This window comes from Mesoplodon densirostris, chromosome 8 (assembly GCF_025265405.1).
Source record: "Mesoplodon densirostris isolate mMesDen1 chromosome 8, mMesDen1 primary haplotype, whole genome shotgun sequence".
Lineage (NCBI taxonomy): Eukaryota > Metazoa > Chordata > Mammalia > Artiodactyla > Ziphiidae > Mesoplodon > Mesoplodon densirostris.
Window position 1 is genome coordinate 21,723,628 of NC_082668.1, and position 128,154 is coordinate 21,851,781.

At 45.6% G+C, this 128,154-nt stretch overlaps 3 protein-coding genes and 1 pseudogene across 5 annotated transcripts; 1 reads left to right on the top strand and 3 right to left on the bottom strand.

Moving 5' to 3' along the window:
* Positions 1 to 21,900: 21,900 nt before the first annotated feature.
* Positions 21,901 to 24,380, bottom strand: RPL37A (ribosomal protein L37a). The gene is made up of 4 exons (XM_060106561.1): positions 24,295 to 24,380; positions 23,757 to 23,885; positions 23,098 to 23,180; positions 21,901 to 22,024 (listed from the first exon to the last, which is right to left on the bottom strand). Exons 1-4 carry the CDS (start codon positions 24,295 to 24,297, stop codon positions 21,961 to 21,963), a joined length of 279 nt encoding a protein of 92 aa, XP_059962544.1. The 5' UTR covers positions 24,298 to 24,380; the 3' UTR covers positions 21,901 to 21,960.
* Positions 24,381 to 49,194: 24,814 nt separating this feature from the next.
* On the bottom strand, positions 49,195 to 101,508 carry SMARCAL1 (SWI/SNF related, matrix associated, actin dependent regulator of chromatin, subfamily a like 1). 3 transcript variants are annotated; one of them, XR_009533196.1, is made up of 19 exons: positions 101,316 to 101,508; positions 100,187 to 100,223; positions 98,926 to 99,794; positions 98,119 to 98,169; positions 94,565 to 94,807; positions 92,157 to 92,207; positions 86,989 to 87,175; positions 83,344 to 83,494; positions 81,347 to 81,505; positions 79,552 to 79,617; positions 72,809 to 72,949; positions 66,667 to 66,885; positions 60,592 to 60,662; positions 58,642 to 58,744; positions 55,725 to 55,907; positions 54,512 to 54,612; positions 53,452 to 53,548; positions 52,883 to 53,021; positions 49,976 to 50,057 (listed from the first exon to the last, which is right to left on the bottom strand). XR_009533196.1 is itself a non-coding variant. In XM_060106616.1 (18 exons), the coding sequence occupies exons 3-18, from the start codon at positions 99,734 to 99,736 to the stop codon at positions 49,839 to 49,841; spliced, it is 2,853 nt and encodes a 950-aa protein (XP_059962599.1). In that variant the 5' UTR covers positions 99,737 to 99,794; positions 100,187 to 100,223; positions 101,316 to 101,508; the 3' UTR covers positions 49,195 to 49,838. The 3 variants fall into 3 exon arrangements, 2 of the variants coding, with proteins under 2 accessions (XP_059962599.1, XP_059962600.1); XM_060106616.1 differs by lacking the exon at positions 52,883 to 53,021 and having other exon boundaries at positions 49,195 to 50,057; XM_060106617.1 differs by lacking the exons at positions 52,883 to 53,021; positions 53,452 to 53,548 and having other exon boundaries at positions 49,195 to 50,057.
* On the top strand, positions 67,569 to 70,881 carry LOC132495382 (tetratricopeptide repeat protein 23-like; annotated as a pseudogene).
* Positions 101,509 to 111,283: 9,775 nt separating the features above from the next.
* LOC132494706 (heat shock factor-binding protein 1-like) lies at positions 111,284 to 111,514 on the bottom strand. Its single transcript, XM_060105930.1, has one exon. The coding sequence runs from the start codon at positions 111,512 to 111,514 to the stop codon at positions 111,284 to 111,286; it is 231 nt and encodes a 76-aa protein (XP_059961913.1).
* Between the last annotated feature and the right edge of the window lie 16,640 nt (positions 111,515 to 128,154).

The following is a 128,154-nucleotide window of genomic DNA, read 5'->3' on the forward strand; positions in this document are numbered from 1 at the left end:
GGCAGGACTAAGACCTCCCTAAGCCCTGGGCCCTTGTTCTTTTGGAGGCTGTATCTCCCAGCAAGCATGTCTAAATGCACCCGCATTGAATAAATGTTGTTCGTATAATCTCTAAAGCATAATTCTAATTTTGCTTTTGAAGTGGTTTGACTCTTTTATTTTTTTTTATTCTTTTTTAAAATTTTTATTATTTATTTTTGGCTGCATTGGATCTTCGTTGCTGCACGCGGGCTTTCTCTAGTTGCAGCAAGCGGGGGTTACTTTTCGTTGCAGTGCATGGGCTTCTCATTGAGGTGGCTTCTCTTGTTGCAGAGCACGGGCTCTAGGTGCACGGGCTTCAGTAGTTGTGGCACGCGGGCTCAGTAGCTGTGGCTCGCGGGCTTCGTTGCTCCGCGGCATGTGGGATCTTCCAGGACCAGGGCTCAAAGCTGTGTCCCCCGCATTGGCAGGCGGATTCTTAACCACTGCACCACCAGGGAAGCCATGGTTTGACTCTTAGTTATGTAAAATTTATGGTTGCTTATGATTCCTGAGTATTTGAAAAATTGTGTTCCCTGGGATTCCAGCAAAAAACGAAAACCTCAATAAAAGTTGTTTTCCTAGGAAAATTCTAAATGCTAAATTTTATAGTTAATGAAGGTGACATAAGGAGAAGTTTTAGTTAAACGTATATTAACTTTGATCTTGCAATTTCCTTTGGTATCATCTTTGTTCATGACTTAAAAGTTTCCTAATGCCTGCAAAGCTCCTAAGTAACAGGGACTGTAAGCTGGTGGCAGCAGAGGTAGGAACCCACTCCCACTACCTCCCAAACCACTGCACCCTCTGAGAACACCAGCCTTTCAAAGGAAGGAGAGAGCTCCCACAACTGGCACTGACAAACAGAGCCCGTCTCCTGCCCACTCCCACCTACACGGATGCTGCTGATAGTGGAGGTGATGGGAGCCCAGAGGGTCTATCCCCCCCTCATTCCTGAAATAACCTGCTGTGGAAGGGGCTGTCCCTCCCTCTTTCAGCACCTCCCTCCCATCAGCCCTTCTGGCAACTCCATAAATCATCAAGGCTCTGCACAAAATTCTCTTACAAGGTTTCCCAGAAAGAATCACTATTAAGTAAAAAAAAAAAAAGGGGGGGGGGGAAGGGTGGTGCTTCTTAGAGGTTGACCCAGGCATGAGGAGAAAGAAACCAAGAATGTAAGCTGGGGACTGCAATATGATGCCTACCAGGTTTTGTTTTCAATAACAGAGATCTCAGGCTGCCTCTTTTTCATTTCCATTTGAAGTTGGGGGGTGGGGAAGGGGGAGAGCTTTGGAGTGGGGTTTGGTGCTGAGGATATACATACAAATGAAGATGAGTCAAGGCTGGAAGCATCCAGATGACCAGGATGAAAAGCTTCCCCGGCATAGAGTCACAACTTCTATTCTCTTTAGGGACCCAAGAGATGACTGCAGGGCAAGACAAAGAGTCTGAATCTGTCTGTTTTTTTGTTTTTTTGTTTTTTTTTTTTTGCGGTACGCGGGCCTCTCACTGTTGTGGCCTCTCCTGTTGCAGAGCACAGGCTCTGGACGCGCAGGCTCAGCGGCCATGGCTCACGGGCCCATTCACTCCGCAGCATGTGGGATCTTCCTGGACCGGGGCACGAACCCGTGTCCCCTGCATCGGCAGGCGGACTCTCAACCACTGCGTTACCAGGGAAGCCCTGAATCTGTCTGTTTTAACAGGATGTGGCAGCCCAGGGACTGCTATGTAACTGCCCCTACTCCTATACCTCAAAGAGCACACAGGAGACAGAGGCACCCAATTAGATAGGCATTTATTGTCCTTGGTATGTACAAGTGTCAATGCATTATTCATCACCTGCATCTTTTATCCACTTAATTAAATCCTGTACTTGCTCAGTGTTTAGCCTGCGTCCCTCCAACACAGGCCCCGTGAGGTCCCAGAAAGCACTGGTCTTAGCTTAGTCCATGCAAATACAATAATAATAACATTAACGCTAAAACTCATGGGCTTTTTTCTTGTGCCAGGTATTTTGCTAAGCGCTCCATTCATATCTCATTTAAATCTCAGAGTATCACACTGAGATAGGGATCGTCATTATCTCTATTTTACAGGTGGGGAAACTGAGGTTTGGAGAAATTAAATATCTTCCAAGAGTCAATTAGCTAGGGTCAGAAAAACCCAGGTAGTCTGGCTGAAGCCACTCTTTTTTTTGGGGGGCCTCTCACTGCTGTGGCCTCTCCCGTTGCGGAGCACAGGCTCCGGACACACAGGCTCCGCGGCCATGGCTCGCGGGCCCAGCCGCTCCGCGGCATGTGGGATCTTCCGGGATCGGGGCACGAACCCGTGTCCCCTGCATCGGCAGGCGGACTCTCAACCACTGTGCCACCAGGGAAGCCCTGAAGCCACTCTTTGAACCAGTCCCCTTCACGGCCTTATTAACTAACTTCTGTTATTTCAGGTTTGCTGGTGACCTGTGCTCATGCTCACTACGGGCTAAGATTAAAAACCCTCTACTGGGGCTTCCCTGGTGGTGCAGTGGTTAAGAATCCGCCTGCCAATGCAGGAGACACGGGTTCGAGCCCTGGTCTGGGAAGATCCCACATGCCACGGAGCAACTAAGCCCGTGCGCCGTGACTACTGAGCCTGTGCCCTAGAGCCTTCGAGCCACAGCTACTGAAGCCCGTGTGCCTAGAGCCCGTGCTCCGCAACAACAGAAGCAACCACAATAAGAACCCGTGCACAGCAACGAAGACCCAACACAGCCATAAATAAATAAATAAATAAATAATACCAAAAAAACAAAAAACAAAAAAACCCTCTACTGGACTCAGAGTGGTCACTCCTGAAGCACCTGTTCTCAGGGGCTCCATGTCTCCATTCTAACTCCACCTCACTCCCCCATGGCACTTTCGTACCATGCAGCTGGCACTAGCTTAGCTTTGCATACCCTCTCTCCTTTGAGTCTCACAGCCTCCCTCTGAGGCGGGCAGGGCAGGCCTTTTATCCCCACTCAACACAGGGAACTGGGCATAACAGGGATGGAGAGACTTGTCAAAGGTCACTGCAAGCATTTGGTACCGTTGGAATTCCAGCCCAGTTTTCTAGAGCCAAAGCCACCTCCTATTGCTGGTATTACATCTCAAGGTCATGATGAGGAAGGGAAGGAGACTCTCTAGGGTCCTTGGTTCTATGGCTTGTCCTCCTCTCATCAGAGGTCAGAAAATAGCTCTCTGGGATTCTCCAGAATGACTGACAACGGTGATTCCTTCCCAGTCAAGACTCTCCCCTTAATTATCTGTTCCTTCGGGTTATGCAGTTTCCCAAATTGGTCTTATGCTCAAAGCACAAATGTGCCCCAGGGGAGAGTAACACAGTAGCTTCCTAATTCTTTCATGTTGAGAGAGTTCACAATCCCTCTGCGACAGAAAGGAGCCCACCCAGCTAAAAGTGAGGCAAGGCGACGGGTAACGGAGACAGCAGAAGGGAGGTGGGGACTGTAAGTCGTAGAAAACTCCTTTAGAGGTTTGCCAAAGTTGGTCCAGCACACTGCAGACAGACTGCTGAGCTCAGGGACTGGGAGAAGGAGGCCTCCGTCTTCTCTTGGATCTTCTCTTCTGCTCTCTCTCCCTCACACTCATTCTTGTTGATCTGGTGGTGTTAAAGCATGCCAGGATTCAAGAGGGGGTTCAGGTGATCAGGGTGGGCTTCATGGGGCTTTCTTGAAGGGAAGTCAGAGGCAGTCTGGCTGTTAATGAGGCAAACTATTCACCAGGGTCTTTAGAGTCAAAGGAATAATCCCAAAGACTAAATTCTCAAAGAAGTTCATCATTTTTCAGCACAGCTAGCTTACCAGTTGCCTTATGTGACCTTGGACAGATGGCCTATCCTCTCCAAACTCAGTTTCCTCAACTGCAAAATGAGGCTAGAAGAGACCTGCCTCCTCAGGATTGGGTGAAGATCAAATGAGATAATCTAAGTTCTTTGTCAACTCTAAGCCAACAGAGAGATGTCATTATTCCTCATTCACTAATCACCTTTACCCCTAATTGGCTGTTGTACACAAAGTGAGTACCAGAATCTGCCATTAAATTGTTTTATTGGAAGAGATAAAAAGGCAACACAAACTGAAAAAAGGTTAGCATAGAGAGCAGATAGTCCTGGACTGAAGTCAACAGCAGCCTTGACAAGGAAATGCCAAGTTCTCTAACCTTTGCACCACACCTCAAAGGGCATTGGCCCCTGACTCACAGGTAACACAAATATTTTTTACTCCAATGTATTTCTTCGTTCAATACACTCATCCCGCTTTCTCTGGGTCCTCTCCACATTTATCAATATTATGACTGCCTTTTAAATAGTAACCTGAGTGTGATAAAAATATCACAGTCACTTATTTAAAATGCCAGCTTCTGGGTTCCATACCTAGAGACTCTGGGGTGAGCCTCACAATGGGTGACCCCAGACCCATTCTTTCAGACCCTCTGCATCGGTTTAGTTAAGTCCCAAAGGGCACAGACTGTGTCATTTAACTACCCAGAATATCGTTCAGTGCCCAACACTCAGAAATGATGCTTGCTAATAAACAAGAAACACCAGGAAGTCTGAACACTTGCTTCTTAAAAGACGTAACACTTTGTCCCCAGTATCATTTCACAACTTCAACCAGTTGCATAATTCCCACCCCTCCTTAAGAATGAAATTCCAGCCACGTCAGTTTTCCTGTAGTGAACTTTTCTGACACCCCCAGGCTGGATTAAGTGGCCCTCCGTTGTGGTTCCACAGCTCCCAGACCAGACCAGCACTTACCTTACATTCTATTTGTCAACTTAACTGTTAATCTTCCCCCCACTAGCAAAAAGTTTGCCCCCTTCCCTGAGGACAAGTGCTGTGTCCCCTTCTCTTTTGTGTTTCCACAATCTAGACTGGTGACCGGCACTAAATCAGCAGTCGTTAATGAAATAAACCACAAAGGGTATGGAATGGGATGGGACAGGTGATAAACACTTTGGGATGGAAGAGGGATGAGACCCCTCTGTGATGTTCTATCTAGTACAAGGACCCTCTCCTCCTAGGATGAGCCACATGACTCTGTGTCGTTGTTTTCAAGGACTGGAGATTTTTTATCTTGTCTGTGGTTTGGGGGTTTTGAGAAATTATTTCAAGGAGTGGACATCAAGAGATGCTCCTTTTAATGCTGTGGAAATGTCTCAGTTTTTCACACTAATTTTGACATCTTGAAGCAGCTGTTTCAATTAGCTCATATCAGAGGATCACTCACACTAAGGTTATATTTGTTTATGTAGCAAATTGTCATAAATTGTATTACTTTTCACCCATGTCTGGTTACCTCCTGTAAGGGGATCATGCTTACCCACATTGCTGAACTCCATATGGCCATGTGACTGACTTTGGCCAAGTACTGTGGGCAGAGGTGAACAGAAGCACCTCCAGATGAGGCTGTAAGAGTAATTTTAGGCTTCAGATGCCCGGGTCCCAGAACAAAGATAATGACAGGAGCAGAGCCCCAGCTGACCCACAATGGACATAGACTGTGGGCAAGAAGTGACCATTCTTTTGCTGTAAGCCCTGGCATGTAGGATTTGTTACTGCCACATAACCTGGCGTTTCTTGGCTCGTGTCCAGATACCCACACGTCCCCTTTTTTTAATCAATGAAAATGTTCACACACAACTAGCTCGTTTTGTAATTTTAAGAAATATATTTCTTTTTTTTTGGCCACACCGCGTGGCATGTGGGATCTTAGTTCCCCAACCAGGGATCGAACCTGGACCCCCGGCAGTGAGAGTGCCGAGTCCTAACCACTGAACCGCCAGGGAATTCCCAGAAAATATATTTCTTAATATATACCTCTGTGGGTCTCAGTTTCCATGTCTGTAAAGGGGAAGAATAGTAACATAATAATAATAATATCAAATGTTAATTAAATGCTTATCATGTGTCAGGCTGAGCACTTTATTTATTTATTTATTATTATTTTTTGGCTGTGCAGCATGCCAGATCTTAGTTCCCTAACCAGGGATTGAACCCACGCCCCCTGCCATGGAAGCGTGGGGTCTTAACCACTGGACTGCCAGAGAAGTCCCAGGCTGAGTACTTTAGAAAAGGTATCACATTTTATCCTTACAACAACCCAATGAGGTAGGCATTATTATCATTATACAGACAAGGGAACAGAGGCCTGGAGAGGTTAGGAAACTTGTCCAAGGAAATAAAGATACTAAGAATAATTAGTGATGGAATGAAATGATCTGGCACCAGAGCATATTCTCCTGCCTTCTGTGCTGTACCTGTGGGGTCATCCCTAAGATCCTGTCCATCTGGGACCCACTAAGACTCTGTGACGTTGCCATATGCTAACAACTGCCCTGGGTCTTCAATTTTGAAACCAAGACCCGTTTCCACCACTGCCCTTCTCTTGCAGGTTTAAGATCATTTGTGCTGTGCTTTGAACATCTTGGAGGAAGCCACCAGAGAAATGGAGGGGATGCCCCAGGCCACAGAGGAGGATGTGCCTCCCCTGGGTGCAGGGTCTGCTCCAGTTACTTTCCTCTCCAAAGTTGCTGTCTTGCTGTGTGAGAAATGTGCCACCAAAGCAGAAAGCCTTCCTGCTCTTGCCGGCAGATTTTTACATAGAGATGGAGATCACTTACAGGAGAAGTGGTAGCCAGGGAGGGGGCTTCCTCTGGGGGAGGCCAGGATGAGGAGGTGTGGCCTCATTGTGTGGCTCTGGACTCAGGTTTGCAGCCCCCAGTCACAGGGAATTTTGTTCATTTTATCCTACTAATCCTCACAACAGGCACACCTCAGCCCCCTAAGAAAGGAGCAAGGCGTAAGAATTTTCCCTAGTGGAAGCCCAACTCCTTTCATAGAATGACACTGGAGGAACACACACAGACTTCCCATATCTTGAGCCCAGTGAGACCCTGCAAGGAACCTGCATCCATCTCCCTTCTTCTGTTAGGCAGAAAGGCTGTTTTGAGAAGACACTTTCATTCTCTCTTGATGACCTGTCTCTAGCGATTGAAAAAAGCTTAAGAGTCCAACTGACCTGAAAAGAACCTGGTTCCTTCAGAACAGAAATGCCAAACTAAGGGCCTCCAGTGTCTCTCAGCCAGAGGGCAGTAATGAAGCTCTCACCCATAAACCTGTCCCCAGAAGAATCCTGAACTCCTTCCAAGGCTCTTGCAGGTTCAATCCTGGGGTCTTGTCATGGAAAGAGCCCAGAAGTGGACTCTTGGCTCTGTCATTATCTAGCTGTATGACGGTGGGCAAGCCACTTCACTTCTCTGGGTCCGCACCTCCTTCTCTGTGGACGACGGAGTTGGGCGAGACAACCTCTAAGTATGCTCCCAGCAGTAGGATTCCAGGGTGCCATGGGGTCTGTGGTTCTGGGACCATATTGGCCTAACTGTCTCGCCTGACCCTTAGCAAGAATGGCATCATTGGTTTCCTCCTCCCATCCACTCCATCCTCCCTAAGTGTTACTGGAAGACTGGTGTCTCTTAACTTGTCCCTCTACCTACCTTCCAGCCACATCTAACTCTCCTCCTGTCCCCACTACCAGTGTGTACAACCTGTGGACGGGAAGTACAGATGGATGCCACCAAAGGTCATCAGCCACTTTGTTCTGACCCTCAGCAGCTCTGGCAAAGGACAGGGCAGAATTGCTGTTGGGGTGTAAATGAGGATTTCACTCACCTGCCTTCTCCTCATCTTCCATTAGCTGACTGAGTTCACAGAGATTTGGTTCCATTTTGGCACCCCTAAGAGTAGAGTTGAAGCAGGAGAGGGACAAGATGGATTTTTTTAGGGCCCTAAGCAATATGATGTGAGTAACCCCTCATGTTTTTCTACGAGAAAGAGTTGTACCAACGGCTGACGGTCAATCAGCCCCCTGCTCAGGCTCCTCTGATCACAACTCCAGTGCCCCCCATTCAGGTGCTCTTCACCATGCCTTCCTTTGGGCAACTAAATTCTAACTCCCTCCCCTGTAGGGGAGTGTCCTGCAGTACCCCCACCCCCACCCCCAGCTGATCTGGGCCCTAACTCATTGGTGCTGACTCAAAGAAAAGCAGACCCCTCAGGCAGCCGGAGGGTGGACCTGGGCCAGAGCCTGCAGGAGTGGGCAGGAGGGCAAGCAGAGGCGGGAAACCCATCAATCAGCCTGTCACCAAGTCTTTGCCGATCCCCTCCCCCACTCCCTACCGGGACTTGGTCCCATGCCGAGCTGCACAGTGGGGTCCCAGAGAAGGAAGGGGAGAAGACAGGAGTCTTTATTTTGTAGCAGCTAAAGATGTAAAGATGGAGCTCATTCTTTTTGGGGGTCCATCCCCAAGTGTGCTACCCCACCGTGACTCACAGGAGGAAGGTCTGAGTACTGCGGGTAAAGGCTGCCACAGTGCAGTTTAGGGAAAGGGGCAGCCAGGGTAGAGTTTTGAATCTGTATTTGCCAAGTTTTAGACGTAAGAATGAGATAATGTCAGCTGTTTATAAGAAAGAGAGGAGGCAAGTGGAAATTATGAGGAGAGTTTAATGCCCTCAAATCGACACCCTTGGTGGTACCATTGCCACTGGCCCCCCCTTTTCTCTCCTACAGGCTTGCTGGGTATGGGGTAACTCCTCTGAGTTAAAGCACTGTGTTTTTAAAATGTCCCTGCTAAAATGAAACAACTATGCTACTCTGAGAGTGTCTTTTTAACCCTGTTAGTACCCAGGATTGCATTTGCAGAGAGGGAATACAGGCCTATAAAAGATTCAGGGGCACAGAAAAGTGACTTTGGGATGAGGAGGATAAACTTTAGAACCCCAGAGCCCTAAGCAGTGAAATCGTGACTCAGTGACTTAACCTTGTGTAACTGAACTAGGGGCAGTTAGGCAACTCCTTTGAGGCTGTTTCCCCATCTAGTGAAGAGGAGTAAAGCAGCAACCTCCACGGGGCCTCGGTAGGAGAGGCACAGTCCTAGCACTGCATAGGCACTCTGTTTGGGAAATGATACACAGGCACTGAGTAAAGACAAGAATGGGGAGAAATGAACTCGTGGGCAGGGAGCGCCAGAGAAAACGGCACTTTCTCGTCCTTCAGAGGCCAGGCTTGACGAGCAAAACGTATCCAGGGCTCCCTCTGCTGTCCATTCTTTACACCCATCTTCCTGTATCAAATACAATGTGCCCAGGGTCCTGAGTCTGGGGCGCAGAATGGGCACATGCCCTAATTTAATCAGTGGAGTCCTGTTCGCACTTTAACGTTATTTCTTGAAAACCTTCTTTCCTTTCCATTCTACTGTTCCTTCCCTAATTTTATGCCTTTGTCTCATGCCTAGGTTGGCCCTCCCATCACCAAAATCCTTCACAATATATCACTCTCAAAAAACTTCAGTCTCTTTATCTGTAAAAAGAAAATGTTCTCTGAAGTTGAAGCCAGTAAAATAACAGCGTTAAAGTTCGATAACGGAACTTCTAGGTTCAAATTTCATCCTTTTTCCACATTATCACCTCTCTCTGAAGTGTGTGACCTTAAACATAACATTTAACCTCTCTAAGCTTTGTCCTCATCTGTAAAATGGAGGAAACAATTGTATTCATCCCATGAGCTTGGTGTGAGGAGAAAGGGAGACAATGAAGGAGCAAAGGAGAATCGACAACAGAAAGAGCACAGTCAGTACCTGCTATGATCTTAAAGCACAGTGCGTTCACGTAACTGGAGCACGTTAGGTGCTTAGAGTGGAAACAGAACATGAAAACAGATAAGACTGGAAAGGTAAACAGGAGTCAAGTCATGAAGAGCATTGGAAAATATGGTCCCACAGTCACCCAGTGCAGGCTGCCCTGAGGATTACATGAGTTTATACGGGTCAAGCCCTTAGAACAGTCAGGCTCCCCACAAGGCGCATGTGTTAGGTATTCCTGATAAAAACCTCCCGCTGGGCTTCCCTGGTGGCGCAGTGGTTGAGAGTCCGCCTGCCAATGCAGGGGACACGGGTTCGTGCCCCGGTCCGGGAGGATCCTACATGCCACGGAGTGGCTGGGCCTGTGAGCCATGGCCACTGAACCTACGCGTCCGGAGCCTGTGCTCCGCAACGGGAGAGGCTGCAACAGTGAGAGGCCCGCGTACCGCAAAAAAAAACAAAAACAAAAACCCTCCCGCTGCTAATCACGACTTAAAACGAAAGCAGGGAAATTTGTGAGCAGAACAGCCTTGAGTCGATGAGTTAAGGAATAGGTGCTTGAAGGAGAAAAGACTTAGAAAAAAGAACATCAGGAAAGAGAAGTGAAGACCCACGTCAACCCTGTAATACTGGCCTTTGAATTTTAACAAATTACACCATTTCATGTGCATGTGCGCACACGCACACACACACAGCTCCCTCTCAACAGAGAGAAGCCCCTCTCCTACTGGCTCCCTTTCAAGCCATACCTCCACTCAACAACCTGTTGGCTCTACCCAGTGGTAGCGCCATTTAGGGCATCTCCCCGCGTCAGTGTAATATTTTGACCTACATTTGGGGGGCCATGCTCTCACTTAGGTTCACCCACTGGTTTGTGTCTTCATTGCTCTAGTTACTCAACTGGAAAGCCCAGTGTTTTTGACAGTGTATTTATTTAATACTCTCCTCCTGTACTGACCTTCTGAAAGGGAAAAAAAAATTCTTGAAGACTCTGAAAATGTGGTTAGAGACCTGAACACCCTAAGTTTGACAAATGCTTAATAAATAAAATCTTATTCATTTAAATGCATTATTACCACAGAAGAGTTTTGTTTTTACAACTGGTAAAAATAGTTCTTAGTATTATTAACAAAATGAAAATACTAAATTAAAATGTTCTCTTCAAACTTGCAAACCCTAGAAAATACACCCAAGTTCATCTTAATTATATATTAGTGGGTTGTTTGTCCCAAAAGACCTGTAATTATTAAATCCTTTGGTCTCTTTCTTTACTTAGTCTGCTTGGTCACATGATGACATTATGGAAATTTAAAAATAACTTAATATTTACTAAACTGTAATTTCACACAAGCGCTTAACCATTTTATATACGCCCTCAAGATGAATCGTCCAAACCTTACACTTCATTGCCAGGCTATGTTCCTTTCTTGTGGTTATACTGTATCACCCCCTAGCGTTATATATGATGCTTGCAGCCAATACATGATGTCAAATCTCTGCTTTACTGAAGGAATGAATAATATCTGTAGATAAGCACTTTCTTGATTTATAGATTAGGTTCCCAAAGAATATATGTAAATCCATTGGGTTCCAAGGCCAAAGTGCACTATATAAATCTTCAAAAACATCTAGAGAACTAGTGACCATACCATGATACCTTATGAAAGTTGTTTTCCAAAGTCACTGCACAAAACATAGTAAATATAGTGTTATAAAATCAACAATGATTATTGTTTTCCCCTGCTGACATTTCTAGAGATACATCAATGTTTAATGTCAATCCGGGAAAATGGAGCAGGCTTCAGTAACAGAGAACAAACCCATAGACAAAGAGATGGCTGTAGTTCCACTTAAAAGGTTAGTTTCTGGGCTTCCCTGGTGGTGCAGTGGTTGAGAGTCTGCCTGCTGATGCAGGGGACACGGGTTCGTACCCCGGTCCGGGAAGATCCCACATGCTGCGGAGCGGCTAGGCCCGTGAATCATGGCCACTGAGCCTGCGTGTCCGGAGCCTGTGCTCTGCAACGAGAGAGGCCACAACAGTGAGAGACCCGCGTACCGCAAAAAAAAAAAAAAGTTAATTTCTTTTAATGATTAGCATCTATTACTATTATATCTTGAGCTGCTGAAATAGTTCTTGATATTTTTTAGTTTTTTTTGCTTCATAGAATTTAACATGTTTTCTAGCTTATAATGACTCCAGCTTGCTGGGTCTTCTTGTTCATTGGCATTGACTTTGTAGAATTTATCAGTTCTCCTTATTTCCTCTAAATTCTTCTATTAATTCTTCAGTTTGCTCCTCAAGAACATCTTCAGAGCCATCCCCACCTACTTATCTAGTGTTTCCTATCTTCATCAATGGCCCAGAAATGCTAAAAAATCATGCACACATTTTTTCTGTTTAACAATATAAATGTCCCTATTTGTTTCTAGCAATGCTTTTCTGCCTTGAAGTCCACTTTGTTAAATATTAATACTGCTTGTTTCATGGATTAGTGTTTTCAGGTTATATCTTTTTTTATCCCTTTACTTTAAACCTTTCTGTATCTTTGTTTTTAGTGTGTCTGTATCTGATTCTTTAGGTCTTTCTTTAATCTTTATATTTTGTGTATGTAATCCAATTTGACGATCTTTATCTTTTTACTGAAGCCTTTAGTCTGTTTATATGTAATGTTATTACTGATACATAAATACATACACATGTGTATTCATGTATATGCTTAAATCTACCATCTTACTACGTACTGTCCTACTATTCTTTTCCTATCCCTTCTGATTGTTTTTTTAATTCTATTTCCACTGTCTTAATTTGTTATACATTATTTTCTATCTTTTAATGATTACCAGAGATTACAACATACACTTGATTTGTAGTTTGACCTCTTTCAGAACAATCCAAGAACCTTAGAATATTTTAGCACTATTTACCCTTTCTCAACCTGTACGCTGTTGCTATAATACATTTTAGTATTACCCCCAAATTTATTATTGCTACTATTTATACAGTCTATGTTCACTTGTACTTACCTATTTCTCCTTTTTTGTTGACTTTCATTACTTTCTGCGTTTTCAAGTCTTAGTTACTTTCTGTCCAATAGGTGGATCTGCGATAATAAATTCTGTTTTGTTTGAAATTGTCTTTATTTCACCTTCATGTTTTTTTTTGTTTTGTTTTGTTTTTTTGCAGTACGTGGGCCTCTCACTGCTGTGGCCTCTCCCGTTGCGGAGCACAGGCTCCGGACGCACAGGCTCAGCAGCCATGGCCCACGAGCCCAGCTGCTCTTTGGCATGTGGGATCTTCCCGGACCGGGGCATGAACCCGTGTCCCCTGCATCGGCAGGCGGACTCTCAACCACTGCGCCATCAGGGAAGCCCCATCTTCATGTTTTAAGAATATGGTCACTGAGTATAGAATGTGAAGAACTTTGAAGATATAAATCTATTGTCTTACAGAGTCTATTGTTAAGAAGTTGACTGCCTTAGTGCTGCTCCTTTTTTTCTACTAGCTGCTTTTAAGATATTCCTTTTGTCTCTGGTAATCATAATACTATGATATTCTTAGGTGTGATTTTCTTTGTACTTATTTTGCCTAAGGCTTACAGGGAGATTCTTGAATATGTGGCTTGATATTTTTTTATTGATTTGGGAAAATTCTTACCCATTATCATCCCTCCTCTTTCTCCTTCTACAACTCGTTACACACTTGTTATTAGAACTCTTCATTTTATTTCCTATGTTTCTTACACTTGTTCATACCTTTCCATTGTTTTTTGTGCTTCTGGATATTTTCTTTTGACTTCCCCTTTCTAGCCACAGATTCTCTTAATCTGCATCTAATTTGCTGTTAAATTCATCCATGGAATTCTAATTTTAGCTACTAAATTTTTTACTGCAAGAATTGTTTTGTGGTTTTTTTGGTAATAAAATTCTTAGTCTTGTCTTTTATTACCTTGTTCATATTTTTGTTGTTGTTGTTCTTATGTAGTTATTTTAAAGTCAATGTCTGATAACTATTATTTGGATATTCTCTGGATCTGTTTCCATTGTTTATTGTTTCTCTTGGTTTTTAAAACCAAACTATCTTGTCTCCTTGTACACTTGGTTATTTTTACTTGGGTGCCAGATATCATATATTAAAAAGTATAGAGATAATTGAAGTTTAGAATATCTTTTCTTTTTCCAGAGAGTATTTACATTTGCTTCTTGTAGGCAGCTAGGGCACGAGGAATTCTAAATTAACTACATCCAATCATGGGTTAAGATGATTCAGAACTCATCTTCAGTTCCAGTGAGGACTTATTTCTTGCTCACTTCTACTCCCAGTGTGTAGACTGCTGGAGGAGTTTTACTCCATACTGGGATCTCACCAAATCAAAGGAAGAGCTAATATCCAGGCAAGAACCTGGGCAACTTCAGGCAATCTTAGAGGCAAAAATTCATGATCTGTCTCTTAGGGTATTTCCACTAAAAGACTCAATTCCAGCTAACCACCTCTCTCTGTGTGTGACTCTGCCCAATTTATAAATTCACAGAAGAATAATCTGTTTGATCAATTATATCAGTTTGTATTATGTGACCAAGGGAAAGGATCCTGCTATTGGTAGCCCCACCATAACCAAATGGAATGAAAAAAGTAAGTTGCTCAAAGGAAGAGATTTGGGGAGACAAAAATGTCTTATTATGGAACATAAGAAAGAGTAAGGAATCAGAGATCACAAAAGATGGGGAACAAATTTGGAGGAGAGTATGATTTAGGCTCTAGAAATGTCAAAACAGGTTTCTGTGAAACATCTGATTTGGTCAGGGTGCCAGCAGAAAACAGACGGGACACTAAAATGGGGTGATTGAGGAGAGCTGAATAAAGGGACTAAGGTCAACAATGGGGCAGGGTTAAGGGAAACCAACAATGGATGAAGCCTTCAAGGACTAGTAACAATGGGGAGTCATTACCACCCTAGGCCTTCAGGAATAAGGGGAGAGAGTGGTTACTAAATCTCAGAAAGAGCAGCTGTAAATACAGGAAAGAGCCACCTAAGAGAGCTGAAGCCTTCAGTAGAAGGTCTACCTGAAGCAACTCTGCAAGGAGGAACAGAGGAAATAAATATCATGATTCTGCTTTCTTCTCATCTGCCAAGTCTTCTGCTGGTGCCTCCCATTCACTGAACCTAACCAGAAGCCAGAGAACAAGAAAACACATGGCTACAGCCCATACAAGGCACAGAATCTCCCAGAGCAGAGCTGGGTGGTAAAGATAATGTATCTGGAGAGACCCCCTTTTCTGCGTGTTGCTTCGGTGGCATAAAGAACCCAAAATGATCACAGAATTGCCTCAAGATTTCAATTTAAACAGAACCAAGATCGTGTTCCCTGGAAGAAGCATTTCTTCCTTAGGCACTGAGACCTCTAAACTCATCAAATTCAAGGTCACAAAGCAAGGGAAACAAAAAATGCCTTCAGTGCGTCAACTGGCATCATTCTCAGTGGTGTAAGTCCCACTTCGATCCCTTGATTTCTTGACCTGTGCATCCTATGGGGGAGAAAGCACCATATACCGTTAGGTTTAAGGCACATACTGTATCTCCTAAAACGGTACCTAACCTCACAGAAAGTTACCACCCAGCTGATCCTATAACCAAGCCTTTGGCAAACCATTAAGTCTATCAAGCAAACTGTCTCTGGATAATGGGGCACATGGTAAAACAACTGATTTCCATGAGTGTGAGCCAACTGCTGCAATTCCTTTACTTCCTTCACTGTCAGAGACAACATATATCACTGTACAGGATATCACAGTGATGAATTAGGCGTTCTGCAAGTCCATGAACATGGATGCTGGCAGACACGTGGTAGGCAAGAAAGACAAATCCACACCTGTAATACACATCTATCCCTAAGAAGACAAACTGTTGTCCTTCGCATGATGGAAGGCATCTAATATAATCACTTGGCCAAGTGGCACCCCTAGGGAATGGTGTCATTTTAGCTCAGCACTGGCCTCTTGAAGTTCACCACTCAGCAGAGGCAACAGCGTCATCCTTGCTAAGGGGAGATCCATCTTTCTGAGCTCACACACAGGCTCAATCGCCACTATCATGATTGTTTTGTTCATGGGCCTATTGAGCAAGCACCGAGGTAGTGACTGGGGAAAATTGCTGACTGACATCCACAGAATGGGTTATCTTATTTATCTGCTTGTGAAAACAATATCCATAATGGATGCTTTCTTGTAGGCATTTACATGGGATATATATATATATATCATCAACTCTGTACTCATTTTAATTGTCTACAAATCTGTCCTTGCAACATTCTTGTCACCAATCTTTGATTCTTATTCTTTCCAACTCCAGCTGGTTAAGTCTAAGACTCTGGAGCAGGTTTAAGTTGTAGTCCAAGTCACTCTGCCACTCAGTCTCTACAATCTAGCAAAGGGAACATTCCACTTTAGAAGGTTGCTGTACATTTATAATTTTACATTTATACAATTTATAATTTTATGGGCCACGTAACAGATGGGCAGTTTCACATGCATAGAAACTCTATGTTCTATGTTCAGGCATTCTACCAGTAGCAAACAAGAGCTACTTTTCAAATGGATAAGAGATGTTAGAAGCCTCTAACTCCAAACCCTTAGTGCATGTGACTCTTCTTTTGGAGCATCACAGAGCACCTCTACCACTAACACTTCCAATCTATTGGGATTTGCTAGGTCATAGATGAAATGGCAGTAACTTGGATTATGACTTGGACCTGCTCCAAAGTCCTTTCTCCAGTCTCCACTCAAAACTCATTGCCTTACAGGTTTACTCAGTAAATGGGACAGAGAAGCACACCCAAATGTGATGTTTTGTCCCCCAAATCCAAACAGATCCAATAAATATCATGCCTCCTTCTTAATTAGGGGTAGTCTAAAGTGAAGAAACTTGTCTGTCACTTTAGAGAGGCAGGGTGACCTAAATCACCGTATGCATGTCGAAGGCATGTAAGGTTCACAATACTTCCTGATCTCACTTGGTCCAGTTATTTCATCAGTGTAATGGATCACTCTGATCCTCTGTGAGACATGAACATGATCAAGATCCATCAGAATTATGATAGAGAATACGTGAGTTGATAGCCCTGAAGTAAAACAATGAAAGTATACTGCTGTCCCTGTAACGTGAAGGCAAACTAATTTTGATTACTTTGCATATAGGGATGAGGGAAAACATTTGTTAACAGCATGCCAGGGCCAGGTGTTGCTTTCCTCCAATATAGAACTACATTTGGAATCACACTGAGATTGGTTATGACCAAGACCATTGCTCATGACAATTTCAGTTGTTCAGTCATACCATTAATCTGATTCCCCAGGGATTCCTTTTGGTTTACTATCTTGGTATATGTTTTAGGTGCAGGGGGAGGGGAGGAGGCAGATGAGTACAATTCTAGGTTTGTGCTTGACTTTTCCAAAACTAAGAGCCGTCCCTCCATTGGCCAAGGGATGAATGAAAGTTAATTCACCAGCTACTAAGTATTATCTAGTCCCATTCTACATTCTGGGAGTGGGATAAAAACCCAAGGATGGGAGCCAGCATTCCACACTACCCACTGATGACTCAATCCAAGATAGCATCTGACTTCCATAAGCTCCTGTTTTGATCATAGTCAATGGCCTCAGGTTTCCACGCGGTCAAGAACTGAGGCACAATTTACAGTGTATACTTGTAGCCTAGTTGTAATATTCTTCAGTGAGTTGCAATTTGCAAGGTGGTTTGAAGGACAAAATGCAATAAGTGTTACTTTTAAACTAAATGGTTTGTAAGAGTTTAGAATACAATTCCAGTAATAAGTTTGTTATGGATACTTACCCTTCTAAAATTAGAGCCAATCTGATTTCCTCTTGGAGATTTTTCTTGTCATGTGCAGTTTTGATGAGACGGTTGACTAAGGTGCCAAGGGACAGAAATGTAACATCAACTAGGCCAACTGGACCCTCTCTTCAGGTTTCTGACTCCAGAATAATGCCCGAAAGAAATAAAGGGGGCTTCCCTGGTGGTGCAGTGGTTAAGAATCCGCCTGCCAATGCAGAGGACACGGGTTCCAGCCCTGGTCTGGGAAGATCCCACATGCCGCAGAGCAACAAAGCCCGTGCGCCACAACTACTGAGCCTGTGCTCTGGAGCCCACGAGCCACAACCACTGAAGCCTGTGCGCCTAGAGCCCGTGCTCTGCAACGAGAAGCCACCGCAATGAGAAGCCCGCGCACAGCAATGGAGAGTAGCCACCGCTCAATGCAACTAAAGAAAGCCAGCGCAACAAAGACCCAATGCAGCCAAAAATAAATAAATTTATTTAAAAAAGAAATAATGGGGACTGTCTCTCAGCTCTTCCATTGATAACTGTGAAGATGCCCTGGTTTCTTCATCTTACAAACCTAGTCTTTTTCTTCTAGCCTGTGAAGCACTCAATTATGCTCCAATAAATATCTTCTGCTTTAGTTAGCTTGAGTCAGTCTCCTACATGCAACCAAAAAACTAACTGAAAACAGGTAGGAATTGGGGCAGCTCTGTGACCTTGGCGCCGACTCCATGAACGTTTTCCAAAGCTTAGTGCTTTACCTTAGTGTATCTCTGTGTCATTTGATTCAAGTTCTCTAAAAAGAAATGACTGGAGGAATTCCCTGGCAGCCCAGTGGTTAGGACGCTTTGCTCTCACTGCCAAGGGCCCAGGTTCCATCCCTGGTTGGGGAGCTAAGATCCTGCATGCCACAAGGCACGGCCAAAAATATATATATATGATTGGTTCCATTTACTCTATCATTTGTCCATCCCTTTTCAATAGTGCTTGGGGAAATTCTTTTATGATTCATGTGCAAAAGCAGCCAAACCATAACTTACTTTCTCCACAGCCTGGAGTAAGCTAAAGAAAGACTAATCTACAATTAGAATAAAATACTAGGTGAAACACCTGGAAAAGTTATTATTTCTTGATCCTTAGCAAAAATATCCTAGAATGTAACCCTTGACAGATCCACATGACAACTTTACAGATAACAAAACCACAAGCAGATGGGATGCAGCAGAGTAAAACAAACCTTCTCCTTACAAGTAACAGCACAAAAGTCCGAAGAATTTTAGCTGTAGAGTACTCCGGATTATGGGTATGTCATATGGTCGTACACGTACACACACACACACACACACACACACACACACCCCTACCTTCCTGTATCAAAAAATCTTGCTTTAGCTCTTCTTTTCCCTGGGATCAAAAATGTGCTTTATAGAAGCTTCTCAGCCCAAACCTCACATCTCCTCCTCCTTCCCCAACATCGGAACTCATCCTCTTGTCACAGGCAGTTTCCCTCCTGATTCCACCTTTCTACTGAAATACAGCACCACTATCTCCAAACTTAGCACTCTTTCCCTCTCCAAGATCCAGTCAGTGAGTGTTCTGAAGCCAATTTTACCTAATTTATTGTTTGAGGGGGAAACTATTATATCCTTTCTACAAATGAGGAAATTGAAGAAACAGAGTAAACTTGTCCAAGGTCACTAGCTAGTAAGAAATTTAAACTCCTACTTCCGACTCTAGAATCCATGTTTTTAACCACTATTCTACATTTTCTTGTTCTTGTCCTAATTTTGTTTCCAAATTAAATTTTGGGAGTATTTTGCAGATTTCAGGTAAAGAAAAATTAGCATTTTGATTGAAACTGCCTTATATAATTACTTTACAACACTTTTATCACATAAACCAGGAGTGTGAACATGTTTAATGAGCCAAGCTGTTTCACCCCTGCTTGCAAACTTAAAGAGTAGTGATCGTATCTTGCCCTTATTTCAGGGAGTGGTCAGTGCATACCGGTTTAATGTACGGTCTCTATCTTCAATTAACCCCCTTCTTCACTGGCTGAACCCACAAATATACCTGAAGTTCTCTGGTCTCAGCCATACCTCCCACACTCCTTGATACTCCTTCTCAAGGGTCCTGGCTTACAGAGCTGACTGTGGCATGGCATTAACTTGACCCCTGACTCATTTTGACTCACGTATCCCAAAACACATACTCAGTTTCCCTTCCCTGTTGCTGAATTCCGGCCCAAAGTGCTATCAACAACAAAATAGCTTTTGGTTTTTCCAGAGGAAGACCGTTAACAGTGAAAATTTTAAAACTCTGTACAGATTGTTTGGTTCTGGTTCTACTCCCAAACTGCTGATGTTATTTCCAATCTTAACTGAGTCCTCCCACAATTCCTTCTCAGCCCATTTTTGGTCCCACATTTCAGTCTCTAGTCCTCATCTCTCACTAATAATCCTTTGAAACAAAGCTCAAGTACCCCAGCTCAAGTACCCCCAGCCCTCACCTACACACCCAAAACAAAACTTGCAATTAGATGTGTTCCTGTTTGGGCCTTCTGGTGACCTGTATACACACAAATAGCATTGGGTTGGCCCAAAAGTTCATTCGGGTTTTTCCCTAACACCCTTAGGAAATATTTAGAATACAACGAGATGGCCTGTAAGCTTAGAGTCTAGTGAGGAACACAGGCATTACTCTTTATACCCTGATGCAAAGTCAATTAAACAGCTTAGGAAAACAAAGGCTCAGAAAACCACCGTAAAACCAAGCCAGAGGGTGGGGAAGCAAATTACGAAGGGACACGCTCTTGAGCCCATAAAACAGAAGGCGGCCTAGTACAGTGAGAAAGCATGGATTAGGGGTCAGAAACCTAATTTCCAGCCCTACCCCTACCAGTTGCCTCCTGTAGTCTTGGAAAAGTCACTATTTTTTTCCTTATGAATTTATTTATTTTTGGCTGTATTGAGTCCTCGCTGCTGTGTGTGGGCTTTCTCTAGTTGCGACGAGCAGGGCCTACTCCTCATTGCGGTGCACGGGCTTCTCATTGCAGTGGATTCTCTTGTTGCAGAGCATGGGCTCTAGGCACACGGGCTTACTTGCTCCATGGCATGTAGGATCTTCCCGGACCAGGGCACGAACCCGTGTCCCCTGCGTTGGCAGGCAGATTCTTGACCACCATGCCACCAGGGAAGACTGAAAAGTCACTATTTTTTGAGCCACAAAAATATTTACTGGGCTTCCCTGGTGGCGCAGTGGTTGGGAGTCCGCCTGCCGATACAGGGGACACGGGTTCATGCCCTGGTCCGGGAAGATCCCACATGCCACGGAGCGGCTGGGCCCGTGAGCCATGGCCGCTGAGCCTGCGCGTCTGGAACCTGTGCTCCACAACGGGAGAGGCCACAACAGTGAGAGGCCCGCGTATCACAAAACAAACAAACAAACAAACAAAAATTTACTATTTCAACAGCCTTCTAATTGGTCTCTATGTCCCCCACCCACTCCTCTTAAACTACCATTAAAAAAACAACTAAGTCTAGGCATATCAGCTCTGGAGCCAAGAATGCATGGGTTGAAATCCCAGCTTCATCATCTACAAGTTCTATAACTTTGTCATGTGTAAATGAGAGTATTATCTACACTTCATTAAGTTGTTGTGGTATTAAATGATACTCCATGCTTAGAATACTCGGGGCTCAACAAATGTTAAACGTCACCTTACCACTTTTAAAATTCTAGTAATTCTCCATTGCCTACAGAATCACACCCAAATTCCCAAAGTTACACAAAAGCCTTCAAATAAGACTCCAAATTAGTAATCCCAGCTCCCATCATATACTCCATTCTACTACCACGCATTACGCGGGAAACTAAGCAGAGAAGTTAAGAAACTTAACATACACCATACAACTACCTAGGCAGTTTGGCTGAGTTGGTGCTTCTTAACCGCAGGCACCCAATGCTTATTCAACTCCCTATGTGGATCCAAAATCCCATTCCTGCAGGCCTGTGTCAAGCATTTCTACAAGGTCAATGCGTGGTCAGACAAAACACCAAAAGTTAATAGGCAGTGTATGTCATCCTACCTTCAAAATATTAAAATACATATATTAACTGTGATTTTAAAACAGTTTGCATTTCTTGAACCAATGTATCTCAAAGAAATCTAACTGGCAAGAACAGACTTAGGCTCATATTTTTATGTCATGTATCATGTGACTATTGAAAAAAACTGAATTATGATAACCCATCTCAGCATAAAATTAAAACAAAAATTAAAAGAATTTTAGTATCCAAGTCCTTTTTTAGAAAGCAAGTTAATGCAATTCAAATAAGAACGTCTAACTAATAGAATTAACAACAAACCAAAGTAATTTTGTTACATAAATTAACCCATTTATTATAGGCTAGCAACGTATCAAATGGTGGCGCTTCTACTGGTCCTTCAATTCCTTCAGTCTTCTGATGGCAGACTTTACTGTGACGGCAGAAGTGGTGCTGGAAAGAAAAACAAATTTGGTTCCAAAACTAGTTAACATGTAGAATGGCAAATGAGAAATGTGCCTCATTTTTACATTACAATCTTAATGATGATGATGGCATCTATTAACAGCCACGTCTTCAGAACCTGAAGAATTAGGCAATCTCATGCATCCGATTTCTCAGACAGTAGAGCATGAAATTAACATGAAGGAATGACTACAAGAGGCTGATGAAACTCATTAAAAGAGAACGAACAGAATGTCAGAAGAAACTAATAAATTATAAGATGGTATGGTGAGTATCAAGAAAACAATGACTAAGGCAGTAAAGCAGACTACAGCACATTGTGGAAAAGACAGAAGAATGTTTTGCCACAACACTCAGGAACTGCACCCGAAAAACATACACCCACCCACCCCCACCACGTGGTAGATGAAGGCTAATTTAACCATCACAGCCAAGAGAGCAACCAACTCCCCACTTCCCCTTTCTTTCTCACAGACACTCCCACAGGTGCTTATATGTATATCCACATTATCATTTCAACGTTCTCCAATGTTTTACGTTGCTTCCATTTTAAATTTAACAAAAATTAACAACTTCAACTACATTAGCCAACTCACTTAACTATATGTAAGTGACTAGTGTATTGGACAGCACAAGTCCACACACTAGCTAGAGGAAAAACATGTCAACCTTCAGGGTCAGCAATGAATTCCAAGGTTAGCGGCCTTCAAGAGTGTCCTGAGTTTCCAGAAACGGATAAACTCAAGAGTCCACACAATCAATAACCAGCACAGAGGTTTATCACAGCAATAAATATCACCTGGCCCTTGTCAGTCACAAAGCTGAAGAAGTCCAACCAATACTGTTTAGAGTGGCAAAGGCGTGGTGGCCCAGATGGCCTCAATACACATACAGTAATAAGCCAACTGACCTCTTAATTTTTATAAAAACAGCCTGCCACACAAGTGTTCAGCAGTCAGCCCAACTAACAGACCTGTTAAACAAACTAGCCCATCCAGCAACAAACCTGGAATTTCGACATGCTCCAAACACTTCCAAATACCATAAAAAAATGGACTCACTTGTAGGTCCACGCACCACCAGCTACCGTTTTCATGCAGGAACCACAGTGCCAAATGCCCACAGCTCGTCTCTTCATTTTGGTCTGTAAAAGACAATCAATTTTTCCTATGACCAAAGAAAAGCCTTTTATATAATAAACATCCAGGAGTCTAAATTACAGAAAACTAAAGCTGGTGTATTTTATGTGGCTATTCATGTTTTTTTCTAATTTCAAGTTCGCTGGTGCGAAATTTGCATTCACCATGGTGACACTGCCAGGGATGTGAAAGACCCTTCCCTCCCCCCAAAACAAGCATTGCCATAACAGTACTTTTGCACACAATAAACATACAAATATTTAACAGAAATCTCTAGCAACATCAGTAGACAAAACTTACAGAACATGTCCCACAAAGCAGGTTTGGTTTCGGCTGGGGCTGCCAAATAATTTTTCCCCCTTTAGCTTTCAAATAGTTTTCTTTAAATGAAAAGCGTTTGACAAAACCTGAAATTATAAACAATACTCTTATCTCATAACTGGTCACCGATGGTATGTGCAACTCTAACCGCTCAACAACTTAGAACCAGCAAACCATTTATAAACTTCCTTCAAGAGAGGGCTCACTTCAGAAGGAAACCTTCCCTCCCTCTCCCCCCGCCGCCCCAGAGCCCATCTTACCTTGCCACAGAAGGAGCAAGTGTACTTGGCGTGCTGGCTGATTTCAATTTTCTTCACCATTTTCCTCAGGGAGGCACCATAACGGGTCCCGTATTTGCCCACGATTCCGACCTTCTTGGTGCGTTTCGCCTGTTAAGAATGAGATAAGAGAGAAACCAGCGATATTAGGACCCAGAAACGGGGACTTCGCCCCTCCACCAAGTCCCGGGGCCTCCATACGCCATTCTTCCACCCACCCAGCCCCCGCCTGTCACGTAGCTCCCCCCATTCCACCCCATCCCGGTAAAACCAGGACCGACGGTGGGCCCGGTGCTCCGAGGGCACCCAGTTAACCCGGCCGGACGCGCCAGCGCCCCCGCCAAGCTCCCCCGCCCGTCCGCTCCAGGCTGCGTCCGAAAGGAGCGGCGAGGGCACGGAGGCCGGGGACACGGCACAGAGCGGGCGAGCAAGTGAGGTAGGTTAGGGCGAAGAAACAAAGAAAAAAAAGGGCAGATGCAAGCGGATACACACCTAGGCCTCACCCGGGACCAACACTCACCATGACGCCGCAGCCTAGGTCCAAGCCGAGAGAGGAAGTGCTCAATTGCGCAGGCGCGGTTTTAGGCGGCCAAGCGGAAGTGGAGGGCTGGGAGGCCCAGCTAGGAACTGAACTCTATGGTGCGGAGGTTTTTTTCGCTCCCGGTGCCTCCCGGAGGGTGTGGCTGGACGCTTCTGAGACAGGTTTACTCTTTCACAAGTTGTAGCAACAAACTGTGTAGCAGAAGCACTTTCACACATCGACATTATCTGACACATATCTCACGAAATCCTGCAAAGCAGGTACGATTTCCGTCATTTTTATGGACAAGATTCAGAATTTAAGTGACTTGCTCACTGGCGCTTGGCTTAGAGAAGGGCTTAGATCTTACGATTCCAAATCTCATTGCTTTCTACAGGATGCCTTCTAAAAGCGGCAGGCCCTGTGCAGGGGGCCGGCACAGAGATGACTAAAGACCAAGGCTCCACTCATAAGTTACAGTCCAGCCAGAGGAAGCCATATGACCACATTAACAAGTTATAAAACCGATCAGAGCTCTGAAGGAAGGAAGATGGTTCCACCGGATCCTAAAACGGAAGAGCCTTGGGTTCCCTGAGGAAAGTCAGATCCGAAGGCTGGGGAGGAGTGAACAGTCACCACATAAGTCTTTCAGCTTCTTCCTCCATCTCAGTCCTGAGGGCTTACCTCCTGCTTCATTTCAGAATCCACTCCCACGGCCTCATCCTCAGCTGTCAGGTCCCTGCCTGAAACCTTAGGCCCCAGCATCTCACTCTTGAACCACATCTATTATCTTTCCTTCCAGCTCCTTCATAAGGGTCAGCAGAGAAGAGCTAGGTTTCTGATTAAGGCCAGGAAGTGAAGGGTATGTTCAAATAAAGAGGCTGGGAACATGCAGAACACGCTCTTGAAAGTTTTGCTGCCTTTTCTCAGAAGATGGTTACGCCCGAGGAGAGGAAGCTCTGAGAATTTTGAAATAAAAGTGTAAGGGAGGACCCATGATTTAGGAGCTAAGAAAGACCGTGAGGGCCGAAAGGCATTGTGGGATTACTTGACCTTGTTTCCAGTCAGAATTCAGGTTAAAAAATGGCTTCAGTTCACAAATGATTGTGCATGTGTTCATGGCTCCTCACAAGTATATTAAAATTCTACAAGCCACCCGGCTGCAGCAGACAATTAACCACCAATCCTCACTATTCAATATGGGCAGGGAAATTAAAAACTGGTTCTCTAGTTTGTTCTCTTGGATCCCACAAGGTATAAAAAACTTTCTGGCAGGAGGTTTTCATTTTCTTATAACCCTTTTCTTTTCAGCCATACTGATTTATGCTATATTTCGTCTAGTACTCTTTTGTTTTCCCTACTGTTGTAAACCTGTGACTAAGACTTTTTGGTCCAAGGAGACCTGGGACCAACAGGTCCGACCTTCCACTCTAATAATAGAGAAACATTTTAAACTTTAATCCTGAGATTAACAAAAATATACACCCAAAAAGAATGGCTTCTTGGTAGGGGTGACATCGCCTCCCCGTCTGGTCAACAGGTAAAGAAGCCCTCCCAGAGTTAACCTGGTTCCTTCCCTTTCTAGGCCCTTTAAGGCTGTTGTTGTTCTTCTCTTTTTGGCCCGTGTTTGTTTAACCTTCTGGTTAAGTTTGTGTCTTCTGGGCTCCAACAGTTTGAAGTAAGGCTCATGATGGCTCAAGGAATTCAACCCATTCCAGCAGAGAGTGGCCCAGGTCCCTACAGGTCCTTGGAACAGTCAGCGAGGGACTTCTACACCTCTAGGGTAGGCTAGGGTTTGTGGCCCCTGTCCAGCAGGAAGAAGTTTCAGAAGAAGAGACCTTCGGCCCCTTACCCCTTAAGAATAAGGGTGCAGGGCTTCCCTGTTGGCGCAGTGGTTGAGAGTACGCCTGCTGATGCAGGGGACACGGGTTTGCGCCCCGGTCCGGGAAGATCCCACATGCCGCAGGGTGGCTGGGCCCATGAGCCATGGCCACTGAGCCTGCACATCCGGAGCCTGTGCTCCGCAACGGGAGAGGCCACAACAGTGAGAGGCCCGCGTACCGCAAAAAAGAAAAGAAAAAAAAAGAATAAGGGTGTAGAATCTCTCCGGGGGAATGAGACAGGCTGCGACCTGGGACCCTTTGCTGCTGCGCTTGCACCTGGACACACCTCTCCTCCAGCAACAAAATACAAAGAAACTGTATGGGACTAAAAACAACTGCGTGCATGACCAGGTGGGGCAAATTCTGGACAAAAGATACAAAAGACCAGTAAAGCACAACTGCCATTTTTGAAGAGCCAGGAGCAAAAACTGGGTGAAGGGAGAAAAGGCAGGGTACTGAGCATGCCCCCTGCACTCAACACCACCAGAGGAGTGGGCAAAACATCTAAGCCGCCCCTCCGGCCGGACCCCTGGACACACCCCCACCCTCGCCCCATATAAGGAACCTGCTCTCCCCACCCCTGCAGTTCCAGAGCAAGCAAGGAAACCTGTTGTTAGTTCTCACTCCTTGCTGCAGCAGGGGCCACAGTAAAACCTTACCTGACAAACACACACACACACACACACACACACACACACACACACACACACACACACCTTGCAGACAGTTACATACTTCGAATTTCATACGGTTACGATCTTTCAACCCTTCAAGATTTGAGTACAGGATGGGTAGAGTTGTTACCGACCAGGGTTCTTGGCCTCCTTAATCAATAGAAATTGATCAGAGGCCAGACAAGAAATTCAGGCAAGGCTTTATTGGGGCCCCTGCTGCAGCAGGGGGGAGCGAGAACAAACAACAGGTTCCCTTGCTTGCTTGCTCCCTGAGGGGGAGCCAGCTGGTTCCTCTTATGGGGTGCGGGTAGGGGTGTGTCCAGGGGCCGGGAGGAGGGGTGGCTTAGAAGGTGTTGTGTGCAGGCGCATGTGCAGTACCCTGCTTTTGCTCCTGGCTCTTCAAAAGTAGCAGTTGGGTTTTTTGGTCTCTTTGTATCTTTTGTGCAGAATTTGCCCCAGCTGCGCATGCACGCAGTTATTTTTAGTTCCATATAGTTTCTCTGTATTTTGTTTTCCAGATGCAAGCACTGCAGCAAAGGGCCCCAGGTCCTAGCCTGTCTCACTGGGGCTCAAAGCAGCAGAAGTGATAACAATAATGCCAGCTGGCATGTTCTGGAAGGTACCATATGGTGGGCACTGTTCTGAGTATTTTACATGGATGTTCACATTTACTTTTCACTATGATCCTTTGAGATAGGAAGAATCATTATCTTCATCATTAGGATAAAGAGAGGAGGTCTCATGTAACGGTTAGGAACATAGGTCTGGTTTCAAAGCAGGGCTCTGCTATTTACCCCTGTGAGACCTCTGATAAGTTATTTTACTTTTCTCTGTGTCGGTTTCCTCAACTGTAAAATCTGAATAATTATAATACCTACCTCATGATGTTTTTGTAAGGAGCCAATGAGTTAAACACATGACAAGCGTTTGCCACAGTGCATGGAACATAGTAAACACTATACAGTTGTAACTATTACGGTTATTATTTCAGATGGAGAGACTACCACTCAGAGAAGTTAAGTACTTTGTCCAAGGACACACAGCAGTGTGGTGGAACTAGAACTGAAATCCACATCTATCTGACCCCAAAGTAAGTTCTGTTAATTGTTGGCTTGTACCACTCCAAGTCATAATATTTAGTGCACTGAACAAAATCATAGCAGAAGACGTTCTTAACTTGAAATCGGGTCTCTGGCACTTGGTCCAGGGCAGGCTCTCTGACTACCTTGTGGTATGACTTTGGGTTAGCCACGGTCCCTGCATGGCCTGGAGAACCACCTCCTGCCTCCCAGCACTGACCATCTTTACAATGAGGGGCTGGACAAGATGACCTCTAGGGCCCCATCCAGTTCTTGTGTTCTGGGATTCCAGGAAGAGTTTCCAGACTTTGAGTGCTGTTGGGGCAGAGGGCTGACCGGGCAATTTGTGTTCTCACCATCCTGTAGACTTTTTGTGTGGAACAAAAGCAGTTCTCTCTTTACCCTCCCTGTTCTGTTATGCCAGCTCTGGCTATGTAATTCCAGAGAAAAAGCAAAACGTCTACTTTTCTGTGGTTGTGGGGAGTGGGAATATTGAAATGGAGTTTTGTTTTTATACATTTCTGCATTTTCTAATTATCTTTTATAATGAGTATGTATTTATAATTGGAAACAAAATTTTTTTTAAGTCCATTAGCGATGAGTACACCTAGTTCACATCATGGTTTCTAATGTCATTCTGTTACATGATGAAAGGAACCAGGGCTCCTTGGAGAAATGACTGATTCTAGGACTGGGGCAGAACATGTCCAAGATGAGCCTGGAGCATCTTGTAGTGCCAGAAAGTAAAGGAGTGCTCAAAAACCAAAAAGCAGAAAAACCCTACTGTGATGGCGCTATGTCAAAGAGCCATGGGAACCAATTGAAAGAACTCCCAATGGATAAGTCTGGAAAATTTTTGAGCAAAAAATAAAGTTTTATTGATTTTTAACCCAAAGTAGAAAATAAATGTCCATGAGTTCATGTTGATATAAAGAAATGGTTGAATAAATAAATAAATAAATGGGGGAGAAGAGGCAAATCTCTCTTGCAGAAGAATTCTAGATAATGTTTGTGGATTCTGTGCCCTCTAGGAAGGGGAATATAACTCCTCACTCCTTAAGTGTGGGCTGTGCAGAGTGACTTCTTCCAAAGAGCACAAAAAAAGGGGAAAAAAGAGTAACCTTAGAGTGGAGAAACCTGCCAAACAGGTCAAGGTCAATAACAAACAGTCGTAAATCATGGAGAGAGTATGTCCCTCTGATAGATGTGGTGACAAAGGCACTTTATTTTTGTGACCCTCCTCCCCCAAACCCATAACCCCAGTCTAGTCTTGAAAAAAAAAATCAGACAAATTCCAATAGTGGGGTGTCCTACAAAATACTTGACCAGCACTCCCCCAAACTGTTAAGATCATAAAAAGCAAGAGAGTCTGAGAAACTGTCACAGCCAAGGGGAGCTTAAGGCGAGATGATGACTAAATGTAAAAATGAGATCCTGGAACAGAAGAAGACGTTAGGTAAAAACTAAGGCGCTCTGAATAAACTATAGATTTAAGTTAATAATAATGTATCAATATTGGTTCATTGATTATAATGAATGTACCATACTAATGTAAGATGTTAATAACAGGGGGAACTGGGTGAGAAAGTATATGGGAACTGTCTTTACTATCTCTTCAATTTCTTTATAAATCTAAAACTTTTCTAAAAATAAAGTCTATTTGAAAAACAACAAGCCAAGGTCACCACAAGTCAACTCCATGAAGACAGGGCCTCAGTTGTCCACCTCTGCATCCCAGGACTGAGCACAGAGCCGGGCACATCAGTGGTAATGGATATGTATTGAGTGGGGAAGTGTTACCTTGGATGGTATAATGGTGATGATGGGTTTTAAGGGTTTTATTAATCTGGGCTTCTCTGCCTTACAAGGTCAATCCACTATGTTAGAACTAAAGAAAGGCTTTAGAAATAACATAGCTCCAACTGGAAACTGAAGCCCAGTGAGGTCAAATGACTTGCCCAAGGTCAAACAGCCAATAACTGACTTCCAGACTAGTACTCTTTCTACTATATCACAAGATTCAAGCTGTTTCCTCAGCTTCAAAATGAGTATACCATAACTTCCAAGGTTCTTGGGAAGATTAAATAATTTCTATGAGGTACCTAGTGGGCATTTCTAAATGATGGCTATTATTGTTGAGATGGTGATGTTGATACATGATTTCAATGTCTCTTGATGCCTTTTCAATCCTATTTTCTGTTCTGCCACACTCAGGGAACTACAACATATCTACTTTCTACTTCTTAAAAATGTGCGCATCTCTTGTCTCCTTAATTTCTTTAGCTTGAGCACAATGAGACTATTATAGTCATGGCTACTGCCATCGACTACATGACTACTGCCGATGGAGTAGGGTGTGCTCAGTGTCCCTCAGTTTCACCAGAGGCTCCACCCACACATTCTCTGTCCCTTTAGGGTGGAGGATGGCAGGGGGCCAAGGGAGCAAGTCTACTCCAGAAGAGAAACACACTGCCTTTGGGGGACGATTTCTGGAAACCTTTCCACCCAAACTATGCCCTGTCTCCAGAAAACTGTAAATTAAAACGTATTAGTGCAAACAAACAGGACTGGTGAAGGAGTGTTGAGAAACAAGCACTTGGAAGTTCCCTGGTTGTCCAGTGGTTAGGACTCAGCACTTTCACTGTGGTGGCCTGGGTTCAATCCCTGGTCAGGGAACTAAGATCCTGCAAGCCATGTGGCTCAGCCAAAAAACAAAACAAAATAAAACCCCAAGCACTCTCATGGCCCTCCTGTTCTAGTCTGTGCCTCTAGGCCAGGCAGAAGTGGTGCTCACTCATCCAGGGTGGGTGGGTAAGCACGGCCAGCCTTGCACTGGGGCAGCCAGAGCTGAGGTGAGCTCTCCTGGGCTGGCTCTAGAGTCTAGTTCAGATCATCTTTTAGCACATTTACCATCACCCACCCCATCTCCTGTATAGCCTCCTATGTCTCTGGCCTTCAAAGGGACACAGAGAGAGCAAGAGAAGAGAGGATGCATGAGTAGAAATGCAGTAGGGTGCCTGAAAATGAGACACTCCATTATAAGAGGAAGTCATTGGGACTCCCCTGGTGGCACAGTGGTTAAGAATCCGCCTGCCGGGCTTCCCTGGTGGCGCAGTGGATGAGAGTCCGCCTGCCGATGCAGGGGACACGGGTTCGTGCCCCAGTCCGGGAAGATCCCACATGCTGCGGAGTGGCTGGGCCCGTGAGCCATGGCCACTGGGCCTGCGCATCCGGAGCCTGTGCTCCACAACGGGAGAGGCCACAAGAGTGAGAGGCCCGCGTACCGCAAAAAAAATAAATAAATAAATAAATAAATGATAAGAATGTATCAAAAAAAAAAAAAAAAAAGAATCCGCCTGCCAATGCAGGGGACACAGGTTCGATTCCTGGTCTGGGAAGATCCCACACGCCGTGGAGCAACTAAACTGTGCACCACAACTACTGAGCCTGAGCTCTAGAGCACGTGTGCCACAACTACGGAAGCCCGCATGCCTAGAGCCCGTGCTCTACAACAAGAGAAGCCACTGCAATGAGAAGCCCACGCACCACAACGAATGAAGAGTAGCCCCCGCTCGCCAAAACTGGAGAAAGCCCACACGCAGCAACGAAGACCCAAGGCAGCCAAAAATAAATAAATAAAAGAGGAAATTGTTCATGTTCAGAGCAGTTTTTTCAAAACTCAACACTTCTCTTTAAATAGCAAGCTTGAGGATGTACAAATAGCACTCTCATGAAATCAGCCCTAAGTGACTTCAGAGAATTGTGCGTGGAATCTCAATTTGTCTTATCTGTGGGCTAATAAATCTCCACCCCCATTAGACGATCATCAGGTGTAGAAGTTGTTAACTGTGATGTGTGCCCATAAAAGTCTCAGTCAAAAGCTCTGCTGAGTCACCCCTCCTCCACAGGAGCCCTCAAAATTCACTTTTTGCCTTTAGAAAAATAAATAAGTTAAAAGTTGCCTCCAGAGAAGACTTCTTGTAGCTGCTGCATTGACCAGTTCTCTTGGGGGCATATGGAACATTTTATTCTTGAAAGAAATCTGAGGTGCAAGCATCATCCTACATTCATCTCATGCTGGAGACAGAAAGGGCTTATCCCGGGGTCCCGGGGCCCATGTTGTTTCTTCACTTTGTGCCTGAAGAGCTCTTGCTCGCCCTTCTCTGATGGCCATAGACAAGAGCAAAGTTTGCATAGAACTGTCAAAGAGTACTGTAAGCCAGGCTCCCCTGGGAAGAGCTGACTCAGCAAGAGGAGGGAGAGGCTGCCAAGGCCAAGGCCTGGACACCTGGAAAGAATCAGCTGTCTGAATTGGATTCAGTGCATGGATTCGTTCCTCCCTCTCTCTTTTTTTTACATCTTTATTGGAGTATAATTGCTTAACAATGGTGTGTTAGTCTCTGCTCCACAACAAAACGAATCAGCTATACATATACATATGTTCCCACATCCCCTCCCTCTTGCGTCACCCTCCCTACCACACTCCCTATCCCACCCCTCCAGGCGGTCACAAAGCACGGATCTGATCTCCCTGTGCTGTGTGGCTGCTTCCCACTAGCTATCTACCTTACGTTTGGTAGTGTATATATGTCCATGCCTCTCTTTCGCTTTGTCACAGCTTACCCTTCCCCCTCCCCATATCCTCAAGTCCATTCTCTAGTAGGTCTGTGTCTTTATTCCTGTCTTACCCCTAGGTTCTTCATGACATTTTGTTTTCTTCTTAAATTCCATATATATATGTGATAGCATACGGTATTTGTCTTTCTCTTTCTCACTTACTTCACTCTGTATGACAGACTCTAGGTCCATCCACCTCATTACAAATAGTTCAATTTCATTTCTTTTTATGGCTGAGTAATATTCCATTGTATATATGTGCCACATCTTCTTTACCCATTCATCCGATGATGGACACTTAGGTTGTTTCCATCTCCGGACTATTGTAAATAGGGCTGCTATGAACATTGTGGTACATGTCTCTTTTTGAATTATGGTTTTCTCAGGGTATATGCCCAGTAGTGGGATTGCTGGGTCATATGGTAGTTCTATTTGTAGTTTTTTAAGGAACCTCCATACCGTTCTCCATAGTGGCTGTACCAATTCACATTCCCACAAGCAGTGCAAGAGTGTTCCTTTTTTTCCACACCCTCTCCAGCATTTATTGTTTCTAGATTTTTTGATGATGGCCATTCTGACTGGTGTGAGATGATATCTCATTGCAGTTTTGACTTGCATTTCTCGAATGATTAAAGATGTTGAGCATTCTTTCATGTGTTTGTTGGCAGTCTGTATATCTTCTGTGGAGAAATGTCTGTTTAGGTCTTCTGCCCATTTTTGGATTGGGTTGTTTGTTTTTTTGTTATTGAGCTGCTTATAAATTTTGGAGATTAATCCTTTGTCAGTTGCTTCATTTGCAAATATTTTCTCCCATTCTGAGGGTTGTCTTTTGGTCTTGTTTATGGTATCCTTTGCTGTGCAAAAGCTTTTAAGTCTCATTAGGTCCCATGTGTTTATTTTTGTCTTTATTTCCATTTCTCTAGGAGGTGGGTCAAAAAGGATCTTGCTGTGATTTATGGCATAGAGTGTTCTGCCTATGTTTTCCTCTAAGAGTTTGATAGTTTCTGGCCTTACATTTAGGTCTTTAATCCATTTTGAGCTTATTTTTGTGTATGGTGTTAGGGAGTGATCTAATCTCATACTTTTACATGTCCCTGTCCAGTTTTCCCAGCACCACTTATTGAAGAGGCTGTCCTTTCTCCACTGTACATTCCTGCCTCCTTTATCAAGATAAGGTGACCATATGTGCATGGGTTTATCTCTGGGCTTTCTATCCTGTTCCATTGATCTATCTTTCTGTTTTTGTGCCAGTACCATACTGTCTTGATTACTGTAGATTTGTAGTAGAGTCTGAAGTCAGGGAGCCTGATTCCTCCAGCTCCATTTTTCGTTCTCAAGATTGCTTTGGTAGGCTTCCCTGGTGGCGCAGTGGTTGACAGTCTGCCTGCCGAGGCAGGGAACACAGGTTCATGCCCCGGTCCAGGAGATCTCACATACTGTGGAGCGGCTGGGCCCGTGAGCCATGGCCGCTGAGCCTGCGCGTCCGGAGCCTGTGCTCCGCAATGGGAGAGGCCACAACAGTGAGAGGCCCGCGTACCGAAAAAAAAAAAAAAAGATTGCTTTGGCTATTCAGGGTCTTTTGTGTTTCCATACAAATTGTGAAATTTTTTGTTCTAGTTCTGTGAAAAATGCCATTGGTAGTTTGATAGGGATTGCATTGAATCTGTAGATTGCTTTGGGTAGTAGAGTCATTTTCACAATGTTGATTCTTCCAATCCAAGAACATGGTATATCTCTCCATCTATTTGTATCATCTTTAATTTCTTTCATCAGTGTCTTATAATTTTCTGCATACAGGTCTTTTGTCTCCTTAGGTAGCTTTATTCCTAGATAATTTATTATTTTTGTTGCAATGGTAAATGGGAGTGTTTTCTTGATTTCACTTTCAGATTTTTCATCATTAGTATATAGGAATGCCAGAGATTTCTGTGCATTAATTTTGTATCCTGCTACTTTACCAAATTCATTGATTAGCTCTAGTAGTTTTCTGATAGCATCTTTAGGATTCTCTATGTATAGTATCATGTCATCTGCAAACAGTGACAGCTTTACTTCTTCTTTTCTGATTTGGATTCCTTTTATTTCCTTTTCTTCTCTGATTGCTGTGGCTAAAACTTCCAAAACTATGTTGAATAAGAGTGGTGAGAGTGGGCAACGTTGTCTTGTTCCTGATCTTAGTGGAAATGCTTTCAGTTTTTCACCATTGAGGACGATGTTGGCTGTGGGTTTGTCATATATGGTCTTTATTATGTTGAGGAAAGTTCCCTCTATGCCTACTTTCTGCAGGGTTTTTATCATAAATGGGTGTTGAATTTTGTCAAAAGCTTTCTCTGCATCTATTGAGATGATCATATGGGTTTTCTCCTTCAATTTGTTAATATGGTGTATCACGTTGACTGATTTGCGTATACTGAAGAATCCTTGCATTCCTGGAATAAACCCCACTTGATCATGGTGTATGATCCTTTTAATGTGCTGTTGGATTCTGTTTGCTAGTATTTTGTTGAGGATTTTTGCATCTATGTTCATCAGTGATATTGGCCTGTAGTTTTCTTTCTTTGTGACATCCTTGTCTGGTTTTGGTATCAAGGTGATGGTGGCCTCGTAGAATGAGTTAGGGAGTGTTCCTCCCTCTGCTATATTTTGGAAGAGTTTGAGAAGGATAGGTGTTAACTCTTCTCTAAATGTTTGATAGAATTCACCTGTGAAGCCATCTGGTCCTGGGCTTTTGTTTGTTGGAAGATTTTTTATCACAGTTTCAATTTCAGTGCTTGTGATTGGTCTGTTCATATTATGTATTTCTTCCTGATTCAGTCTTGGCAGGTTGTGCATTTCTAAGAATTTGTCCATTTCTTCCAGGTTGTCCATTTTATTGGCATAGAGTTGCTTGTAGTAATCTCTCATGATCTTTTGTATTTCTGCAGTGTCAGTTGTTACTTCTCCTTTTTCATTTCCAATTCTATTGATTTGCGTCTTCTCCCTTTTTTTCTTGATGAGCCTGGCTAATGGTTTATCAATTTTGTTTATCTTCTCAAAGAACCAGCTTTTAGTTTTATTGATCTTTGCTATCATTTCCTTCATCTCTTCTTCATTTATTTCTGATCTGATTTTTATGATTTCTTTCCTTCTGCTAACTTTGGGGTGTTTTTGTTCTTCTTTCTCTAATTGCTTTAGGTGCAAGGTTAGGTTGTTTATTTGAGATGTTTCCTGTTTCTTTTTTTTTTTTTTTTTTTTTTTTTTGCGGTACGTGGGCTTCTCACTGTTGTGGCCTCTCCCGTTGCAGAGCACAGGCTCTGGACGCACAGGCTCAGCAGCCATGGCTCACGGGCCCAGCCGCTCCGCGGCATGTGGGATCTTCCCGGACTGGGGCACGAACCCATGTCCCCTGCATTGGCAGGCGGACTCTCAACCACTGCGCCACCAGGGAAGCCCTCCTGTTTCTTAAGGTGGGATTGTATTGCTATAAACTTCCCTCTTAGAACTGCTTTTGCTGCATCCCATAGGTTTTGGGTCGTTGTGTCTCCATTGTCATTTGTTTCTAGGTATTTTTTAATTTCCTCTTTGATTTATTCAGTGATCACTTCGTTATTAAGTAGTGTATTGTTTAGCCTCCATGTGTTTGTATTTTTTACAGACCTTTTCCTGTAATTGATATCTAGTCTCATAGCATTGTGGTCAGAAAAGATACTTGATACAATTTCAATTTTCTTAAATTTACCAAGGCTTGATTTGTGACCCAACATATGATCTATCCTGGAGAATGTTCCATGAGCACTTGAGAAAAATGTGTGTTCTGTTGTTTTTGGATGGAATGTCCTATAAATATCAATTAAGTACATCTTGTTTAATGTATCATTTAAAGCTTGTGTTTCCTTATTTATTTTCATTTTGGATGATCTGTCCATTGGTGAAAGTGGGGTGTTAAAGTCCCCTACTATGAATGTGTTACTGTCGATTTCTTCTTTTATGGCTGTTAGTATTTGCCTATGTATTGAGGTGTTCCTATGTTGGGTGCATAAATATTTAAAATTGTTATATCTTCTTCTTGGATCAATCCCTTGATCATTATGTAGTGTCCTTCTTTGTCTCTTCTAGTAGTCTTTATTTTAAAGTCTATTTTGTCTGATATGAGAATTGCTACTCCAGATTTCTTCTGGTTTCCATTTACATGGAATATCTTTTTCCAACCCCTTACTTTCATTCTGTATGTGTCTCTAGGTCTGAAGTGGGTCTCTTGTAGACAGCACATATATGGGTCTTGTTTTTGTTTCCATTCAGCCAATCTGTGTCTTTTGGTGGGAGCATTTAGTCCATTTACATTTAAGGTAATTATCGATATGTATGTTCCTATTCCCATTTTCTTAATTGTTTTGGGTTTGTTATTGTAGGTATATTCCTTCTATTGTGTTTCTTGCCTAGAGAAGTTCCTTTAGCATTTGTTGTAAAGCTGGTTTGGTGGTGCTGAACTCTCTCAGCTTTGCTTGTCTGTAAAGGTTTTAATTTCTCCATCAAATCTGAATGAGATCCTTGCTGGGTAATCTTGGTTGCAGGTTTTTCTCCTTCATCACTTTAATTATGTCCTGCCACTCCCTTCTGGTTTGCAGAGTTTCTGCTGAAAGATCAGTTGTTAACCTAATGGGGATTCCCTTGTGTGTTATTTGTTGTTTTTGCCTTGCTGCTTTTAATATGTTTTCTTTGTATTTAATTTTTGAGTTTGATTAATATGTGTCTTGGCGTATTTCTCCTTGGATTTATTCTGTATGGGACTCTCTGTGCCTCCTGGACTTGATTAACTATTTCCTTTCCCATATTAGGGAAGTTTTCAACTATAATCTCTTCAAATATTTTCTCAGTCCCTTTCTTTTTCTCTTCTTCTTCTGGAACCCCTAGAATTCGAATGTTGGTGCGTTTAATGTTGTCACAGAGGTCTCCGAGACTGTCCTCAGTTCTTTTCATTCTTTTTCCTTTCTTCTGCTCTGCAGTAGTTATTTCCACTGTTTTATCTTCCATGTCACTTATCCGTTCTTCTGCCTCAGTTATTCTGCTATTGATCCCATCTAGAGTATTTTTAATTTCATTTATTGTGTTTCTAATCGTTGCTTGATTCATCTTTAGTTCTTCTAGGTCCTTGTTAACTGTTTCTTGCATTTTGTCTATTCTATTTCCAAGATTTTAGATCATCTTTACTATCATTATTCTGAATTCTTTTTTCAGGTAGACTGCCTATTTCCTCTTCATTTGTTAGGTCTGGTGGGTTTTTATCTTGTTCATTCTCCTGCTGTGTGTTTTTCTGTCTTCTCATTTTACCTATCTTACTATGTTTGTGGTCTCCTTTTTGCAGGCTGCAGGTTCGTAGTTCCCGTTGTTTTTGGTGTCTGTCCCCAGTGGCTAAGGTTGTTTCAGTGGGTTGTGTAGGCTTCCTGGTGGAGGGGACTAGTGCCTGTGTTCTGGTGGATGAGGCTAGAGCTTGTCTTTCTGGTGGGCAGGTCCACGTCTGGTGGTGTGTTTTGGGGTGTCTGCGGACTTTTTATGATTTTAGGCAGCCTCTCTGCTAATGGGTGGCGTTATGTTCCTGTCTTACTAGTTGTTTGGCATAGGGTGTCCAGCACTGTAGCTTGCTGGTCGTTGAGTGAAGCTGGGTTCTGGTGTTGAGATGGAGATCTCTGGAAGATTTTCGTCATTTGATATTATGTGGAGCTGGGAGGTGTCTTGTGGACCAGTGTCCTGAAGTTGGCTCTCCCACCTCAGAGGCACAGCACTGACTCCTGGCTCCTCAATTTGGGATGATTCGTTGTCTATTCATGTATTCTACAGATGCAGGGTACATCAAGTTGATTGTGAAGGTTTAATCTGCTGCTTCTGAGACTGCTGGGAGAGATTTCCCTTTCTCTTCTTTATTCTCACAGCTCCTGGGTCTCAGCTTTGGATTTGGCCCCGCCTCTGCATGTAGGTTGCCTGAGGGCGTCTGTTCTTCGCTCAGACAGGACAGGGTTAAAGGAGCAGCCGCTTCGGGGACTCTGGCTCACTCAGGCCGCGGGGGAGGGAGGGGCACGGAGTGCGGGGCGAGCCTGCAGCGGCAGAGGCCTGCGTGACGTTGCACCAGCCCGAGGCGTGCCGTGCGCTCTCCCTGGGAAGCCATCCCTGGATCCCGGGACCCCGGCAGTGACGGGCTGCACAGGCTCCCCGGAAAGGGGGTGTGGACAGTGACCTGCGCTCACACACAGGCCTGTTGGCTGCGGCAGCAGCAGCCCCAGCATCCCACGCCCATCCCTGGGGTCCGCGCTTTCAGCCACGGCTGCACCCGTCTCTGGAGCTCCTTTAAGCAGCGCTCTTAATCCCCTCTCCTCGCGCACCAGGAAACGAAAAGGGAAGAAAAAGTCTCTTGCCTCTTCGGCAGGTCCAGACTTTTTCCTGGACTCCCTCCTGGCCAGCTGTGGCACATTAGCCCCTTCAGGCTGTGTTCACGCTGCCAGCCCCAGTCCTCTCCCTGCGCTCTGACCGAAGCCCGAGCCTCAGCTCCCAGCCCCACCTGCCCCGGCGGGCGAGCAGACAAGCCTCTTGGGCTGGTGAGCGCCGGTCGGCACCGATCCTCTGTGCGGGAATCTCTCTGCTTTGCCCTACCCAGGTACGTGGGGAGTTTCTTGCCTTTTGGGAGGTCTGAGGTCTTCTGCCAGTGTTCAGTAGGTGTTCTGTAGGAGTTGTTCCACATGTAGCTGTATTTCTGGTGTATCTGTGGAGAGGAAGGTGATCTCCGCGTCTTACTCTTCCGCCATCTTCCCCGGAAGTTCCCTCCCTCTCTTCTCTCTACAAATTTACTTTAAATTCATTCTAATGGTTGGTTGTTTTTTGAATGGACATTTCATAGAGTATTGACACAGGGAGTTAAATCCATCAGGATGGGAGTTACTTGGCAACTCTTAAAAACAGTGGCCAAATGTATTATGTAAAATGAGCCATTGTCATTATGGAGCATTTGATACAATTTTTATAAAAGCAAATTCTATGTATATTTACACAGATTTGTATACATAGGGAATAAGTTACCAATGGCTTCATCCCAAATTGTTTATATTAGTTATTACCTCTAGGAAATAGGGCTAGAGGTAGGAGGGATGAGGATGTAGGACTTTAATTTTTTTATTTAGGCATTTCTAGATTAGTTCATTTTTCTATAAAATTTATAGTAGTGAAAAGAGCAGTGGCTGAAGGGACAGACTTTTCAATAAATGGTGCTGAGATAACTGCATATTCATATGGAAAAATATTAACCTTGACCTTATCTCACTCCATGTGCAAAAATAAACTCCAGTTGGATTGTACATCTAAACATTAAAAGCAAAACAATAAAGCTTCTAGAAGATATTATATTCATAACATTGGGGTCATGGTTATACAGGTTTTTATTTTATAAATATTTTAAATAATATTTTAATAATATTTAATAATATTATAATTATTTTATAATATTTTGTTAAGCTGTAAATTTGTTTCATGAACTCTTTTGTATGTTCTGTTTCATCCCCCAAAAGAGGGGTTAAAAGGAAGAGGAAGAGTGCTTGGTATTCAATGTATCTGTTGAATGGGTTGGGGTGGGGGATGTGGGCAGAGGGTGTTACAAAATCAGATAACTGTTAGCTGTCATAATACCCCAAAGACCATGACTCACCGGCTTCTGAATGCTTTCTGCTATGATGAGGAATCCATTTCTTTCGCTGAGACACGACCCCCGGAAGACGCAGCACCAAAATAAAACATAGGTATGAGAGACTGAGCCAGTGAATCCTCTTTAAGCTTCTAAGCCTTTTTTTACATTGTAATCCTGAACTTGGTAAGAAGTCAGAGGATAGAGTAAAAAAATAAGTATAGACTTCTTTTCATCCCCTTTGCAGTTTAAATTTCACTTAAAAAGAGCTTCAGAAAACATCGTTTCCCATAGACAAGAATGCACAGATAAGGCAAAACCCAAGAGCTGGGAGGGAGGGGAGGTCACCTCCAGGTCTGTTTCTCAGCTCTCCCTCTGACCTAGAAAAAGGCTCGTGGGAAGCCAAGACGGAAAAGACATGATTAATTCAAGCACAAGCGGATCAAGGCTAACAGGCTGTCTTTTGGAGTCTTCCTGACGCCAGCCCTAGAGGCAGAAATTAACCAGGGTCATTCAGGGAGCAAGACTTCACTTGCTGACCTGGTGAGCAGAGGCAGAGCAGCTGCAGTGGGCCTTTAAGGGGAACATTGATGGCGGGGAGAGGAGTGGTATGAGATGCCCCCAGATTTTCTTCAATCCAACTGACGTTTCCAGAAAACATGGGAGGCCACTCTGTGTGGCAGGCCTGGGGTGAATGCAGCAGGTTATCTGTTAATTTAACTTAGAAGTGATTCTTCTAAGTGGCACTGTATGTCTCAAAATCACCTACACATTCATTTTTCCTTTGAAGTGTACCCCTTGTATCCTAGCCATATCCCTGGAGTAAGGAGGGACTATTAATAGAAGTAGGAAATGAGATCCTAAGCAATTAAAGAACTTGACCAAACGCCGCCAGTGGAGCCCATGGAGAAGCTGTACCCACACTCCCCAGAGACTCTGATGAGGGTGGAGGGAGCAGCAGGCAGGAGGCAGCATCTCTGCAGATGTCCACAGACTCACAGGAGAGGGCTTTTTTTTTTTTTGCGGTACGCGGGCCTCTCACTGTTGTGGCCTCTCCCATCGCGGAGCACAGGCTCTGGACGCGCAGGCTCAGCGGCCATGGCTCATGGGCCCAGCTGCTCTGCAGCATGTGGGATCTTCCTGGACCGGGGCACGAACCCGCGTCCCCTGCATTGGCAGGCGGACTCTCAACCACTGTGCCACCAGGGAAGCCCCTCATTGTAGTTTTGATTTGCATTTCTCTAATAATTAGTGATGTTGAGCAGCTTTTCATGTGCTTCTTGGCTATCTGTATGTCTTCTTTGGAGAAATGTCTGTTTAGGTCTTCTGCCCATTTTTGGATTGGGTTGTTTTTTTAATATTGAGCTGCATGAGCTGTTTATATATCTTGGAGATTAGTCCTTTGTCTGTTGATTTATTTGCAAATATTTCCTCCCATTCTGAGGGTTGTTTTTTCATCTTGTTTGTAGTTTCCTTTGCTTTGCAAAAGCTTCTAAGTTTCATTAGGTCCCATTTGTTTATTTTTGTTTTTATTTCCATTACTCTAGGAGGTGGATCAAAAAAGATATCGCTGTGATTTATGTCAAAGAGTGTTCTTCCTATGTTTTGCTCTAAGAGTTTTATAGTGTCTGGTCTTACATTTAGGTCTCTAATCCATTTTGAGTTTATTTTTGTGTATGGTGTTAGGGAGTGTTCTAATTTCATACTTTTACATGTAGCTGTCCAGTTTTCCCAGCACCACTTGTTGAAGAGACTGTCTTTTCTCCATTGTATATCCTTGACTCCTTTGTCATAGATTAGTTGACCATAGGTGTGTGGGTTTATCTCTGGCCTTTCTATCCTGTTCCATTGATCTATATTTCTGTTTTTGTGCCAGTACCATATTGTCTTGATTACTGTAACTTTGTAGTATAGTCTGAAGTCAGGGAGTCTGATTCCTCCAGCTCCATTTTTTTCCCCTCAAGACTTCTTTGGCTATTCAGGGTCTTTTGTGTTTCCATACAAATTTTAAGATTTTTTTTTTTTTTTTTTTGCAGTACGCGGGCCTCTCACCGTTGTGGCCTCTCCCGTTGCGGAGCACAGGCTCCGGATGCGCAGGCTCAGTGGCCATGGCTCACGGGCCCAGCCGCTCCGTGGCATGTGGGATCTTCCCGGACTGGGGCACAAACCCGTGTCCCCTGCATCGGCAGGCGGACTCTCAACCACTGCGACACCAGGGAAGCCCAGATTTTTTGTTCTAGTTCTGTAAAAAATGCCACTGGTAATTTGATAGGGATTGCATTGAATGTGTAGATTGCTTTGGGTAGTATAGTCATTTTCACAATGTTGATTATTCCAATCCAAGAACATGGTATATCTCTCCATCTGTTTGTGTCATCTTTGATTTCTTTCATCGCTGTCTTATAGTTTTCTGAGTACAGGTCTTTTGTCTCCTTAGGTAGGTTTATTCCTAGGTATTTTATTCCTTTTGTTGCAATGGTGAATGGGATTGTTTCCTTAATTTCTCTTTCTGGTCTTTTGTTGTTAGTGTATAGGAATGCAAGAGATTTCTGTGCATTAAAAATTTTGTATCCTGCAACTTTACCAAATTCATTGATTAGCTCTAGTAGTTTTCTGGTGACATCTTTAGGATTCTCTATGTGTAGCATCATGTCATCTGCAGACAGTGACAGTTTTATCCCTTCTTTTCCAATTTGAATTCATTTCTTTTTCTTCTCTGATTGCCACGGCTAGGACTTCCAAAACTATGTTGAATAATAGTGGCAAGGGTACTTCCCTGGTGGCACAGTGGTTAAGAATCCACCTGCCAATGCAGGGACATGGGTTCGAGCCCTGGTCCGGGAACATCCCACATGCCATGTAGCAACTAAGCCCGTGTGCCACAACTACTGAGCCTGCGCTCTAGGGCCTGTGAGTCACAACTGCTGAGCCCATGTGCCACAGCTACTGAAGCCTGCATGCCTAGAGCCCATGCTCCACAACAAGAGAAGCCACCACAATGAGAAGCCTGCGCACTGCAACGAAGACACAACACAGCCAAAAAAAAAAAAAAAAAATAGTGGCAAGAGTGGTCATCCTTGTCTTGTTCCTCATCTTAGAGGAAATGCTTTCAGTTTTTCACCATTGAGAATGATGTTTGCTGTGGGTTTGTCCTATATGGCCTTTATTATATTGAGGTAGGTTCCCTCTATGCCCACTTTCTGGAGAGTTTTTATCATAAATGGGTGTTGAATTTTGTCAAAAGCTTTTTCTTCATCTATTGAGATGATCATATGGTTTGTATTCTTCAATTTGTTAATATGGTGTATCACATTGATTGATTTGCGTATATTGAAGAATCCTTGCATCCCTGAGATAAATCCCACTTGATCATGGTGTATGATCTTTTTAATGTGTTGTTGGATTCTGTTTGTTAGTATTTTGTTGAGGATTTTTTGCATCTATATTTATCAGTAATATTGGTCTGTAATTTTCTTTTTTTGTAGTATCTTTGTCTGGTTTTGGTATCAGGGTGATGGTGGCCTCATAGAATGAGCTTGGGAGTGTTCCTTCCTCTGCAGTTTTTTGGAACAGTTTGAGAGGGATGGGTGTTAGCCCTTCACTAAATGTTTGATAGAATTCACCTGTGAAGCCATCTGATCCTGGACTTTTGTTTGTTGGAAGATTTTTAATCACAGTTTCAATTTCAGTACTCGTGACTGGTCTGTTTATATTTTCTGTTTCTTCTTGGTTCAGTCTTGGAAGGTTATACCTTTCTAAGAACTTGTCCATTTCTTCCAGGTTGTCCATTTTACTGGCATAGAGTTGCTTGTAGTAGTCTCTTAGGATGCTTTGTATTTCTGCAGTGTCTGTTGTAACTTCTCCTTTTTCATTTCTAATTTTATTGAGTCCTCTCCCTCTTTTGCTTATGAGTCTGGCTAATGGTTTATCAATTTTGTTTATCTTCTCAAAGAACCAGCTTTTAGTTTTATTGATCTTTGCTATTGTTTTCTTTGTTTCTATTTCATTTATTTCTGCTCTGACCTTTATAATTTCTTTTCTTCTACTAACTTTGGGTTTTGTTTGTTCTTCTTTCTCTAGTTCCTTTAGGTGTAAGGTTAGATTATTTGAGATTTTTCTTGTTTCTTGAGGTAGGCTTGTATTGCTATAAACTTCCCTCTTAGAACTGCCTTTGCTGCATCCCATAGGTTTTGGATCAGTGTGTTTTCATTGTATCTTGTCTCTAAGTATTTTTTTATTTCCTCTTTGATTTCTTCAGTGATGTCTTGGTTATTTAGTAACGTATTGTTTAGCCTCCATGTGTTTGTGTTTTTTATGTTTTTTTCCCTATAATTGATTGCTAGTCTCATAGCATTGTGGTCAGAAAAGATGCTTGAAATGATTTCAGTTTTCTTAAATTTACCAAGACTTGATTTGTGACCCACTATGTGATCTATCCTGGAGAATGTTCCATGTGCATTTGAGAAGAAAGTGTAATCTGCTGTTTTTGGATGGAATGTCCTATAAATATCAATTAAATCTATCTGGCCTATTGTGTCATTTAAAGCTTGTGTTTTATTAATTTTCTGTCTGGATGATCTGTCCATTGGTGTAAGTGAGGTGTTAAAAGTCCCCCACTATTATTGTGTTACTGTCGATTTCCTCTTTCATAGCTGTTAGCAGTTGCCTTATGTATTGAGGTGCTCCTATGTTGAGTGCATATATATTTATAATTGATATATCTTCTTCTTGGATTGATCCCTTGATCATTATGTAGTGTCCTTCCCTGTCTCTTGTAACATTCTGTATTTTAAAGTCTATTTTATTTGATATGAGTGTTGCTACTCCAGCTTTCTTTTGATTTCCATTTACATGGAATATCTTTTTCCATCCCCTCACTTTCAGTCTGTATGTGTCCCTAGTTCTGAAGTGGGTCTCCTGTAGACAGAGTATATATGGGTCTTGTTTTTGTATCCATTCAGCGAGCCTGTGTCTTTTAGTTGGAGCATTTAATCCATTCACATTTAAGGTAATTATCAATATGTATCTTCCTATTACCATTTATTAATTGTTATGGGTTTGTTTTTGTAAGTCATTTTCTTCTCTTGTGTTTCCCACTTAGAGAAGTTCCTTTAGCATTTGTTGTAGAGCTGGTTTGGTGGTGCTGAATTCTCTTAGCTTTTGCTTGTCTATAAAGCTTTTGATTTCTCTGTCAAATCTGAATGAGATCCTTGCTGGGCAGAGTAATCTTGTTTGTAGATTCTTCCCTTTCATCACTTTACATATATCATGCCACTCCCTTCTGGCTTGTAGAGCTTCTGCTGAGAAATCAGCTGTTAACCTTATGGGAGCTCCCTTGTATTTTATTTGTCGTCTTTCCCTTCTTGCTTTCAATAATGTTTCTTTGTCTTTAATTTTTGTCAGTTTGATTACTATATGTCTTGGCATGCTTCTCCTTGGGTTTATCCTGCCTGGGACTGTCTGCGCTTCCTGGACTTGGGTGGCTATTTCCTTTCCCATGTTTGGGAAGTTTTCGACTATAATCTCTTCAAATATTTTCTCGGGTCCTTTCTCTCTCTCTCTTCTCCTTCTGGGACCCCTATAATGCAAATGTTGTTGCGTTTAATGTTGTCCCAGAGGTCTCTTAGGCTGTCTTCATTTCTTTTCATCCTTTTTTCTTTATTTTGTTCCATGGCAGTGAATTCCACCATTCTGTCTTCCAGGTAACTTATCTGTTCTTCTGCCTCAGTTATTCTGCTATTGATTCCTTCTAGTGTATTTTTCATTTCAGTTATTGTATTGTTCATCTCTGTTTGTTTGTTTTTTAATTCTTCTAGGTCTTTGTTAAACATTTCTTGCATCTTCTTGATCTTTGCCTCCACTCTTTTTCCAAGGTCCTGGATCATCTTCACTATCATTATTCTGAATTTCTGGAAGTTTGCCTATCTCCACTTCATTTAGTTGTTTTTCTGGGGTTTTATTTTGTTCCTTCATCTGGTACAAAGTCCTCTGCCTTTTCATTTTGTCTATCTTTCTGTGAATGTGGTTTTCCTTCCACAGGCTGCAGAACTGTAGTTCTTCTTGCTTCTGTTGTCTTTCCTCTCTATAGTAAAATTTAGATAGACGATCATTTGTCCTCTGGAAACTTCCAGCAAGACTGGTTGTGTTATAGGCAAACATGTTGACAGCTCACAAAATTAAAAAATAAATACAGAGTTGGGAGTGAGACAACTTCAGGTGGCCCAAAGGAGAGTCCAGACAAGAGTTCTCTCCCAAGCCTTTGGCCCTGAATTTTCTCCAGACAACCGTGGGTAGTTCTCATGTCAGCCTGTGATGAGGATACCAAAGTCCCGATCATTTATGGAGATCTGGGGCCCCAGCAGGGCTTCTCATGGCAGGAAAAGCTGGCAGATGTAGGCTCAGCTGCTAATCTCCACAATCCTTCTCGGAAAGACAGAAGAAGCAACTCACGCTCTTTAGACTTAGGTGTTCAGGCTGAACTTTCCAAAGAGCTCTGACCCTGCAGGGAAGCCAGGAGCAGCGGATCAACACTGTGATTAATAGGAAGCACAATCACCAAAAACCAAGGTTGACAGAGGAAAGCAGAAAGATCAGCATCTTCCTAGTTATTTCCTGAGGCTGGAGTTTACATAGGACATGACCCTCAGTCCAGACTGTGCTGAGAGGTCAGTAAGCCTGAACAGCAGTGAGGGGGGTTGGGTGGCTCCCAAAGATCCCCTCTCTCAACTGGAGCTGTCTGGGAGCCCAGGAAATGGCACTCAAAGGGATGAGAAAGGGGTGCATGCCAGGGTCTTGTTCTGGTTTGTTGATCAGAGTGGCAAGGCGGCCAGGGGCCTGCAGGGGAGCCAGCACAGGTTCACAGCCAGGGCCGAGTCCCTCGGGAGAGGGCCATGTAACAAACTGCTCACAGTGCCCCCCAAAGCACTGTGGGCCTCTGGCCCTGGTAGAACAGCACACTGACGCCTAGAGTGGGCTCTCGGGGGACAGCCAGGCTGCAGAGGCTACTCTGCTTCTTCCCAGCTGAGATGCCCTCAGCTCAGTTTCTGCATCTGCACAATGAAAATTTAACTACCTTCCTCCGAGGTGGGGTTCATTATGTCAGTATGCAAAAAGTGCTCATCCTGGTCAGTGCCCCGCATCTACTACATAGTGCAAAACCATTCAGGCTTAACAAACAATCCACACACCATCACACCAGCACAACTAGGCAGCTTTCACTGCCGCCAAGAACACAGGTCTCACTTCAAGCCCCCACTTACATCTGGCCCCCGGCTTCCTATAACACCAGTTAGAGCAGCAACTTCTTTGTTTTTGAAACACTTAAATAAAAAATCCCCATCCTGGACACCCATTTGGATCTCCTTCTCCTCTTTCCAACCCTAAAAGTTGAGTGCTTGGCTTTCGGTCAGATCTGCTTTTCTCCTGAAGCCACCGGACCCCTAGATGATCTCATTGGGCCGCATGATTATAAATACCATGTACATCCGGTGGATGCAGAATCAGAAGACAGATATCCTACTGCCTACAGAACATCTCCACTTGGACCTTGCTACAGGCTGGGTTTTCCAGAAACAAACTGAGACGGAGTTTGGGGTCCAAGATGTTTATTAGGGATCACCTGTGAAAGGAAAGTGGAGGAAGCAGGGTGGTGCAGAGGGAGGTGAGCTGTGAGGCAGGCCTGGAAGAGCCGCTGACTGCCCAGCAAGGAGTGGGAGCCATGCAGTGAAGACTGCCCATCAGCGGTGTCCCGCATCAGACCCACCTTGCTCAGTCACCGATGCAGGCTGCCCTGGGAAGGGTGTAACCTCAGACAAAGTGGCTTTCTGTGGCCTGAGACTCACCAGAAGTTGTGGCCAAGTGGAGGCTATTTGCTGATTGCACTTCTGCAGCTGGGCAGCAAGTCCCTCCTCCAAGGGGGAGCTGGGTGGGCATCTCCAGGGCTGCCACACATTGTCCAGTGGCTATCTCAAACTCAGGAAGTCTACAACCAACCCTTGATTTCGCCCCCCCAACTTCTTCTCCCCTGTTTTTTTTTTTTTTTTTAATCTCAAAGTGGCCAAGAGCACTATCAATTTGCTGAGGCAAAACCCCATGTCTCAGTATTGACTCTTCCTCAAATGCCCATGGGCAATCCATCTGCAAATTCTTTCAGCTTCACATCCAAGATATATCCAGATTCCAACCACTTCCCACCTCCTTCACACTGCTCCCTGGCCCAGCCCACCCCAGCATCGCCCCTGTGGTCAGCTGCAAGAGCTCAGTAGCCCCTCCTACCCAACCAGTCCCTCTGCTCATCCTTCCTGATCTCTTTCCTATACACAAACTGGGTGATCTTTTAAAAACATAATCAGATTGCCTCATACCCCTGCTCGAAACCAGTCAATGGCTTCCATTCGTGTTCAGAATGAAATCCGAATCCTTACCATGACCCAGGAGCGCTACATCATCTGGCCCATCTCTCTCTTCAGTGTCATCACCTTACTCTTCCCACATGATACACCACCCCCCTCACCCCTCTCCAAACCTGCGCTGCCAACATAGGGGCCCCCGGGCACTTGACACATGGCTAGTTCAGACTGAGATGTGCGGTTAGTGTCAAATACACACTGGATTTTTAAGACTTGGGATGAAAAAGAGAATTAAAAGTTTCTCAAGAATTTTTTAAATAGTGATTATGTTGAAATGACAGTACTTTGAATATATTGGGTTAAAAAAGTATTACTAATTTGATCCTTCATTTTTAAAAATACTCTTTGGAAATAAAGAAGGATCAAATTAGTAATACTAATACAACACACATGTGCCCTGTGTTATATTTCTATTGGACGGTGCTGCTCTAAGCCAGGGGTTAGCAAACTATGATCTGTGGGCCAAATCCTGCTCACCGCCTGTTTTTGTATGGCCTGTGAGCCAAGTACAGTTTTTATGTTTTTAAATGGTTGAAAATAAAAGAATAGTCATTTGTGACACGTGAAAATTATGAGAAGCTCAAAATTCAGTGTCCATAACAGAATTTTATTGGAAAAGAGCCACAGTCACTTGTTCCAGATTATCTAATGGTTGATTTTGCACCACAGAAGCAGAGCTGAGTAGTTCCAACACAGACATCCTGGCTCATAAAGCCAAAAGTAATTACTATCTGGCTATTTACAGAAAAAGCTTGTCAACCCCTGCTCTAAACCCTTAGCTTACTGTATTTTTTTTCATAGAACATATAACTATTGCCTCTCCTGTTACATGATAACTTCGGCAAAGGCGTGTACTTTCTTCTTTTCTTTAGTGAATTGCTGCCAGCACCTAGAACAGTTCCTGGCACATATTAGGTGCTCTATAAATATTTGTTGAATCAATAAATTTTACAAATCTAGATTTCGGGTCCTGTGCAGGAAGCACCTCATTAATTAAAGAACATGAATCACCACTACTATAGCCTACTGTCTGTTTCTCAGTAGGTTAAGCTAAGGTTAATTAAGACCCAAGCAAACCCACACATAATGAAAGGAAATGCTGACACATACCTGGTAACCTGCTGGGCCTGGAGACAGAGACCAACACTGTGGTAATGACCAGAGGAGCATAGGCTTTCAAAAAAAAATGCCTTATTTTATTTTAATAAATTCCATGAATTTTAATGAATTTTTAGCCCCTCTTACAGAGGAGAGGTGAAGCTGTCCCAGTTATCAAAAAATTCAAATCTGCTCTTCTTCAGCGGACTGCCTGTCAGTGTGCTTTCATCCAGTGTGTCTCCCATGTCCTGGGAACCACTTCCTGGGTCAAATGACTCCGCTGCCTCCAGGAGCTCCATATCGCTTCCGTCTTCCTCAAAGGACTTCTGGAAAAGGTCATAGATCTTCCGCTGCTTTGGGTCCTTCACCAGAGGAAGAAAAGACAAAGACATCAGCACCCAGGCACCAACACTGACCCTCTCTCCACGACTGTGGGACCAGCTCAGTAAACTAGTTATCACTCAAGCAGCCTCACTGCCTTTGTGTCTGGCTTCTTAGCTTCTCTGCTGCTTGCTGGGTAAAGAAGGAAAAACAAAAAACGAACGGTTGTGAAAGCAACACAGGACCTGCTCTCACACTAATTTATGTTGGGAATGTTTTCTCCCTTCTAACTTTACAAATCAGTATTTCAATAATGAAACAGCTCCCAAGCCTTTCTCCACTAAGAGGTTAGTTAGGCTGTAATTCAACTCCCGAATTGGTGTGTTCAGCCACGGTTTATACCTCATTTTCAGAGTGGTTATAAAACACACACTTAACATATTGATAAGTAGATACATGTACCTGTTTCTGACTACCCTAAAGTTACAAATGATCAAAATGCCCTCCAACTGCATCTATGCATTGACAACGATGGTGTAGTGCTAAAATCATGCCCAGCTGTTATGACCACAGCAGAGGACGGGCTTGCTCTCACCCCTTTGCTGATCTCTCCTCTGTCTAAATTCCTAACCCTGGCCATCATTCAACCCAGAGGCACGTATTCAGTATCTCCACTGACCTCCCACAGGTCCATAAAACTAAACCTGTCTAAAAACCACAACCATCTGTCATCTCACTCCTACATCCCCAAAGCAGGTCCTGTTCCCTAGTTTTGATGGTCTCGCACTGTTCTCACAGTCCGCCTTACTTGCAATCACCAGGGCATCCTGACTCCGTATCTCACACATCAAATTGCATCAGGTTAGTTTCTCTGTCTGTTCCCTCCCAGATACTTCATAGGCAGGCTCTTTACTTGGGCCACATCGCTTTGTACCAGCCTGGATCTGCAATGGATTCACTGCACTTCCCACCTCAGGCCTCTTCCCACGTCAACTGCTCACCGGTCTTTTCCAGGCTAATTTTTCCCTACAGACTATCCTCTAACAAGATTTTCCTATCACATCATTGGGCACCCCTGTGCCTACCTCATCAAGTCTAATGCTGCTTCCCTGGCTTTCCAGGCCCTTTGTAGTCAGGTCTCAACCTAACTGGCCACTATTTCTTTGCTTTCACAGAAGCCCTCCACACTGGTGAAGTGAAGTTCTTGAAAACTGATCCTGCAAGGACTCTAGATTATTCAATAATTTATACCCTACATTCTCTCGCCTTTCAGGATCCTAGCTATTCAGATGGGAAGTGACATTAAAGGTCATTAAGGTCAGCCGCATGTCCTCCTCTGTGATATCAGCTTTTGTCTGAGCAACTGCAAGGTCGAGGAAATGCCGCCCACAAGGCAGCCTACTCCAGGTAGAAATAGCTGTCCACGTGCATTTGAGGACGTGATGGCAATGCTATGTGCTAACTTGGAGCACGCATAACTAAAGGGAAGCAAGTTCCAAGATCAGACAACATTTCACTTCCCTTCCCAGCACGCGGGCAGACATGACCTCTTCTGCTTTTGGCTCCTATACAGGAGGCAACACTTTCTTTTCCTAATAGTGGATAGTTTTCAGCCCTATTTTCATTTTTTTTAAGTGATATAATTATTAATCAAAATAAATATTGATAAACTCCGTTTGTACTTTAGGCAGAAATTCTTTTTTTTTTAAAGTAATTTATTTTTGGCTGCATCGGGTCTTTGTTGCTGTGCGCGGGCTTTCTCTAGTCGCGGAGAGCGGGGACCACTCTTTGTTGTGGTGCGTGGGCTTCTTGTCGCGGTGGCTTCCCTTGTGGTGGAGCACGGGCTCTAGGCGCACAGGCTTCAGGAGTTGTGGCTCGCGGGCTCTAGAGCACAGGCTCAGTTAGTTGTGGCGCACGGGCTCAGTAGTTGGGGCTCGCGGGCTGTAGAGCACAGGGTCCGTAGTTGTGGCGCACAGGCTTAGTTGCTCCGCGGCATGTGGGATCCTCCCGGACCAGGGCTCGAACCCGTGTCCCCTGCACTGGCAGGCAGATTCTGCGCCACCAGGGAAGTCCCTAGGCAGAAATTCTTAACTAATTCAAAGCAACTGAGGGTCAGGCCAGTATAAATAAATGAGTTATAAATAAACCTATTCTCATTAGTTGAGAATCCTTTAAAAATAAGGCTCTTTCTTTTCAAAGGGCGCATAACAACCAAGGCTCTGTCAAAACAGTCACCATTCAACTGAATTAGACAGTTCTTCAAAAAGTTTAAAAGGAAGGTTGTTTTAAAATTGGCTTATTAATTATAGGGATAACTTATACCCTGTGTTTAAAAATACGATCTCCCGAGTCTTATTTATCCCAATAATTACATTACGAAGAAAGAATTTAGTTGCAAGCAAATGTAAATTCAAGATTATATCCTCAGACAAGTCTTAGCATCACCTACAAGATCGTGTCGACCTGACTCAGCTTCTGATGCCAGGCAATTCCACGGGAAGGAGGTGGCAGTCAGCTTCCTGAAGCGCACGGCCGCCTTTCTACACGAGGCTCAGACCTCTGTCCATGCTCTCATTAGAAATAACCCCCCAGGGGTCGCCCTCCATCAGGCAGGACCTCCCGAGTTCTCACCTTCCTTGTCAACCACCCGAGCAGGTGAAAGAAGACCAGCCTTTGGGAGTCTTTGCACCTCTGGCTCCTCTACCTTGTTTCACTGAAATGGAGGGGGAAGGGCTGTGGCAGCCATGGGGCTGGAGAGCTAAGCCAGGGCAGGCCTGCTGGGCCCGGGGCTGCCCTCTCCAGAGGCAAACAGGCCTCCTCTTAGCACCTCTGACAAGGCCCCACCTGGTCATGGAAGGATGCTCACCAGTCTCTTACTCTCCTTGACAGTGAGAGGGGCTGTCACACGGAATGCTGGCTGAGTCTGGAGGCTTTCCGCCTGGGCTGGCTTCAAGGGACCCATGACTGTGGGAGAGGCTTGCTGCTCTGCAGGTCTCTGTTCACCCCTTTATAAAATGGGGAGACACTGAGGATAAGCTGCAGCAATAGAGGGGAAAATATGCTACATAGAAGCAGCACCCTATGTGAAACACTCCCCATTCTGCGCTGGGGACGTGTTTGCGTGGTGTTGCTATGTACTTTTTGCAACAATTCAGCTGTTGCCATGGGGCGTTTTCTGTCAGTTTCTTATGGCCTGATGGAAGAGGCAGCATTTGGAGACCCTGGTTTTCGAGGATCTAGGACGGCATGTCAGAAGCAGCAGGAGTTAATGCCAGCACTTCTCCATAAACGGATGCACACACACAGATTGACCGGAGAACGAATGCGGCCATCATTTTAGCTCCCCAGCTCGGGGAGGTCCCCAGGAGTGATTCACACCTTCCCGCTCAGGACCTCTGGACACCCCGGTGGCAGGGAGCCACATGCTGGCGTTACCTTGTAGAAACAATCTGCGGCTTCTGTCATTTCTGAAAAATTGGTCTCAGAAAGCCCGGCTTCACCCAGAACTTTAATCTTCTCTTGAATCAGGGGCCTGTTGGGGAGAAATGAGCTGCAGTGGAAACAACCTGCACAGAACCAGCAGACTGATTACAGCGAGACCAGCCCCTGTTCTTGTGAGACACGCTCACTGTTTCACATCTCTCCATCTCTTCAGGCACAAACGCCCATCCTGAAATACTGACCTCCTCTCTATTGTAAACGGACCACGTCAGGGCTCACATCGTCAGGCTCAAAATTCTTTCTACTGGAAGATGTGTAGGAAATAAATGCTACTGCAACAAAAATTTGAACCTGGTGCTGTTATGAGCTGCCCAATTAACAAATGCATTAACAGAGAGGGAAGTAGGGGCAACCCACACGCAAAATAAAGGTAAGATGCCTTAGTCATAATGCTGGAAACAGAGACAGGTAGTGGAAACTAATGAGATAATCAAGAAACAATATGAGGAAGGGGGAAATGGAACTGGGGAGGGAGCATTTGGGGAGTTTTTGCCTAAGTAATGGACATGAAACCCCAGAGTTAAAAATCTGACCCCATCTCTGCTAAGGAAGCACGACATGGCCCAGGGTGAGCCACCTTCCCCCGATGGCCCAGCAGCAGCACTGTAAGATGTGGCCTTACGGTACCAGCACACCTCACAAGGGGGTCACGGGGGCAGTCTCCCTGCCTCAGCAAATGCCTTCACGTCTGGGAACAGAGTGTTTTACCAACAAAATTCCACCTACATTTCATCCCAATAAGTTCTCCTCCCTTGTCTCAGGTCAGTGGGAGGAGCCACATCCCCTTATTCCTACAGGGTTTCCTCATGGCCCCTGCACCCACCAGTTAACGCTGTGCAGGAGGTCAAACAGGGTCATGAGGACAGGGGGAGCGCACCACTAGAAGGTCTTCTGTGTGGATCCCTGGAGACCTGCCCCAAAGCAGAGGCTATTAGGGAGCAAAGGAATATATCATCGGTGTCAACCCAACTGCCTGGCCAGCCAGGGGCCTCACCAAAGGTAGTCATCAGCCGTGCCTCTCGCCACCAGGTAGTGGATGCCCACGGAGCTCGACTGTCCGATGCGGTGCACCCGGTCCTCAGCCTGCATCAGCACCTGCGGGGCGGGGATCGGGATGCATGTCGGTCAAGGCTGGAAGCTGCTCAGCCCACCACAGCAGGTGGCCTCTTGCCCAGAGCCTCACCACACCCCTTCCTCCTCACTGCGTGTCACGTGGCAGGGGGCCTGCAAGCCCCTGTCCACAAACGGTCTGTCATCTGACAAAAGGGAGAAGCAAACACAATACTGGTCAGCAGGGGGGACCTCGATCTGCAGCTGGGTAGCTGTGGATGACCCTTCAGGGCCGGGCCAGGTGCTGGGCGCTGCAGAGGGAGAGCCAGCTTCAGCTCTGCCACCAGCTGTGACAAAGGAGACCCGGCACACTGCCACTCTTCCTCCACGGAATGAAAAGTTATCTTCTAAACAGATAGAGATACCGCGCCCAGGGAGAGGCCATAGATGATCAGGGGTAGGGTGGCTTTTTTATACGGTGGTAAACCCTACGACGAATAATGAAAACCAAGAACATGGTTTCCAGTATAAAATGCCTTCAGGCTCTAAGCCCACCCATCGTTATAGCCATTGCCGACATGTGGTCGATGAGAACCACACTGGTCAGAACAACAGAAGGGAAAGAACTTCTCTCTGGAGTTGAGGAGAAAACTTCGAGTAGAAACAAATGTCTTCCATCTGCTGCCACGGCTAATCAGATAAGGCCAGTGGGCGCCCTGGGCATGTTCAGGGAATACCCACCGCGGTCGCCCTGTCGTGGCCCCACTGGTAAAGTGGCTCCCGGGGGCGGTTGATAAAAAGGGGCTCAGGCTGGGAAGCCAGAGGCCTGGGGCCAGGGCTGCCACGTGCTCCCCTTAAGTGACAGCTATGCTCTTGAGCTCTCTGTGCTCCAATTTCTTCATGGAGACATGGATCCTGAGACTCCTTCTAAAACTTCAATCTGCCCATTGGTGATAAGATGGTCGATAAGCCTACTACTTAGCAGGTTGTTGTGAAGACCTAATACCTGACCAATGGATGTGCAAAGTAGAAGCGTGTTTACCAGGCCTAACAGAAACAGAGGGAAGATGACGCAGGCGCCAGGGACAGTGCACAGAAGCCCCACATCGCTCCCGCCACTGGCTCTCTCTGCCAGCAGCCAGGAGCATGCCCCTCACCCCTGGGTTCCAAAACAGCTCCGCGAACACCACCAGGTCAGCCGAGGAGAAGGTGAGGCCCATGTTGGCGGCGGTGATGGACAGCACGGCCACGGCGGGCCCCTCCGACAGCTGGAACTGCTGGCACAGGCCCTCGCGGTCGGCCGAGGAGGTGGAGCCATCGATGCGGATGTGCTTCACTCGCTGCGGGAACAGCAGAGGGAAGCAAGGTGGGCGCAGGTGCGGGGCCTCGGCGGCACGGCTCCAGGGATAGAGCCCCGCGCTGCTCTGGCTCCAAGCCGGGTGGAGCATCAAGCTCGCCACTCTGTACTGCTTTCCGAGCTGCTTTCCTGGTCTTTCCTTTCAAATTGAAACTTGTGTTGAGATAACTGTAGGCTCGCATGTAGTTTAAGCAATAATACAGAGAAGGATTCCTTGTATGACTTGCCCAGTTTCCTCCACTGGTAATACTGGTAAAACTATAGCATAATATCACACCCAGGATACTGACTTTGATACAATCCACTGACCTTATCCAGATTTCCCCAGTTTTACTTAAACTCCTGTGTGTGTGTGTGTGTGTGTGTGTGTGTTCTATACAACTTTATCTCGAATGTGGGTTTTCACGTATCTGCCTTCACAGTCGAGACAGTGAACAGTTCTAACCGCACAGGGATGCTCTGTAGCCCTTTTATAGCCCTGCCCGCCTCCCTCCTGCTTCCCCCTCACCCACCCAGTCCCTACTAATCTGTCCTGCATTTCTAAAATGTTCCATTTCAGGAACATTTATAAATGGGAGTCAAACACTGTGCAACCTTTGGGGCTGGGCTCTCTTCACTCAGCATCATTGCCCGGAGAGTCATCCCTGTCGTTGCACGTACAGTCGGTTCACACACACCCGTAGCTCATTCCTTCTCATTGCTGAGCTGTGTTCTATGGCAGGGATGTACCATGGTTACCTGTTCACCTTTGGTAGGACATCTGGGTTGGTTCCAGCTTTGCACTACTACAAATAAAGCTGCCGTGAACATTGGTGTATAAGTTTCTATGTGAATGTAATTTTTCACTCCTCTGGGATAACTGCCCAGGAATCAACTGCTGAGTTGTATCTGATAGTTGCATGTTTAGTTCAGCTTATTTTCTTTAAAAAAAAATTTTTTTTATTTGCAATTAAAAATTTAATTTTAATATATATATTAAATGCCTTATAACCTTATGTAGTTATTTCTTGTTATTCACAGTAGTTATGTTCTATATAGTCATTATTATAAAATCTGAATTAGCAAATACTGAATAATTTCCCCTAGGGGAAACACAGGATTAGGTTCCTGAGATCAGCTTATTTTAAGTGGCATTTATTGTTTTCTAATGATAAAGACAGACATTATGAGGAAAATAAATTGCCAATCTATTTTTTCCCATCACTCTTTTCTCAATGTGTATGCTACATCTTTTAAATACAAAGTTCTATATCTTGCTTTTCTCTGATAAACATTGTATTGTAAATAAGCCAAATTATTAAAATGTTTTCTAAAACATGATTTTTAATGGCTGTGTAATAGTTCATTATGCAACAATAGTATACTTTAACCATTTATCTATTTCCTCACATTTGGGCGGGTTTCTACTTGTCACTAAAAAAGGATGGGCTGTCTGCATGTCTCAACTAAGAAGTCCTCATGCTACAACTAAAAGATCCCGCATGCTCCTACTAAAGATCTCACATGCCGCAACAAAGATCTCGCGTGCTGCAACTAAGACCCAATGCAGCCAAAATAAGTAAATTAATTTTAAAAAAAAGGATGGGTTGGCAAATGTCCACCAACAGGTGAGTGGATAAAGGGTGGTACATACATACAATGGAATATCACTCAGCAATAGAAAGGAATGAACTTTTGACACATGCAGTAACATGTATGAATCTCAAAATATGTTGAGTAAGAGAAATCAGATTAAAAAAAAAAGGAGTACACACTGTATGATCCTGTATGATTCCACATTTATATAAGGCTCCAAAAATGCAAACTAATCTACAGTGACAGAGAGCAGACCAGTGGTGGCCTGGAGATGGGAGGATGGGGAGAAACGGGGATTACAAAGGACAGGAGGAAACTTCTGGGGCTGACGGATATATTCACTACTGTATGGCTGTTAGCAAAACTGGCACCATCTTGGGCCCGTGCAGTTCCTCCTGTCCTTCCACTGACCTTACCTAGGGCTGTACTGTAGAACACTGTACTGTCCTGTAGTGAATCTCTTCTTTGTCATCTAGGGCTTCGTAGTTAATAGATACTGTTTAATGATCATTAGGTCCGGGTGGCCTGTATGCTCGGTTAGTCTCCAACGACGACAACCTTCACTGACGCATTCCTGATGCTCAGGAGACTAGTAACCCATCATAAATCCTGACCTAGGGATGTAGTTGCTGTCTCCAAGCACACACCCCTATACTCTAGGTTAACTATAAAATTGTTCCAGGGGCTCCTCAGCATTGCAGAGTGCAGCTGCAAATGCTCTGGATCACCATCTACACAGTCCTACCCTCCATGTAAGTTACCCTTTAATAAATGGATCCACTGATTGTATGGAGCTGCCTGCCTTGTTTTTAGGTCTCAAGATACCTTCTCAGTTCAGTGGGCACTTTTTGTTCTTTCTGTGCAACAACCTCCACTCTTGCTCAACTGTATACTTCAAATATGTGCAGTTCACTGAATGGTAATTATACCTCAATGAAGCTATTAAAATAAAACATTTTAAAAGATGGGTTAAAACAAACCTGTTCATGGTTCTACAAGCAGGGAAGATTATTCGGAAAGTCGTCAGAAATGTTTCTGGAAACCTTCACCTCATTTCTTTGCTCAGATCTGACCTTGGCCTGCTTAGCAGTTGACACACAAACAAGAAAAGCACCCTGTGCTGAATTTCAAAGGGAGCTTACCTTCCTCTCAAGCTCATTAGTAACTGCATCCAAAACCACCTTATGGTGTGCGAACACTAGAAACTTCTCTCTTCCACTTTCCAGTAGGTCCAGGATATATTCACTGCATTTGACAATGACAACACAATAAACTAAACACATACGCAATCCAGCTGAGGTTACTTACTGAAAAGTGACTGCATCTGTAGCAGATACCTTCTGGGTATCTGCCTCCCCAGCTCATTCTCTCCCTCCTCTGAGAGCTGACCTCTCCCCCTTGCCCTCGGGAACTGTGGGGAAGTCATCTTCCGCCACATGCAGAAAGAGTTCTTCCATACTTTTTTAGTCATCTCGCAAACACAAATAAATCAAAGTATCCTTATGTTTTACGTGTCTCTGATGGGTTACTGAAACATTCTTATTATTACCTGGGATCATACAAGATAATGAACAGTTTGCACTTTGGCTGCTACTATCATTATAATGTGTTTTCAGTAAAAATTGAAGTGTTGTTTACAGATCTGAAAATGCCTGGGCAGGGACTGAGGGATTCTTGACAGTAATAAATATCTGGCAATGTAGTGTTGAGACGTAAGTAATAATACTGAAGAGACGTCAGGGATAGCCCTCCAGCTCCCTCCCACATCAGACTGCAAACCACAGGGCCAGCAGTTAAGGCAGTGGTATAAGTGAATTCTTTTTTCCAAGGCCAAAGAATATGGGGTGAAAAGGTCTTGTTTACATGGTCTCCATTCTGCTTTTAATTTACTTCTCTCCTCCATCCACTGTGTTTTTTCTTGACTTTCTGCTCCTTATCTTTAGCTGTGGCCTTAAAGGAAGGCAGCGACCCCTAGGAGCTGTAGGGAGGAGAGTCACCCAGTTGGCAGATCCCAAGCTTGCCCTGGCACTCGCGCCCTGCAGAGGGTTCCCAGTCCCAGTACATGTCACCGGTGGCTCCTGCACGGGCGGCGGGAAGGTCAGCTTCCTCAGACAGGACACAAGGAGCCCTCGCTCTGCCTGAGGCCATCCCCACACGTGGGTGTGTGTCTGGGCAAAGAGCAGACATTGCTCTCCTTGGAGAAGGACAAATCTCCAAGGTTTCCTATTACAGTGCAGGCAGGTGGGGAAAAGGTAAGCAGACTCTCTTCTAAACCGTCTAAGAATTTTTTCAAACCACACTATGACCAACTACAGTATGGATTTGAGTTCAATTTGTGAACTGTTGGTACTAATAGAATCTACTTTAATTAGTTTGAGAGACATAAAATTTGCCATGATATAAGCAAAAAAGTTAACTGCTACAGCATCAGAAAGTCACAAGGCCATAAAATCAACTTGGCCAGCCCATAAACACCACGGCCCCCAGTTTTCCTGATGCCTCTCAGCCCTGTACATCTCAGACGTGGCACTGCTGCTCGGCCCTTCCTCACGTCCCTGAGCTCCCGAGCTGGAAATATCTGCCGACCACAATAACCTTGGCTTTATATTGAAAGACGTCCATTAAAATGAAAACGAACAACAGCAAAAAGGGGAAGAAAAGCAACAATCAGAGGAAACTGGGGTTTTAAGATTTATAATCTAATTTCCACTTACTAGCTGTATGATTCTGAAGTTTAGAGATTTACGTTAGATTTACTCAGTTTCTGCGTTTTAACTTATTCTACTGATCTCACGAGGAGTCTATAAATGTGACATGAGTTAACAGATGTCCAAACTGTTGGAAACTATACATCACTATATAATTTATCTTGGAATTTTGAAAAAGTATGTATAAGGTATGCTATGATTTGAATGTTTGTGTCCCTGCCCCCCAGTTCATATGCTGAAATCCGAACCCCCAATGTGTGGGGCCTATGGGAGGAGATGGAGTTAGTGTTCTTATAAAAGAGACCCCAGAAAGCACCCTTCCCCTTCCAGCACCCTTCTCTTTTTTAAAAAAGAGAGAAAAGTCAACACTTAGTGTCCACTTACATGACAGATGGGATTTTAGCTTCAGCTGTTCTGTTGAAGAAGAGAATGAGGGCTTCTTTCTGCTGCTGTTTCTGTGGAAGGAGAAATCGAGGGTTTAAAGCCTCCCACTGTGAGGGCTCCATGACCCGTTGACATAATCATCACCACCAAGAGCTTCACAAATCCCAACATCAATCGCCACAGTCAAGAGGCCCCGACTTATCCACTCGCTTTAGCCACGCCACAGGAACTGTCTGGACTCTGGTTTTGTACTGGGAGACAAAGTAGCATTACAGCTATTCTGTCACCCTTCGAGAACTGTTGTGAGAATCCAATGAGGCAAGGAACATGCAAGCTCTTTGCAAGGGCATCGCAGGTAGCACTTCATCATCCATACCAAGCTCACGTGCTCAGCGGGAAGGCAGCCCTACTAAGCACACCTATTTACTATAGGTATTACAGCCTGGTGACAACTTACACGTGACAGTGGCCCATGATGTTCCCCCACCCCTTTCCTTCTGCCAACTTGTGTCCATACCCAACTGACTAAGCTCACCTCTAAGACTTACCGAATCATTTCCAACTGACCCCAACTAGTCTATTCTAGTATCATCTCAAGATGTTATTCACATGTTTCTGGCCTGTGTCCACAGAAGGTAACTGACTTCCCTCAAGAGGAAACAGTATGTTCTTTATAGTTTACATCTAAATAAATCCCAATAAAGAATGCTAACCCAGGAGGTGCTTAACCAGTTTCGTAACAATATGAGATAACATTTACCATTACTCTTGGGTTCCCAGAGAGGACAGATACTCTTACCATCCTTGGCAGGGCAGCCATCCCCTTCCACTAGCCAGCATGGGTTTATAGATGCCCCTACATTTTGGGCCTGGGCCCTGTGAGGCCAGTGATTGACATGGCGGCTTCCTCATGGAACAAAGAGGTGACCCAACAGTAATACACCTATGGCCCTGAACTCATTAATAACTCAGGAAAGCAGCCACAGCTGGACTGTACCTTAAATTACAGACACCATAGATGGTGAGAAAAGCTACCTGGTCAAAACCGTTTTTTTGGCTTTAAACAGCATCTCTCCTCTAGGCCTTGACAAGAAAGAAGAAAGAGACCCAGGAACCATAGGAATCTGTAGGGGCACTGATGGGGTAGTGGATCCATTTCATTTTCTACATGAGTCGTGGCAGTGGTGGGCACCGTCCCTCCTATTTTGTGGCAGTTCAATTAAACAACTCTAACCTCCCGGGAACTCACATTGAAGGTGTGATTCTGTGTGTGTGTCTTAACTTGTTTCTCAGCCCCAGGCCCAGTCAGGATTCTGATGAGGCTCTGGACACACACACTTTTCGCGTGTGGCCCATGAACTCACATGGAGTCCATTTGTGTCTCTCAAAGGGTCCCCTGCAGCAGGTTAGGCCCTCCAACCGAACGTGTCCCTAGTAGGATACGCTGAAGGGACAGTGTCAGGCTCCCATCTGACGACCTCACCTGCAGTGTGTATGCCTCAAGCAGACTGTACCCCACCCATTCTCAATCCACAATTAAACCCTTGTTCCTTCAGAGACTCTTGTCAGGTCCTTCCCTCCCACCCACACTCACTCCACACTCGCTCTTAGAAAGGGAGAGGGCAAAACAGATGGAGAGATGGTAAAAAGCACTTTCAGAAACCCTGCCCCAAGATTTAACACGCAGAGCCAATGTGGGTGTGAGAAAACAAACATCATTATTACACACAGCTTGGGGGATGGTACCCTGGGCTAATAACCCTTTGGGGGCTGATTTATCAATAGGTACCAAAAGTCTTCAAAATATGCCCATGCCCTGTGATGCAGCAACTCACTCCTAAAATTTATCCTCTGGATAGAACTGGAGGTACACAAATTCAGATGTAAACTGCTTTTTCAGTGTAGTGTTACTTAGCATAGTGAACAACTGAAATAACTTAAATGTCCAACTACAAATGACTGGCAAAGTTACAATATAGCCAGGTGAGAAAACATTATGCAGTCTTCAAATATTACGTTTTAGAAGAAACATACAACAACATGGAAAAGGGTACAGATATAGTTTTGTAACTTGCTTTCTTCCCCACTTGGTGTATCTTTATAAGATCCCAATTCTGCTTTTAAAATACATATGTTGCTTATTATGTACATAAGTTATAATATAGAGAGAGATAAATAATATATATTTTAAAACAAAATACACATAAATTTTATAGAAAAAATACCAAAATGATATATGCCAAAATTATGTAATATAAATAGATGGGTTAATCTTTTTTTTTTTTTTTTTTTTTTGCGGTACGTGGGCCTCTCACTGTTGTGGCCTCTCCCGTTGCAGAGCACAGGCTCCGGACGCGCAGGCTCAGCGGCCATGGCTCACGGGCCCAGCCGCTCCGCGGCACGTGGGATCTTCCCGGACCCGGGGCACGAACCCGTGTCCCCTGCATCGGCAGGTGGACTCTCAACCACTGCGCCACCAGGGAAGCCCGGGTTAATCTCTTTTATAGTATAGTGATAAAAAACAATAAGTGTTACATATTATACTTTTCTTTATTTGGCAGATTTTATACAATAGATATCTATTGTTTTTTTTGTTTTGTTTTGTTTTGTTTTTTTGTGGTACATGGGCCTCTCACTGTTGTGGCCTCTCCCATTGCAGAGCACAGGCTCCGGATGCGCAGGCTCAGTGGCCATGGTTCACGGACCCAGCTGCTCCGCGGCATGTGGGATCTTCCCGGACCAGGGCACGCACCCGTGTCCCCTGCATCGGCAGGCGGACTCTCAACCACTGCGCCACCAGGGAAGCCCTCTACTGTATTTTTAATGTGGGAGAAATCAATAGTTTTATCTTAAAAAAAAAAAAGCTCCCCAAACTGAGTAGACATGATACTAGCCCATTAACTATCTTACTTCTTTTGTCAGCCATGGACTGGGAAATTTTAAATAACCTGCATTCTTTGTTCCTGCCTCTTAGATTTCTATTAAATTAGATCCACTGGGTTCTGAATTTATTTTTCTATGTTGGAATCTAAGTGGATTGTCAAACGGCAGAAAGGTGAGCTGATACTGTCACCAGGAAGTCTGCATGGACCAGTTCCATTTTTCTGTTCCTGACCTTGCTGATCAAAAAACAGCTCTAGACAAAAGATGATTAGAGTCAGCTTTTCTTAGCCTGTGAAGAGCTATCTATTATAATGAGAAAAAGATTTCACTGTACATTATGTTTTATAAATTGGCTGCTTCACCTTGGCTTCTGTGATTTAAAGCTTTTTAAAAAATGTCTTCCTCCAGATGGGAAGGTGTGAGGGAACAAAGAAAGAAATCACTTTTTGACAGGCTAGCAGTGCTTTGCTGGAACCACCATAATGTGTAAAATTGCAGGGAAGCTTGGAGCTACAGAGTCACTATAAAAATGGTGGTGGTGGGGTCCTTTCTGTAGATTCACAGACTAAACCCACAAAACCATGAATCTCCATTTTAACACTTTCAATTCAGGATTTCACAGCCAGTCAGGGCTTGGAAGGCATGTTGATGGCCATCTGGCCCAAGCCCCGGCTGACACTGGCTCCCCTCCCTGGGTTAAGTTGGCAGGAGGGTGCTCCCAGTCAGATCCACGGTTTGTAGGTGCACCAAATCTGGGGCTTTACAGTAAGAAAGGTTCTGATGTTCTAAAGGGTCATGCTCATAAATTCATTTGCTACTTGGATCTTCCATTATAAAAATTAATTTACGTTAAAGAACACAAAAGAAAACCAAATTTTCAAGAATTTGTCTTATTATCTAAAAGAATTTAGTATCTGGCTTGAGCATCATGCTGAAGGCAACCTGTATCTATTCAATTTCTCGCTCTTAGGGACAAACTTAAATTTCCCAAGACCCCAAGGAGGCACACAACAATTCTCAAGCACTGGACTGGGAAGAACTCAAGGCCCCTTCTCCACTGGATTCTTGAAGAATTACACTGAAATTTAGGGTATGTTTTCACACTCTGCAAAATAGTGTTAAGACTCTGGGCTGAAGAAGCAGAGACAACAATCACACACGACAGGTAGGGCTCGGAGCAACTGTCACAAGTCCTTCGTACTTTTCCAGCACCAAGCCTATGAGGCAGGTCGTGGCTCCCCCTTTTAGGGAAGAAAATACCTACAAATCCCCAAGAATTTAAGGGACTTGCATAGCTATGGGGAGTTATAAACACCCAATATTCCTGACTTCCATGGCTCAGCCTAGTCAATTTCACATCACTGTCGATAAACTCAGAAATCAAACTTGCAGGTTACATATGAAATCATCTTTGGAAAGAGCCACTCACCTAACTGTGTACATTGGTGGAAAGTTTAAAAAATGCTTTCAAACCTTGCTGCACTAAGTTCAAAATTCCCATACTTCTTTTTGGCTATACTGCACAATTGACAGTTGCCTCTTGACCACTTAATGTGACTTTCCTCCTCAATTCCAATGCCCACAGACTGCTTTGTCAGTTGTCTACACTGGCTGCTCTCCACCACCTGGTTCAGGAGATGGCCTGGGTACAGGTGAGGGTGTCCTCTGGGGACTCCCACGAAATACTAACAGACTTTCTTCCATCACACGCACAAGGAACTAAAACATAGCATTTTATAAACATTCAGACCTCTGCATCTAAAAAGATCATACATCTGAATTTTTCCCATTAATATTACATATGCTATACACGCTCATTGGTTTCCTTGTCTGGTGGAGTTCACTGGTGGGCAAAAGTTAGTAGACATTAAAGGTTTAAGAAAGTTCTAAGAAAAAACTAAAATTGAGAAAAAATTTTTATTCACTGCCTTTTTTTCTCTAGAAATCAGAAAAAGACACCAATGCTGATTTTAGCAACAGAACACCCTGGTTCTGCTCATGGTTCCACTGAAATATAATTTGAGAACCACTGGTCTGTATGTCCATGTCAATGTTAAGGAACTTCACTTGAAAACTCCACGGCAAAGAGATTACGCCTGCTTACTTCCTCTAGGCCATCCCGATTATTATGTATAATACAGCATAAATTAAATACTGCTGGACAAGTTACCAGTGCATCCTCTACCCTACACTGTTTCTTAAAAATTACTAGCCAGTCTTGTTCATCACATGGTAAAATAACATTAAAAAAAAATCACATATTCTGTCTCCTGTCATCTTATTTAGTTTGTACTCTCCCAGAAGGCTGGTATCTCATGTAGATCTAAGTTTCTGTACACAGGGCAATATCAAGCCCAGATAATGCTTTATGATAATGTCAGAAAATGTCAATGACTGTCATTTTCTTGGGAATGAAAATTGCAAGGTTTTTATCCCAAGAGGACAGAAACAGGGCTGGTAAAGATTACTTTATAGCACTTAGCACAGTATGACGCTAAAGACAGATATGAAATGAAAGTGTCTTGAAAAGACAAAGTCACCATAGTGGAAAGAGCCCAATTATATAGGGCTAACAGCCTTGGTTATAGCCTCAGCTCTGCCATGGAGTAGCCATAAGAACTTGGGCAAAGCCCACTCTGTGAGCTTCAGTTTCCCCCTCTATAAAATGGGGGTGCCAACTTGTTGCCAACCATAAATGACCGTAATAAGGATTAAAAGTTAAGAGGGTTTGAAAACTCTTTGTTATATAAACGTCAATTTGCTTTTTTGACTAAAGCACATGACATGAGATGGTTAGAGCGTTAACATATATAACAAATACACTTAGAACTAATTTCTAACGACCGTTACTAAAGGAAGTATTCTCAAAATACACTAAACATAAACTCCAACTTTCTTTGAGGGATTCAGAATACATATCACCATCCTGTGGTTGCCCTGGGGTTTATCTCTATGACTGTCCGTCAACAGTGATCTACACAAGTAGAAAACTGCAAATTAATACGAGATTTTGGAAGCAGACTAGATAGGCTGAGAAATGAAGCGGGCTCACCATCCTGCCCGGGGTGAGGGGGAGAGGTTACGGGAAGACAAGGTCGGGGGACTCTGGGTCAGCTCTGCGGGGCCCCTCCAGGGAAGGCACAGCTGTGCACAAGGGGACTTCCCAATCCCCATCTCCAGCCCCGGACTCACAGTGTTGTCCTTGGTGGTCATCTCCTTGGCCGCGGCCTCCAGGGCAGCTCTGGTCCTGGCGTTGATCTGGCCTGGGGCGACCACCACCATCTTGCGCTGTTTGGCTGGGAGCTGGCAGAGGACGTCGCCCTTGAGGCGTCGCAGCATGACCGTCTCCTCCAGCAGGAGCTTCAGCTCCCCCAGGTTGGAGGAGCCTGAATAATCCCATCCCCAGGGCAGCTGTGGAGGCAGAACCGAGACACAGCTCGTGAGAGTCCCTAGGGCCCAGGACCAGAGTTGTCACCCCTGGGAATGGCCTTCTCACAACCCTCTCTTCCCTTGGCTTTGTTCAGAGAACTTCAAGTGGCTTTAAGGGACGAATAAAAGCTCACAGAATACAAATGAGAAACAGGAAGGAAAAGGAAGAAAGAAAGTCAGGAATGAGAGAACCAAAAACGTGTATCATGGCGTCCCACAATTTGGCGCTAACCTTTCTAGCAGCAAAGGCAAGATGTCAAGGGGTTTGGTGCCTGTCACATTCAAGAACAAACGAGACACTCAGCTTGTCAGACTCTTCCCATACACTAAATGCAGAAAGTTTCCCTAGGGCTTACCCTACAGAGCCTGTTGCACAAGGTAACAGATGATGCTGTAATATCTTTTTTTTTTTTTTTTGCGGTACGCGGGCCTCTCACCGCTGTGGCCTCTCCCGTTGCGGAGCACAGGCTCCGGACGCGCAGGCTCAGTGGCCACGGCTCACGGGCCCAGCCGCTCCGCGGCATGTGGGATCTTCCCGGACCGGGGCATGAACCCGTGTCCCCTCCATCGGCAGGCGGACTCTCAACCACTGCGCCACCAGGGAAGCCCTGTAATATCTTTATTTGATGAGGGTTACAGGGATTACAAAGCTCTTCTTCTCCAGCATGGGCCTCACCATGTGTGACTTGGTGAATGCCATCGCAGTGGCCATGGTGGAGGCGGCTGAAGGGAAGAACCCAGAACACAGGTGCTGCAGACTTGCTGAAACCAGAGGTGGGTTTTAGAGCGCCCAGGCAGTCCTTCATTAAAATGGTTCCTTCATTTAGCAGCTCAAGGAGGCAGTGAGCAAGAATGTCCACTTCCTACCACACAGGTAGACAAGATGCTACCAATGAAAATAAAAACCCTGTCCTTCACTAACGATCTTACTGGAAACAGGACTGACTTCTACGGTCTTGTAGAAAATCAGGGAGCCAGGGTGTCTGCTGCCTTAGGGTTTCAGCTGCTCATTTTCCCTCATGCCTCACCCCACCCTGGACTGTGAACCACTGAGGGCAGGGGCTAGGCTTGATCATTTTCGAGGGCCAGTGGACCTACTATAATGCTGGAGATGTGATAGGTGTTCTCTAAACCTCTGCTAAATTGAGAGCAGGAAGAGACAGCCAAAGGTGGAGAAATAAAATGATCAAAAAGTGCTTCTTCTTTTAAAAATATACACTCTGAAATCAACTGGAAGTTCTCAGCAAATGCCTTCACGGTATAGGGTCAAAAATGAGCTCGGCATGGGGCATTCTTTTCAGTGGCTTCTCTTAATGCAAGAATCTGGCCACAGTTAAAAGAAAAAAGAAGTAGGGACCTCCCTGGTGGCGCAGTGGTTGAGAATCCGCCTGCCAATGCAGGGGACACAGGTTCGATCCCTGGTGCGGGAAGATCCCACATGCCGCGGAGCAGCTAAGCCCATGCCCCACAGCTACTGAGCCTGCGCTCTAGAGCCCACGAGCCACAACTACTGAGCCCACGTGCCACAACTACTGAAGCCCGTGCGCCTAGAGACCGTGCTCCGCAACAGGAGAAGGCACCACAATAAGAAGCCTGAGCACCACGATGAAGAGTAGCCCCCCTCGCCACAACTAGAGGAAGCCTGTGCGCAGCAACAAAGACCCAACGCAGCCAAAAATGATAAATTAATTAATTAAAAAAAAAAAAGTAGCCCTGGCCTACTGGTTGCATTATATAAAAATCATGCTAGGAACAAATGGATATCATAATTAATTTAGGTATAATGTTCCTACCTTCTGATATTATCAACTCTTAACCTTGCAGGTTAAAACCCAATAATACCAAAGGTTTTAAATGCGTAATACCGTAGTTACAATCCAACAAGCTTTTATTGAAAAAAAATTTACCACGGAGCAGGCATGGGCTAGGTGAAAGAAAGGATAAAAAGATGGGGAAGGCAGCGTCTGACTATGTTTTCTTGGATGCTGGGGCAGTGGCAGCAGGAGGAGGACAAGGGCGAATCTGAGGATGGCTTGAATGACTGCGGAGACGGTGGCCAGAGACTGGGAACCCAGGGAGGGACAGTGCAGCAGTAAAGGCAGGGAATGGCTCTGCCCTCAGCACCCCCGACCCCTGGCTAAACAGGACACCATGCGCCCAGACAGTCGAGGAAGGTAAGATCCTTTTCAGAAATCAAGTTGTCTTGCGGGATCAACACAGCTACACACAACCTAACCTGGACTGATCCATGGGGAAACTCTGTTAAAGGCGTGTATGGCTTTAAATACATTTAATAATAGAAATCTCCTGCCTCAATAACCAGCTAAAAACGGTTTGCCATTAACTTTGCCAAGCACCACAAGTTACATTATAAGTACTCTGAAGGTAAGTGGATATTTTTAAAGTACTTGAAAAGCTGTTTTTTCTTTTCCAAACGTATTCTAAAATAAGGCAGGTGATCTTATTAACACCACTAACTTGCATGGCAAGCCTTTTCTCCCCCCGGTGGCATGGGTGATGAGTGAGGGGGCGCCGTTTCTCCAAGTGTCAGTGTCTTCGACACAAAGAGCAGCTCGGCATATTTGTGACTTGATCACAAGACAGGAATCCTTAAGGTCTGAAGTAATGAGGCTTTAGAGTCCAGTTAGCGCCTCTGCACAGGGACACTGCCCGCAGGAAAGAAGCCAGGGTGAGCTGGAGTTGCGGCTTCAAGGTTACAGCAGAACAAGTGGGGAAAATGAGAAGTGATTTGCCCTTGAGAGGGGCCAGCGCCTGCCATTCTAATTCAGTGCTACAGGAACCTCACGGGAACAGGGTTTAGGCATCTGAGAAGTCGACCTTGCCGGACAAAGGACGACTGCTGAAGGATAAATCCATCACCCTGGCCACAGTTTTGAAAGTAGAGATTAGAAAGAGAAGTGAGTGACTCTCCCTTTCTGGTTTTCAGATCGTGGATGTTCTGGAGGCTGGATCAGAGAGAGCTACTCGGGGCTCAGGAAGAAGGTTCGAACCAGCCCCGTCACCTCCCACCTGTCAGCAATGACACCGACCGGGACTTCTGCTCCACCCATCACAGCACACCAAGGCCCCAGCACACCAGCAAACAGATGAGACTGTATCCCACTGGTGGGTCTGGAGAGAGTGAAGAGGGCACAGAAGCCAAGGAGGAGGAGAAGGCCACAGACTGTGTCTCTTCCTGACAAGAGAACAGCCCAGTGCCAGAAGAAGACAGCTCAACTGATTAAGGAAAAAAAAAACGAACTCCTAAGCAAACAAGGAGCTACTTCTGTGTGTCATCCTGTCTCGGGTTACTCTGCGGAAGAACACCGGAAGTGTGCACAGGCTTTGGCCAACCTGGCTACGGCTGCCTGACACCGAGAGACCCCCCAGCTCAGGCCAGGAAACATGCTTTGTCCACCAAGAACATGCTGCTGAGCTACAACGGAGACACGGCCGCCAAAAAGGAGGGCGAGGAAATCCTGGAAGCTCTGGTCGGGCTCCACCACGCTCTGGGGGTGGCCTGCCTCTGGCCGAACCAAGACACAGAGGCCTGCTTCAACCTGCAGAGGCAGAGGGAACGCGAAGGAGCGAAAGAACGACATAAGGGAGGCGTCTGTGGATTACGACTCTCGGAGGAGGACCAAGTGTTGCTTGGGGCGGGGCCTCCTTGGCCATCTGCAGGTTGAACGCAGCTCGGGCACACTTTGAAAGGGCACTTGGCAACATTATTACCGCTGAGGGCGACAGGATGTCAGAAGTGATCAGTCTACAGAAGAACCACGCCCAGGCCCGCCAGCACTGGCAGCAGGCTCATTCGACCCATGTTTCTTTGTTCACTGATTCAGCCCCCAAACTGCAGAGGTGAGCATGTTACCAGCTGAGGCCTATGCCATGTCTGGAGGGACCCAGCACAGGGAATCTCAGCCAAGTTCACCTGCCAAGTGTGGGGATCACACATGCTACGCACGTGCCCTGTAATGCATCAGCTGACAAGGGGATTGGTGAGAAAAGACAAAAACGATGCCCCCCACCCCTTCCTCTGCTCTCCACCTCCTGACTCTTTTCCTCTCATTTACAAGAGAGATGGTGGTAGCAGCTAGAATTTTCTTGATCTGTATTCAAAAGTGAGGTACTGGGGCATCCAGAGGAAAGCCCAGTGATGAATTTATCTTTCAGCAGTGGCCCTTTGTCTGGCAAGATCATCCTTCTGAAAGCAGGGCTTTGGCAGAAAGGCACTGCTGAGGAAGATGGAGTCCCACGCTCAGCCAGATGGCCAGACAGATGACCACTAATGGAGTCAACGGCCCGTCAGGAGGAATGCGCATTTGCGGCTAATGTAATTTAAACATTTTTTAAAATGTTGACTTTCTCGTTTACGAAAGTAATCCATTTTGGCATACCTTATCTTCCAATCATACATGAGAGAGACACAGAGTGGGGTGAAGGAGGAGGGGGGGAAGAGAGGGAGACAAGGAGTGAATAATTAACTATAGGGAAAGTTTCACATCCTACTGTTTTCCACTCTTTTATTTCCCCATGTCATTAAATAAACTTTTTTTCTTCAGCTAAAAAAAATTGAGGGGGCTTTCCTAGTGGTGCAGTGGTTAAGAATCCACCTGCCAATGTGGGGGACATGGGTTCGAGCCCTGGTCCAGGAAGATCCCACATGCCGTGGAGCAACTAAGCCCGTGCGCCACAACTACTGAGCCTGCGCTCTACAGCCCGCGAGCCACTACTACTGAGCCTGTGTGCCGCAACTACTGAAGCCCACACGCCTGGAGCCCGTGCTCCACAAGAGAAGCCAGCACAATGAGAAACCCTCGGCAACCAGAGAAAGCCCGCACAAAGCCACGGAAGACCCAACGCAGCCAAAAAAAAAAAAAAAAAAAAAAAAAAATTAATTAAATAAATCTATTAAAAAAACAGGTTTTAGAAATCATGATTAAAAAAATTTATTTTTTATTTTTTTGGCTGTGTTGGGTCTTGTTGCTGCACACGGGCTCTCTCTAGTTGTGGCGAGCAGGGGCTACTCTTCATTGCGGTGCACGGACTTCACATTGTGGTGGCTTCTCTTGTTGTGCAGCAAGGGCCCTAGGCGTGTGGGCTTCAGTAGTTGTGGCTCGCGAGCTCTAGAGCGCAGGCTCAGTAGTTGTGGCTCACGGGCTTAGTTGCTCCGTGGCATGTGGGATCTTCCCAGACCAAGGATTGAACCTGTGTCCCCTGCATTGGCAGGCAGATTCTTAACCACTGCGTCACCAGGGAAGTCCAGAAATCACGATTTTGATTGCAATGGCATTTGTTTACAAGGCTTCCTCTGCCATTTTTGGAGAACGGAAGCTGTGCAGACTGTAGCTTCAGGGGCAGCTGCTCCATTGGCACCGTATTCATAGAGATAATTTGCAGGTCAGAGGCTTCTGGCCTGCTGACCGGGCACGATTCACTATAATGAGTCAACATTTATGAGCAAAGGCCCACTGATGAGAGCCCACCAGGGGAGCCTGAGACCATGCTTCCCACTCCACCTGTTCAAAGGCTTCCTCTGTCCTGTTTGCGCAGAGTATGTAGGGCCTCGGCCTCACCTGGAGCTCACCTCGGTGCCCTTCTCGGAGGCAAGAGCTGTTGGCTTTCAGAGCTCCAGGCACCTACGCATTGGCCACTGGTCGCTCTACTGGAAAACACTAACGTGGAATCACCACAAGCGTTAGAACTCAGAGGGGCTGCTCTTATCTTACCCTAGAGGACACTCCAAGGTCAGAGTTAGGGGAAAAGCAGAGCTAAAATCTGAATCCAGCTCTATGGCCAGTGCTCTTCTGATCACACCACAGCCGAAAAGAAGGAATGGAAAGGGAAGTGTGAAAATCAGGGTGGGGGTGGGCGGGGAAGAAGGCGAATAAAGAACAAATACCCGCTTGGCGCCACAGTAGCGAAGTCCAAAGGTGTGGAACTGAGGGAAGAAAGTCGGCCTGACGGCGAGGATCTGCGTGTAGAGCTCTGCCGGCCGGGACATGGCTGGGGTGCCCGACAGTAAGATCACCCTCTTGGCAACCTAGAACACAAAAGCCCAAGATGCTGAGATGCACAGAGGACACGCAAGGGATGTCCCCAGCACCCCCAGAGTCAGAGCCGAGGCCCCCGGAACAGTACACCCCTGGAATCTTGCATGAACACCTTCACTTCCTCGCACTCTGACTGCAGGTACTTCTCAAGTTCATGCATCTTAGATCCAAGGTAGATCTAGATTCCAAAGACACTACGGCTGGCCTCACTCCAGAGCTCTGGGTGGCCACAACCTGGGAACTCTAAGCGAAGGTACCATGACCAGAGAAAAAGAGCATGTGTGCTCCAAGAACCTCACGGTGTGACCCGTGTAAGAGGCTGGGCGTCATCTCCTAAGCTGCCTCGGCCACACCCTCTGCCCGCATCTACATCAGCACTTAGTCCCTTACACTGAATTCTATCTTGTCTGTCTCCCTCACTAGACTGCAAGCTTCTTGAGAACAAGGACTGGGCTGTGTCCACCTTTGTTTTCGGAGAACAGTGGCTGGCACAAAGTAAGCAATCAATGAATATTCACTGTATGCCTAAAAATATTCACAAGGAAGCTAACTGGTGTCCTACGGAACGTGGAGTAAACTCAAAGAATCCAGCACGGTTAGAGGAAGGGGAAGTAGGGGAGAGAGCAGCAGGTCCGAACTTTTTCCAGGATGGATTTCTGACACCCAAGCTGAACCTATGATTAGATAATGACCCGTAGGACCAGCTCTTTCTCAATCCCAGGAGAAAGCATCAGCAATGGCCTGTGTATATGCCTCTATTTGTTTTCTTTAGAGGAAAAAAAAAAAAGGCTGTCACTAACTCAGTTGCACAATGCTTTGAGCCTAAAGATCCCTGATTCAAGCTCATTTGGCAGTTAATAAGGACTTTAAAAGGTGGGCCCCGGATCCATCGACCCTACACTCAGCCCAGGCCTGCAGCAGCCTGCTCAGCTGAGGGCAGGATGGGCATAAACAGCTGGTCAATTCCAATGACAGACTTTGGGTTCATCCTACCTCTTACTCAGATGAGAAAGAGGGTGAGATAAAAAAGGAGACACGGGGCTTCCCTGGTGGCGCAGTGGTTGAGTGAGTCCGCCTGCCGGTGCAGGGGACGCGGGTTCGTGCCCCGGTCGGGGAAGATCCCACATGCCGCAGGGTGGCTGGGCCCGTGAGCCATGGCCGCTGAGCCTGCGCGTCCGGAGCCTGTGCTCCGCAGCGGGAGAGGCCACAACAGTGAGAGGCCCGCATATCACAAAAAAAAAAAAAAAAAAGGAGACACTTCCCTATTGTACTAGAACATGAAGTGGCCAAAGATCACTGGAGGTAAAATCCATTTCAGCTCTGGGAAGGGACCCTACTGGGGGGCTCAGTTGTCTCGAAACAGCTTGTTAACCACTGTAACCTTGAGTTAATGATGGCAGCATAAGGCAATCGCATGCAGTCAATCACCTAGGGGAGGAAATTAGGTTTTCAGATAGATACACAGCCTCATAAAAATAAATAAAGGTGCAGCAGAGGGAAGAAAAATGATTCTTTATAAATATACAATATATACCATTCTTTTCTTTTTTTTTTTTTTTTGCGGTACGCGGGCCTCTCACTGTTGTGGCCTCTCCCGTTGAGGAGCATAGGCTCCCGGACGCGCAGGCTCAGCGGCCATGGCTCACGGGCCCAGCCGCTCCGCGGCATGTGGGATCTTCCCGGACCGGGGCACGAACCCATGTCCCCTGCATCAGCAGGCGGACTCTCAACCACTGCGCCACCAGGTAAGCCCTATATATACTATTCTTGAGATGCACTTTTGCCCTCTCAGAAACTGCCAATACCTAATTCCATTATGACAGGCGAGCTATGAATTTCTCCAGCTATAATTTTCCACAGTTCAATTACCTGGGCCTTCTAATTTCCTACGTGGTTTAATGCAGACTCATTAAAATAACAATGAGCTTCTTGAATGACGCCTGTAGCACCACTTGCCTTGGCTCAAGGCCATTTCAATGAAACGGGGAAAATGAAAAGTCTTATCAGTACGAGAAAATCAGCTCATCAGCCAAACCTATTCCCCACGTCATCACTGCTGTAGCCTGGGGATGGAGCCTGGGCAGCAGCTCACAGATCAGGTGCTGGAGATTAACTCCAAGGTTCTCTGCCCAATATTTATAGGACAGAGTTAACATGGAGTCAGACTTCCCATATACTGTCCAGACTAGGGCGGTGATGGGACCGTTGAAAAGGGATGCTGGTGGGTGTTAAAACAGCACAGGCAGCATTATGGAAAGAGCAAAAAGGCCAGCTTTGAAAAGAGACCAAGACAGCGTCTCATCTGTTATGGAATGACTTAGCCTGCTCAGCCCCGACACGTCTATGGTCATCACTGTCATCCGTAAGGCCTTTAAGTGCCCGGTTACACATGGTTTATATGCCACCCTCTACCCTTGAGAACTTCCAGTTTAGGAAAATATAAATGCATAAAACAACATAAATCAACCCTACATTGAGCGCCTTACAGGTAACTCTTCTAGCACCCAAGAAACCCACAATGGAACAATGCAAAAAAACGATTTCTATTTAGTGTCAGAGAGAAGTTAGTTGATTCACACGAGCAGGGGACTCTTCCTGCAGCCTGCCTGATCACGCTGGGGGTGAGAACAGACCCTCCAGCGGACACCACCCCCGCTCCGGCCTGAAGAGGCAAAGAGCCATCTCTCCAAACACAGAGGGACTGGGTTTTCTGTTCTAGGTGCAGAGGAACTGGGTTTTCGACTCCCTGCTTGCATATCACAAGCACTGCCATTGTAGTACTGTACAAAACATCCAAAACCTGGTGACAAATCCAACAAAAGGGATCAGATGATGCACATTCTGACAGATTTATACAATAGAATACTATTTGTAAGAATGAGGTCCAGTTATCGGGAATGAGGTGGCATGATTACCAAGATGCGCCATTAAGGGAAAAAAGGAAGGTGCAAAACTGGTTGTAGAACACTCCAAGGAGGGAGAAAGGAAACACACGTTGAATGTACTGACATGGGCACAGACTCATTTTTACAACTAAACCCCAAAATCCAGTAACTGTGGCTGTCTTCGAGGAGAGAGATCAAGGGACTGGGGGATCCAGAGCGGGGAGAAAGAGTTATTTTTCACTGTACACCCTTCTGTACTCTTTGAATATATCACCTAGTTAAACTACTTCAATGAACAAAGAAAAGAAAAAGCTCAGACACCTTAGACCACTATGCTCATCTGATCTAGCCAATCGACAGACATAAAAGGACTTTACTCCCACAAAAAGAGAAACAGCTGTTTATTAGGGAAGGATGGTGGGATTCTGAGGGCCTTTCTTCTTCTAAAGAAATAATCTAACTGGTTTAACAATAAAAAGCACTATAAATAAATTTAAAAAAAAACCACTGAAGGAAACTCAAACACACCTCACTGCTCACAATGGAAAAGTCAGATACCCTTCAGGGCTGGAGTCATGTGGAGAAAAAGACCATGTGATTTGGCCTGAGCAGGAGTGAAGGTGGTGATGCATGGCCAGACTGGATTTCAGAGGCAACTATCAAAAGGTAAAACTACGACCCAGAAATTCTGAGTGGAAGAATTCGTCCTAAGAGGACAAAGTATACAAGCTATGAACATACGGATGATGTTCACTTGCAGAATTATTTATAACAGCTAAACAGTGTCCAACACTAAGGGTTAAATCATGGGACGTGTCCATACCGCAGAATGCTCCCAAGCCATTAAAAATGATCTTGCCCTACAGCTGACATGTTAGAAGAATAACCAAACTGTTAACAGTGGTTTTCTGTGTTGGAGGGATTAAAGGTGATTTCAGTTTTGTTCTTTGTAGCTTTCTGTCTTGCCTACTTTCACACAGTTGACCCTTGAACAACACGGGTTTGAACTGTACAGGTCCACCTAGGCAGATGCTTTCAATAGTAAATACTACAGTCCCATACTGCCCGAGGTTGGATGCATCTCAGTATGTGGAGGAACGTCAGATATGGAGGGCCAGCTAACTATAAGTTAAAGGCACGTTAAACCCCCGCTGCTCAAGGGTCAACTGCACATGAAAACAGAACTACCTCGCTTCGCAGCCCAGGAAAATGGTGCTGTAGAGGAAGAAAGATGTCACATTTCCCAGGGGACAACACCAGTAATTTCTTACACCCTAAGCAAAACATCCTCTGCATGCAGCTGCTGTTTCCATTCAGGAAACCCACATGATGTGGCCTATCTCACAGACAGTAGGATATAACCTAATTACCTCATTGTGAAGATCTGCTGAAAACATTTTGACATATTAATTATCAGAATATAGTTCTAAGAGATGCACAAGTTAGAGGAACAGTCAAGTGGTATTAAATTCGGCCCTTCTTTGGCTCTTCAAAGGCACTATTTCCCTTCTTCCCAACTCTCCTCTTATTCCCAAAATACCTAGATTCACTCATTTCCTTAGAGTATCTGATCAGTGGTTCCCAACAGAAATAGGGAGGGATAATTCCCCCCCTCCTCCCCAGGGACGCCTGGCAAGACCTGCCAAGACAATTTTGGTTGTCACAACTGAAGGAGCCAGTGGCACTTAGTGAGTAGAGGCCAGGGATGCAGCTAAATGTCCTACGATGCCCAGGACAGCCCTGTGGATAACAACGAATTTTCCAGCCCAAAATGTCAATAGTGCCAAGGTTGAGGAACTCTGATCTTGATGGAAATACAGCAGAGAGGTGGGAGGTTTGATGAACAGAATAACACAGGGTGCCTCATCCTCCTCAACCGTGCCAACAGTCCAGCACACGTGAAGTCAATGTTATGGATGACAGTGGCTCCGAGACACCCATGAACAGGCTACATTCACGGGTCCTGTTTTGAAACATTAATTCATCCGAGTTCTACGGCCAATGCAGAGTAATATGTACTAGTTAGCAGTTAAAATTCTGTTTTAAATGGGTCACTCTGAAATATACCCAAGATCTGAAAAATGTAGACACTGCTTTAAAAGGTCTGGCCCAGAAGCACATATTTCAGAAACCAATATTTAAGTCCAGCTTGCCTGACCAGGCAATGAGTGCATCAACAAGACAGGTGCTAAGAAGCTTTCCTATTATATCTTTAATGATATCATCTATCTACTGTGCAGTTTCTTTTGTCCAAACAATCAGGGGTATACAGATTTAATTTTAGTTATGGCTGTAAAACTGGAACCACAGTACCAGGGTCTATTAACATTTTTCAAAAGAAAACATATTAAAATTCCCCAAAAGAAGGGTCACCACTTTGGGAAAAACATTTCAGTGTGTCCATAAATGACTCTCAACCTACAAACATTTATAGGTAATTTGGGCAGAGAATCAAGGTTTTTAAGTAAAGCACCTTTAGGTTTGGAGAGAATGACATAGTCCTGCTTTGGAAGATGTTATCATATTACCTGTTCCTCTGAACACAAAACAAACTTGAAATGAGCAGACACTCAAGTGTGTTTTGTGGGGAGTTGGAAAAAATTAATTTTCAAATGCTATTAAGTTTCACCAACATTCAGCATATTTGTTTCCCCTAGCTTAGGTACAACTTAAAGCTCCTTTTAAGCAATAAAAGCTGCAGTTTTAAAATCAGGTGCAACCCAAAGGCCACTTTACTAGAGCCCAAGATAAACATGCGCTTTCGTTTGCTCAGTTCATACAAACCAAAGGAGATTCCCCCAAAGTCACCTGTGAGATATTTCTACCTTGTTATGAGAGAAAAGACTACTTTTCTAATTGTACAACTTTTTTCCCTGAAGTAGGAGAAAGCTCACCCCAAATAGATGGAAGGAAATTTGGGGGCCTTCCCTCTGTTGGGGATGGAGGGGCTGGGACACAAAATATAGACACCGAAGTGTGTACCACACAAAGCATGGAGCTTATACTGCAGGTCAGAATACAATGCCTTTGGATGAAGATTCAAAGCTGCACTGTACACACACACACACACACACACACACACAGACACACACACACCCCTTCTGCTCTGAAACCAGGACTCAAGCAGCCAAAGGCTCAGCATATGTTAGACCACCCCAGAAAAGGATGTGGACGGCTGACCTTCCTGCTAACAAAACAGCCTTAGGGCAGCCCCAGAAAAGGGTATCATCTTATTTATAAAGCAGGTCTCAGCTTTGTGGCGCGTCTTGCTGATGCCCACGGCCTGGTTCTGAGTCTGCACCATGAGAGCTTTGCCCCGCAAGCCACGGAGAAGACAGGCAGTTCCTCCTGGGCTGTTTAGAGGACCCGCTGCTGGAGGCTGTCCCTCTGCCTTGTCCAGGAGGAGCCCGAGGACAGTCCAGAGTGAGTTCCAACCTGACCTGTGTTCTTCAACAGGTCTTCATCTTTGAGAGACAGACGACTGCACTGACCACTAGTTCCTCAGCAGGATGTTAGGAAGAAAAACAAATCTGGTACCCAAGTCCTAAGTAGAGGTGCCCTGAGTCAATGCTAAGTCACATCCACGGCCTGCAGCCCTGGACTTGCAGCCCCTGCTCCCCTTGGACACCAGTCCAGCCCGAGCAAAATACAGTAGATCTCAGGGCCGAGTGGGCTCAGGCACCAAGTCTGTCCTCAGCAGCACTCACCTTGAGGAGGGGCACAGCTGTACGACAGCGGGCAGTCTTAACGTTTTTGAGGAAGTGAGATTCATCCTGAAAAGAAACAGTCATGTAAGTGAACAAGGCCAAATCCTGAGCAGACGGAGAGAGAGCCCACGTCAAGCTTGACCCTGGTACGGTGTCGCACTGAGGCTGCCTCTCTTACTGCTTTCTCCTTCAAGGAGATGGCTGGGGGCCTGGGCAAGGACCAGGCTCTGGGGCATCTTCTCTATGACACTGTGAGCGAGTCGCTTCATCTCTCGGGGACAGTTTTCCACTTGCAAGGTGGGGCTGGCGACTCCCCTGCCCTGCCCACCTCACACGTGGCACGGGACAAACCCCTGAAAGGTGTTCTGCTGGCTTGTAAGACTGCACCGCCCCCCTGCACAGCACTAACACCGTGTGCTGAAGACCCATGTGTGCCCCGAGCTGGCTCAAGGCTCCGCGGCCCAGCCCGCGCCTTCTCCCCCGCTTCCCTGAGCTCCCACAGGCTCTGGCTCCCACGTCTCCAAAGGCCCTGGAACGGACTGTAATGATCTGCGTGTGTCGGTCTGTCTTACTGGACTGCGGCTCCCCGGAGACCAGGGGCTGACCGCTCCCTCCACACCCGCGGCACACAGCCCTGGGCAGGGCACAGAGCTGCCTGTGGCCTCTGGCTAGCTGAGCCAGTGGACAAAGGCGCCTCCCTCGCAGTCAGCCCGCTGCCGGGAAACCCGAGGCAGAGTCCCCACTGCGGTCTTGTTGACGTGAGTGACTCAGAGGTCCTCAAAGAGTTTTCTAAAAGCCCTTTCCTTCGCTCCTTCTAGATGAGATGTGCACTAGACAGGATGAGCAGCAAGATCTGGGAGGCCACTATAGGTAGAGAATCCTATTTTTAGAGGAGGAAAACACCACTGGCTTTTCCAAGTCACACGTTTGAATAAAAAACCTTTCGTGTTACCCGGAGGCACTGGGTTTCCCTATTCTGCCAAGAGGAAAAGCGAGGATAAGCTTCCCCTGGAAACCATCCACCGCAGGCTTCGCCCCGGGATGTCTGTCACCTGGACTGGGGGTGGTAGCTGGCCGGACGGGAGTGGGGACGGGAGAGACTCACACATTTTCAGGGCTGTATTTGTGAACCATGTAGATACGCTGAGTACTGACAGAGGAGGCTGGCAGCCAGTCTCTCGAGACTTTCCTTCTGGAGTACGAAAGGAGTTAGAAGAAGGAAAGCGGCAGCTAAAAGATGTACCATCACATCTGGGAGCAGGACTCTAAACTCTAAAGCCTCCTTTAAAAAAAAAAACAACTAGGGTAAAAAGTGCTTTTTTTTTTTTTTGGTAGGAAGGGAGCTTCTTTATATCATCTGGAAGAAAATCTATTAACTGTTTGAACTGCACGTCTGAGTCACGCCGACAGGAGGGCACCAGATGGAGGCACAGGCCCATGCTGTCCAGGCTGTAGCTCCCGGAGCCCTGGGCTGTCGGGGGTTCACATACTCGCCTCCATCATGGCCCCCCATGGGGAGAGGTGGGCTAGAAACCCCCAGCACAGACCTAGTAAACCACAATTTTTCAAAAAGCGGCCGCCCTTGCCCCAGAAGATCCTAATACGTAGCCAGGGTCGAGAACCGCTATTTGAGAGAAATGAAAGATCACTTCCCTACAAAATAAAGCCAGTGATTTCTATTCTCCTAGAAACCTAGCGAGGCTCCACGAGATTACAGATATGGACATTCTTGGAGCTTCCGAGCAGAAAGTTTCCCCAGAGATAAAGTACTTAAAGACTCTGCCAAGTCACTTACAATGATGACAACTCTAAAAGGGGGTTTTAGCTGCTTTTCTAACTTGCTCAGGAGATCAAAACTGACAATGTTGACCAAGCCAGCTGTCAGGCGGTCCTTCCCTGTCACCACGACGTTGATGTGGTCTGGGCTCAGAGACGGCAGCCATTGACGGAAGGCCTGGGGGTGACAGGAGAGAACAAAGCCCAAGTGGTGATCCAGCCTGGCAGCTACCAGCTGTGGCTCCGCTAACCCACCCACCGCCTCTCTCCACGCGGACCAACATTAACGCTCCCCGAGGACAAACTCGGTCTCTTCCCCTCCCTGCCCTCCTGCATTCAGCATAACCTTGTCCCCACGAACGACCGTCGCCTCCCTGTTCCTCCCACCCACCCACACCCCTTTGCTTTCCACTAATGGGACACTTCCCTCCTCGGTAAGCAAGCCCTTGTTAGCAGTCGCTTTGGGGTGTCTGTCGATTCCACTTCTGTGACCTCTAGCTAGATGACAAGTTTCTGCGAGGAAAGAACGCAACTCTTTTTTTTTTTTGCGGTACACAGGCCTCTCCCTGTTGTGGCCTCGCCCGTTGCGGAGCACAGGCTCCGGACGCACAGGCTCAGCGGCCATGGCTCACGGGCCCAGCCGCTCCGCGGCATGTGGGATCTTCCCGGACCGGGGCACGAACCCGTGTCCCCTGTATCCGCAGGCAGACTTTCAACCACTGCGCCACCAGGGAAGCCCAGCAACTCTTTTTAAGAGGAATTTTATAAAGGAGTATTTAGCAGAGCCTGGTACACCACAAGCGCTGATGATGATGAAAATGTTCGGTGCTTCCTACAAAGGCACCTGCTTTCCCCAGAAGTCTCTCCATCTCTAGCCAAAGCCAGTACCTGGAGCCAGTGGACAGCCACCAGGAGCCTCTGTCATTGGCCGGGGTCTGGGTGCTCCCAGTGAGCCTGGGCTGACACCATTCTGATTCCGGGAGCGCTAGGCCAGGCTCTGTCCTGCTTATAAGCCTCTGACCATCTATCCTTCCCTAGAATTTCTGAGGGTGCTGTGGGAATCTAACGTGTTTTGAACTGTTAGTTCCTAGAGGCTCTGGCACAATTCAGATCACGGGGACAAGAAGAGAGTGGGGTACTCTTTCGATATGCACTTTTCTTAAGGCTTGCTTTCTCCTGGGTTGGAAGGGCATGTCTGGGTGTCAGGCCCCCTGGCTGTAGGCAGACCTGCCTCTTCCCCAGGAGCAGCTCACGGGGGCTTAGTAACAGCCCCGGCACGAGGAAGCTGACAGCCACCTCGAGCAGCACGAAGCTGGGAAAAGCTACGGATGATGAACCATGTCTTCCATCCTCACCAAGTTTGCTTAAGTAGAGTTTCATTCATTTCATGGGACCACTCTGACCCCTGGATTTACGGGAGACAAAGCTCACAGCTGAGTGATAATACAATGGTCATGTCAGGTTTTTCTGCCATAAAGGTGGCCGGTAGACTATGAACATCGTGCCCACACCACCTGCTACCGGTGTGGGCCCTGAGCCCAGTCAGGAGGTGCGACCTCAAGACCCCGGAACCGTTCCTCGCTAGCAGCTAGCAGCAAGCGTGGCGCTTAACCTCTTGGAGAGGCAGTTTTCTCATCTGTCAATGGGGTTAATATCTTGTGTCTGCTGCGCACGGCTATTTAAGGATTAAGGGAAATAAAGGAAGTAAAACTATTTTGAAACTTAAGTGGGGTAGAGGTGAAAGGTGTTCTTCACAGGGGCACCGGAGGTGCTCAGGAAGCGTCTACTGACAGACGGAAGCAAGTCTGAGCTTGGTAAGGCCTTGCCCTTCCTCCCTAAAGGCCTAGCCTGATTCTACCCCAGAAAACCAGGAGCTTGGCCTCAGCAGGCTCCCTTCCTCCTCCAGCTGAGACAGATCTTTCGAGCTCCCCAGGTCCTGTCCCCAAACTGTCGTTTGATGACTCTGACTCTGAGGAAAGCCTTCCTCGTTAAAATCACGGCACCAGGAGAGCTGACCTGCTCCCAGGTGAAGCGCACGGAGGACGGTACCACCACCAGGAGCGGCCACTCCTTCCGGTAATAGGCGGCTATGCAGATAGCTTGGATGGTCTTCCCCAGGCCCATGTCATCAGCGAGCAGCAGGCGGCCTCTTTTCGCTATGGCAAAACTGAAAGCAGACACGGTCAGGACAGAGCACACGGCGCGCTTCCCAGGGCGTCGATTAACCCGCCATCGAGCCGCCGCGTGAAGCCACACGGCAGCTCGGTGTGGGCTACCGGCTCGCAAGAGACCTGCTCCACCGAGAGGGAAGCCAGAGGCCAAACAGGGGGCAGCGTAATAATAACCAAGGAAAGACTACAAACAGGGACAAATGTAGTCAAAGGGGAGGGAGCAGCTCTAGAAGACAATTAGGTCGTGGAAGCCGAGGGAGGGAGTTTCCAGTAAGAGGAGTCACCCTCTGCCCGGCGCAGGTGAGGCCCAGGGGATATAAAGGAAGAGCGTGGGAAACAGTCCCTAACGGGGGGCTGGGAGGGGAACACTTGTCACATGAGGGATCTGCCGGGAAGGGAAGAAAGAATAGACAGTGGGGTGGAAAAATGGCTTTCTCAAGATCAGAGAGGACTCTGTACCCATAAAGCTGGCAAAGACAGAAAATGCTGGAGAACAGGAGGACAGCCAGAGAGAAGGATGGAGCAAGAGTGTCTGTCTAAGAGGAGCACCGACCTCAGCCACGGGTCTCATTACCTAGCAGCCTCCAGGGCCCCCAAGCCCTCCAGGGCAGCAGCCCTTGCTTACAGTTTGGGAATAAAGCACGGAATTATTATTCTACTCCTTCGGAGCCCGCCTGGCCTGGGCTGGAATCCCAATTCCACCACCTGGGAGCCGTGTGCCTTTACGCAAGTTATCTGACCTCCTCGCGCCTCCACTGTCACGTGGAGTAACGACGAGGCCCACCCCAGAGAGTGTTACGGGGGCTCGGGATGTTTAAAGCACTTCAAACAGTGCTTGGTGCCGTCATAAGTGCTGGGGAAGTGCTTCCCTTATAACAACTATTCCCCCAAAGGAGAAAAATCACCAAGACACAAACAGTGATGGTGACTTGCTTGACTGGCATATGAATCAGAGAAAAGCTAAAAGGGTCCCCAGTGCCAGATGCCTGGTCTCCTGCTGCAAACACCACTCCTCTTTCGTCAGAATTTCCGAAGAACGGATCACTGGCTCAGGAACCTGATAATAAGCCAGTCAACTAGCTCTTCCCCTTTCCTTCTCACCCGGAAAAGACAGAGAACAGCCCCTCTTCTGACCAGCAGCCGCCATGGCCCACAAGAACTCCGGGCTGCACACGGCCTTTCTGAATTGCCTGGAAACGGCGTTTCCGCCCTTCAGAAGCCAGTGCCCAACGAAGGTGGGAAAGTGAGCAGCGGGTCTGCGGGGGGCGTGAGCCCAGGACACCCAGGCTCAGCAGACAACGAGCATCCTGTCGTGGTCCCGGCACTTCTCTGTCCTCCCAGCTGCCCCATGGCCCACCCGGTGAGAGGTGGTGCCCCCTCCCCTCCCCTTGTCATGCCGACCTTGGTGAAATCTTCCAGACCATTTCCGGGATCAACTCAGACAGACGCATGCAGAGTGACAAGTATAAAAGACTTATTTTTTTTTACATTACTTTCTGATTTACAAAACTGGTGGTCAGGACGGCCAGGGGCACCTATGCAACAAACCAGGGAGGGCCTTTTGTTTCAGCCTCCGAGGTGTCGCAACCATTTACAACGTCTGCACGGCTTCATCCACCTGGTCATTCCCAAAGCAGAACAGACCCTTGAATTTCACAGCCCTTCCTTTTACTCTGCCTCGAGGTAGTCCAACTAAGGAACAGAGTGATCACAACTGAGAACAAAGATGTCGCCTGGATAATAGAGAGACAATCACACGGCTGAATGCCGTAGTTTGGTATTACACAAAAAGCGCTGCACTCGTCATCAGAAGATAGGATTTCAGCCCCAATTCCACTTTTGGACCCTGCGCAGCTTTAGACAGAGGACTGTCTTCTTGGTCTCAACTCACTCCTCTATTAAAAGGAACCGTTTAGATATTAGAGCAGGCTGACATCTATCTAATAGATTTTGCTCCGTATATTTAAATGAGTTTCCAGTTGTAGTACTTACATAAAAAAGCAAAACAAAAACGTGGAATTGACAGCCCTTCGCTTAATACCAAACTCCTCCACTTCAGGGAATGAAAGTTAAAATCTGGAATTAATGCAAAGTTTTGAAGAAAGGCTGCAAGTACCATTAGCAGTTTCAGAGCCATAGAGAAAAAGACAGAACCAGCTGGCTGTGCTCTGGCTCTGATGTACATACCCTGGGGTGCCTCCCACCCACCACCTCTCAGCGTGCACCACATGTGCCCAGGGATCTCCAGGGGAGCCATGAAGAACCTGGATTCTGAAGACGGGGGCTGCCCAGGAGCTGGGGGTGGGCAACCTCTCTCAGCATTAATGAAGGAGACGGAGGAAGAAAGATGAAAGGGAAACTCCACCTTGAGCCTGGGTAAAACAAGGCCCAAAGGACATCTCAACAGATGAAAGAAACGGCAAAGTGCGTTATCTAAGAGAGATGGCAGCTGGAAGGCAAAGGAAGAAAAGGGTGTGGGCAGGGCTGGGACCGTGGGGATGCAGTGAGGTCCCACTGTGCCCAAACTGCACCCGGAAAACAAAATCCTACACAGACAGCAGCCAAGCTTTAACCAAAACACCCCAAGTGGGCTGCACGCGGGCAGGCTGCCTTCGTGGGCCAGGTCCATTGACAATGTAGGCCCTGCCTTTGCATGGGGCTCTATCTCCAACCACACCACCTGACATCAGGTCGAGCTCTGCCCTCTCCTCCACCTCCCATCTTTCTACTAGAAGGCAAATTCTGGGGCAAACCTGTCATTTTGTTTCTCCTAAGAAACTCTGGAAAAAGGGACAGGTTAGGACACAGGCTTATCTTTTTCTTTCTATCAATATAATAAGAGCACTTTCTTTTGGAAAACGACCACCTTACACTCTCAGTCCAAGTAATTGGGGTGAGGCAGCCCCTACCCTTTCGCTCCAGGGATGGGCCTGTCACCTGGTCTCACCAGTAAGACCTCCGAGCCCCCCAGGACACAGTGACTGACCAGTTCAAGCGTCAGCGCCAAATTTCAGATATTTCAGTGTGGGACCCACTAGAAAAGAGGCGCTTCCGCTGGGCTGCAGAACCGATGGGTGCAACACGGAAGCCCCTGGCTGCCCCCGCTGCCACACTTGAGGAGCACCTGGCTGAGAACAAAGCAAACTCAGAAGAAAGCAGAGCTGAGAGGGGTACAGAGTCCTGACGAGATCTTTAGAGACCCCGGGCTTTCTATTACCTGCAATGAGAAATCTCTTTTCTTACACTACTTTGAGCTGGGTTTCTGCACACTCGCAATACAGAGTCCTCATTAACTGATGGAATTTGAAGTCAGTGGTTACAATCAGGCTTTGGTGACAGCACACGTGGGCTGTTTACTGCTAACACCCAGATGCTTCTAGACGGCTGTGGAAGAGGGGCATTCATGAAAGAGGGAGCACCTGAAGCCACTCCGTGGTGAGCGATCAATCTGAGCAGCAGAGAGCAAGAGGAAGACGGATGAAGAACCTACTTGACTCCAACTCTCTGAAAGGGCAGCAGGCTCGACACCAGCTTGGAATCCACTTTGGACAGGTCTGCCTCGGGGATGTCTGCCACGGGACACAGAGAGGTCTTCTGGAGCTGAGCGGCAAAAGCCAGGGTGAGGGTCTTGGGCAGAGGGTCCAGCTGAACTTGTGGAAGGCAGCGCACCCTTTCCACTAGAAAGCAGAACAGAGGTGTGTGAATTGGAGTGTTCATGTCCAAGATTTCTGGGGGAAAAAGAAGGGGCTTTGAGATACAAAGTTCAATGGCTGGAATTCTGCTGCATGCCATCTCCTCCGAAAAGTAACTGGAGAGAAAAACTGGGTGCAGACAGATGCATGGCAGGGAACCAGTTTTCCCTCTCCATTCCTAGTGTCTGCAAACAAGAGGGCACTCAGTAATGCAAAATTGATCTTCACGGCACCACACAAACACCGGAAAGAACTAAAGTGTTCTTGCGACCGATCTATTTTTAACCTCAAGTCATTTAAAAAATTATCTTAGTATTCCCATTCAATAAATAAGGACCCATATTCTTCAAAAATCAGTCCAGGAAAAGCAAGGCCTAAAATGAATAAATCTTGTCTTGTTTCCATTCTCCTTATGTTTTATTTTGGTTTCAATGTTTGAGAAGATGGAGAACTTTAAGCTATATGCTGTCAACAGGCAAGGAAGCACTGTGGTCTATGCAGAGAAGCTGTTAGGTATTTCCAAGAAAGATCAGTAGGACAGTAGTGCTATTTACAAACAACAACAAAGGGCAGAGTCCACGCAAAGGCCACCAACTGACAACAATGCACATGGCCCTGCACAATTTTGACCTTTTCCATAAGAGAATAAGCAGCTTCTCTTGAGAGAGGTGAGTTTTACAGGTACTGGCAAGCTAAGGCCTTTTGGCAAATCAGTCTATTACTTGTTCTGGTAAATAAAGTTTCACTGGAACACAGTGGTGCCTATTTGTTTATGGACTGTCGTTTACTGCTTTCATGCCATAATGGTGGACCTGAGTCACTGGGACAGAGACGGCATGGCCCACGAACCTAAAATGTTTACTATCTGGCCCTTTACAAAAAAAGTTTACCAACCCCTGCTAAGCTTAGAGTCTAAACTACTACTAAGGGTGACCATGACTCTCTTTCAACTAAAGCTTATATTTAGGGGTCTTTACTTTCCTTCCACGTGTGCTGGTTCCAGACCCCAATATAATGGATGGGGAAATCTCTTCTAGTCAGAGTCTTTAACCCAGGTGGGAAATGTTTTGATTCCTTGAGGAAACACTTGCTGCAAACTCAAGGTTAAGTTTGAATATGATGAGTTACTTAGTATCAGCAACCACTAGCTGAAGCAGGATCTACATGGAAATAAAAGAATCTACATGGAAATAAATCGGATCTACATGGAAATAAAAGAAAATCAATTTCACTGATTTTTCTTTTTGAAGGAATTTAGCTTCATCTGATTTTAAAATTAAGAGGGAAAAAAGCCCTTTATTCAAAAGAGAAACAGAAAAAGAAGAAAAAAAAACAGAGATATAAATAAAACATAATTCTGGGGGGCGGGGGACGGCAGGAGAAGACAAGTTAAAAATTAAAGTTAGAGAAAAGAGGATAGACCTAGAAATCCCTGGTCGTAGAATTAGCGTTAAACTTCTAATCACAGCCTGCTGTCCTACAGTTGTAGCTTTCAAGATGTTCTTCCCTTTCAACATTTCCTTTGAAAAATCTAATTAGAAGAGTTACGAGAGTGACCATTGTTTACAGATCCTTGATTGCTCTTTATCTTTTACCTTTTCGGGGCACCCTGAGATAGTGATAGTAACCCACCAAGGGGCTAACTGAGCTCTCCAGGAATTCAGGAGAAGGAATCACATACAGAACTTGTGTCTATTTCACTTCTACCCGATATTACTTGAAATTCTAAGGTTGTCAGTTCTCTATTCCAAATGGTCACAAGGTATTCCAAAAGTCTTCTCCCACAACCATCAGCTGGCAATTGCAAATACTGATGTGAATATGGAGGGCTGAGCCATCTATTGCCACCTTAAATTGCCTTGCCTTTTCAGTATATTTAAATCCATCTCTCTCTTTCCCTAAATATAGGTATCAGTTATTTCTGGAAACAGTTTGCATGAATAGAATCACCAAGATAAGAAATCAGGTACGGTTGATGGCTTAATATAAAAGAGAGTGTCCATATTGATGCAGAAATACACTGCATGCTTCCAAATTAAATCTGAGCGTGCTGATTTCTGCACACTTCAAGAGACTGAGCACCCCATGTGCTTTCAGAACCCATTTTCATTTTAATCCTAGTGATCTTCAGCACTCAAATACCTGATGAAAGCTAAGAAAGGGCTGAGGATCCGGCTGCTGTGAAACACAGTGCTTTGTAAGCATTATGTCCTTTCAGCCACTCAAGAGGAAAAAAAACCCACTTTCTACTCTGTTTCCTATCGACTACTATCTCCCCAAATCCTATGCTGCTGGTTCAGTCAACTGAGTGTGTTTCTGGGGCAGCCTCTAATTGCTGTCAACGACTCACTGCTATCCCTTCCCTGTGCTGGAAGACGACAGGAATGTGCAGTCTGGCTTCATGAGTCATAGAGAAGTGTTTCTGTAAATCAGCTCTCTGGCAGAACGCTACCGGGCCACACAGCAGAGAGATGTTAACGTTTTCAAATAGCAGCTGACAAGATCATTGAGGGGGACGAAGAACCCTTCTGGACTGTGACAGGTCGGGGGAAAACAGACGGCTTTATGCCAACTTCACTGTGGGCACGAGGAAGCAAGTCACTTAGAAAAGAGGGAGGAGGGGCTTCCCTGGTGGCGCAGTGGTTGAGAATCTGCCTGCTAATGCAGGGGACACGGGTTCGAGCCCTGGTCTGGGAGGATCCCACATGCCGCGGAGCAACTAGGCCCGTGAGCCCCAAGTACTGAGCGCGTCTGGAGCCTGTGCTCCGCAACAAGAGAGGCCGCGATAGTGAGAGGCCCGCACACCGCGATGAAGAGTGGCCCCCGCTTGCCACAACTAGAGAAAGCCCTCGCACAGAAATGAAGACCCAACACAGCAAAAATAAATAAATAAATTAATAATAATAAAAAAAAAAAAGAAAAAGAAAAGAGGGAGGAGGATCGCTCTGCAACTGGCCTGACCTGGAGACTAGTCACCACGTTAGCAGTCAGCGCTCACATACTCAGTTCTCACCGTCACTTCTTAATCAGTTTCATACGCACATGGTCACTAGCTCAGGCCAATAATCTGATTTCACATACGAGACCTAGGGGTGAGGAGAGAGGTGCAAATTCCCCAGGTTTACAATCTGTTAACAGTGGAGTTGGAACTAAACTGGGAACCGCAGTGTTCTGCAGCCCCCCTTCACCTCAGCTTCTTAGTTCGTAGACCTGGGCTTCTAAGTTTCCTCGTGGGTCACATCACAAACTCAAAATTGCAATTTTAGTCAGACTTCATTGTGACCCTAACAAGGCTCCCGACAAGGAAAACGACTGTTTTCCTTCTCTGGGTCCAAATGTTTCCCAATCTATGAAATGGGGAGAATCAGTCTTATATTCTATGAACGCTTGACTCTAGAATTCTTAACTCTACACCCATGGAATTATTAATATCAAAGGCAAAATCTTATGTGTGGCTGTTATGTGCATTTTTCTGGGTGAAGAATCCATTGTTTTCAGCAGATGTTTCAAGGAATCTATGGCCCTCAAGACTTGGAACCATCATATAACGCTACGTAAGTTGCAAGTCATGGTTTTTCAACATTACATTCATCTGCTAGTGCTGTAAATATCCTGCTTTTTGTTGCTCCATAAAAGTCAAAGCCTTTATAGCTCACATATTTATATGTCTTTCTGTGGTTGAAAGACAAAGGGGTGAGAGGGAAAAACTCACTCCTACCGCTCATGAAAAATTCAGCTTTGGCCAAATAATCTGCTCTAAGTCACGAGTTCCAAATAGCAGCAGCCAAGGGGTCTCAGATCAACGTCAGCCATCCTTCCTGCTTCAGCTAGTGGTTGCTGATACTAAGTAACTCATCCTATTCAAACTTAACCTTGAGTTTGCAGCAAGTCTTTCCTCAAGGAATCAAAAGCTCTTCCCTTATATTTAATTTCTGTCAGTAGGGCAAATATGGATTAAACACCCCATTTTTTACTGAAGGGACAAATGGGACCCAGAATATTGAATTACCTACCTGATGCTGCATACATAGTAAGTCACATAAGGAGACAGAGGGAAGAGACCCTCTTCTTTAAAGCCCTAGCCTGGTGGGCAAGACAGCCAATGTTGTGGATCCCCACTCCCAGCCCCACTGAGATGGAGCATGTCTCTCCTGGCCGAACCCTGGTACCAGAAAGTTCTCAGGGGGTCAGGCAGGAGGAACCTCTATTGTGCCGGCTGCACACTCACTGCAGAATATCGACAGTCTGGAAGATGGGTAACAGACTGGTATTCCAGGACAGGCTGAGCTATGACCACACCCCACCCCCTTTCTCTGGCATATTGGAATGCATTCACTGCCCCACCCAAGCAGAGCAGAGAAGAAAAATGATAAGGCCAAACTGGCTTCTCCTTCTTGTAGTTACATCTGTACACAAGGTCCTTCCCTTGGTGAGACTCCAAAGCGCTTATTATACGCTGATGTGCCCCGGCCTTGGCTTCTGCCTCTGGCAGAGCTCAGCCCATGATGAAGCCTGTAACCACTAAGGCCCTCCAACTTTCACAGACCATCTGGTTCTAGAAGTAAGCTGAGAGAGCCTGTTCTTAGAGGGAATCTAAAGCAGCTTCCATCTAAACTCAGCAATCCTAGCTTGCCTCTGATTCCCAAAATCCACAAACCCTCACTTCTCATACTTCTGTGATGGGTGTGAGGTTTCACAGGCCTCAAGAATTTGACTAATAGCGCCTCATCCTGACAGAAGATGAGACCCTGCATTTGCTTAGGCTGCTGTAAAGCCGCCATCCCAGAGCGCAGGGACATGGCTGCCCGAGACCAACTTCACCTTTACTAGTCCTGTACACAAGCATGCGAAGTTACCACGGTGGAGGGGAGGAAGGAGGTGATTCTTTCAAAATACATTAAATTTAAGGCACGTAATTAAGGCTTAACAACAGCATGATATAAAACCAGCAAGGTGGTCAGCTCACTTAGTTTACTGTACTCTTCCAGGAGAAAGTTCCACTTCCTGGTCTTGACATCTGCAATGACAAGAAACAAACAGGCAAACATGACACCCTGCCCACCTGCAATGTCACCACACTTACTCATTCATTCCCTGCTTTCACAAACCCCCAGGAACCTCGGGTGACGTGGCTGATCTTGTGCCCCACACTGAGGACACAGAGATCGAGAGTACCAGTAATCGAGGCTTTCACAGAATTCGGGGAGGAAAGACAAGCAGACATGAAGACAGCACTGGGCTGTAAGCGTGGTGATAAAGGGAGCTACGGGGACACGGGACTGGGGACAGCCCAGCAAGTCAGAAACACCCTGAATCTCCAAGGTGGGGATAATATTGTAGCTTGCACTTATTCACTGCTTACCTTAAGCCAGGCACAGTGCCAAGAGACTCACATGCACCATCTCATCAGTTCCTCAATACGCTATAAGCTGGGCACCATTATTAGCTCCATTTTGTACATGGAAAACAAGCTACATGTGGTCAGTGTGGTTAAACAGTCTATGTTCAAATCCCAGGTCTGCCGCTTCCTGGATGTGTGACTTTGGGCAAGTTATGCAAATTCCCTGTGCCTCAGTTCCACATCTGAAAAAGGAGCATCCTAAGCCCCTGCCTCACAGGGCTCTTGTGAGTATTACATACAATTTAAATGTAAAATGCTTACGAAAGAGTTTCTGGCAAACAACGCACTCAAAGAAAAGGTAAACAATGATAAATTATTATTATTATTCCGTCTTCTGATTAGTACGGTGTAGCATAAACTACACATAATATTAACTAAGAGGGGTGAGCATCTGGCTACCCAACACTGACTAATTACTTAGGTTTTCCTACCAATCGACCTTCTGAGAAAATCAAGCAAGCTTCAACTCAGTTAAGTGCTTTCTGGGCAGCAAAAGTGAATTCTTTTCTGTCTGGTCATTGAAGAAGCAAGGCAGTTAGGGAAAAGGCATCATGGATACTTTGAGTCCACTTCAGGAAAGAAGCAAGGTGGCCCAGGTGTAATCTGACAGAAAGACCAAAAGCAGACCGACTACTCTTGATGTGGGAATAGTGCAGGAGACCCTTTCTGACAATAGCTTGATCCTGACAGTGGCAGGGCAGCAAATGGGAAAGTCTGTGAATAACTGCTATGGCAAAAAAAAAAAAAAAAAAAAAAAAAATCCAGTGATGGTGTTTTAATGTCTAGGGGCCTGGGCAGGGTTGGGTGTGAATATTTTCACTGTTCTCGTTCCTCCCCAGACAGCAGAGCACGTCAGGAGTGTGATTTCAAAGGCCACAGGTCAGAAGACACAGGTCATCGGTACTTGCCTTTTGAGGGCCACCCCGAGCGGAAGCCGAACACCTGAGAGGCCAGGGGAGGCAATGCTCTCTGGACTGAGGCTGGGCCCTGCACATTGTGCCTAAACCCTACTCACCAGCCTGCTCTCACCAGTCAAAACTCTCTCCATCTAAGGGATAAAAATGCAACAGCCAGCATCACCCGCTCCTGAAGGAACCCCGACCTTGATGAAAGCTCACTGAGCAAGTCATTCCACAGAGGCCTGCTCCATGATGCTGCCTGCACGGAATGTGTCAAAGGCAGGAGGTTTTAAAGGTTTGCTTTCTGCTTGCCTAGGGAAAGCTAAAACCATTTCAAGAATGGGAATACAAATCCATAAAAGCCACACTGTTTTGTAAAACAACACGGCCCAAGCTAAGAATGAAACCCAGGTGTTCAGAATTCTTCTGCTCTTTATCCTGATGCGGCAGCTTTTGAAGAACCTCACAAAAAATAAAGCAAAACTGCTTTGCTTTAGCTGGTGGTTTTCAATCCTGGCTGATTATTAGACTCACCTGAAGATTTTTTTAAACGCCAATGCGCAGGCCCCACCTCAAGCCAATTAAATCAGTAGCTCTGGGTGGGAACCAGGCACCGGCTTTTATTCTGGGCATGGGGGCCGGCAACCTATGATTTACCCACCCCTCCAGGTGGTTCGGAGGCATGCTCAAGTTTGAGAACCACTGGCTTAGTCTACCCAAAGGCATTTAGTTTTATGGCAAATGCCTATTTTTCAAGCTCTACTAAGGGCAAAATAAAACTAAATGGGTTTAAGTGGCTGAAGCAGGAACTGACCTGCTTCTACCAAGAAGACGGTGCCCAGGTGACTGGGGATGGAGTCTTCTCTTTGTGAGGCCTTTAAAGACCAAGCAGGCCCCACTATGTGTTCAACAATCTGGAACAATTTAGGGAGCGTCTTTCTACAGGAAAAGGAGAAGGTTAGAAAGCCTCTACCAAGAAAGTTATTTCTGAACATTTAAAGAGAGGAAAACACCCTAGTCTGAGATCATAGGCCACTCTGCATCCCGGAAATCAGGCGGAGGCCAACTACTTGCCGTATTTTCTGGAATCCATCTGTTTAAACAGCACAATCAGGTCTTCTGAATAGCTGATGTCAGCCTCAAAGCGGGCCCGGGAGATGAGTATGCACTGCCCTTTGACGAAGGCAAGGGAGGGAGCTACAGGAAGGCAGGTCTGGGCTGCAGGGTTGCTGCTGCTGGTAGAGGGTGACTCCACGTGGCCCTCGGCCACTTCCAAAGGCTGCAGAGTGACAGCCTGGAGGTGCTGGGCTGCTTTCACTGCCGAAGAAGAAAAGGACAGAGGTGACAACCTGAGCGACTTTTACGTGGCCCTGGAATGCTAAGGCAGGCACAGGAGGAGGGCAGGAGCAGGGTGAGGAGGAAGTTCGCTGGGCGGTCAGGAGAGAAAAAGCGTAGTCAGATGCAGAAGGTGTGCAGGTGTGCTTTAATTGGGGCTTCAGGTATTTCAGGATTTCCTGAATGTAACTCTTCTATTCCTTAGGTTTCCCAATTTTAAAAACTTAGAATTCAGAAATGAACAGGGGGGACAGGGATCTCACCAGGATGAGTAAACTTATCAGATAATTTCTGTGGCCATGTCAGAGAAGCCACCGAAGGAAGTCAACACACCAGAAATCACCCCCTTAACCCTGTTCCCAGGTCACTATTCTGTCCACCACTGAGAGGACAAGGAAGGAGACACAGGATCATCAGGCCACAGACATACAGTGTTGACCCTTATTTTCTCTATTACTGAGGCATTTTATAGATTAATAGATTTGATGACATAGAACTAAACTGTCAAAAAACACAAACTGAAATGAAAGGCAAAACTAGTGAATAAAGATATTTGCAAGAAATATGAACAGAGCTCATACTTAAAAAAAAATACTAAGACCACATAAGATAAGAAGTTAGGCAACCAATTCAAAAGGGGGAAAATGACTAATAGACATTTGGAGAAACATGCAACTCTGCAAACAATCAGAGTAATAAAAAGTCATTTTTAACTTATCGAACTTGCAGGATTAGAAAAATAGATATCAGATAGGAATAAAACCTTTTGGAAAACAATTTGGCAATATACAGCAAGAGCCCTAAAAAGTGAGCATAATGATTCAACTTCTAGGAATCTATTTCAACTAACACAAGTTGAAAAAACAAAAATTTATAGACCAAGGTGTTCCTTACAGCTTTGATACTGGGGAAGCTAGGAGCAAATTAACATTAAACAAAAAGAAAATGAAATGATTTACCCAGTATACGACACATTCTTTTTTTTTTTTTTTTTTTTTTTTGGTTGCGCAGTGCAGCATGTGGGATCTTAGTTCCCTGACCAGGGATTGAACCCATGCCCCCTGCATTGGAAGGCGGAGTCTTAACCACTGGACCACCAGGGAAGTCCCTATCACACATTCTTAAAATGGAGAATGTTTTATAGCCATCAGTTTGTTTGTTTTTTGGAAGAAATTTTGGAAAAGACAAAAGACGTTATTAAGTATGAAATCATTTTTTTGGAGGTCAAAGTGGTTCAATAATGGACACGCACATTTTCATCACCCAGAATTAACTGTTTAACATGCACCATTAAAATAAAAGTGCTTTATGCAGGAACATTAAGTGAAAAAGGCAAGGTACAGACTACATTACATATAGAAAACACTGTATATCTTAATGCATAGGAAAAAAAGGCTGGAAGGAACAAAACTAAAATGCTGACAGTGGTTAAGTGAGTGGGGACAGACGGGGTGGGGGAGGGTGGCTGGTTTCTCTTTGCACATTGACATACTTTCCACATGACCTACAGTGAGTGTGTGGTAGGGTTAAAAAGGCAAAATTCAGAGGTGGACCCAAACAAATAACAGGAAGACTGAAAGTCTTCATATGTTGCATTAATAAACAGTATAATGTACTAAGATGACACAGCAATCATCAACTATCCGCAAATTAAGAAACAAGGGTAAAGGCACAAATCCACAGTTGTTGGGAGAGTGTTCCAGGTATATCTTGGTAGAGAACAGATTGAGTACGCAAAACATTGAGAAGGATACAGACGAGCTCAACAATTCCTCATCAGCAAAATTCACCTGAAAGCTACAGACAGAATCTTGTGCCCAATGAGCTGTTAAAAAACAAAAATACGTGGAGCATTACCAAAAACAACCATTGTGGTCAGAGGACAGGAGTAAAAAGAGGACAAAACCAACAAAACAGAGACTTTTAAACAGTCTCTGTAGGTTACTTTTGTATACATATATAAAAGTATAAGAAAATCAAAAGAAAAAAAAAATTGACATGACATGAAAAAAACTTCATAGGGCTTCCCTGGTGGCGCAGTGGTTGAGAGTCCGCCTGCTGATGCAGGGGACACGGGTTCCTACCCCGGTCCGGGAAGATCCCACATGCCGCGGAGCGGCTGGGCCCGTGGGCCATGGCCGCTGAGCCTGAGCGTCCGGAGCCTGTGCTCCGCAACGGGAGAGGCCACAACAGTGAGAGGCCCGTGTACCGCAAACAACAAACAAACAAACAAAAAAAACTTCATAACAGTGGAAATCACTGGTTTAACATGAGCAATAACACAACACCAGGTATCAAGACCTACAATGTTAACCCAGAGCACTGGCTCTCCTCCCCTCAACACCTAATAAATGGATTAAAATAATGGGAAAAGCGAGCTCCCTCAAACCTAGTGTCAAACATTTCAAAAGGCAGAGGACAAGGAGAGAAACAGGAAGTTCTGCAGGGAGCTGTCCCATTACCCCCAGCAACTGTACTGGTGATGTCAGAGAATTCCACCTCGTGCCCCAAATCTGTGGAGGAGTAACCTCACCATGCATCCTCCGCTTTTCCCTTTTTGAACTGGGTGGGGACAGAGAGGGCACACAAATGGCTGCTGGGAGGGAAGCGTAGAACGGGAGGTGAGGACACTCAGGGCTGACTCTAACAGAGGTGCAGACTTCAGGCACTAGGACAAGGTGACAAAAACCTTGGTGTAGGAGAGTCAACAAAATCTCAGAAGACAAAGTGGTGAGCACCCAGGGGCCCTGACTACCACCAGACATGACACAGGCTGGAGCCAGCTTGGGCAACACCCGCTCCCTGCACTCTCGCGTTTGTGTTGTCTGCTGAACTGTTACCGTTCCTGGGAGCGGGGCCGGCACAGCTGCCTGGCATGGCTGGAGCCTGCAGTCCAGTAGGCACATACACTCTGAAGTCAGGTGGCTTGGGTTTGAATCCCAGTTGTACAACTGATTGGCTGTGTGACCCTATGTTAGTTACAGAGCCTCTCTGGACCTCAGTTTTCCCATCTGTAAAATGGTTGTTATAAGGAATGAAAGAGTTAGCATAGATAAGGGGCTTGGAACAGCCTAGCATGGAGCAGGTTCTGTAAGTGCTAGCTTTTGTTAGTATGACCGGTGCCCTCCTCCCAAGGACCTGCCTCATGAGGCTGGCCATGGGGAGAAGGAAGAAGAGTACTGGGATGGCGTCCCAAAAGCCATCTGAACCACAGGCTAGACTGTATCTGCTACTCGAGGAACTTTTCAATACCAGCGTCCCCCTGCATGACGGGGGACCACACACCTACTTACTCAGGGCACCGTAGTCGGTCATGCTGAAGTTCCACGTCTTGGTGGCAGGATCTGAAATGAAACAGAAGTACCTGGTTTGCCCACAATAAGGCTGATGACTGCTGGTATGAGCTGTACTTGGACATTCAATAAGGGTTTGTTAAATGAATGAACGAATGCTAAGTTCAAAACAGTTGACTGAAAAGCCCCTACTGATGTACAAAATCCCCGTAGAGGACAAACAGCAAATATAAATGAGGATAACGCTTTGGCTCTGCCCTTCTGGGAGGACCAACCTGAGCATGCCAGGTCACCTGGCTGAGCCAGTTCCATCGCCTTTAAAATGGAAATAACACCTACTTCTCACAAAAAACTGTTTTAGGATTAAGTGCTACACGACATACAAAGCACCTGGCAGGGGAACTATTCAGCCATTCTCCATGTGGCCATGTGGCAGCCCCCAAGCATGGCAGCTGTTTGAAGGAACGTCTATTATAAAAGGAAACATGAGCTAAAACAGAAAATTTTTAACAACTGGATGGATATAATGTGCCAATGCACTCTCTTCATATTTATGAGAAACTGTTAGATTTAAAGAGACTCTAGGGCTCCCCTGGTGGCGCAGTGGTTGAGAGTCCACCTGCCGATGCAGGGGACACGGGTTCGTGCCCCGGTCTGGGAAGATCCCACATGCTGCGGAGCGGCTGGGCCCGTGAGCCATGGCCGCTGAGCCTGCACGTCCGGAGCCTGTGCTCCGCAACGGGAGAGGCCACAACAGTGAGAGGCCCGAGTACCGCAAAAAAAAAAAAAAAAAAAGAGAGACTCTACCGTAACGTCTGCTGGGCAGACTCTTAAACACTGCAATGAGCTCTTCATTGTATCCAATCTTCACCTGGAAACGATCACCGATTTTTATGCATGTTCCCTGCTGGGAGCCTGCTGCTTTGCGGAGTGGGGTCCCTGATTTCTGTTGTAGTCTTTCTTCTGTCCTGGGCATCACACTCCATGAAACGTTCTGCCCAGAGGTGGAGGGTCTTGCCATCCTGGCCTCTAATTCAGGATCCCTGGGAGGCTGTCCAGAGGAAGAAGCTGCCGTTTCCTGGAAATTCTTTGTTCTGGCCAAAGGCTCATGAGTTGTGTTAACAAAGGGTGTCGATTTGGTCTTGTGTGAAGCCTGAATCTGACCTTCCTCTGACCCATAAACCCAGAGCTGCTCCCTGGAGACCGCTGGAGGACTGTTTGCCAAGGGAGGGGAGATCCCAGCGAGGGTCACTTGATTTGGTGGGCGGTGGCTCAGGCAGGCTGTGGGCATCTCTTCTTGCCTCTGCCATGTCCCCTTTGCCCGCTCCGAGGTGCTGAGTTGAAAACTGTGGGAATTTTGAGGTCTCTGATCACCATCGGGTGAACTTCTGGGATTCTGTTGCTTGAAAACGACACCATGGCTCCCTGACTTAGAAGGATCCTGGTGGAGGTGTCTGGAAGGGCCCTGCTTGGACTGGGAAGGTTTGGCAGCAATTGAGGAGCTCGAGAGTGTGTTCTGATGCTGTTCTGCTAATAATTTCTCAGCTCTACGTGCCAGAGCCTTTTGCCGATTCTCCTCGATTTTTTTCCTCTGTTCCTCTGTTAGAGGCAAGGACATTTTAACAGGGAAATGTTCATGCAGGAATGTCAATCTTTAATCGGAAACGTGGCAAAAGCTGCGAAAGGAAAAACAATATTGAAATAAACATTAAATGTATGTCTTTGCTTACCTTGATTTTAACACTTTTGTCCCAGGAAATGCACAAGGAGCCAAAGGATATATGAAAGTTTCTTTTATAATTAAACACATACCCACACAGATAGTAGGCAGCATATGCCAAAAACCATGACTCTGACAAAAAGTAAAAAGCAAGGTCGATCAAATCCAAAGCCAAAAAGGTATTTCAACTGCAATGTTTTTCTCCCTCTCATCCACCAGCCAACATGAGTTATCAGATCCCAAAAAGTTATATAGTGCAACCTAAATCCATCAGATAATGAGAAGGGTGACATGTCAAACTAGAAAGGATAATGGATTAGACTGACATAGACCAAAACAAACACATACCATGGCGTGACACTTGCTAAAACAGCCTCCTTCCAACCTGGAAGAAGGAAAAAAGCATTAGCATCACATACACTGCACACTAAATTCACTCTTCGAATACCATCGTTTCATCATTCCTGGCAAGTCAATCTGCAGGTGGTAAACCCACCACCGTAGACCAACGAGTGACTCTTCTGGAAAAATAAGGAAAAAAAAAAGAGTAATACGCTCATTGTACAAATTCAGACGCTACATAAAGATGTAAAGAAAAGAGTAAAATTAATCTGTAATCTCAGTATCCATCAATAACCACTGTTCATAGTTTAGAGTACAGTATAATTCTGATTTTTTTCTATCATATCCATAGATACAGGTCATGTATAATATTTGGAAGACATATGATTTATTACAAAATAGGATCATTATATATGTTGTTTTGTCTCCCTATCCTGATTTCTTTTTTCCAATTAATTTACTTAGGTTATTCTTCTATGAGCTGAGCCACTTTTACAACACTCTAGACCCAGGCGCTGGACACCAATTTCTCTGGCTTGATTCGAACTGAAGAGCCGCTACCCAATGTAACGCCACATAATGTTTATAACGATGACAAAGTGGGGGGCCTCTGAGAAACGCCCGAGGGTAAAAAGGTTTCCTTCCTGCAGGGACTCTCTTTGACCAGAACTCCAAACATCGATCTCTAGAGGCCTTCCACTTCCTCCAACCACCAGCAGTTAAGAAGGTGTTAGGGAAAGGCATCGTTCCCAGGCTCGGCTGCAGTTCTCAGGCTCCCCGGGTAAAACACTCCTGCCTAACTTTCCAACCAGCGCTCTGCTGCGCCCCCAAACTCTCCAGGTCCAAGGCCTGGTGCGCTGCCTCCACTAGCCAGGGGAGATGACGCCATGGGATGAAGTCCCATTGATCAGCCCCAAACCATAAAGCCATTCCACTACATGGAGGCCCCTCTTCTTTGTGCTGAGACCTGTGTTCCACCCCATTTTGGGGGCGCGCCTCTCCCCGACCTGGCAGTATGGGAGCGCCACTTCCAACCCTATCATCTCCACTTGGATTCACCCTTTCCGTTGGCCCACTCCCTGCTCCAGGGTGGCATTTGGTCTCGTCCGCCACCGCCGCCTTCCTCCCAATTTACCTTCTCACCCGGTGAGGCCTACAACGTGAGCCACATTCGCGCCCGACCCCGAACCCAGGCGCGTCTCCAGGGCCCCCCCGAGCCAGGTTACTCTTCCGGGTGGCCGGTTAGGCCCAGTTACTCGAGCGCTGCCAGTTCGCTCGCCTTATTTCAGCAGCCGGGCCTCAGAGGTAGTACTGGTGGTGGGGGTCGCTCCCCGAGGAACTACACTTCCCAGAGGGCAACGCGGCCCCAGTTACGCTTTAAAAAGTGAAAGACCTTAGAGGGGAGACCCGAGCGGTGCTGCAGGGCCTTCTGGGATTTGTAGTTTGAATGCGGAGCCTGGTGAGAATTAGGAGACGCAACGTCGTGGGCGGGGCTGAAATGGTGCACCCTGGGAATTGTAGTCCTCGAGTCCCTCAAAGGTTTCAGCAAGCACCGGATCGTGAAAGCCTGGGTTGTTGTTCCCAAAACTGGAGTCACGCTGTCAGGAGTTGTTGGAGGTTTTTGTTTTTTGTTTTCCATGCTCTTCCTTATTCTTATTAGCACCCAGGAAGGAAGCAATATGAGCTGTGCAAAATGTACAACATCGTAGTAACACCGAGTTTGATTTGACAAGCCAAAGATAGTGCAACTGTGGCTAATCTCATAGTAATACAGAGAGACGGGTAGACGGATTTGGTAGCTCTTAACAAAAGTATCCCCAGGGGTATCCATTCCTGATTTGATAACCTTGCAATTTAAGCACCACCTGCTGTTCCAACCCCGACCTGACCTTCTTGGATCAAAAGAGAATTAGCATTGTTGTCATCATCATTGTCTTCATCAGTCACTGTGCTGAGCATTTAATGTGAATTATCTCATTTAATCCTCACTACTGTGTGTTAAGGAACACACAGTATTTGTATCCCCCTTTTACAGATAGGAAAACTGAGCAGCTATTGGATAACTTTTTCAAAGCCTTATTAGCCTATTTGTGGTTCTGACTCTGGAGCCCACACTTTTGAGAGAAAATTAGTAAGCTGACGCTATCAGAGTCAGTTTACCCCATTTCTGAGCACCAACACCCTTTCCATTCCATAATCAACTCCACTATTAAATATTGGTGGTAAATATAATATTTCCCTGTCATCAGTATTCACATAAATGTTGCTATTCTATTTTCAAACATGGCTCATTTAAAAACAAAGAGGTAGATCTCTACTTAAGGATTTGGAAAAATGGCCAAGATGTATTGTTAAGAAAAACAAAGCACATCAATGTGTATAGTTTGATCCATTAAAAAAAAATCCCTACCTATAAATGCATGTAAACTCATAGTTCAGGAACAGGGGAGGATGGAATACACTCCTCTCCTTTTTAATCTATATTTTTCTGAATTATTTGAATTTTCTTATAATAATCATATAGAAGTTTACTTTTGAAAAAGTAAATCGGGTTGGTTTTTTAAATGACAAAAACATTGGCCTGGCTACAGGCCTTGAGTGAAGTTAAGCACTAGATAGTGTTCAGATCTCAGCTCCACCCCTTTTATTGGCCACATCAACACATGACCATGCCTCTAAGTTCTCATCTATAAAGTTAGGACGAGAAAACAGTACTACCTTGCTAAATCTTCTTGTTGTGGTGAGAATCAAATTGAGAAAATATGGGAGAAGCACTTAGTGAATTGTGAAATCCCAGAACAGATGGGAGAGGGATGTTGCTATTATTTGAGGTCAATCTTCTCAGGTCCTTCATTTCTCTACACCCAGCAGCCACTTCCTACTATATAGTGTGAACAGAAATGAATGAACATCTTTCCCTGCCCTTTCTGTTCCCCAGCAGACTCAGTTAATTTGCTAAGAAAGCTGGGTGCTGGGCACTTCACCCACGTCTGCCACCAATTCATACGACAGTCACTGCCCTTGGCTGTGCTCAGTTGGCTCGCCTGTAGAATGACATATTGCCCTTTGATGTGTGCTAAAAAGGCATGTGGACCAGTGGAGCTTGCATTCTAGTATACCTATGGATTCATGGGATCAAAATCCCAATTCGGGAAGTCTGGATTTGAACTAAAAGATGTGCTTACCTTTCTAGCTCAAACATTCAAAAATTCTAAGAATGGGAAATTAGAATTATACTCCAATAAAGATGTTAAAAAAAAGAATTCAGTTAAAAAAAACCTTGTCTTCAGAAAGTAAACTAATCAAATACCACTCATTGTTCATATCTGCTTTGTCAACAGCACCGTTTATTGAGTACTGTTACATGCGTGGCTTTTTTGTTTAAATTTCTATACTTCCAAAGTTCTTCAGGCAACTTATAGTAAAAATTCTTTCATTGAAAAGGTTTAAAGGCCTGGAGGAAAGCGCCGGAGCCAAGGAATGCAGGGAGAGAAGAGCCTAGTTATAGCAGCTGAGCTCCAAACTAACTCAGGGCTTCCTGGCAGCTAAAGCAAAAAAGTGAAAACATCGTGCAAGGCCTTCAAATAAACTCTGCACAGCTGAAGCTCCCAAATGCAGGTCAGTTGGGCAGTGACAACTGGTTTGAAGTGTCACCTGGTTGCCTTAGACGCACACAAACAAAAGGACAATGTGATAGGCATCTTGTAAAGTTAATTTTTAAAAAGATTTATATAATTATGTAAAATTACATTAAAATGGCTTGAGAGTTCATCTAGTAGTTTTTTAAAGTTTAACTGACTTTTCTTTAGTAAAGTGATGAATGTCATAAATGCCTCTATTTACCAAAATTAAAAGTAGTTTTCTTTCAAAAATATCCAATTATATTTAGTCTGTGAAATCCAAAAATCTGGCAGACACAATTGCAAGGGATTCCAAAGATGAATAAGATCCTGTTCCTGTTCCTCCAAAAGATTACAGTATTTGGAGGATAGAAGACAAATAGCTAAAACTGTCAGGTTTAGCAAATGTCCCAAATAATTGTCCCCAACATTGCATGCATGTACTTATATTTAAAAAGTATTACTTACCTGAAATTTAAATTTAACTGAGGGTCCTATATTTTATCTGACAACCAAAAAACCAGTCCACTCCTATTGTATCAGTGGGCAACGAACAAATATGCATTGATAGATAGAAGATTCACAGATATATTGATATGTTGAATTTTAAAGCTAGAATGGACTATGTGGTTTTTATATGTGAAGAAACAGAGGCCAGATCAGCTGCTAGTTCAGACAGCACCTTTGTGTGTTGTAAAACCACACCCAGAGGAATTAGCTGTGCCTGACATCAAGGACCAGGTAGAGGCTGGGCTGGAACGGGGAACATCATTTCCACTGTAGGACTCTTTCTGACACTAATTAAACATACAGATACTTGTTGCATGCTTGCAGTTGCCTGACAGTATGTCTGAGTACCTACTGCAGTCCTCTTCCTGGAGCTTACATGCTAGTGATGCAGGCCCTGGGCTTCCCTCTTCCCTCCATTTCTGATCCCCTAGAGAGGGCTTGACAGCCCTTTGGGAAGGGAGTTTTTGACAAGCACCTCAAGGGCATGTCATCACTCAAGTTAATTACACCTAGAGCACTGTGATAAGATCCCGGAGCAGGTGCAAGACTTTGGGTGGATAAGGAGGCTGTTCTTTCCTCGGGTGATGCCAGTTGGTAAAGACATTTGCATATCCAAAGCACAGAGGAGCCCTGTGAAGGTTTATAAGCCAAGAAATTCACCTTCCTTAGCGATTGTTCCATTCTGATGGACTTAATTGCTTTGAGTCTGACAGTTCAGTTTTTCTCCCTTCTCTCGTCTGCACCCCCATCGCTCCTCCCCCCAAAACCTCTAAATGTATTATAAAGACAGAAACTCAGTATTATTTCTACACCATGCATCCCACAGTTTGGTGTGAGGGTTCTCCAAGCATCTTAACTTCTCAAACTTTCTGGTCTTGGTGGCTGTGATTCATTCACAAGCCTCTCCCTCAAATCTGGCACCTTTTCTGCCAGGATGGCTTTGCCAAAAGCACCCCCCCCCCCTTGACACCCTGCTCCAGTTTTCTTAAACCTGTGAAGTTTCACTTTTCCTGTTTCTCCAAAATCACAAATTCCACTTTATTCACCCATCCATTCATATATTCGTTTAGCAACAATTCAAGGACCTGCTATGGGCCATACACTGGGCAAAGGCCCTGGGGTTGCAACAGTCAATAAAAACCCAAAGATGGCACCCTTTCTTCTTAAAGCTTACAGTCTGGTTGGGGAGGCACACACGCAGACACACAGACACACAGACACACAGACACACAGAAGGAAATAAACTAAATGATAAGTGCTTGAGGGATGATAAGTGCTTGAGGGACATAAGCAGAGGGCCCAAGGAGAGATTACAGAAGGAACTACTTCATGATGGTTAGGAGAGAACTCTCTCTCTCTTTTTTTTTTTTTTTTTTTTGTGGTACACGGGCCTCTCAGTGTTGTGGCCTCTCCCGTTGTGGAGCACAGGCTCTGGACGCGCAGGCTCAGCGGCCATGGCTCACGGGCCCAGCCACTCCGCGGCATGTGGGATCTTCCCGGACCAGGGCACGAACCCGCGTCCCCTGTGCTGGCAGGCGGACTCTCAACCACTGCACCACCAAGGAAGCCCAGGCGAGGGTTCTCCGAGGGAAGGCCTTGAAGCTGAGACCAGAAGGAGTGGGGGAGGCAGCCATGTAAAAGTCATAGGGAGGAGGGTCCTGAGCCAGAGGCACCCAGGCAAGAAAGATCTGGGCATGTTAGGGGAGCTGAAAGAAGGCAAGTGTGGCCACAGGACACTGAGAGGGAAGGCGAGGGGCTCACGGTGAGGCTGGAGAGGCAAGTAGGACAGATACTGTCAGGGTCCTGCAGGCCCCAGAAAGGTGTTTGGATTTTGTTCTGGGAGCGGTGGGGAACCACCGGAAGGTTTCGCCCTGGAATAGTGTGATATGGCGTGTGTCTTAGGAAGATTGGTCTTGCCGCTGACTGGAGGTTTCCCTGGAGGAAGGCGAGAGTGCCAACAGGAAGGCCTTCCAGGAAGCCAAGGAGGAGTCCAGACCAGGAAGCCCGGTGGCCTGGTGAGACGGTCGCTTTGGAAAGCTCCTTGGAGGGAGACTCCGGCACCACATCTCCTTCTCAGGGAGCCTGAATGTCTGAGTGCAGCACACAGCACTCAAAGAGAGCCCCCAGGCTTCCCTGGTGGTGCAGTGCTTGAGAGTCCGCCTGCCGATGTAGGGGACACGGGTTCGTGCCCCGGTCCGGGAAGATCCCACATGCCGCAGAGCGTCTGGGTCCGTGAGCCATGGCCGCAGAGCCTGCGCGTCCGGAGCCTGTGCTCCGCAACGGGAGAGGCCACAACAGTGAGAGTCCCGCGTACCGCAAAAAAAAAAAAAAAGAGCGCCCCCTTGCGCACCTCCCACTGTGGCAGTGGACGTGAAGTTGCTTAGAAAGCTGGGGTAGTAGATGGAACTTTCCACAGACTGCTGTTTTTTTTCTGTATACTAGGCAGGTTCTTTACAGAGATATGAATTGGAAAAATTGCGTTCTTTCATGATTATTAAAGGAAAATGGAGGCAAAGAGGAGACAAGTAGCTTGTTCAATGATACAGATAACACTGGAACCCAAACTCTCAAATGTCCTACCTCCTGCTCTTCATCCAGTACGCAGCTCCCTAGGCGCTACAACAAGGGAAGAGCCATCAGACTTTGCTTAATATTCTACTCTTGATATAGAATAGGTAATCCATCCCATGGGAAATTGCCGCCTTGGCAGCCCCCCATTTGTGCCCACAGATGCGAAAATTTAACATTCAATTAGAAGTCGCTGGCTTGGTGCAATACCCATGAAGGCCACCAGGAGGCGAATAATAGTCCACGATCCTAGCCCGCGTTACTGCTTCCCATCACTCTGGGCTCCTCTTGACTCCTTCGTTCTCTCTGTTTATGCTTTTTTTTTTTTTTTTTTTTTTTTTTTTTTTTTGCGATACGCGGGCCTCTCACTGTTGTGGCCTCTCCCATTGCGGAGCACAGGCTCTGGACGCGCAGGCTCACGGCCATGGCTCACGGGCCCAGCCGCTCCGAGGCATGTGGGATCCTCCCAGACCGGGGCACGAACCTGTGTCCCCTGCATCGGCAGGCGGACTCAACCACTGCGCCACCAGGGAAGCCCCTCTATGTTTATGCTTTATCTCTTCTTCTTTCTTTCTTTTTCATCTTATATTACATTTATTACCTTTTTATTCTTCCCTTTCCCCCCTTCTGCTCCTCTAACCCCATAACCAGCCTGCCCACATCATGGAACTAAAACTTATTTTTAGTAGTTTGTTGCACGTGTTGAATTTCTCCTGGTTTTCAGTTCTCAAAGGCTGTAAGGGTAACACTTTCTATCACCCTCCCCTAGACATTCCCCGCTCGCATTTGTTTGATTTTGACTTCTGTGGCCATCGATTGCCTTCCCCCCTTCAATAGAGAAAGAAAGGGGATCCACTCCTGACTCAAATAAAACATCACACAAACAAAAGGTCGTTCAATCGTTAAGGAATTTCAAAAGTAGAGGGAAATTTCAGCGTCCTTGAGGGCTGCATGCTGTCTCCACTGTAACTAAGACAGCACCTAAATAACCATCCAAAGTGTGGGGTTCCTCTGGATCTGAGAAACATGCAGTTCCTTTCTTCCCTTACTCCAGTATTTCATGTTTCTTAACTGTCAGAAGATTCTCCTTAGTGTTCACTCCAGATTCTCTGCACGTTCAAATTTGTTCTGTCTATGGGAGAGAGATATATGGAGGAAGGTGCTATCTAGTTTATGTTCCCACTGACCTGGGGGCTTGTGATCATTCCCTTCTGCCGAGGCACACTGCAAGCTGAAGGTTGAGGCATTAGGGTGGTGAGGACACAGGTTGGCCATCTGCTGAGAACAGAGCTATTTTCACCTGCATTAGAAGGAGGCCCGCTCAGACTAAATCACAGAGAAGGAACAGTCCCATTTATCACGAGGGTAAATTATCCTAATTGAGCGGTTAAGAGAATGAATGCTTTCTAGGTAGTTTACAGTAAAGGACCTCTTTGTCCTGGCTGCAATAATAGAAAACCACGGACCATCAGATCCATTTGGGAAAGAGCATTAGCATCCAGTCCACTCACCTCCTTGGTCCTCCAGCCCTTGTTTCCAGGAATCAACCTCCCTCTTAGCAATCAGTTCAATATTATTTGAGTTTTTATTTTCCTCTTGTAAGCTTCTGAAAGAGCAGGGACTCTCTCCTTAACCCTACTTGTACAGCAAGTGATGTGTAGTCCGGTAAGTATAACATACTCAAGCCTTTCAGACTCCCAGCACGAGTCTGTACTTTGAAATGATGGAGGTAAATCCCCACCTTCCACTACCCCTCAGTTTCCAGTAAACAGACAACTCCAGAATTTCTTCTCAGCACCCTCTCTAGCTTGCTACATGCACCTCCTTCTCTGCTTGTAAACAAATGAAAATACTTAGTTACTTGCTTTTCTCACAATTTAAAAGGCCTGTGTCATGCTATCAGTTGAAGAGATAGCATTTAAAAATATTAATTAAAAAACTATATATCTTTTGAATAAGCAATACATTCACATGATTCAAACTCTGTACACATGTAAAAGCACATACCGTGAAATGTTTTCTTCCAGCTGGAAGCAGATTTAACATGAAGTTATGTAAGCTTCAACTTCAGGGACCCTCATTTACAATAGGCCTCTTCTAAGGTCCTGTACCTAATTCTATATTCATTTTGTATTATTTTTTCTTTAAAAGCTGCCCTGTCCTGGGACTCCCCTGGTGGTGCAGTGGTTAAGAATTGCCTGCCAATGCAGAGGACATGGGTTCAATCCCTGGTCCGGGAAGATCCCACATGCCACAGAGCAGCTAAGCCCGTGTGCCACAGCTACTGAGCCTGTGTGCTGCAACTACCGAATCCCATGCACTGCAACCACTGAAGCCAGTAGGACTAGAGCCTGTGCTCCGCAGCAAGAGAAGCCACTGCAATGAGAAGCCCGCGCACCGCATTGAAGAGTAGCCCCCACTCGTCGCAACTAGAAAAAGACCGCGCACAGCAACAGACCTAATGCAGCCAAAAAAAAAAAAAAAAAAGCTGCCCCCTCCCAAATTGTATAAGCTTCAGTGACTCCAAGACTTGCATCTGCATCTGCCTGCATCCCTGTTTTTTAGCCACCCATCCCTTGCCCAACAGGCAATAAATGTCATCATTGTCTTGCATATTTTTCTGGATATATATATATATATATATATATATATTTTAGGATTTCAGGCACCTTTATTCATGGCAGGTATTTTTGGTCAGGGGAAACATTCCTGTTACTTAAGGAAGCCAACTGCTTACATCCCAACTGTCCACTTGCCATTTCCCAGGCTTGGAAGCATCTTGCACGCGGTTCCATCCAGTCCCTGAGTCCAGCTGGCTCTGGGCTTTCAGGGACACACCTCGTGACCTACCGGCCCAGTGAGGGAGTTTCTCCGGCTCAGTGATGACAGTGGGGAATTCATTTTATCCCAGAAGAAATCGACTCCTCTGTGTTCCCCATATAATTTATAAATAGGACAAATTATTCCTTAATATTATTATATATTTGCAATTCAAACAATTAAGACTAGTGACATAGGAAACTTGAAAAAAATCACACTGTGTTGACTCCGGGTTTCCCTCTCCAAAGCACTGTTCCACTCCCCAACTTCTTCCATATTCTCTATACAAAATCATCCTGCTGCGACAGCCGCGTGGGTCTCCTTCCCATCAACACAGCCTTGGGGCTCAGCACTCCTGACGCTGCAGGCTGAGCCGCAGGAGTTATCTTCCCTGTCTCCCATTATTAGTAATAAAGCCACTACTCTGCTCGAATTTAGGTAAGAAACAGTTTAAAGGAACTATTTCTTAAAAACTCAAGCCTACAACCAGTTATTTCGTAGGCACGGACTTAACATGGTCTGTTTTCCTTTTCTGTTTCTTTTCCCAGCCAGTAGCTCAAAAGATGGAGTAGCTTAGTGGTAAAGTCCTGCCAGATTTCCTACGGTAACTGCTGTAGATGGACAAGGTAGGGTCCTACTGAAGGTTCAAACCTCATGCAAAACTCTAATTGCTGAAAGCCTCATCACATCAGGCAACTCTGTCATTGTCCATATTTTAAAATTCTAACACTAAAGTGGCCGTGGTCACTCTGCGTTACTGTAGCATCTGACCTCAAGGACTCAGGCATAAAATCATGGTTCCATTCCGAGTTTTGGCGACAGGGCAGTGCCAGATATTTCTGAATACACACTTTTAAATGTTTTTAACCACTTGGAAAGTATCGCCAACACACTATTTGGTGTTCACTCATCGGTCACTCTGAGAATCAAAGAACCTTAACTATAAATGCCTTACTTCACAAAATCTTATTATAACCAAGGATCTATCCTATGTCTAATAAAAAAAATACACAGCAACTTGTATCAAACAGCAACTACTACAAAGGGAATGATAGAAAAAAAGTGACTTCACAAAGATACACTAAAAAATTTGACAATTGTATGCGGGAACTGCCAAAGATTTAGTGTTTAATAGCAAAACTGACCAAGGTCCAAGATGTGAATTTACCATGTTCAGGAAACATGGGAGGCAGGGGAGGGAAATCACTCTATAAACTAACTCTATAGTATGTGGTAAGCAGAATGCACACTTTTTTTTTTTTTTTTTTTTTTTTTTTGCGGTACGCGGACCTCTCACTGTTGTGGCCTCTCCCATTGCGGAGCACAGGCTCCAGACACGCAGGCCCAACGGCCATGGCTCACGGGCCCAACCGCTCCGCAGCATGTGGGATCTTCCCGGACCGGGGCATGAACCCGTGTCCCCTGCATCGGCAGGCGGAGTCTCAACCACTGCGCCACCAGGGAAGCCCCCCACACTTTATAATATAAAACCTGTCTACACATAGTAGTTCGTTGCAAAAAAGCCATCTGTCTTCTCTTGGCTTGTAAAAAGGGTGTTCCAGACTCCAGTACAGATGAGCAACCTTCACCTCTTCTGTGTGGCAGGGATCTTGTTTTTCCCGTCCAGCTCTTCCCCCCCGGCCTGTGTCATGAGGTCTGCCATGTCTTTCTCCAGGTCATCAATGCGACTGCTCATGTCATCCATTCTTCCAATGATCTGGTCGGACATGGTCTGAAATTTATCTTGTGTCTGTTGCAGACGTGTCGGCACCACCGAGGTGAGACCCTGCACGGTCTTGGGCTCTGTCTCTGCCATGCCCCTGGTGCCCAGCTTGGCAGTGCCGTCTCAGACGGCCACCTACCTGCATATATTTTATGTACATATAAATAAAACCATATTTATCCCTCATTCCTTCTTCTATGCAGGGTAACATGCTAGTCACATGGTTCTGCACTTTGATCTTTGCATGTGTACTGAAGTAAGTTAATTTCTTCCTAGTTTGGCTTCCTCCATTATAAAATGGAAACATTGGGCTTATCCCAGAGACTTCCTGTTCGGATTAAATGAGATCGTGTAAAGCTCTTAGCCCATTGCCTGGAACACAGGAAGTGATCGATATATTAAGCTATTATTCTAGGGTTAACATTTAAAACGTGCTACAAAGCTATGCTAATGAAAACAGTGGTGGGGCTGATAACATAACAGCAGACAGATGAAAGAAAGGAAGAAGCCTCTGCAACTCTTTATTATTTGTCTGCAAGATGCCATTGTCCATGATTGGAATACAAACACTAAAAAGAAAATGTTTGTCTCCCGGAGCTTATAGTCTAGGGGAAGAGAGGAGATGTATGTCAAAAATGTGCTACGAGGGGGCTTCCCTGGTGGCGCAGTGGTTGAGAGTCCGCCTGCCAGTGCAGGGGACACGGGTTCGTGCCCCGGTCTGGGAGAATCCCACATGCCGCGGAGCAGCTGGGCCCGTGAGCCACGGCCACTGAGCCTGCGCTCCGCAACAGGAGAGGCCACAACAGTGAGAGGCCCGCGTACCGAAAAAAAAAAAAAAAGTGCTATGAGGGACTTGCCTGGTGGTCCAGTGGTTAAGAATCCACCTTCCAATGCAGGGGACACAAGTTCGATCCCTGGATGGGGAACTAAGATCCCACATGCCGAGGGGCAACTAAGCCCTCACACCACAGCTACTGAGCCCGTGGGCCACAACTACAGAGCCCACGTGCTCTGGAGCCCATGGGCCACAACTAGAGAGAAGCCTGCACACTGCAGCAGAGGATCCCACATGCCACAACGAAGATCCTGCGTGCTGCAGCTAAGACCCAACACAGCCAAATATATATATATATATATATATATATATATATATATATATATATATATATATATATATATATATATATATATAAATTATAAAAAAAATGTGATGGTGGGTACAGAGGGCCCACAGGACAAGGAAGGCAAAGTAGATGGAGTGGTACCTGCACTGGCCTTTGAAGGACAAGTAGGAATTTGACATCCAGAAATAACCAGGAAAAGTGGTAGCTCCAAGGATGATCGGATCTGACAGAATCACAATGCTGAGGAAAATTTGGTTAATTAACTGAAATAACTTTTAAGAGAGTTATAGATTGACAGGATGTTTTCCTGAAGGACACGATCCTTGGGGTCCCTTTGGCAAGTCTAAATGAGTAAGGGAGGGCCAGGAGTCCTTCGGTAGGGGGTGTCACGTGGGCTTTGATTGAATTTGGCACCTCAATCTAACTCTCAATGGCAATTGAAGTGAGGGAGGCTGGGGGAGTCTCAATGTTCACAAATCCAATCCCTCATGAACAATTTCAAAGTTTAAATCTTTAGCTAACACTTTGTCAATAACATGTTCTAATTACATTTGAGGCTTTGAAAACATGGCTCTGTATGTTAATTGCTGTGAAGCGGATTTTAGTCACAGGGACTTATACATTGTCCTTGTACAGAAGACATAGAGAGCTTATGAAATCAAGTCATTTGATTGCAACTGCAGATCCTGACAACGCTTGGAACAATGGAGCCCCCAACCACATCCCCCCCTCCCCTGCTTCACCTCCTCCCCTGGGTATCAAGTGTATAAGTAACATTACATATGCAAAATGGCCCATAGGTCATCTAACCATTCCCCAAGGCCAGATGGGGCTTCTGGGAAACTGAGTGCCAAGCCACGTATTAGATAAAATGAATCTTACATCTTGAGCTCAGAAATTCAAGAGCCCTATGGCTGAGTCAGCTTCCAGATAAACACAGGACCCAGAGAAGAACCAGTTCACTAAGGCTCTGTCATTGGACTGAACATGTTTCAGACCTAAAGAGAGAGCCCCTGAAACTGTCTCTCCACAGCATGTGTAGGGTGGGCTTCTTCTACCCATCTGGCACCTCTTTTGCCAACTCCTCCTCTCAACCTAGATTTCCCTTGGCCCTCCAGTCCTCACCCAAACAGTGTGTACTGCCTGAGTGATCAGCAAGTCATTCAGAGAAAAGCTTTTTAATTAAGAGGAGAGCAACAAATGATTAAATCAGAGTCATTTATTACCCTGCCATCTGGCCAGGACTCCTCCTGGCCCCCTTCTCCTCCGAGGCTGCGTAGGCCTAGAAAGGGACAAAGGGGATGGAACATGGGAAGAACTGTCCAACCCTTCCTGGAAGCAGGGAGGGGGTTTCAGGAGGATTTCTTGGGATCGTTTCCATACTTTAGAAACTGAGCCTCAGTTTCCTTACCTGTAAAGTGGGGGCAATATCATCTACCTTAGTGCTTGTGAGACACCTGGCACAATGGCTGGCATCATAGAGGTGCTCAGGAAATGTAAGTTGAATCTGAAGCCTGTAAATTAGGAGCTTTGTTTTGAAGGCAGCCTCAGCTGTGGCAGGAGTGAGACAACGAAAGTCCTCCTCTGGTAAGCAAGCCTCAGCTGGTTCTCTTTCTGTTGTGCCACACAAGGGCATTCCCCGGTCCTCTCCCCCAAAAGCCAGGGAGCTCAGGAAATCCATGCCCACCTCTCACTCCTACCCCCTCCAAACCTGGATGTCAGGCATTATCCTAAGGGAAATGCAGCAGGAGCCTTCCGTGTCTGGTTTGGGCATGATAAGAAGAGGGGCTGGGAAAGGCTTAGAGTTGAAAGGGGCTAGAAATGGAACTTAGGGGTGTCTTTCAATAGGTGACAGCTGAGAGAGGACTTCACTAGATGATGTACTAAAATGGACACTAGTCCCTAAAAGTAAAATCACCACAAATGTGACAGCTACGAATGAAGACTAATACAGGGATATTGAAGTCTCAATTACCACAAGCAGCATCGCTGTCAGTGATGTGACTTCCAAGTTGGTGAACAAGTCCTGGTAAAGCACTGAAAAAAATATAATCTTCCTGCAGTTTACATAGTAGTTCCATTCTTAGGGTATACTTAGTGTATTTTTTTTTTTTTTTTTTTTTTTTTTTTTTTTTTTTTTTGTGGTACGCTGGCCTCTCACCGCTGTGGCCTCTCCCGTTGCGGAGCACAGGCTCCGGACGTGCAGGCTCAGCGGCCATGGCTCACGGGCCCAGCCGCTCCACGGCATGTGGGATCCTCCTGGACTGGGGCATGAACCCGGGAAGCCCTACTTAGTGTATATTAAAAGCCTTTTACAAAGTCTTCCTGGGGCTTCCCTGGTGGCGCAGTGCTTGAGAGTCCGCCTGCCGATTCAGGGGACGCGGGTTCTTGCTCCGGTCTGGGAGGATCCCACATGCTGCGGAGCGGCTGGGCCCGTGAGCCATGGCCGCTGAGCCTGCGCGTCCGGAGCCTGTGCTCCGCAACGGGAGAGGCCACAGCGGTGAGAGGCCCACGTACCGCAAAAAAAAAAAAAAAAAAGTCTTTCTGTTTACATATAAAATGAAGTTACATTCTAAAGCTCAGATGATTATAAATGAGTTTCCAGCTCTGTAAATATCTAGTGGGGGGCTTCCCTGGTGGCGCAGTTGTTGAGAATCCGCCTGCCAATGCAGGGGACACAGGTTCGAGTCCTGACCCGGGAGGATCCCACATGCCACAGAGCAACTAAGCCTGTGCGCCACAACTACTGAGCTTGCAGTCTAGAGCTTATGTGCCACAACTACTGAAGCCCGCGCGCCTGGAGCCCGTGCTCCGCAACAACAGAAGCCACTGCAGTGAGAAGAAGCCCTGTGCACCGTAACAAAGAGTGGCCCCCACTCGCCTCAACCGGAGAAAAGCCCACGCACAGCAACGAGGACCCAACACAGCCAAAACTTAAAAATAAAATAAAATAAAATAAGCTACCAATATAAAAAAAAATCTACTGTGACATTTGAAAGTTGTGTGGAGCGTGGCGTGAGGTATGTGTAGAATTGTTGCACAAGTTGCAATAGATGAAGCTGCTGGTGTCCCAGGCTCTGCCTGCCAGGAGCAGGACCTCTACCCATCTTTGGGGCAAACCAAATCACTCCACACTTTTCCAAAGTACCCCCTAGGGAGGTGATCCTATGCTAGGCTAAAAATTAAAATGTGAATCAAATTAAATTAAATGTAAAAAAATTTAAAAGACAATCAAGAAGTTTTAAATGTAAAAAAACACCTTGAGGGACTTTCCCGGTGGTCCAGTGGCTAAGACTCCATACTCCCAATGCAGGGGACCCGGGTTTGGATCCCTGGTCAGGGAACTGGGTCCCACATGCTGCAACTAACGATCCCGCACGCCTCAACAAAGATCGCACACGCGACAACGAAGATCCCGTGTGCCACAATTAAGACCCTGCTCAGGCAAATAAACAAATATTTTTTTTTTAAAAAGGCACCTGAGACAACTGAGAAATTTTGAGCTGGATATTAATGAAATGAAAGAATTTTTGTTCATTTTGCTTGGTATGATAAAAAAATAATTTTATGTAAAAAGACAGACGTCCATACAATAATGCAAAAATGGAAATTTCAGTGGTGACCACCTGAGTACAATATGCCTATGAGCTTTATAGAAAATAGTACCTGGCGTGGCTGCTCAACTCACAAAACTCACTCTTCTCTGGGAACGTCCTCCATACAGTATTCAAGGTGAGCCCTCGTTTGTATCGTAAACTGCTCCCACGACCCACCCTCCATCCAGGTGACTGGTCTAGGTCGGGGTGGGGTATACCTGACCCAATCAGATGCTCCTTCACAGGAACCTGGCACCTTGAACTGGGAGCCTGGGGTGTGAGAGTTGTTCACATTGACAGTGCTCCCAGAGAAGACCCATAGACTTCAGGTGTTCAGGTCTCCAGAACCACCTTGTTTCCTGCCCTGCTTTGGGTTTGGCAATTCAGTCCTCCCATGGTTTCTATGGGACACCATGGAATCCTTCCCCAAAATTCCATCTCTTTGTGCTCAAGCCAGCTAAAGTCGATGCCTGCTATTTACAGCTAAAGAATCTTAGTAAGATTCTTTCATCCTGGAGACAAATAGCATATCAGGAGAGGATTTACAGATTAAAAATTGACTACCATAGATTAGGTCCCTTGGAAGTCAGAACTGGAGAATTATTTGATTCTTCAATGTGGTTATATTTAGACAAACCCTGCAAAGAAGGATGCAGTTGAAAGCGGCAAATCACTTGTCTTGCATATATTGAAATGATCATTCAAATAGAATAACTGTGGTAATCAGCTTCCAAAAGGACCCACAATGATGCTTGCTGCCTGAGGTTCACATGCTTGTTTAGTACCCTCCCATATTGAATAGGGCTGACTCATGTAACCAATAAAATATTGCAAAATATTGTGTACGGAATAGGACTCCTAAGACCAGGTCATAAAAGACTGAGGTTTTCACCTTGTTCTGTCTTGGGTCGCTCACTGCAAAGTGGGGCTGGTCTCCATGTCATGAGGACACTCATGTGGTGAGCAGCTGAGGCCTCCTGCCACCAGCCAGTCCAACTTCCCAGCCATGTGAGTTGGCTACCTTGCAAGTGGACACTCCAGCTCCACTCAGGCCCTCAGCTGAATACAGCCCTGGCTGATAGCTTGGTTGCAGTCTCCAGCCTGAGCCACTGAAACTGTGAGGTAATAACGTGGGCTGTTCTTTTAAGCCACTATGTCTTGAGATAATTTGTTACACACCTCAATTGAAAAATAATCCAAAATAATCAAACTCCTCATAATGACTCACAAGACCATAAATGGTCTGCCTGCCTCTCCCCAGTTTCACCTTTGACCTCATCTCCCAGTCCTCTCCCTTTCTATCATTCTGCTTCAGATACACTGCCACCCTGATTTTCCTGGAACATTCCAGGCACACTCATGCCTCAGTCATTCTGCATCTGTGGGCTTCTCTGCCTAAATCTCTCTTCTCCCAGACACTCAAATGACTTGCTCTCTGACCTCCTTCCAGTCTTGGTTCAAAACTTACCTTTTCAGTGAAACCTTCCCTGATCACTGTGCTTAAAATTAAGACTCTTCACCTCACCTGACAATTCCATCTCCCTCTTCTGCTTTATTTTCTCCATATCCCTTATCACTCTTTAACATATTGTCTATTTTATTTATCCATCTTCTTTTTCTTTAGCTCCATGAGGGCAAGGATTTTTGTGGGTTTGTTCCTTGAATCCTCAGGGTCTGGAACAGTGCCCAGCACACAGGAAGCTCTCAATAAACTATTTGTAAAGTGAACAATAAATGAATTAATCTAGTTACCTTAAAAAAAAATAGAACAGGGCTTCCCTGGTGGCGCAGTGGTTGAGAGTCCGCCTGCCGGTGCAGGAGACACGGGTTCGTGCCCCGATCCCGGAGGATCCCACATGCCGCGGAGCGGCTGGGCCCGCGAGCCATGGCCACGGAGCCTGTGTGTCCGGAGCCTGTGCTCCGCAACGGGAGAGGCCACAGCAGTGAGAGGCCCGCGTACAGAAAAAAAAAAAAAAAATAGAACACATTAGGTGGGTTCCTTGTATAAAAATTAGAAACTGTGATAAGCTTTAGGAATGAAATAAGAACCATTATCTGGAAATATCCAGTACTGATATTTGCTATATATCCTTCCTGACTGCTCTCATCAATGCCCTTGCTGTTGTAAAGGAATGGAAATCCACTCTGGCTGACCCAAACTCAGGAATATTATCAAAGCCTGTGGTGCACTCCAGGGAACCCTGAAGGGCACAAAGTGTCTCTGGGCCCCAAGGGAACAACACTCGGACAGACACAGAACCTGCTTTTTCTGGCTCCATGGGGCCTTGGGACCCCTTTCTCATGCATCTCTGCTTTCCTTTGCTCACTCCTTAGTTCACAGGTGGTCTTCCTGTCTGCCCTGGAGCCTTCCTGATTTTTCAGTCTCACTGGCTCAGTCTTTCATTGTCCCAATTCCAAGTTCCAACAAGAGTCTGACTGTGCCAGCTTAGGCCAGGCAGCCTGATCGGGTAGACAGGGTCACAAACCTGTATGAGTTTGCTAGGGCCATCATAACAAAGCACTGTAAATTGGGTGGCTCAACAACAGAAATTCATTGTCTCACAGTTCTAGAGGCCAGAAGTCTGAGATCAAGGTGTTAGCAGGAATGATTGCTTCTGAAGGCTGCGCGTCTCCCCAGGTTTCTGGTGATTTGCTGGAATCTTTGGTTTTCTTTGGCTTCTGCTGCACACCACAGTCTTTACCTTCATTTTCCCATGGTGTTCTCTCTGGGTGCATGTGTTTATGTACAAACTTCCCCTTTTTTTATAAGGACAACGTCCTACTGGATGACGGCCCACCTTAATGACCTCGTCTTAACTCCATCATCTGCAAAGACCCTATTTCCAAACAACATCACATTCACAGGTAAGACAGTTAGGACTTCAACAGCTTTGGGGGGGACATAATTCAACCCATGACAGTCACATGGACATAGCAGATTTGCACCTTCAAATTGCTCTGAGTAGTAGACGCAATGACATTTGTGTGATACCAACACTGTTTTCTGTGTAAATATTTTTGTGTGTGTGCAAAAATGGAATCGTATTGCATGTGTTTCCCTTAACAATACATTGTGGACATTTTCTCATGTGATAGCATACTTTACCTTGTTTTTAATGGTCACATAGTATTACACTATGTGAATACATCATAATGTATTTAAGCAATCCTTTGTTGTTGGATTTCCTCCAATTTTTTGTTATTTTGTACAATACTGCAATGAATATCTTTGTCTCTAAATCTTTGTGCACGTTGATAATTATTTCTTTCCGATAAATCCTAGAAGCTGATTTCCAGGAGGTTTGCTGAGAGTGACTGTCTCCCAATATCTTTGCCAACATCCAGGAGAGTCTTTTTGGTCAGCCAAAGTCAAAGAGATTACAAAATATCTTATAGTGGTTTTAATTTCTATGTGAGATTGAATATTTTTTCTGCATATTTATTAGTCATGTGCATTTCTTGTTGGGAGGAATTGTCTACTCATTCACTTTTCTTAATTTTCTATTGGGTTTTTTTTCTTATTGATTTGTATTAACTTTCTACCTTAGAGATATTAATCTATTATGTATTGTAGCTATTTTTTGTGGCTTCAGTTTGTCTTTATTTTGTGTACAATTCTTTTTTTTAAATAAATTTATTTATTTTTATTTATTTATTATTTTTGGTTGTGTTGGGTCTTCATTGCGGTGCACGGGCTTCTCATTGCGGTGGCTTCTCTTGCTGCAGAGCACGGGTTCTAGAGTGTGCGGGCTTCAGTAGATGTGGTGCATGGGTTCAGTAGCTGTGGCTCACAGGCTTAGCTGCTCCGCGGCATGTGGGATCTTCCCAGACCAGGGCTCAAACCCGTGTCCCCTGCATTGGCAAGGAGATTCTTAACCACTGCACCACCAGGGAAAACCTACAATTCTTTTGAAATACAGAAGTTTGAACTCTAATTCTCCTTTCTGGTTTCTTTCAATTCTTTTATGCTTAGAGAGTTTCTCCATCCATAGATGGGATAAACAATCATGTATATTGCTTTTTATTTTTTCCCCAGTGCTTTGTATTTTTACATAAAAATGTTGATATATATGCTCTCATTACCTCTGGTAGATTCAATATGATTGCAAACTCATTGCTGCTCTTACTTTTGAGAGGTGGAGTCTAATTCTCCAAGATGGCTTTAGTGACTTGATTAACCAATAGAATGTGGTAGAACTAATATCCTGGGAATTCTGAAGCTAGGTTATACTCTTGTTGCACAGGCTAATGGAGTCTTGAGTCTCCACGTAAAGAAGTCTGATGACCTTAAGCCACCATGCAGGAGAGGTTACATCCGAACACTTGACCATCCCAGCTGAGCCCAGAATTCCAGCCATTTGCACCAGTGCAAAGCAGGTATCTCCAAGTAACCTCTGTCAACAGGAAATGGAGCAGAAGAATCACCCAGCCAAGCCCTGCCCAAGTTCTTGATTTATAAACTCATGAGATATGACATATACAGTTGTCCTTTTAAGGCACTAAATTGTAGGGTAGTTTGTCATGCAACAGTAGATAACTGGAACATTACCTCTTGCCTGGGGTATTATAACAGAATATGTGAGGTACAGAAAAAGTCCCGGAGTTGCAGGAAAATAGAAGAGCCAAGAGCTTCAACAAGAGTATTCTCATCAATTGGTAATGACTAATGATATTAAAAGCAGCAAGGTTTACAGCTGACATGTACTTTGAACAGAAAAGAAAAGGGCAAATCAATCCCAACCCAAGCATATTTTGAGAAAAAAACTTTTTTTAAATAATTGAAAACCATGGAGCATTTTTAATGTACCATACAGAGCACTAAGCCCTTGACACAGATTTTTCCTCATTTAATCCTCAACAGACTCCCTGTGAGTAGCTGTCATTATTGTCCCCATTTTACACATGAGGATATGGAGGCTTCGAGAGGGTCAATCATAAACCCGTGGTTACAGAGCTAGAACTAGGATTTGAATACTTGTGTCTGAGCCTGCACACTTGGCCACAGGACTTACCTATTTTTCTCTGCCTTGGAGTGAGGGCAATGCTCTGATATCAAAGTGCCCCTTTGCCAAGGGTCAGGTCTGGATGCCTTCTCCCCCACCAGATCCTGTCATTTAGATGTCTCTGAGTCTGTAAAATCAGAGGGCCAGGCCAGACACTCTCCAACCTCTCTTCCAGATCTTGTAAGGCTGTGGTTCTTAAAGTTGAACCATGGGCCTGGCACCATGGACAATGCAAATGTAACCAAAAGTGGTCTCCCTGAGCCGGGGATTCAGCATGACTTTTCCTACCCAGGGTCCTCTGGTTCCAGACACCTGGAGGGATGGAGTAAAGTCACTTAGGCAGCAGGTCCTAAGGGGAGAGATCTTGTCTAATTCATCCCTGTATCCCTGCAGCCCAACACAATGCCAGGCCCCTTGAGACAAGTTCGTGCCTCAAATTACAGTGACCTCAGCTGAGACCCCAGCCCTCTGAGACCCTCAGACCATCTTGGAGTGCTTTCTAGGGTGTTGCCTTACCAACGTCCAGGAGAAAGACCATGAGGTTATTTCACTCTGCCTTATCCCCGAGACACTGCCTCAGCCACTGACCTCCATGATATTCCTACTGGGTACCACTGCCCTACAACTACCGCAATTCTAGCTACTTCTCTGACCTCAGGAGAGGAGATGTTGCTCACTGCTCTGCTGCTGTGTCCCAAGCAGGTATCAGCCTCTTCCTTCAGCCACTACAGCATCACTGAGATCAGGCTGTAAGCCTTAGGGAGACTTTTCCCTAAGTCTGGGATTAATGGAAGAAATTAGGAAAACTGAGAATTATCAAAATCTCTTGCTCATCCTTCAGATCTATTTCCTTGCTTCGTTCCTGGCTTGGCTCCACTGACAAAGGGCAGCCCTCTTCCCCCTGCCCCAAAACACACTCATACCAGAAATATTCCGGGGCTGTTCTTGGTCTTGGGGTGTCAGCTGAGGAGATATTCTACTCAGGGGAGAACAGATACTTTTTTTTTTTTCTTTCTAATATAAGTCCCTCTTCCTTATATCCTTAGGGCGGGCATCCGGTTAAATTTGTGCCAGGATGAATGACAATGAGAGTATCCTTTTGCTTCAAGGGCAAGCCCTCCTCTCTTCCCTCACAAGGGTGTGTCTGGCAATCACAAGAATGGTCTGACATTAGTCCATTCTTTCATTTGGCTTCTCCAGTCTTATCCATGGGCATCTTGTTAATGAATGAATGAATGACCTGACCCAAACCAAGGTACCCACCCTGATTCCAACCAATAAGACCCTGCACCAAGCATCTTTTTAAGTATTCAGAGAGTTTCCCCTTCAAGGCAGAGGCTGTAAATTCTAAGCACAACTCTCAATCCCGTGAATACCAGCCTCCTCTCCTTTGTCTGTTGTCTGTTTCCTAAACCCAAGATGATTAATCACTCTGCTGCCTGCCAAGCCCTTTCTGTCAGCAACTGTTCCCTCTGACCCTCCCTGTCAACCTCTCTCCCTGGCCCCAGCCCCGAGCAGAGCAGAGGGTGGTTCACAGTGGCAGCATGGGGTGGACAAAATCAATCAGGGGCAAGAATCTCTCCCACTGCCTTGCTTTGTCCCCCCGCCATTTCACCCCTCTACTTCTCAAGAGCATGCCAGGATTAAAAACTATTTTTCTTGGGATTGGCCAAGGAAAGTGGTGGCAAGAGGAAGTAGGAAGGAATTTAGGGGAAAACAACAACAATAATTGGACAGCCCTGCAGAGCTCTGGAAGCTCCCGAATTCTGGCTGCAGCAAGCACTTGAAAAAGTTCTCCAACTTGGACCCAGATCCCCACGGGGAGACAACCCAAATGTGAGTGCCAAGGAGAGACAGAAAATGGTGCTTCGCTTGGAGGCCTCATTGCCTTATTTTCTAGAGAAAATAAGCCTGATAATTTCCTCAAGGCCCCGGTCAAAGGAGCATGAATGAATTGAGTGACTGCAGTCTCAGTTGGACGGACACTGTTAAGTAGGCCACTCTTGTCTTCTCTGAGCTCCTGGCAGTATTTGCTCTTTGTGCTAAAAGGAGCAGACGCAAGGGCCCCCCTTGCACTGCCAGGAAACCTGCTCTAACGGTGACCTGCTGGGAAACGTGCTCCATTCTTTGTCATCTAAAACCTTTGTGACTCTAACGGTAGGAATTGCAGGCCTGATAAGAAGGGAGGGTGTCCTAGGCTGGTGGGTAGAGGGGATATTTTTAGGCAGCCAGAACGTTGGAGAACCCATAAAATCACAGAGGCCCGCCCACTTTACTTGTGTGTCGGCTTTAAATTTGGACTGAATTTTTGGTGGCACAAAAGATTCAGTGCCTCCTGCCATTGGGAGGGCCCATTCTCCCAGTCTGCTGTCTCTGGTTATTCCATCTTCCAGTATCCAGCTGGCTCCAACTCTGCCTGAAGAAGAACAGGCGGCCAAACCAGCCTTGCCAGACTGGCCATCTGTCCCAGCTGAGGGTGAGGGTCCCTCCCATCCCAGGGCTTCCCAGGGCTGCTGATGCAGCTGCCCTAGAAAGATGTTAAAACCTATGTTCTTGTGGGTGCCACTAATTAGATATGGATCCTGGTAGAGTAACTTCTCCCACTGCAGGAAAGCCAGGCCAAGTCCCCAGTCTCTGCATGGACCGTTTCAGAAAACAGAACCCAGGGGCTTCTCTGGTGGCACAGTGGTTAAGAATCCACCTGCCAATGCAGGGGACACGGGTTCAAGCCCTGGTCTGGGAAGATCTCACATGCCACCGAGCAACGAAGTCCGTGCGCCACAACTACTGAGCCTGCGCTCTAGAGCCCGTGCTCCGCAACAGGAGAAGCCACCGCAATGAGAAGCCCGTGCACCGCAAAGAAGACTAGACTCCACTTGCCGCAACCAGAGAAAGCCCACGTGCAGCAAAAAAGACCCAACGCAACCAAAAATAAATAAATAAATAAATAAAATAAATTTATATATAAAAAAAGAAAACAGAACCCAATATCAGGTAAGTGAGGTGAGGGAGAATGAAGAAGAGTGGAATTGTCAAGAGGCGTGGCTTCTGGTCCTGGCTCTGCCACTCAGTAACCACGTGACCTTGGTAATCATTTCTGCTCTCTGGGCCTCAGTTTCCTCCTCTGAAAAATGAGAAAGTCAGATAGGATGTATCTAAGTTTCCTTTTTATGAATACAGTATCACCCCAGATGCTCAAATATCTATACAGATCATCCAGGCAAAATCTACAGTGAGTCAGTGGAATTTGAAATTGTGTCAAGTGTCCATATTCGAGGCTCATACTTTCCTTAATTTTATTAATATTTTAGGGAGAGGTATTTTGTTGTATTTGGGAAAGTGGGCTGGGAGAGGTTGGGTAGTACCTCATTCTACTTTCTTTGCTGGTGTAGACACAGCTAAAGGGTTTGGATTAATTTGGGGGGACTGGCATCCGAAGTACTTAATCTCTCATCTGCTCTGAGGTGACTTTCTGATGCTGGAGGCTCTATTCTTACTCCATCTGTATCAGTTAGATCACTTTTTATTGCAAGGGACGGAAAACCCAACTTTTGGGGGGTGGGCTGTGGCACAAGGGACCATGGTTCCCTGACCAGGGATGGAACCTGCACCCTCTGCTGTGGAAACGCTGAGTCTTTTTTTTTTTTTTTTTTTTTGCGGTATGCGGGCCTCTCACTGTTGTGGCCTCCCCCGTTGTGGAGCACAGGCTCCGGACGCGCAGGCTCCGGACGCGCAGGCTCAGCGGCCATGGCTCACGGGCATGGCTCACGGGCCCAGCCGCTCCGCGGCATATGGGATCCTCCCAGACCGGGGCACGAACCCGTATCCCCTGCATCGGCAGGCGGACTCTCAACCACTTGCGCCACCAGGGAGGCCCGAAACGCTGAGTCTTAAGCACTGGACCACCAGGGAAGTCCCCGGAAAACCCAACTCTGATGGACTAAAGCCAAGCAAAGAAAATGTATTTTCTGATATGTCCAAACCATTGTCACTAAATTACATTTCTTTCCTCTCTTCTTGGTCCTGCATTCTCTGTATTTTCTCAAGTCTTAGGTAGGACCTCCCTCTGTGATCACAAGAGAACATCTAGAAGCTCCCAAGGTTGCGTACATCCATTCTGAAGTCCATGTCACTTAAGATAACTTGAGTTGCAAACAACAGAAAATCTGACTCAAGTTAGTGTAATCAATAAGAAAAGTTTTCACTTCATACAATAAGAAATCCAAAGATGTAATGAGATCCAGATTGGTTAACTAATTGCCTCAACAATGTCATCAAGGGGCCAAGTTTTTTCTACTCCTTCATTTCTAGTATCAATTCTTTTTCTAGAAGAAGAGCCCCCATGGTCACATAATGGCTATTGAAATTTCAAGTGTCATAATTAGACATTGCAAGGTGCAGGAAAAGAAGGAAAACTACCTCTTCCTACAGCTCTTTCTTCAGAAAGAAGAAATGTCCCCTAGAATCTCCTAGAAGACTTCTTCTCATGTTTTATGGTGCAGAATTGCTTCACTTGCCCATTCCTCAACCAACCACGGACACATCAAATAAAATTACCATGTTAGCTTAGATCACTGGTTTTCAACCTGGGAAGATGTATCACATTGGCCATTTGACAATATCCAAAGACATTTTTGGTTGTCATAAATAAGGTGAGGGGCGCTACTGGCATCTAGTGGGTAGAGGACAGGGATGCTGCTAATCATCTTTGATGCACAGTGACAGCTCCCCACAACAAAGAACTATCTAATCCAAAACGTCAGTAGTGTTAAGGTTGAGACACTCTTGCTTAGAAAATCATCTAGGGTGCAATGGCTACTGGAGAGTCAACCATAATATCTTCTACAATGTTCTATCTGGAATTCATCAACAGTCTTAGTTCCAGCATTTCTAACAAAATCTTACTATATCTTATTGTTCTGACTGCATTACATGTCCATCCCTGAGCCAGTTCCTGTGTATGGGAGAAGTAGATGCAGTGATTGGTTGAAGTCTAGGTCACATGTTCCACCTCTGAGCCAGGAACAAGTCAGCTCTACCTGAAGACATGAGCTGAGAGTGGGGGAAGAAAGAGTAATACCCCAGAGAGAACTGGGAATGATAATCAAGATGAGATGAGTAGAAGCTAGGCAGCAAAAACAAAACAAACAAACAAAACCCCAGCTGCCCACTATGCCATTCCTCTCACTGACAGACTAGAGAGGCAAGAATTGTGTTTGTACTTTGACTCAAAATAGCAGTAGCAACAGTAGGCTGCTATAATGGGACCGTCTAGGAACACTCTGGGCTGGCTCCTGTGAACTGCTTATTCCATGTTGTGGTTAGAAGTCCTGTGGCTTTAATGACCTCCATCCAAGCAGCACTTTTCACCTAAGGAAATGCTCAGTCAACCTGGCAAACTGAAAGCAAGAGGAGCAGAGAAGGGAAAGGGAGAGGAGGAGGTCACAGCTAAGATTGGTGCAGAGAGAGGAAGTGCTGGGGTACAGGAGTGCTGTGCGTCCCCAACCCTGGATGACTTCTCTGCCCTGGAGCTGAGCCCTGTGGACCAACAGGCACCCTGTCCTCTGGCTTCCAACTGGCTTTGTTCAATGACTGGCAACTTCAGGAGATGAAAAGGAGGGAAGAGAGAGAGATTTGGATATTTATTCCTACTGATTCCTCCCAGTTTTGTCATGGTCTGTGAGTATCTACCTCCCACTAGCGCTTCTGTTGGGTGGTTCCCCTTCCACGGTGCACATTCATTTAGGCTCCATAACATTATCCCCTCCTTGTGTCCTCAGGCCTAAAGGTGACTCAACACTGATATGTCCAAACCATTGTCACTCACCTACACATCTGTATATAGTATCTTCATTAGAAAGTCTCTGAGTGTGTTGTCCTGACCTCCCAAAGAACCTGTTATAACAGGCAGGTGGCAGGTGCAAGATCCATTCATGCCAGGTGGTCACACCAGGGTGTGCAGTGCCTGGATCACACCTAATATTCTGTGAGCCTAAAGAATAGCCACTCCTGTTCCTCAGGACCTAGCCTTATTGGGAAGCCTAATTGTTAAAATGATGGGTTTAAGGGTTATTCTCCCTCTCTCCTCCCAATCTCTGCCAACCTCTTTACCCTCTTGTCTAAGCAAGTAGAAAGTGTGCTAACCATGCTATATTTGTAAGGGTGCCTACCATTTCTTTTTTTTTTTTTTTTTTTTTTTTTTTTTGCGGTACGCGGGCCTCTCACTGCTGTGGCCTCTCCCATTGTGGAGCACAGGCTCTGGACGCGCAGGCTCAGCAGCCATGGCTCACAGGCCCAGCCGCTCCGCGGCATGTGGGATCCTCCCGGACTGGGGCACGAACCCACTCCCTTGCATCGGCAGGCGGACTCTCAACCACTGCGCCACCAGGGAAGCCCCCTACCATTTCTTGAACACTTATAATATGCCAGACACTGTGCCAAACACTTTATGTGCTTTATCTCATTTATCTGCACAACAAACTTATGGGTTAGATACTATTTTTCCCGTTTTAAAAAAGAGGGAACTGAGGCTCAGACAGTTAAGTAACTTCCCCAAGATCAAACAGCTGGTATGTGGCTATGGTGGCTAATACTAGTGGTCACCAAGATTTCTGATTCTCTTCCCCTTCCTGGATATATGGAAAACTATATTTACCATCTCTCTTTGCAATTGGGCGGGGTCTGGTGGATAATGTTGCCAATGGATTGTGACTTCAAGTGACAAGGTGCTCCTGCGCTGACACATTTTAGAGCTGGCATGCGGTGTTCAGTGTCCGATTCCTCTGCCACTTCAGTCACAGGAGCACGTGTTGAGATGGGGGTGCCATGAGACTAAAGCAGCCTAGACCGCTGAGCCACTACATGAAGGCAGCTGCCCTGCAGAGTCACTAGGACTGGTAGTGACTTGGAGAAAAGGTCAAATAAACTTTCAGTGTGTTAAGAAACTGAAAATATGGTGCTCTTTGTTATTGCAGCATAACCTAATCATTCCAAAAATGGAAACAGAGTCT

Bases quoted from the DNA above. Each gene is read 5' to 3' on its own strand.
- LOC132494706 (XM_060105930.1), bottom strand. From the start codon at position 111,514: ATGGCAGAGACAGAGCCCAAGACCGTGCAGGGTCTCACCTCGGTGGTG.
- RPL37A (XM_060106561.1), bottom strand. The intron at 23,181-23,756 runs GTAAGATGGGCT...TGTCTTTTACAG, and splicing joins CTTGCTCCTTCTGTGGCAAG to ACCAAAATGAAGAGACGAGC. The intron at 22,025-23,097 runs GTGAGTCCATTT...TTTTCTTTCCAG, and splicing joins GGTGGTGCGTGGACCTACAA to CACCACTTCTGCCGTCACAG.
- SMARCAL1 (XM_060106616.1), bottom strand. From the start codon at position 99,736: ATGTCCTTGCCTCTAACAGAGGAACAGAGGAAAAAAATCGAGGAGAAT. The intron at 92,208-94,564 runs GCAAGTAGTTGG...TTGTCATTGCAG, and splicing joins GATGGATTCCAGAAAATACG to ATGTCAAGACCAGGAAGTGG. The intron at 53,549-54,511 runs GTGAGGCCCCTG...TCTCCCCAACAG, and splicing joins ACGGCTGATGACTACCTTTG to GCCCCTGATTCAAGAGAAGA.